General features: G+C 39.9%; 1 protein-coding gene and 1 non-coding gene across 2 annotated transcripts; one reads left to right on the top strand and one right to left on the bottom strand.

Moving 5' to 3' along the window:
• The first annotated feature begins 32780 nt into the window (after positions 1-32780).
• NDFIP2 (Nedd4 family interacting protein 2) lies at positions 32781-104590 on the top strand. Its single transcript, XM_020881010.2, has 8 exons — positions 32781-33122; positions 67982-68147; positions 72313-72446; positions 81489-81582; positions 91387-91511; positions 96423-96489; positions 99168-99273; positions 101324-104590. The coding sequence occupies exons 1-7, from the start codon at positions 32802-32804 to the stop codon at positions 99269-99271; spliced, it is 1011 nt and encodes a 336-aa protein (XP_020736669.2). The 5' UTR covers positions 32781-32801; the 3' UTR covers positions 99272-99273; positions 101324-104590.
• Positions 87165-87271, bottom strand: LOC139036394 (U6 spliceosomal RNA). The gene has a single exon (XR_011489186.1). It is a non-coding gene; the product is annotated as a U6 spliceosomal RNA (small nuclear RNA).
• Positions 104591-144179: the final 39589 nt, after the last annotated feature.

Genomic DNA, 144179 nt, shown 5'->3' with positions numbered 1-144179 from the left:
GAGGAAAGGAAGTAAGCAGAAAGGAAAAAAAGAAATAGCTTGCTCTGTAAGGTATTTAAAATATAATCTCAGTTTATTCTTTAGGCATATTTCTATCATTTGACCCTGTCCATGAGTGCGTGTGTGCTAACTCGCTTCAGTTGTATCTGACTATTTGCAACCCCATGGACTGTAGCCTACCAGGCTTCTCTGTCCATGGGATTCTCCAGGCAAGAATACTGGAGTGAGTTGCCATGTCCTCCTCCAGAGGACCTTCCCGATTCAAGGACTGAACCTGCATCTCTTATGTCTCCTGCATTGGCTGGTGGATTCTTTACTACTAGCACCACCTGGGAAGCCTATTCCAGAGTTATATGCTTTTTTTCCCACTCATAGACATATATACACATGCATGTGTGTGTGTAATATCACATATATATATATAAATTTATATACAAAAATTATATATGTAAATAAATATATACACATAAAATTTAAATGTGAAATTACAAAAAATATTCAGTGTGAATCTTATTTTTTCTTTTGATATCTCCCCTTTTACCCACTCGTGAATGTTCTAAATCAATAACACTACAGTGGGCAGCATCTACTCACTGTGATTACCAGTACCATTTGAATTATATAGTGAGAAATATTTCTGGAGTTTTAAACTCTCTTGAACTATACTGGAGCCTTATACTCTTTCCTCTGAATTGCTTGAAATATAGTTTTTTAAATTTAGGAGACTTGCTCTAAATTAGATTTTAAACTACCTAAAATTAGATTGTGCCCAGTCTTTCTCTCCAGACCTACGACAAACTCTAAAATAACAAAATGTAAGCTCCTTAACACTCTCTCTCCTACATTATCTTCTGCCATTCCCACCTTCACACCTTATGTTCCAACAAAAGTGAGCTGCTTAAAATTCTCTAATCCTGTTGGCTCCAGGGCTGGTGATGTGAGTTAAGTACATACACAAAGATGTTTTCTATGGCTCATTCACTAGGGTTTCTCCACTTTATGGGAGGTTAAAATGCTAAAAAGTATGCCAAGAGCTCTAACAGAAAATGTTAGCCAGGAAGTTTTTTCAAAGGTGAGGATATTTAGTTATGACAACAGTTTTAAAGTGTAACAATAAAATAAAAAATAATAATAAACTGTAACAATAAAATAAAACAAAGATACTGGGGTTAAGATACCTTTTTAAAAAAAAATCACTTGAGATTGCAGTATAATGTACAAATTGCATATTGGAATTTTGCTTGCACTGGTAATCTTTGTCATTCTAGGAGAGATACTGTACATAAAAGTTTTGAATAAACAGACCCTAAATAGAATGCCTAAGATTGCATTTCTATATTTTATTTTGGACAATTACTGATAGCATTTAATGGGAAAATGTAGTCCACAGTCCCACAGGAAATAAGATCCTCCTGCTCTTTTTCCCCCAATGGAAAGAAAACATTTTATCTAGGAAGCAGAAGAGAAAGCCAATTTTACATAAATGGTATACAAAACATAGTTATTGATTTTAGACTTCATTATACCTGTGTTCGAATAAATAAGAGCCTTACAAGAGAAATGACCAAAAAATAATAAAATAAAAACAGGGATTATTCTTGTTGCTCTAAAAGGTCATTAGAGAGAAAAGAGGATGAGTCACAAACCACCTCAGTAGAGCTGAAAATTGGGGCAATTCCCCAGAACTCTGTGTGGAGAAGTGGGGGCGGAATGTGTTACTACTCGGCAAACGAGCACCTAGCAACAGCTAGGCAGTGACTCAGGGCAGCGACTCTGAGAGAGGAAATGGCTCAGCCACTGCCGAGACAGGTCTAAAATCTGGGTCTGTAAATCAGTACACACCAGCTTCTACTGCCTTCAAAAGAAGGGGTTGGACTGCTTCTCCCTTCTTCAACAACATTCCAATTGCCCCTGTTTTCATATCAAATGCAATTCCACCTCTAAAGAAATGTGGGCCAACCAGCTGAAGGGAAAGGTGAGGCTGTGATATTTGTCCTCACCCAAACTGTTGTAGAACTTCATGAAGGGACGTTAAATCAGTTGGATCCTTTTGAGGGTAAACAAAAGAGAGAGAGATGGATCTGAGGCTCATTTGACAGCTGGAGAAGGTGCATAGATTTTGGCTACTTGATCAGTCTTTCAGAAAACAGTTAAAAAACAAACAAAAAAATGAAAAGAACTACAAAGTATAAATTTAGCTCAGTAAAGAAAAAGAGTCATAAACAAAGAAACTGAGGGAAGTAATTCTGTGTGATAAAGTTTGTGGATCTCAATTATTACTGTGCATAGTATCAAAATAGAAAAAGCTGAGCAAGTAGCTATCATCTCTGAAGCATCCCAAGTTACTTCTGAACCCGTAGCCAGAAAATTAGAAGACAAAAATAAAGTTTAAATTGATCTTTTAGTATAGGTGAGAGCTTAATACACTCAAAATAAGAAAGTTGTCTGGTTAGAAATCATTCTTGGTCCATTACATTGTCTAATATCTGCTGTCACCTAAACCACACTTTTCAGTTGTATCTGAATTTTTTAAATGTTGCTCCATTAACTAAATTAGGACAGTCCTGAACCTGCTTTGAGAAGCAGGAATTCTGATAGCACATCATTCCTGGTGATCATAGAAAGTGTGTTAGTACATTAGTTCCTCATATTTCTCCAATGAAGGCTGCCAACCATCCCTTCCTGACCTGATGCCCAAGTATAAACAGCCTAGTGCATACCTAACATCCCCCTAAATATAGCATCTCTAAAAAACAAAAACAGGATGAAATGAAAAGTGGTGAAGAAGAGTTCTTAGAAATTTAACTATATGGTAGATAAAATCTTTGATAGAAAAGACGGACAATGAATTTAAGAAAATCTAACCAAAAAAAAAGACAAAATATCAAAGAAAAAAAACCCTTCATTAAAAAAATGTAATAGATCATAAGGATCAATCTAGGAGAATATCTGAAGAAAGAGGAGTTCAAGAAAAAGAGAACAAGCAAGTTTCCCAGAATTTAGGCCATAAGTCTTCAGACTGAAAGAATCCTGTTGAATATCTGCAACATAAATGAAGAAAGATCCAAACCAGAGCATATAGTCATAAAATTTCAGAACACCAGACATGAAGGAGTCATGAAAATGTCTTTTTTTTTTTTTTTAAGTGTCTTTACATGCAAGAGAATTAGAACCTTAAGGCATCAGACTTGGTGGCAGCTATCCAGCATCCTAAGGACAAGGAAGCCATTCTTCAAACATGTGTGAGACAGTGATTTCCACCCAGACAAATGGATGATCAAGTATGAGCGCAGATGGGCTCTCCACTGGCTCAGTGGTAAAGAATCTGCCTGCAAAAAAAAAAAAATTAAATTAAATTAAAAAATAATAATAATAAAAAAAAAGAATCTGCCTGCAATGAAGAAGATGCAAGAGACACAGGAGACACAGGTATGATCCTGGGTTGGGAAGATACCCTGGAAGAGGGCATGGCAACCCACTCCAGTATTCTTGCCTGGCGAATCCCATGGACAGAATCCATGTATTCATGGTGGACTACAGTCCATGGGGTCACAAAGACTCAGACACAAATAAGCGACTGAGCATGAGGTCAGTGAGGGTAGATAAAGACATTTGCAGATACCTGAGAATTCAAACATATGACTTTTGTAGGCAACTACGCAAAGAGTCGGACACGACTGAGTAACTGAACTGAAGTGAACTGAACTGGAGAAGATACTTCAACACGAGGGAGTATCCAGGACAACAAGTTTCAGGGGCTACAGGAAGGAAGGGCGCCAACACAAGTAGGAGACAAAGGAACCGGCCAATAGAGTAACAGCAAAAGGTCACCCTGTATGACGTCTGCATAACATCAGTTCAGTTCAGTTCAGTCGCTCAGTTGTGTCCAACTCTTTGCGACCCCATGGATTGCAGCACGCCAGGCCTCCCTGTCCATCACCAACTCCCGGAGTTTACTCAGACTCATGTCCATCAAGTCGGTGATGCCATCCAACCCTCTCATACTCAACAATAAATCAAGATTAGAGCAAGAGAATGGGGGAGCCTCCTGGAAAAAAAAAATAGAAATAAAATATTATCTGAGGGCTTCTGTCATGGCCCAGTGGTTAAGAGTCTGCCTTGCAATGGAGGGAACATTGGTTCGATCCCCAGCCCAGAAAGATCCCACATGTCTCAAAGCAACTAAGCCCTTGAGCCGTAACTACTGAGCCTGGGGACCCTAGAACCCACGCTCTGCAACAAGAGAAACCACTGCAGTGAGAAGCCTTGCACTGCAACTGGAGACTAGCCCCTACTTACAGCAGCTAGAAAAAGCTCATGAGCAGCAGCAAAGACCCAGCACAGCCATAAATAAATAAATAAACTTTTTCTAAAAAAAGAAACATTATCTTACATGTTTGAGTACTTGAAAAATGCTGCTATTTGAGAGATAAGATGGACAACATATCAAGGACTCTTGAGACATTAGGAAGTTACCAATATTAATGTTAATAAATGAAAAAATGAGGCAATTATTAATGCTGGGGAAAATAGTGTTTAACAGGAAGAAACATGATTCTGAAGTATCAACACTGACATAGTCATAAAAATATAAACATTGAATATCGATTTAACTTAAAACTGTGGTGTAACTACATTAGGAGAGTGGCGGATGTAAGGGAAGTGGGATTGGTAGTATAAGAGATGTAAATCCCCATTTACCATAGCAGGATATTAATAAATAAATTTGAAATTGATAAATAAGACATACCAGTATAAGCAGATTATTTACAAACATGGAGTTAAATACCAGAAAAAAGTGTAAATATTAAAAAGAATTTCATCTGGAGAATAAAATGGAGATGGGCTAGAGGTCATAATAAGAGACTGCATTTTTAATTGGCTATTGCTTTACTAAAATTTATTCCTTTCTTTCTCTTCTTCTCCCTCTCCTGGCCCTTTGTCTCCCTCTTCTTCTTCCTTCTCCTCTCTGTCTCTCACACACATAAATACACACATCTATGAATTAAGAGTTTGAGTGTCCAAGTGCAACTTGAAAAGAAAGGAAACCAAGAACAAAGACTGATTTCCAATTCTATCATACCTTAATTTATGGGGTTTATTGCCTTGACAGCTGAAAGACCTTGAATGGAGATGAGAAGATTAAAGTCCAAGACACTGGCAGCTCTCTGGGACATTGCTCATTGGGTTAACGTTAGTTCATGACTAGAACTGGGGCTGTTGGGGTGCTTTTCGGGGTGCTTTGGGTATGAGATTGTAAGTTAGGGTGCTTGGAGCAGCACACAACCAGTTTGGATCTGAGTTCATATAGTGTCCATGTGCAACTTATTATAAAATACTCTTTCTCAAGACATTTATTGCCATATGCCAGAAAATCATAGTAATAAATGTATGTCAGTGATGACTATGGACATGAATAGAGCTCTCTGGAATTGCATAATCCAGCAACAGCCCTACTGACAATTAGAGGTAAGGAAAAGATGGATGAGGATTGTGAGGGCTCTGAAGGGAAACCTTCCCTATTTCATCATTTCCTTACGATAATTAAACAGATGTATGGAAATGTTTGGTAGATTCTTTTCCTCTAAACCAAGGAGCTGTAAAGATGAAAAGATGTAATTCATTTCTCCATAATCAGCTTCTATTAAAGAGCAAAGCTCAAGATAAACATTCAATAATAATAATAAATGAATAACTGACCTGTTGAAAATTATAAAATCTTCTTCACTTTCTGTTACCTGGATTGCATTCCTTTCACCTTTGGTAAATTTAGAGCTAGAGATGTCTTGTCAGCCTGTCTCAAGCTGAGTCCTAGTACCTATACCTTCTAGTTCCTAATCTTAGGCAAGTTACTTAGCATTTCTGAGCTGAATTTCTTCATATGAAAAATGGAGTATATGTGATACTTCACAGAGTTTTTATGATGATTAAATGAAATAATGTATAGTAAGTATTCTAGAAATTGGCACATAGCAAGCACTCGATGAGTTTTACTGTTATTACTAATCCAAACAATTTGTTGTTGTTTAGTTGCTAAGTCATATCCGACTCTTTTGTGATCCCATGGACTGTAGGCCATCAGACTCCTCTGTTAACGGGGTTTCATCACCTTTAGTCATATTCTTATATAACAGTTGTATCAGATGGGATTAACATTTGGCAGCTAGTAACAACCAACAAAAATAACCAATTCTTTTTAAAGAAATTTATTTTTGGTTCTGCTGAAGCTTTATTGCCATGTTCAAGCAGAAGCCACTCTCTAGTTGTGATCCATGGGCTTCTCATTGCTGCTTCGACTCTTGCTTCAGAGCCTGGGCTCCGGGCCCACAGGCTCAGTAGTTGTGGTGTAACGGCATAGTTCCTCCGCGGCATGTGGAATTTTCTTGGACCAGGAATAGAGCCTGTATCCTCTTCATTGACAGGCAGATTCTTAACCACTGGACCACCAGAGAAGAACAAAAATATCAAATCCTTTAACTGCTTTTCTCTCAGGTAAAAGAACTTTGAGGATGGATACTTGAGATATCATAGGGGAATGCCAGAGTCATCCAAGACCCAGCTTGTTCCTATATTCCTACTCTGCCTTTTGTAGCCGGCTTCCATCTTCAAGTTTTTCTCATGGTCCAAGATGGCTGCTGAAGCTCTAGCCACCATGTCTGAGTCCCAGACAGGAAGCAAAAGAAAGAAGAGAAAGGAAGAAGGGTGCAAGCAAGCTGACTGTTCCTCTGTTAAGGATCCTTTCTGAATTCCATATCTGGCTGTGTTGGGAGCTGTGAAAGGACTTCTTTAGTTGGTCATATTGCTACTTGGAATAAAATCAAAGTTTTGTTATTAAGTAAGATGAGGAGAATTGGTTTGGCAGCTAGCTTCTTCAACAACTGTAAATCAGGACCTTAACATTGCCATCATAATGAAGGTTTAATGGATCTAAACATGGCTCCAAAATTATGTTGTCTTAGTTTTGCCCTGAGTAAAGATATGTTTGAACCAATGGAATGCAAGTTTCCTTGAGCTTGACGTTAATTTACTTCAAGGTACAAAACTAAGATTTTTGAGCTCTTAAAGTAAGACAGGTAGTCAGTCATTTTTATTCTGCATTTGGTACACAAATATATACACACACACATGTATGTATTTTGTCATCCTGTATTATTCGTGAATCACAGGATATCTCCAAATTGGTATATAAGGGATGAAGTCAACCTATATATAAGGATCAACTCTTTCCTTGGCCCAATCATTTAAAAATGGCACAACTAATTAACATGGAAATAAATATAATCTTACAATTGACATACTTTTTCAGTAAGAATGTCCTAAGAACAGTAGGACAGTTCTTACATTACAAAATGTAATATAGCATAATATATAAAAATGAACTTTCTTCTCATAAATTCTTACTTTTTATATAAAAGAGAATTTAAGTAATGAAGATAACTTTTTTGGAAGAGAAAAAAATTATAATTCTCCTATGAGAATTAAAGTTTCATAATCAACATGGAGACATCACTGGCTTAAAGGCATCTACCGTGGTCAAGGTAGATCCTGCTTGGCCTGGGCTAGTTCCAGTGTTAAAATGGAAAACCCAGGACTTCCCTGATTGTCCAGTGGCTAAGATTCCGCACTCCCAATGCAGGGGGCCCAGGTTCAATCCCTGGTCAGGGAATTGGATCCCACATGCCACAGCTAAGAGTCTATATGCCTCAACAAAGACCCAGTGCAGCCAAGTAAATCAATAAAAATAAATATATATTAAAAAAAGAAAATCCTCAATCCTGGGAAAAAAAAAAAGACCCAGTGCAGCCAAGTAAATCAATAAAAATAAATATATATTAAAAAAAGGAAAATCCTCAATCCTGGAGAAAAAAAAAAAACTGCACTTCTGGGAAAACCTGGGCAGTTGGTTACCCTACTTTTAGCTACTGTCAGGGTACTAGTTTAGGATGGTGTAAAAGAAATGATTAATTTTTTTCAAATTTGGTTAACAGAAACCTAACAGATGATTCACTTGTTAGGAAACACTGATTTCCAGAGTTAGAGATGAAGGGGGATGTTTCTGGAAATGGATCAGGAGCAGGTGGGAAAGAAACAGCTCAGCAGTCACATGCTAACCAGTCTTGCCTGTAGTTACTGTTGTGTTGTGAGCATGTGTTTGTCTGTTGCTGACATTGAGTCATGCTTATAAAGCAAGTAAGTATTAATAAGTGAAGAGGACTTTCATAGTGAACCTCAACCTTAAGTGTTAGGTCATCAGCTTCACATCTTATTTTTCAAGCTCTTAGATAGGGTTACCAGGTAATACACAGAATGCCCAGTTAAATTCAAATTTTATAAAACCAAAGAATAATATTTAAAAGTTAGTATTGAGAATAAATTTAAATAAGTTTGTGTGTCCCAAATATTGCATGAGAAATACTAAAAAGATGTCCATTGCTTAGCTGAAATTCAAATTTAGCTAGGCATCTTGTATTTTTATTTGTTCAATCTGGCAACCGTGCTGGGAAGAAAATAACCCAGTGTGCCCATTAATACCAGGACAAACAAACCGTTTCTTCCCTGGATAGGGCTCTTGATCTTTTTTATCTTTCTCTCACCAGCCCTCTCTCATCACCTGCTTGAGATGGACAGGTCTGGGGCAAGGGCAGTGGGTGGTGAAAGGGGAGAAGGAAGAATTTCTTTAACCTAGTCCCTTTCCCTCCATCCCCACCTGTCCATGTCTATGTTCCTACACTTTCTTCTTCAGTTCTGATCTCAGAACTGAGATCCTGCTCCCACTGAGAGTCATTTCCCTGCCAGATAAAGGCTACGATCTCAACTCCCCCAGCTTCTCCCCCCGCACTGGTCCTCTTTCTTTGGCCGGTGAAGAGTCATAGCTCTGATTTTTAACCAAAGGTGCCCCTGGCCCTCCCCTGCCCTCCTTTCTCTTCTCTTTTCTTTGAGGGACACTCTGCACTGGTGGGTTTCACACCTGACTAAGCAAGAAAACACTACCTGAAAAATGTTACTAAACTATCTGCTTGATCCCTCTCCAGACCAAGCAGTTTCCTGGGGTGTTTACCTTCACCACATTTAGACAGTATCTCCGGGCTTTATCCCTGCCTCTGAGGGCCCCCAGTCCTTGCTCTGGCCCAAGGCAGCGTGACTTGTGCCAGGATTACTGTAACACTCTTTCAGTTGCCCTGCGTGTGTGTGTGAAGTTGTGTCCGGCTCTTTGCGATCCTATTAACCGAAGCCCGTCAGGCTCCTCTGTCCATGGGATTCTCAAGAATACTGGAGTGGGTAGCCATTCCCTTCCTCCAGGGGCTCTTCCCTACCCACGGACTGAACCCAAGTCTCTTACGTCTCCTGCGTTGGCAGGCGGGTTCTTTGCTACTAGTGCCACCTGGGAAGCCCTCCAGGTACCCTACATGTTTCTAATAGTCTGGACACACTTCCACCTGATCCGCAGATTAATTGTAAACCCATACTTTATCTTGTTACTTTGCTCATTGGAGTCCTCAATTGACTTCTTGCCTCCAGGATAAAGTCCAAGTTCCTTAGCATGCCAAATAGAGTCCTTAATTATGTAGCTTCTCCTAACCATAGCGCCCAATCACTCACCACCCTTCTCCCCAAGAATATTTAACCACCTGCAATTTCTGCAGGCACTGCACATTCTTGTTTCTCAGGTTTTACTTGGGCACTTTCAAAATTCCTCCCACTGGGAACATCTTTAGCCCACTTTCTAACCTCACTCCTCCTTATCCTTTAAAATAAAGGAATTACCTGCTCACCTCTCTACTTTTGCTATATGGATAGTAAGGCCCTCGAGGGCAGACAAGGTATCTAATTCTTTTTTGTGACCTCACTATATACCATGGCTTCCCTGCTGACTCAGACAGTAAAGAATCTGCATGCAACGCAGGAGACCTGGGTTCAATCCCTGTGTCTGAAAGATGCTCTGGAGAAGGAACAGCTACCCACTCTAGTATTCTTGCCTGGAGAGTTACATGGACAGAGGAGCCTGATGGGATATATAGTCCATGAGGTTGCAAAGAGCTGGACACGACTGAGAGGCTAACACACTACATGCCATAAACATTATTGTTGTTGTTTAGTACCTAGAAATACTGTTGTGGGTACTCCATAAAAGAAAGAAGGCCTGGATATACTCCTGAAAGATTGAGTTAAAAAAAATTTAAAAGCTACAGGCTATTTCCCTGGTAAGAAGGGTTAGAATGCAAATTCAAATTTCAAAAGGCAACTGAAACTTAGAATATTAAACTCACAGGTGGACAGGATCTCAGAGTTCTTATAGTCCAATTTATGAATGCCTGCAGACTTTAAAAAGTTAAAATATTAAATGTAACTCAAATTTACACATCAGGACCAACTAAGTTTGTATTCAGCAACGTTTCCTGTTTTTTTAAAGTTTTGTTGTTTTTCTTGTACCCTTGATTCCTTGACCTTTCCTTTGTTTGTCTTTCTCTTTATTATAAAATCCAACAATGGCTACCAAATTTCCTAAGAGTATGTTAGTCACTCAGTAGTGTCTGACTATTTGTGATCTCATGGACTGTAATCGGCCAGGCTCTTCTAGTCATGGAATTCTCCAGGCAAGAATACTGAAGTGGGTTTCCATTCCCTCTCCAGGGGATCTTCCCGACCCAAGAATGGAACAACAATCTCCTACATTGCAGGTAGAGTCTTTACTGTCTGAGCCACCAGTGAATTCAGTAAATCCAACACCTCAATCTGAATGAAAGCATGTCTTGTCTATTCATCCCTGTATCTGAATCTCTTTGCTAAACAGGTTGAGTGTTTCATAGTCCATTTTCTGTTTCTTACTTGTAGCCTGGGAGTAGGATGTTTTAGCTGAGTCAGACAACTTATTTCCTTCTATCAGTGCAAGCTTTTATCATCAACTTTTTATGTTTTCTGTATTGTTTTATTAGTAACTCTTTTCTCTACATTACATAAAAATTATAAAAACTCTGGGCAAAAGTGAGTTCCTGTGTGAATAATATTGTTCTTCTACAAGATATATAGGAATCACTCCTGTATTTGTGCATGGTAGATTTGCAAATACATGTGCAAAATATTTACTAATCTATGTTGTTTCACCCTTTATGCAAAGTTTGTCTTCTGTTACAAAGAGCAGAAGTATAGTGTGTGGTGTTTTTCCAATCCTTATTTGTGTGTGGTAAAATACAAGTAACATAAAATTTACCATCTTAATTGTTGTTTTAAAAATATATATATTATTTATTTGGCTGCGCTGGGTCTTAGTGGCAGTTTGTGGGATCTAGTTCCTCGACCAGGGATTGAACCCAGGCCTCCTGCATGGGGACATGGAGTCTCAGTCACTGGACTATCAGGGAAATCCCCGTCTTAATCATTTTTAAACCGGGTGTGTGCTATGCTTAGTTGCTCAGTCGTGTCTGACTCTGCAACCCCATGGACTGTAGCTCACCAGGCTCCTCTGTCCATGGGACTCTCCAGGCAAGAATACTGGAGTGGGTAGCCTTTCCCTCCTCCAGAGGATCTTCCCAAGCCAGGGATCTTCCCAATGCAGGTCTCCTGCATTGCAGGTGGATTCTTCACCATCAAAGCCAATAGGAAAGCCCAAGAATATGGAGTGGGTAGCCAATATCCCTTGTCCAGGGGATCTTTCCGACCCAGGAATCAAACCAGGGTCTCGGGCATTGCAGGTGGATTCTTTACCAGCTGAATTACCAGGGAAGCCTGTAAACTGTATAGTTCAGTGCTATTGAGTCCATTCCTATTATTGCACAATCATTACTAACTTCCACCTCCAGGATTCTTTTCATCTTGCAAAACTGTAACTCTATCCCTTTCCCCAGGTCCTGGCAACCACCATTCTACTTTCTGTCAGTACGATTTTGACTACTTTAAGTACCCCATGTAACTGGGATCACACAGTGTGTGACTTTTTGTGACTGGTTATTGACTTAGCACAATGTCTGTGATGTTTATCCATGTTGAAGCATATGTCAGAATTTCCTTTCTTTTTAAGGCTGAATAATATTTCACTGTACATGTATACACCTTTTCCTTATCCACTTCATTCATCCATGGACACTCGGGTTGCTTCCATGGTTTAGCTATTTTGAATAATGCCGTGATGAACACAGATGTCCAAATATCTTTTTGAGGTTCTGCTTTTAATTCTTTTTAGTATATATCTAGAGGTAGAATTGCTGGATCATAGGCTAGCTCTGTTTTTAATTTTTTGAAAGAAATGTCATGTTACTTTCCACAACAGCTGTATCATTTTACATTCTTACTGACAGAGGAGAGGGTTCCAATTTCTTCACGTCCTTATCAACATTTGTTGGGTTTTTTTTTTTTTTTTGGATAGTTGTTGTTGAGCTGCTAAGTTGCATCCAACTCTTTTGATATCCCATGGAATGTAGCCTGCTAGGCTCCTCTGTCCGTGGGATTTCCCAGGCAAGAATACTGGAGTGGGTTGCCATTTCCTTCTCCAGGGGATCTTCTTGATTCAGGGATCAAACTCATGGCTCCTGCATTGCAGGCAGGAGCTCTTTACCACTGAGCCACCAAGCCCCCTTTTTTTTCATTTTTTTTTTCATAGTTCAGTTCAGTTCAGTTCAGTCGCTCAGTCATGTCCAACCCTATGCAACCCCATGGACTGCAGCTGCATTGTAGGCAGCTCTTTACCACTGAGCCACCAAGCCCCTTTTTTTCATTTTTTTTTCATAGTTCAGTTCAGTTCAGTTCAGTTCAATTCAGTCGCTCAGTCATGTCTGACCCTGCGCAACGTCATGGACTGCAGCACACCAGGCCTTCCTGTCCATCACCAACTCCTGGAGCCTGCTCATACCCACATCCATCGAGTCAGTGATACCATCAAGCCACCTCATCCTCTGTCGTCCCCTTCTCCTCCTGCCTTCAATCTTTCCCACCATCAGGGTCTTTTCCAATGAGTCAGTTCTTCGTATCAAGTGGCCAAAGTATTGGAGTTTCAGCTTCAGCATCAGTCCTTCCAATGAAGATTCAGGACTGGTTTCCTTTAGGATTGACTGGTTTGATCTCTTTGCAGTCTGACTGGTTTGATCTCCTTTATTTTTTATAGTAGCTATCCTAATTGGTGTAAGGGCGTAACTTGTTTTTATTGTTAGGATTATTTGGCCTATTTTGAATAATTGGATAGCCTAAAGTACTTTTGTTTTTATTGGTTGTTTTTGAGTTTGTTTACAAAGCTGTTGTTCTTGAAAATAATAGATAAAACATACTGCTCTCATTTCCTGAATATTGATCCATAGTCTCTCTGACACCAAAAGATCAGTGACCTTGAACTGATGACAACGTCACATGGGCTTCCTAACCTTGAAATTTGATTTTAAAGTCAGAAAAAGTGACTGGCCCTTTTTTGTTTGTTTTTGTTTAATGACTATATTTAATTATGTTAAAAATTACTGCTAGGCTTCTTTGTTTTTAGCTGTGGGAATGGATATTGTGATTATGTTTAAAAAAGAGTTCTTACTTATGTGGTAATCATTTCACATATATGTAAGCCAAGCCCTTAAGCTGTATACCTTAAACTCATACAGTGCTTGAGGTCAATTATATCAATAAAACTGAAAAAATTAAAGACAAAAAGAAATATTACAAATAAACAGAAAGAGTTCTTACCTTTTGTTTGTTGCTTTAGCTGCCCGGTCAAGTCCGACATTTTGTGACTCCATGGACTGTTGCCCTGCCAGGCTCCTCTGTCCAAGGGATTTCTCAGGCAAGAATACTGGTGTGGGTTGCCATTTCCTCCTCCAGCATCTTGTCTTTTTCTGTTGTTCAGTTGCTCAGTCGTGTCCAACTCTTTGCAACCCACGAACTGCAGCATGCCAGGCTTCCCTGTCCTTCACCATCTCCCTGAGCTTGGTCAAACTTGTGTCTACTGAGTTGGTGATGCCAACCAACCATCTCATCCTCTGTCATCCCCTTCTCCTCCTGCCTTCAGTCTTTCCTAGCATCAGGGTCTTTTCCATTGAGGTGCATCAGGTGGCCAAAATATTGGCCAAAGCTTTGGCTTCAGCAGCAGTCCTTCCAATGAATATTCAGGACCGATTTCCTTTAGGATTGACTGGTTTAATCTCCTTGCTGTCCATGGGATTCTCAAGAGTATTCTCCAACACCACAGTTCGAAAGCATCAATTCTCTGGCACTTAGCCTTCTTTATGGTCCAACTCTCACATCCATACGTGACACTGGAAAAACCACAGCTTTGACTGGACGGACCTTTGTCGGCAAAGTAATGTCTCTGACTTTTAATATGCCATCTAGGTTTGTCATAGCTTTTCTTCCAAGGAGAAGTGTCTTTCAAGTTTGTGACCGCAGTCACCATCTGCAGTGATTTTGGATCCCAAGAAAATAAAATATGTCACTGTTTTTTATGTTTTGAAGATATATATTAAAATGTTTACAGAGGGACTTCCCTGGTGGTCCAGTGATTGAGACTCCAAGCTCCTGATGCAGGGGCCCTGGGTTTGATCACTGGTAGGGAGACTAGATCCTGCACACTGCAACTGAGCAATCCCCCGTGTTACAACTAAGGTCCAGTGCAGTCAAGAAATAAAATAAATATTTTCAAATTAAAAAAAATGTTTACAGAGAAAAATGAAATGATGTCTGAAATGTGCTCCAAAATCTTCCAGTGGAAGGTGGAGGGTGAGAGCAGGTAGGTTACAGATGAAAAAAGATAGGTCATTAATTCATAATTGTTGAAGCTGAGTGATAGATTCAGGGAGGTTTGCTGTATTAGTGTCTTTACTTCTGAGGAAATTGTAGTATCTCTTTATGAAACACTTAAGCTGTGTTTAATCCTGTAAGTTAAGTATATTAAAAGAAGTATTGTGGTATGGTGAGAGCAGCTTTTCACTTAACGCAGAAGTAAAGTGAAATAAAATATGTTTGTCACAGTCACATATTGCTTTTCTTGCATTTAATCTTAGCATAGATGACTGATGGTGTTCTCAAATGATATTAAGCTTGTATAATATTAGAAAACATTTTAATTACTAAAATTTGCTTGATTAGTTGAATAAAATTGGGGCAAAAGCACATTACTCATAAATAGACCCATAATGCAAAGTCTACTTTTGCTGAAAGATGTACCACAGCTTTGTCCAATAGAACTTTCTGCGATGGTGGAGATGTTCTATATCAGTGCTTTCCAATATAGTAGCCACTATACATGTGGCTATTGAGCTGGCTGGCATGACCAAGTGCCTAGTGAAACTAGAATTAAAATTTAAATTCTATTGATTTTCACTTCTACTTTTAAGTGCTTTTCATTAGAAGATCTGTCAACTCATTTTTTTCAGTGAAGATGTATATACCTTCAACAAGTAAAAAACAATTACAAATTTAGTCCATAAATTTAAAATTGGTGATTAGAAGTCTAATAATACTGCTTCATAGATGATGTTATTTAAGCTGAGGAAGCATTATAAATATTATCTACAAATAATGTTACAAGATTTTAAATTTAGTCAATTACATCTATCTTGCCTTGCAATTTCAGTTTTTAGTATATGATATCAAAGATTTTTAATAGCTAACAATAGGTAATATTTATAGAATGCTTAGCATATGTGAGGCACTATTAAGGTATTTTATATGTATCCAATGTATTAAAGATTAACAAATTTAATCCTTATACCAACCTTAACAGGTAGGTACACTATTAATATTTCCATTTTTCAGTGAAGAAACTGAGATAGAGAAGTAACCTACTCAAGTTTATGCTAACAACTTGTGGGGTTGGAGATTTGAACCCAGAAATTTGACTTAAATTCATATTCTTAATTGCATTGCTATATTTCCTCTTTTGAAAGAATTTGGCTAGAAAAGGATTAAGAAAGAATGATTAATTAGCTGTCAAAAATGTGTTCATAGTTTCTCATCACTTAGGAAAATCCTATGTAAGGTGTTGTATTACAAGGTTAAGTGAAAAAGGATATAAAATTGGATACAGAGAATCACTCACTATGTTTATTCCTCCTTGCCCCTCTAAAAAACCATACTTAGGGAAAAAGGCCAGAAATAAATATTTTTGTCTTTTTTGTATGTTCAAATTTTCTATAATAAGAAAAATGTTTATAAAAAAACTTTAGTTACTAAAATTATAATGCATATTTAAAACTTCTTTATGGTCAATAGTAATATTTGGTATTAGAGGAAATGTAAATCGAGATTGTTATGAAAATTTATTAAAAATTCTCTTGAAAATTTTAGCTATTTATTTTCCCAGATGCTCACTCTGAGAATTAGTGTTAGCTGACTCTGAAGATACTTTTATTTCTAATAAGTTATTAAGTCCACATTCCTTAAAGATATGATTTTACTTATTTGTCTGCTAAACAAAATGAAATTTTTTATTTTACCTAAAGAGACAAGTCTTTGGTAGTCCTTAAAATGGAGCTCTTTGAACTGACCTTTTAACCTCTCTGAGGCTGGCAAATAGATAGTGGGTAGAATAAAAAGTACATGTTTCACAAATGATCTGTCTTCCATTATCGATTTGAATATTTCAGAAGCCAAAAATCCCTTTTGGATATGCCATATGTACACGACTTAACATGGCTTTTTCATAAAGGGGGACTACATTGCACACATTAATTTGGACTTCTCCTGAAATTTATGAAACAGACTTTTTAATTGCTGACTAGCAACATGAATCATTATGTTTCCAGCTGTCATTTATTGAACATTGATTATCTGGAAGGCACTCTAGTCCAGTGAGATGAGTAATTTTATTTCCATTTTACAAATGAGAAAATTGATATGCGAAGGGGAAATTCATTGTGGCTGAGTCAGTTTCTGTGTAAGTGACAGAGCCAACTTTGATATTCAGGTCTACCATGGGTATTAATTCTGAAGATTAAAGAAAAGAGCCCAGGAGAAAACAGCCCAAACATCCATTGATGGATGAGTGGATAAACAAAGTGTGGCGTATATATATGTGTGCTGTGCTTAGTCGCTCAGTCTTTCTGACTCCATGGACTGCAACTCGCCAGGCTCCTCTGTCCATGGGGATTCTCCAGGCAAGAATACTGGGGTGGGTTGCCATGCCTTCCTCTTCCCAACCCAGGGATCAAACCCAGGTCTCTCACATTGCAGGCAGGTTCTTTACCATCTGAGCCTCCAGGGAAGCCCAAGAATACTGGAGTGAGCAGCATCTCTCTTCCCCAGGGGATCTTCCTGACCCAGGAATCGAACCAGGGTCTCCTGCATTGCAGGCAGATTCTTTACCAGCTGAGCTACCATGGAAGCCCAGTATACACATATAATGAATCATTAATCAGTCTTAAAAAAGGAATGAAATTCTGACATATACTACAACATGGATGAGCCTGGGGAAATAATGCTAAGTGTAATAAGCCAGACACAAGAGGACAAATATTGTATAGACAACTTGTTTGAGGTACTCAAAATAGGCTCCTCTGTCCCTGGGATTCTCTAGGCAAGAATACTGGAGTGGGTTGCCATGCCCTCCTCCAGAGGATTTTCCCAACCCAGGGATCAAACACATGTCTCTTATTATCTCCTGCATTGGCAGGTGGGTTATTTACCACTAGTGCCACCTGGAAAGCCTCAGTTAAAATAATTAAATGGTAAATTTTACATTATATATATTTTACCACAATAATAAGCAACTCATGAAGACCCTTTAGTAGAGTTCTAGGCTATTATGAGCTTCCCTGGTGGCTCATAGGGTAAAGCATCTGCCTTTACCAGATGGTTCTATCCCTGGGTCGGGAAGATCCCCTGGACAAGGAAATGGCCACCCGCTCCAATAATCTTGCCTGCAAAATCCCATGGATGGAGGAGCCTGGTGCAGGCTACAGTCCATGAAGTTGCAAAGAGTCAGACACGACTGAGTGACTTCACTTTCACTTTAGCCCATTATAGAACCAAGACGAGATTGAGGCTCATAAGAGACTCTAATCTATAAAAATAAATGGAAGTGGGAAGGAGATCATTAATGGGATCTTGTTTAAGTGGCCAGACCTCGTTCTATTTACATTTAGGATAAACCAGGGAAAATTTCTTAGAGAACTATTAGGTATTTCCTAAATCTCATTTACAAAGTATGATATTTTGCTTTCCTTTTGGAGTATTTCCTTGTTGATATTAAAAAACTCTTTAAAAAATAAGACAGCATTCTAAGAATGGATGCTACTGATCTACTGAAAGAAGAAAGTATTAACTTCTTAGTGGTGTCTGACTCTTTCTGACCCTATGGACTGTAGCCCACCAGGCTCCTCTGTCCATGGGATTCTCCAGGCAAGAATACTGGAGTGGGTTACCATTTTCTCCTCCAGGGGATCTTCCCAACCCAGGGATCGAATTCAGTCCTCCTTCAATGCAGGCAGATTTTTTACCTTCTGAACCTAGTCCTAGGCTTCAATCAATTATAGACAATAAATCAATAATCAGGGCCTACTTTATGCAAGGTCCCATGTTGGTTACTGAAAGTAGACACATCCTATCCTCTGCAGCTAGAGCCTAAAGGCAGGAGAAGTAAGTCTCATAAAAAGGTGTGAAAAAGAGAGGTAAGCAGGCCAAATGGCTAAAGCCTTTTGAAGGTAATGTTGAAAGGAATAGACACTGAGATGGACAGTCTCATACTCACATGGACAATCATGTACTCTCTCACTCTCTGAAAATAAAGGTCAGATTTAAAAATATATTCAAATAGATGAGATGCTGATGGATAGTTCTCTACCAATGTATTCCTCCTAACCCTATTTTATTATTTATTTATTTGGCTGCGCCAGGTCTTAGTTGCAGCATGTGGGATCTTTTGGGATCTTTAGTTGAGGCGTGCAAACACTTAGCTGTGGCATGTGTGAGTTCCCTGATCAGGGATCAAACCCAGCCTCCACCCCTGGATTGGGAGCGCTGAGTCTTAGCCACTGGACTCTCAGGGAAGTCCCTCTTGACTCTATTTTGGAGTATGATTTCCCCCACCCTATCCTTTGGCATTTTAAGCAGAAGCATAAGAGAAGAGGGGCTTCCAGGAGGCGTGGTGGTAAAGAACCTGCCTGCCAATGCAGGAGACATAAGAAATGCAGGTTCAATCCCTGGGTTGGGAAGATCCCTGGAGGAGGAAATGGCAACCCACTCCAGTATTCTTATCTGGAAAATTCCATGGACAGAGGAGCCAGTGAGCCACCAGAAGCTAGGGGAGAAGTATGGGATAGATTCTTCCTCACATCCTTCCAAAGAAACAACCCTGCTGACATTTCATCTGTGACTTCTAGCCTCCAAAATTGTGAGAAAATAAATTTTTGTTGCTTTAGCCTCTTAATTTGTGGTTCTGTGTTACCCACAGAACTAGGAAACTAATACAAGTCCCAAACTGGAAACAAACTGAATGCCTATTTACTCAGTAAACAGTTAAATAATGTATGGTATATTCAAACAATGGAATGCTATACAACAACAAAGTGAACTAACTACAACTACCCCAACAATATGAGTAAATCAGGACTTCCCTGCTGGCTTAGTGGTTAAGACTTTGTGCTTCCAATGCAGGAGGCATGGGTTTGATCTCTGGTTGGGAAAATAAGATCCCACAAGCTGTGTGTCACAGGAGAGACAAAATCCCAAAACAAACAAAAAAACAGTATGAATAAATTTTACAAGCATAAAGTCAATCAAAATAATCAGATTTGAAGGGAACAAAAGGTACGATTCCATGAAGATAAAATCAAAAGTTGGTGTACAAATATTAAAAGTCAGGATTACGGTTAATATTTGTGTGGGAGTAGAGACTGGGAGTGGGCCACAGGGTTTCGTGGGGTTCTGGAAATATCCTAGTTCTTAATATGGGTGCTGGTCACAGAGGCTCAGCTTGTGAAAAAATCTTTGTGCTGTTCACTTAGGAATTCCATGCTTTTGTGTATGTATGTTTGTTCCAGTTAAAAAAACTGTTTAAAGTTAAAAAAAGAAAACTCAGCAAATCCCCTTTCCCTCACTTGATTTGTGACCTGTGGCAAATTCCTTAAGATTCTATATCCCAGTTTCCTGATATGTAAAATAATAATAACATGTAATAACTGCATGTGTTTGCTGTGAAATATAGTGAGATATATATGAGTGAGTGAGTGAAAGTCACTCAGTCCTGTCTGACTCTTTGCGACCCCATGGGCTATAGTCCGCCAGGCTCCTCTCTCCATGGAATTCTCCAGGCAGGTATACTGAAGTGGGTTGCCATTCCCTTCCCCAGGGTTCTTCCCGACCCAGGGATCGAACCCAGGCCTCCTACATTGAAGGCAGATTCTTTACCACCTGAGCTACCAGGGAAGCTCTAAGTAAAAGCACTTAGTAAAACTGGCAGCAAATTTCAACAGTGTTAGCCATTATTACCATAATTATAAAGTCTAACAATATACTATGGAATAGTTTTACTCCTGGATAAGAACAACTAACATACTTTCTATAGTTACACACACTGTTTGTGGTTGCTGTTCAGTCATTAAGTTGGGTCCCATTCTTTACGCGCCCATGGACTGCAGCAAGTCAGGCTTCCCTGACCATCACAATCTCCCAATTTGCTCAAACGCTTCATGTGCATTGAGTCAGTGATGCCATCCAACCATCTCATCCTCTGTTGCCCTCTTCTCCTCCTGCCTTCTGTCTTTCCCAGCATCAGGGTCTTTTCTAATGGGTAGTCTCTTCGTCCAATACTTTGGCCACCTGATGTTGAGCTTCAGCTTCAACATCAGTCCTTCCAATAAATATTCATGTTGATTTCCTTTAGGATTGACTGATTTGAACTCCTTGCAGTCCAAGGAACTGTCTTGACTCTTCTCTAGCACCGCAGTTTGAAAGCAGGAGTTATTATTTTATAATGACTTGTTTAAAGCATAAGTCCAGTCACTTGGGTTAGAAAAATGAAGATGTGACCAAGTTGGGAGGCCTAACCAGCTTCTGTGTTTTTAGTCTCCATCTCCCCTATATTGTAATATTTTTAAAAATATTTATTTATGCTATTTATTTGTCTGTGCTGTGTCTTAGCTGTAGCATGTGTGATCTAGTTCCCCGGCCAGGAATGGAACCTTGCTCCCCTGCATTGGAGTGTGGAGTCTTAGCCACTGGATCACCAAGCAAGTCCCCCTATGTTGTAATATTTGTTCCACATGTTAGGTGTAAAAGGTGTTAAACATCACTTTTTTTCTGGAAGTCACTAGAAAATGAAAGAAGGGAAAAGGGCCTTCAGAAACAACTACCTGCTTTATTTGTATGGTTACATTTCCTGTGAACATCAAAACAATCTGTGAGACAGACGGAAGGAATTAGTATTCTGATTTTAAAGATGAACAAACAAGCTCAGCAGGTTAAGTGACTTACTCAGCAGCCTCATTGCTAAGATATGGCATAGTTGGGACAAAAGCCATTAGAAAATTGTGTGGCTCATTCAGGAAGTAAATGAGGGAGATTAATTTAAGGTGAGTAGTGAGTTTTTGAGAAACGGTGTCCAATGGAACCTTCAGTGAAGATGCAAATGTTTTTTATCAGCACTGCCCAATATGGTATCCACTAAACACCTGTGGCTAGTGTCACTGAGGAACTAAATTTTTAATGTCATTAATTTGAATTTAAATTGTCACATGTGTGTGCATGCTCAGTTGCTAAGTCCTGTCCATCTCTTTGAGACCCCATGGACTGTAGCCTGCCAAGTTTCTCTGTCCATAGCATTTTCCAAGAAAGAATATTGGACTGGGTTGCCATTTTCTCCTCCAGGGGATATTCCTGATCCAGGGATCGAATCCGAGTCTCCTCCATCTCTTACATTGGCAGGTGAATTCTTTACCAGTGAGCCACTTGGGAATCCCTGGTTGCATGTAGCTAGGGGCTATTGCATGAATGTGTAGTTATATTGTTTTAGGAATCATGGTCAAGTCCCATGGTCAGGGTTGGAACTGGGCTAACTTTATATGGTTAGGTCATCTTCAATCTTACATGAACAGATATATATGTATGCATGGGGTTGGGATCATTTGGTGTTTAAACTTATATACATACAACTAATGTTAGGTACCTGCTCTGTTTTCAAAGACTATATTTTTGAAGGACCTATTCATTTTATTTTAAAAAGAATATGTTGTGCAAAAGCTTTTAAGTTTCATTAGGTCCCATTTGTTTATTTTTGCTTTTGTTTCTAAAATTCTGGGATGTGGGTCATAGGGGATCCTGCTGTGATTTATGTCGAAGAGTGTTTTGCCTATGTTCTCCTCTAGGAGTTTTATAGTTTCTGGTCTTACATTTAGATCTTTAATCCATTTTGAGTTTATTTTTGTGTATGGTGTTAGAAAGTGTTCTAGTTTCATTCTTTTACAGGTGGTTGACCAGTTTTCCCAGCACCACTTGTTAAAGAGGTTGTCTTTTTTCCATTGTATATCCTTGCCTTCTTTGTCGAAGATAAGGTAACCATAGGTTGGTGGATTTATCTCTGGGCTTTCTATTCTGTTCCATTGATCTATATTTCTGTCTTTGTGCCCAGTACCATACTGTCTTGATGACTGTGGCTTTGTAGTATAGTCTGAAGTCGGGCAGGTTGATTCCTCTAGTTCCATTCTTCTTTCTCAAGGTTACTTTGGCTATTCGAGGTTTATTGTATTTCCATACAAATTGTGAAATTATTTATTCTAGTTCTGTGAAAAATACCGTTGGTAGTTTGATAGGGATTGCATTGAATCTATAGATTGCTTTGGGTAGTATAGCCATTTTGACAATATTAATTCTTCCAATCCATGAACATGGTATATTTCTCCATCTGTTTGTGTCCTCTTTGATTTCTTTCATCAGTGTTTTATAGTTTTCTATGTATAGGTCTTTTGTTTCTTTAGGTAGATATACAACAAAGGAAACTATAAGCAAGGTGAAAAGACAGCCCTCAGATTGGGAGAAAATAATAGCAAACGAAGCAACAGACAAAGGATTAATCTCAAAATATACAAGCAACTCCTCCAGCTCAACTCCAGAAAAATAAATGACCCAATCAAAAAATGGGCCAAAGAACTAAACAGACATTTCTCCAAGGAAGACATACAGATGGCAAAAAAAAAACACATGAAAAGATGCTCAACATCACTCATTATCAGAGAAATGCAAATCAAAACCACAATGAGGTACCATTACACGCCAGTCAGGATGGCTGCTATCCAAAAGTCTACAAGCAATAAATGCTGGAGAGGGTGTGGAGAAAAGGGAACCCTCTTACACTGTTGGTGGGAATGCAAACTAGTACAGCCACTATGGAGAACAGTGTGGAGATTTCTTAAAAAGCTGGAAATAGAACTGCCATATGACCCAGCAATCCCACTTCTGGGCATACACACCGAGGAAACCAGATATGAAAGAGACACGTGCACCCCAATGTTCATCGCAGCACTGTTTATAATAGCCAGGACATGGAAGCAACCTAGATGCCCATCAGCAGATGAATGGATGAGGAAGCTGTGGTACATATACACCACGGAATATTACTCAGCCATTAGAAAGAATTCATTTGAATCAGTTCTAATGAGATGGATGAAACTGGAGCCCATTATACAGAGCGAAGTAAGCCAGAAAGATAAAGGCCATTACAGTATACTAACACATATATATGGAATTTAGAAAGATGGTAACGATAACCCTATATGCAAAACAGAAAAAGAGACTCAGATGTATAGAACAGACTTGTGGACTCTAGGAGAAGGTGAGGGTGGGATGTTTCAAGAGAACAGCATCAAAACATGTATATTATCTAGGGTGAAACAGATCACCAGCCCAGGTTGGGTGCATGAGACAAGTGCTCGGGCCTGGTGCACTGGGAAGACCCAGAGGGATCGGGTGAAGAGGGAGGTGGGAGTGGGGACCGGGATGGGGAATACACGTAAATCCATGGCTAATTCATTTCAATGTATGACAAAAACCACTGCAATGTTGTAAGGTAATTAGCCTCCAACTAATAAAAATAAATGGAAAAAAAATAAATAAAAAATAAATAAAAAGAGCATGTTTTACTTGTTTCAAAGCAGCAACCCCTGAGAGGATTAGCAACTATCTCAGAATTAATCCTTTTGTGGTAAAATATTTGACTAATATTTCTTCCAAAGAAATTTTGACATGTTTGAGTTCTTGATGTGTCAGAGTTCTAAATGTTTATTCTGATTTGTACTGTTTTGGAGGGTTATTTCTGGCTGGATGTGGTAGGAACAGTCAGCGGAGTATTTTGGATTATTTTATGAGTTACCACGTTTGAACTAAGCTGAAAGTGGAGTGGTAGCAACCTTTAAGGTTGCGTTACCTCTCTGAGCCTCAGTCTCCATATTTTCAAAACCGAGGTGTCTGGGTGGGTTACCTGGAAAGTTCCTTCAAGTGCCAGAGTTTTTATAGCTTGATGAAAACAAACATTCCTCTGTTTTCCAAACAAGTGAATTTTAAGGAAATTTCAGGGGCCTGTAGTGAACCAAATTATCTGCCTCATTCAAACCAAGAATAAATTACATTCAATTTTCTACTCTATGAGTATCTGTGTGTGTGTGTTTGTAACATTGATGCTTTTCTTTTTAAAAGTCAGTATCTGGATGGTATGGTGAGAATGTTTGTGTTCCCCCAGATTCAGATGTTGAAAATGTAGTGCCCAGGTTGATGGCATTAAGAAGTGGGTCTTTGGGAGGTAATCAAGTCCAGAGATGGGGCTCTCATGAATGGGACTAAGTAGCTATAAAAGAGTCCCTAGAGAGATCCCTCACTGGCCCTTCTGCCCTGTGGGAACAATGAGAATTCCACACTCTGAAACCTAGAAAGGAACTCTGGTGAAAATCAGACCATGCTGCACTCTGATTTTGGACTTCCAACCCTCAAAACTGTGAGAAATAAATATCCATGGTTTATAAACCACCCAATCTGTGGTAATCTGTCATAGCATTCCAAACAGACTAAGACACTGGATAAAGAAGAGGATTTGAACTTGATGTCGTCATGCTTATTGGGGAAATAACATCAGATTTCTCAATGATCATTCTCTGTAAGCATAATTTATACATATTTCATGGAAACTTTATTATTGACAGGTAAACTGGGATACATTATAAATATTTTACTTATTCTAGGATAAAACGTCCAGATATAAAAGGAATTCCACCACCACCTCTTTTTTTTTCCCATTATCTGGGCTTACATTGGCTTTGTTAAGCCCTTAGGATTTTCCCCCATTTGAATCTTTTTAAAAATTTTTTATTTATTTGGCTGCATGCACCAGTTCTTAGTTGTGGCACGTGGGATCTCAGTTTCCTGACCAGGGATCGAATCTGGGACCCCTGCATAGGACACTCAGAATCGCAACCATTGGACCAACAAGGACATCCCTCCCTAGTTTGAATCTTAAGGCCGGGTATTGGGTATGACTTTTTCCCTAGTTCCATGTGGTAAATCACTTTGTCTAATTACTGTCATCATTTTGTCCCTTCAGATTTATTTTAAAAATCCATGCCCTTTATCCTCAGTACTGAAATGAGACAACTTTGTTATATGGTGACCTTATTGTTAATGTTGTTAACAGTGAAGTAGCATATTGACTGCAGACTATTTAACAAATGAAGCCTGGTGTCTCATATGAAGAAAGTGAGCACATGATCTTTAACATGTTAAGAACACTTTGATATGTAGGAGACGCTTCTCTTTCTTGTATTTTTTACACTCCCCCCTCCCCCCACATACAAATAGTGTTTATCTTCTTTTCTTACACGATGATCAAATATAAGTCAAGAGAAACCTGAATAGGCAACATTCTCAGTGCCAGTCCTGCTCTTCTGTGATGAAAGTGATTATGGGGCTTTCAGAGAAAAAAAGAACAACACAAAAAGTCATGCTTTAGTGTGGTTGAAGAATAGTCTTCCATATTCAAAGTAAAGTGAAAAGTGCAGTTGCTCAGTCATGTGCAACTCTTTGCGACCCCATAGACTGTAGCCTACCAGGCTCCTCCGTCTATGGGATTTTCCAGGCAAGAATGCTGGAGTAGGTTGCCATTTCCTTCTCCAGGAGATCTTCCTGACCCAGGGATTGAACCTGCACTGTAGGCAGATGCTTTACTGTCTGAGCCACCAGGGAAAGTCCTCCAGGAAGTCAAGGTAAAGCAAAGACCATTTTAATAACTTATAACTTGCATGCTTAGTGTTCAGTTGTGTCCAACTCGTTGTGACCCCATTGGGATTGGTAGCCCACCAATTGGGATTGGGATTGGTAGCCCACCAGTCTCCTCTGTCCAAGGGATTCTCCAGGCAAGAATACTAGAGTGGGTAGCTATTCCCCTCTCCAGGGGATCTTCCTGACCAAGGGATCTAACCAGGGTCTCCTGCATTGCAGGTGGATTCTTCACTGTCTGAGCTACCAGAGAAGCCCCAATAACTTACAACTTAGCCCAACTTAAAAAATATTGTAATCCGGAAGGCAAAATGGCTGCTGATTTGCTCAGATTTGTTGCTTATGATCTAATAAAGGAAAAATAAAAATTTTAATAAAAAATATTGTTAGCTGAGATGTAGCTTATCAAAATTCAAATGTTTTCTAATTGTTGCCTGTTGGTCCCTCTATATCCAACAGTACATGTATAAAATAAATCTGAGAGGAAATACTTAATATGAAAATTTATTTTAAATCTGTAAGCTAATTCTCTGGTACTTCCTTTCTCTCTTCTCTTCTCCCTCTTCCCTTTATCCTTGATTATACAGAGACAATTTCTTTTTGTAGTGTTTAAAAAAACTTGTGATAATTTGCTTGGTCAACTTGGTTATGCTATAGTCCCAATTATTCAATCGAACACTAATCTAAGCATGCTGTGAACCTATCTTGTAGATATGATTAAAGGTCAAAAGGGGTTTCCCTGATAGCTCAGTTGGTAAAGAACCCACTTGTAATACAGGAGACCCTGTTTCGATTCCTGGGTTGAGCAGATCTGCTGGAGAAGGGATAGGCTACCCACTCCAGTATTCTTGCCTGGAGAATTCCATGGACTGTATAGTCCATGGGGTTGCAATGAGACATGACTGAGCGACTTTCAAAACTTTCAAAGTTCAAAATAAGTTGATTTTAAGTAAAGGGGATTGTCTTCTATAATTTGGGTAGGCCTTAAGAGCAGAAAATTGAGGCTTCTTCTTCTGAGGAAGAAGAAATTCTGTCTGTAGATAGCAGTTTCTAGAGTTCCAGTGGCCTGTGTGATGGATTTGGACTTGCCGAGAAAGTCCCCAAAACAGTGTAAGACAATTCCTTGCAATGAATCTCTTTATGTTTATCTTCTATTGGTTCTATCTCTTTGGTTGAGCTGACTGATAAAGAACATTAGCTGTGTTTTAGATTCTTTGAACATACTGGGAAGAGAATAAAGAGGCAAAGGAAGTAGATACCTGATTGTCAAGTTGCTCATTTTACAAGATTTCCTCTCTAAAATTACAGAGCTGAACAGATGACAAGAATCTCAGAACCAGTTAAATATGTGAAGCTAAATTGAGGTTCATGCCTACAAACTGCCTAAAAGATCCACATACATGGTAACAGAAAGAAAACTGCAGTAATAAGTATGCTTATTTTTATTTACTAAATGATAACAGTTGATTGTGTTTTCCAAAGTCTACTTTAGAATTTATGTACTGAAAATAATGGCTAATAAATTTTTATTAGAGACATAGAAATCTGCAGATGTGTACTCCAGATAGAGAATGTGATTTTACCTCTTTTTGATAATTCTCTAGATAAAGTTGTGGTCACACTAACCATCAATAGCTACTGAGGAGTAGTTCTACTGAGTTGGCCAAAAAGTTCATTTGGATTTTTCTGTAACATCATATGGAAAAACCTGAACAAACTTTTTTTCCAACCCAATGTGTTGTATGTTGTAGAGGAAGTGATATAAAAAAACTAAAAATTACTGAAGAAGTAAAGAGAATTTGGAGTTTTTCCTGCCTTGATTTAGGCTTCTGTAGATGGTCATCTGCAAGGAATGGCATGTCTACTGCTCTTTAACTGATGGGAATCTCAACAAAAATCCTGCATACCTGGTTAGAGATAAGAGGAGGATGTGGAGGGCTTCCCTGGGGGCTCAGACTGTAAAGAATCTGCTTACAATGCAGGAGGTCCGGGTTCAATCCCTGGGTGGGGAAGATCCTTTGGAGAAGGGAGTGGCTACCCACTCCAGTATTTCTGCCTGGAGAATTCCATGGGCAGAGGAGTCTGGCAGGTTACAGCCCATGGGCTATATCCATGGCTAAAGTCCAGTCTTGGCGGGCTACTCGCCAAGAGTCAGACACGACTGAGTGGCTAACACTTCCACTTTCTTTCAAGGAGGATAAGAATTGGGTTGACTTCTGGAGGGAATTCCTCTGCTTCTGGAAGAATAAGAGGGATTCCCAGTAGGAAGTATGTCCAGGTAAAGGGGCCCTGTGACTTGGCCTGACAGCATCACTCCAAAGAACAAAATCAAAGTCATTCTTAATAGGAGGGCTACAGATACATCCCCATGAGAAAAGGATCACAATGGAGGGTACTTAGGGTTATTCTGGAGATGAAATATCAATTACATGAAAGAACAGCTGCAGTCATTTAACACAATTTTGATAATAACAATGTTCAATCACTTTATTTAAAAAAAATTATCTATTTTCTTCATTTATTTTTGGCTGTGCTGGGTCTTTGCTGCTACGCGTGGGCTTTCTCTAGCTGCAACGAGTGGATGTTACTCTCTGGTCGCAGTGTGTGGGCTTCTCAGGGCCACGGCGTCTCTTGTTGTAGGGCACAGGCTCTGGACGTACACGCTTCAGTAGTTGTGGCTCACGGACTTAGTTGCTCCGCTGCATGTGGGATTTTCCCACACCAGGGATTGAACCCATGTCACTTGCACTGGCAGGCAGATTCTTTTTTTTTTTTGGCAGGCAGATTCTTAGCCACCGGATCACCAGGGATGACCCATCACTTTCTATCTTATATAAAAAAAAAAATGCCGACAACATTTCAGTTCTATAAGGATCAAGCCATTAAGCACCACAGATACCCCCTTAGAGTATGACCTGAAGGGAATTCAGGACTGAAAACATCAGAAAACATTCTTTGCTTTGGGTATACTGGCCCTTAGTTCAGAAGAACATCTAAGAAAAATTTCAAAGGACCCCAGACTTCCCATACACAGTTAGGTAGACTAAAGATAATTTTAATGTGAGCTATCTGTTCTTCGTGACTAGCAGTAATCTTTTAAGGCTTGACTACATATTTTTTCCCAGCAAAAAAAAGTTTATACATATCCTGGCTCCTCCCTTCCCTCTTGAGTAGCTCCTCAGAGCTATCCGACAAGCTGTTTCGGGGCTGCAGCCTTCCAAAAGTTCCTCAGGTAAAACTTAACTCACAGTCATTTTGGGTGTTTTTTCTTTCAACTGACCATCTTGATACTTATCTAGGTTGGGCTCTCAAGGAAGCAGATGCTGATATGAAATTATGAGTGCAGGAGCTTTATTAGAGAGTTAACATCTGTGAAAGCACAAAGGATTGGGCGCAGAGAGCTGTCACAACACACTGCAGAGCTGACAAAATCTCTGCTAGCTCAGCAGGGAACTCTGGAGCAGACTGTCCCTTAAAGGGGTCCAGTGTCAGGCAAAAGCAGTTAGACCTGCAGCCCCACCGTGTTTAGTCAACAGCAGGGTCCACCCTGAAAACGGCGGGACCTCAGAGTAAAAGGCTGAAGGAAACCCCAACAAAGCTAACAGCTGGATGGCTCTAGGCAGAGGGCACTTTCATGACAGGGAATCCAGACATCTTATCTCCACATCTGTCCCAGTAGCGCAGTGGGACACTAGTTAAATTTTTGCTGGCAGTGTATTTGGTGATGAAGAGGTCTTAGTGAGGTGTACTCTAATTCTAAAATTCCACTTGAGGGACTTCCCTGGTGGTTCGGCGGTTGAGAGTCCGCCTTGTAATGTTGGGGACTTGGGTTCAATCCCTGGTCAGGGAAGTAGGATCCCACATGAATTGGAGAAGCTGGGCCTGTATGTTGCAGATACTGAGACCAAGCACCACAAAGAAAAATCCCAGGTGATGCAGCAAAGATCCCACATGCCACACCTAAGATCTAATGCAGCCAAATAAATAATAAAACAAATAAATAAATATTTATAAAATTCCACTTGAGTTCATGGTGGTAGACCACCACCTTAGGTAACTAGACTTGTCACTACCAAAAGATTAAAGATTAAAACTATCAAATGTTGCTTAAGGCCTGTAAAATGATCAGGATATCATTACCCCCATACCTTCCCCCCAAAGTGGCTCCTACGGGACAACTCAGGGTCTCTTCTGCTTGTGATGCATCAAAGATCCAGTCTGACTTCCTTCAATGCCACCTCCTTGATCTGTGTGAGACTGGATATTCTCACTGTCCTCTGGAGAGCCATTCTGAGCTCCTTCTGCCCATTTCACAACTAAGCCAGTGCAACAGTGGACAGAAAGAAGAGTTGGTTTGCTGGTTGGATGGTTCATTTTAAGGGTGTATTATAGCGTGGTGCTTAACATAGTGGAGGCTCTGGAATCTGTCACCACTTGTGAGCGATCTGGTTTTGGAAAGTTCCTGAACCTCCCAGTGCCTTAGTTTCCTGATTTGTTAAACCCGCATGACAATCGTGCCTACATCATGGAGATGCTGTGAAGACAAAATAACGTAGCTCATGCAGTTCTTGACTTGGAAAGGGGTCAGCACATATCAACTCTTCTTCTCCTTCTCTTTCCCCTCTTTCTCGTCCTCCTCTTCACTGAAAAGACACTTTCCTGTTGAATTTTGTCACCTGCTATCTAGATTAGCAAACCACTCACAAAACTTGGGAGGAAAGTAAAACTGAAAGATCTGTTACTCTAACAAGATTTAGGATGTTTACTTTTGGTCAGGTCATTGGTTTTCACCATTATGTTCTCATTACTGTTCTGGGTGTGCTAGGTGTAAACAATGGCCTCCCTTCTGTGCAGCAGCTTGTTTGAAAGACAAATGGACGTATAAATGATTAATGAAAGTGCAGCTGCATATAAAATTAAGTTTTAAATGAACAGTATAGACCATAAGTGATGTAGGACTCTAATTTCATTTTGCTGACACTGGTGATTGTCTTTATTGTTGAAAGGTAATACCATTTGGGGTGAAATTGTGAGAGTGAGTTCCCGTACAGCAACACAATGAAATGTCATATTTATTATCTTAGAATCAAAAATGCATTAAGTTACACCTGAAGAAAGCCTGGGCTTCCCTGGTGGCTCAGATGGTAAAGAATCCGCTTCAATGTGGGAAACTTGGGATCAATCCCTGGGTAGGGAAGATATCCTGGAGGATGAAGTGGTTACCCACTCCAGTATTCTTACCTGGGAAATTCCATGGACAGGAGCGCAGCGGGGTAAAGTCCATGGGATCACAATAAGTGGGACAGGACTCAGAGACTGAGCAACTAAGCCCAAAGAAAGATTAAAGATATTTAAGTATGACAATATCGTTGCCTCTTATAGTATCAGCCTATTAATACTTTCCACCACTGGATGTGTCAAGATGGCAGAAATACCAAGAACTGATCAATGCTTTGAATAAAACAACGGGGAAAGCTTACATTTTTTAGTTGCTCTCTCAATGAACGTCTCTCCTTATTGTATTTTTGCTGTTTTTAACTAGATGATGAGGCGCATCCAGTAGCCTTCTTCATTGCAGGGAATCTCCTTTAGGGATTCAGGAGGGAAGTGAATAGAAAAGACAACTGAGCCAGATCATGTGGGATCATAGTTTTCAGTGTTTAGAAACTCTTTGGGTTAAAGAGTACGCCGCCCCATCACATTCTTTTACTTGCTAGAGAACATGCTTTGTGTCTGGTGGGACATACACACAGTAGGTCAAGTGTGGTTAACCGGTTATTGAGATTGTCTTCCTGTACACAAAGCGAACCCTTACTGTTAAACCCTTTGGAATTACTGATGTGAATATGACCCTAGAAGAGTCCTATATTATTTCATTATCTTCTTGTATCCTTTTAGTAACCTAGGGCTCCAGGGGCTCCGTTCCTCCACGAGATACATGAGTATGGCTGAAGACTCCTTGTTGGACTCTTAAATCTCTTATTAGCAAGAGGGGGACAAACAAAACAACCTAAAAAAATATCCCTTAACTCACTAACAGTTTTTGAATAAGTCTTTTAGAAGTGTCCTAGCATTGTTCTCGGAGAAGTCAATGGCACCCCACTCCAGTACTCTTGCCTGGAGGATCCCATGGACGGAGGAGCCTGGTGGGCTGCAGTCCCTGGCGTCGCTAAGAGTCGGGTACAACTGAGCGACTTCACTTTCACTTTTATGCACTGGAGAAGGAAATGGCAGCCCACTCCAGTGTTCTTGCCTGGAGAATCCCAGGGACGGGGGAGCCTGGTGGGCTGCCCTCTATGGGGTCGCACAGAGTCGGTCACGACTGAAGCAACTTTGCAGCAGCAGCAGCAGCAGCATTGTTCTAGGCTGGGTGGATAAGAAGACGAAGTGTGAGGAAACACGGTGATCTGTCCTCAGGTGTTCCTGGAATGCGTCTCTTTTCTCCTCGACAATGTGACTGCCTGCACGCAACCCGTCGGACTGAAAAGGCCAATCAAGGACGGTGATTTTTTTTTTTTCTCCGCTCCTTTTGCCACCTCCCACTCCCGACAGGCTGACAACCTAGATCGCTTCCCCGGACTTGCCTGACTTTTCCATTTCATCCCACCCAGCGAAACCGCCCCCTGCCACTCGCGACGCGGATGGGACGCCGGAGGTCCCAGCGAGCATGCGCGACCATCCCGAGCATGCTCAGTAGCGCGCGCGGCGCCCTGGAGCTTCGCCCCCCAGCTGCGGCCGACGCGGAGGTTTCCGCGGCTTCTGCGGCAGCGACGGGAAGTGAGGCGGCCCGGCCGGGCGACCGCGGCCGCAGAAACACAGGCGGAAGAGTCGCTGAGGCGACGACGTCGTTGAAGGGGGCGGCCGAGGGGGCTGAGTGCCGAGGGGACTCACCCTCTCGGAAGCCGGACCCCGAGCCGGGAAGGATGGATCACCACCAGGCGGGGGCTGGCCGCTACCAGGTGGTGAGTTTCTGTCCTCAGCTCCGGCCTTCTGCGCCGCCCGGAACCCCGGGATTGTCCGCCCCCCCTCCCCAACCTCTCCCCCCGTGGACGCCAGAGCCCCTTTCCACCAGTTATTGCCGGGGGGGGCATGTTGGCTAATTTGTTTTTGGCTCTTCTGGGAGGACCGTGCTTACTTCACATCTCTCGTATTGGAGCCTGCCCGTGGGTCCTTTGAGACCCTTCTTTCTAGACCCAGGTCGTCTTTTAGGTCCTCATCCTTCCGCTGTTAGACACCCGCCGCCCCTCCTTTTAGAACTTATATCTGTTTTATTTCTCACTTTCTCGATCATTTCGTCATGCCCTGACCCAGTTACTTCAGAGGTTTTCCAGTGGATTGTATACTGGAAATGAGTTCACATACCTGCTGGGAAGGTGATCGCTGTCATAGATGGAGTGGGTGGGAAGGAGGGAGAGGTAAGTACTATGTGGGGTGGGATTGGATTTGGTTAAAAAAAAAAAAAAGTGTGGGTTTAAAAATTGCGCAACCGTAGAGAATAGTCGTGGGGCTGATGTTATTTCTTAGTCCTAGTTAACCTTGTCATTTTGGCCTTTTCTGTTTTTATTAGAAAAGCGACTCTGTTTTTCCTGTGTGTGTGTTTTTTTTTAATTGGTGGGAGGGGAAACAGGAAGTTTTGCTAAAAATGCTAATCGTGTTTGAAAAATTAATTTTAAGTACAAGGTTTTCCAGTTTAAGCGTATTAAACCTTTGTAAGTTGAAATGAGTGAAAAGTGCCCTTCTGTGTTTCCCGTGTCCGTTTTCCTGATATATATTTTTCTTCTGATACTAATTCCGATGTTGTCATTGGAGAATCCTAGGTAAACCCGGTTTAAAAATGGACTCAGCTATAGCTGACTATTTCCTTGCAGCTAGGTAGCATGTTATTCTGTAAACTTTGAGGTGGTAATTTAGTTAAGCCTATTTTCTGAGGGAAAGGAGAGAAACGTTAATTATGGAGCACCGATGGTACAGTTGACAGTACCGTTTGTGAGATTTACAAATCTAGATATGTTAGTGCAGATTTCATGTTTCAAATCTGTTTACACAAGTGAGACTTATTGTGAACTAAGAATTTCTTTTAATAACTGTACTTTGACAAATATGAAGGGTACTGAAAGTTGAAATCCCAATGTATGTAGTTTTGCTGGGGTTTTTTGGTTTTTGTTTTTTTTTAAGATAAAAACTCATGATGCGTCAGTTTCATCTGGTTTACATCTGGTAAAACCTCCAAATGATGTGTGTTCATTTGGAATTCTGTAAAATGGGGGTGTTGGGATAGGAGTGTGGGGGGTATACCATGATAAAGTTATTGATCTGAATTCTGTAAAAATTTATCAGTATTTTCAGAATGGTTTGGAAAATATTGCTGCCAGTATGGGAAGACATTTTTCAAGTTGTTAGTGTATACACTTTTGATGGTTTGTTTTCTTTTTTTAAGGCATAGTCCTATTTTTGCAGATGTTAGTAAAAATAAAATATTGAATATTGTTACCAGTGTGTTTATTTCTTTTCTCTAATCACTTTTCTTTCCTTTTCTTATTGTTTCCCTTAATAGTGTTAGCTGATTCGAATTCTTTCTCTTTGGGGTTTTGCTTATAAGAATCAACCATGTTCTCATATACAGATCCCTATTCAAAACATTATTAACTGACACATCTATGCTTTAAAGTAATTTATTATAAAGCCACATTTGTTTTCAGTAGTTATGTTTAATTGTATATTTTTAAGAATTCCTAAAACCAAAATGTTGGAAATTGCTCTGTGACCTTTAAGATACTTTGTTTTTCTCTACAACTCCTTTCAAAATAGTGGACAGTATGATATTTTGTTGCCCTTCTTTTTTTTTCTAGGTGGATATGTGCCCCACATACACTTTGAATGGGTGGAGGCAATCTTTGAGAGCAGAGGGCAAAAGTCTGCCCTTCTAAAGATATTTCTTGATTCAAGTAGGTAGGACATCACTTTCCTTGTAAGGTGAAGTGTTTGAAAATCTTAGTACAGTTTACATTTAGATTTTAATTCCAGTTCCTGTGTAATTTCATCTGTCTAGAATAGCTCTTGGTTTTGTTAATAATGGCCTGATTAGTAACTTTATCTTGGTATATTCCCCACACCCCTGACCCCGCACTCCCCATTAGAGATGTGTCCTATGTAGACTTTGAATGGGTGGAGGTACTCCTTCAGAACAGAGGGCAAGAAAAAAAAAGAAAGGGCAGCCGATTCGGTCGGCAGTAAGCTAGGGATCAGTCTACAGCTCTGGCTTGTATGATTAATGCAACTGTTGTGCGGCTGGCTTTTTTGAAAACTCTGGAATGATTAATAACAACAGAGCAATGAGCAGTTTCAGTTGTCGAATGTTTAGAGATGACTAAGTAGAAGACAGGAAAATATGCTTGGCGGCGAAATCGTATATATGATGTTAATTTTCCACTTATTCATAGAGTTAAAATTTAGTTTTCAAGTTTAGTTTTTGGTAAGTTGGGGCTTCCCTGGTGGCTCAGGTGGTAAAGAATCTGCATGCTATTTGGGAGACCCAGATTCCATCCTTGGGTCAGAAAGATCCCCCGGAAAAGGGAATGGCTACCCACTTCAGTATTCTTGCTTGGAGAATCCCATGGACAGATGAGTTAATGGTGATGCCTAGGACCATCAGAGTGACTTAGTGTCATTAATGAATTCACAAGCTTTATGTTAAAACTACTTTTTCTGTGATCTCTGCTCCATCATTAAAAGTGTCTAAATTTTGTTTAGTAAAACAGTGTTTACAATGTACAGAGCTACACATATAAAAACCTTGCCTTGTTACCCTTCTAACTTCAGAAAAAGCCATGTAGTTCCATTGTGTTATGGGCAGCTGACTTTTGTTTGATAGGAAATGGGCAGCGTTGCCAGACTGTGAAGTAGTTGACTTGGCTTGGAGCTGTTTTGCCACGTTCTGACTTTGATGTTCTCTATTTTGAAGGACTTGTGTACTTGAACCACCAAGGTGACTGCTAAGTTTTCAAAGGTATTCTGTGTACAAGTTAAATTGGCACTGTTGATTGCAGCAGTAGTTTTCCAAACTGGAGCATTCAGAATGAAGATAACAGATGGTTTTAGAAGAAATAGAATACATATTAGCATATGTGTGTGTTAAGTCGCTTCAGTCATGTCTGACTCTTTGTGACTCTGTTGACTGTAGCCTGTGAGGCTCCTCTGTCCATGGCATTCTCCAGGCAAGGGTTTTGGAGTGGGTTGCCATTCCCTTCTCCTTGGGATCTTCCCCGACCCAGGGATCAAACCCAGGCCTCTTAAATCTCCTGCTTTGGCAGGCAGGTTCTTTACCATTAGCGCCACCTGGAAGAACATATATTTGCATATTGAAACTGTGAGAGCTTCTGCCCTAAAGACAGTGGTTTGGATTTGTTTAACCTGGCTCTTCCTAAACCACAGATTTTTAGAGACAACTTTGATTCTATTAACATATCCGAAACGTTAGTTTTCTATAAGAATACAGTATTCGTCCTATGATGATATAGATGCTTTGCTCTAACATATGCTGAATTAGAGTTGCTCTTGATAAGTCAGCTGGGAAGGAGGTTGACTATTAATGATTAAACAAAGCCCTCACATCTTTTAAAGTCATCAGAGCCTATATTTAGGTTGTGTTGATTACAATTTGTGAGACCTTGGTTTAGTTATCTAGCATCTTGAAGCCTCAGTTTCCTCATATTAGTACCTACCTCACTAGGATTATTATGAGAATTATATAATGTAATACATATATAAAATATAGTGTAGAGACGGATATATAATAAATATTATGAATAATAGAAGCAAACTAAGATAAACTATAAAATGTTACATAAATTGCAGTTTTTGCTGGTGTCTGTTTTTGTCTCTTATTTAGCAATATGAAAATCAACTAGCTCTTTGTCATTCATGTCAAGAATTCTGAAAAATCTTAAGATTTGATTTTACCATATTTACAAGCTGACACTTAGTCTGTTAATGTTTCATGGTTGCTGGCAGACAAACAGGAGACTCCCAGGTCAGAAACAAGTGACGTTATTACTCACAGCACTGCAGACTCATGAACGTCAGCTTGTTTGTGCTGTCTTTCCTTGTAACCAGGTCCCGTGAGGATGATGGGTCTAGATGGATACACATAGTGGATCACAGCTAAGGAACTCAGGACCAAGGGGCCAGCACTTTTTTTTTTTTTTTTTAAAGCAAACTGCAGGCATGATAGCAAACAACAAACAAGCTAGTTTACCTCTCCCTGAGAGGCAGTTGTCAGCTGTGGTCACCTTGACCTTCTTTGTTGCCTGTGTGACTTATTATAAGAATCCTTGCAGTATCATGAAATGGACAAGCTTTGCAGACTGTCACACTCAGTAAAAATATGCAGGGACACTCAGACCCATGGCTGGCTGCCTTAGCCAAGAGTACAGGTTCTGGGTGAGATGTGACTTTTAGGTGCAGTCATGTACTTTTGTTTCACATTTAAAAGCAATATTTCAGTCTTTCACTTTATGTTTCAGTTTTTTCTTCCTCTCTCGCCCCAGCGAGATTACTTGTCACTTGTTTGTTTCCTTTGAACTTAATAATATCCTTTATCTGATTTACATTCTTCCCACACCTCTTTTACATCATCAGGGTCCATTGCTTAATCTAGGTACTTTTCATTCTCTTCATGCTTAAGTTCTTTTATGTTGACATTGTGAACTTCTTGAAACTCCTTCCTCCTTCCTGAAATGAAGGAGCTCTCTGCTTGGCCTGCAGTATAGGAGGCAGAGGAGATGTAGGTTTGATCTTTGGGTCAGGAATACCCCCTGGAGGAGGAAATGGTAACCCACTCCAGTATTCTTTCCTGGAAAATCCCATGGACAGAAGAGCCTGGTGGGCCACAGTCCATGGGGTCGCAAAGAGTTGGATGTGATTGAGCGACTGAGCATTGACTGCCCTGATTTTTCTTCTCTCCATGAACTCACTTTGTACTTACTCTTCAAATGTTGATATTTTCCATGGCATGGACTGTTGTAATAGCCTGCTTAGAACTTTCTCCCTTCATCTGATCATCCTTCAGTATATGCTTGCACTGCATGAACTGTAGAATATAAATTTGATTTTCATTTGCTTGCTTAAAAATCTTCAGTGGCCTCCTTGAATCTCTCCTACCCTCCAGTTTAATATTAAAACTGTCAGGGAATTACCTGGTGGTCCATTGGTTAGGACTCTGTGATTCCACTTCCGGGGGCATGGGTTTGATGTCTGGTCAGTGAACTAAGATCCCACAGACCACAAAATGAGGCCAAAAACAAAACAAAACCTTTCAAATATATTCAAAAGTTGAAAGAATTGTACAGTTAACTTCCATATACCATATCAGTTGTTGGGCCTACATTTCCCAGTTCAGTTCAGTTCAGTTGCTCAGTCGTGTCCGACTCTTTGTGACCCCATGAACCGCAGCACGCCAGGCCTCCTTGTCCATCACCAACTCCCAGAGTCCACCCAAACCCATGTCCATTGAGTCGGTGATGCCGTCCAACCATCTCATCCTCTGTCGTCCCCTTCTGTTCCTGCCCTCAATCTTTCTCAGCATCAGAGTCTTTTCTGAGTCAGCTCTTTGCATCAAGTGGCCAAAGTATTGGAGTTTCAGCTTCAACATCAGTCCTTCCAATGAATATTCAGGACTGATTTTCTTTAGGATGGACTGGTTGGATCTCCTTGCAGTCCAAGGGACTCTCAAGAGTCTTCTCCAACACCACAGTTCAAAAGCATCAATTCTTCGGTGCTCAGCCTTCTTTATAGTCCAGCTCTCACATCCATACATGACCACTGGAAAAAACATAGCCTTGACTAGACGGACTTTGTTCACAAAGTAATGTCTCTGCTTTTTAATATGCTGTCTAGGTTGGTCATAACTTTCCTTCCAAGGAGTAAGCACCTGTTAATTTCATGGCTGCAATCACCATCTGCAGTGATTTTGGAGCCCAGAAAAATAAAGTCAGCCACTTTTTCCACTGTTTCCCCATCTATTTGCCATGATGTGATGGGACTGGATGCTATGATCTTGGTTTTCTGAACGTTGAGCTTTAAGCCAACTTTTTCACTCTCCTCTTTCACTTTCATCAAGAGGTTCTTTAGTTCTTCTTCACTTTCTGCCATAAGGGTGGTGTCATCTGCATATCTGAGGTTATTGATATTTCTCCCGGCAATCTTGATTCCAGCTTGTGCTTCATCCAGCCCAGCGTTTCTCATGGTGTACTCTGCATATAAGTTAAATAAGCAGGGAGACAGTATATAGCCTTGACTTACTCCTTTTTCTATTTGGAACCAGTCTGTTGTTCCATGTCTAGTTCTAACTGTTGCTTCCTGACCTGCACACAGGTTTCTCAAGAGGCAGGTCAGGTGGTCTGGTATTCTCATGTCTCGAACAATTTTCCACACTTTATTGTGATCCACACAGTCAAAGGCTTTGGCATAGTCAATAAAGCAGAAATAGATGTTTTCTGGAATTCTCTTGCTTTTTAAATGATCCAGTGGATCATTAGTATTTGTGTTACTGTATCCATCTTATTTTTTGAGCTTTCAGAATATGTTGCAGATATTGGTGTACCTCGCTGAAAACCACATGCTTATCATTAGCCTAGAGTTAGCTATTGCTTTTTGGTTTTTGTGTAAAATTGACATATAGCGAAATGCACAGATCTACCATGGCCTATTAGATGAGTTTTGACAAGTACATATATCTGTGTAACCCAAACCACTTTTAATATATAGAGCAGGGACCAGCAAACTACATTCTAACTCTTATTTTGTAAATAAAGTCTTATGGTAGCACAGCCATGTCATTCATTTACAGTGGTAGAATTGGCTTTTGAGGTAGAGCCCAGAAAGCCTGAAATATTTGCCCTTCTGCCTTTTATGGAAAAAATTTACTGACCATTGGGACAGAACATTGCTGTCATCATAGTTCACTCATGACCCTTCCCTGTTGATTTATACCCACCAGGTGATTGTTATGGTCTTTTGTTTTTCACTTCAAATTAGATTTACCTAATTCTAGAATCACACAGCATATGGTCTACAAAGCTTCTTTCACTCTGCATGCCATTTAGGAGATTGATCCATGTAATCGTGTATATTAGTGCATCCCTTTTTATTGAATGGTATTTCATCGTGTAGATGTATGACAGTTTGTTTATCCATTGCTCTGTTGATAGACATTTGGGTTGTTTCCAGTTTTTGGCTATTACAGATAAAGTGGTTAGGAATATTCTAGTGCAGGTCTTTCTGTGGTTATATATTTTCATTTCTCTTCGGTGAAATTACTGGGTAATAGGGTAGATGTATGCTTTATTTTATGAGAAATCACCAGACTTTTTTCCAAGCCTGTGTACCATTTCAACATGTACCATTTTACACTTAGACCACCAGTGTATAGAAGCTCTGGCTGCTTCACCACCTTGCCAAAATTTTGATATTTTCAGACTTTATACTTTTAGCCATTTTAGTGGGCTTACTGGATTTTGAAGTATAAATTTTTGTTCTTTTTTTAGTAAGTCTTTATTTTTGGCTTTGCTGGGTCTTTGTTAATATGTGGACTTTTCTCTAGTTGTGATGCTCCGACTTCTCATTGCAGTGGCTTCACTCCTTGGGAACAAGGACTGTAGGCGCATGAGCGTCAGTAGTTGTAGCACATGGGCTCAGTTACTCGGTGGCATTTGGGGTCTTTCCAGACCAGGAATCGAATCCGTATCCCCTGCATTGGCAGGCAGACCCTTTACCACTGAACCACCAGGGAAGCCCCTAAATTCAGGTTTTTAACGTGCAGGTTCCTTGAATGGACCTTTCCACACCTGTACAGTGCTGCATCTTAGCAGTCTCCCCCTCCCCCTTAACTTTTATGCAATAACCACTGAAGTTCTGCAGGACGAACTTCTTATTAGCGTCAACCCTAATGGCCTCTCTCCTACCTCCCTGACTTCAGATGTGTTTATTTCTCATCTAGAGTTCTGTGCCACAACCCTGTGCTTTCTTTTGCTGTTCCTAAATGTAAAAACTCCTACGGAATTATAATTAGAAGAGGAGGCAGGGTGAGTTTCATGGATCTGTCATCTCTCCATCACGGCAGAAGGAAAGTTGAGAATCACAGTATCAGAGAACTTGTTATCCTGAATCGTGTTTTTGTGCTGCTTTGTGTATCTTCTAGAGGTGCTTCGGGGTTCTGGGAATGTCTGATTTTTATTGCCTCTTTAATATAGGTTTTAAACTTAAAAAACTGTAACTGAGGAAATGCACACTTCAGGTGTGTTTAAAATCAGGTTTCCATAGCTCAAAGATTAATATTATGTTAATTTGTGTCGCCAGGGTAGTTTGGTTTTGAACAGACCCCACATTAAAGTTTCTTTGGCTGTTTCTGTGCATGTAGCAATAGTGGCTAAGAGTGTGTCATTAGTTTGCTTGAGTACAACTCATTTAAAAAAATTATACAAACAAGTGAGCTACCTTAGAACACCTGAACAATGCTGAATCAGATGCTAGCCATCACTTAGGCATATTTGAGCATTCCATGATTTAATAATGGTGTAGTGTTTGTGCAGTCACAAGTAAATGCATTGGGATTATGTCCTGAAAATAACATTATAGATAGCATGTGTGCATGTTGTATGTTTTGAGTGCCTCTTGTCAGATTTATACTTAAGGCATGGGAGCAGTTTTTAGATGTCATGATTGATTAACTATGAAACCAAGGTCCTATGACTCATTTATTCAACATTAATTTTAAAGTATCTCTGTCCACCAAATTCTGTTTTAGGTGCTGGTGAACAAGACAGTTCTTGTCTCTTGGCTCATACTTTATTAGAGGGAAGGCAGGTAAATAAGTAAGCATAATTTCAGATAATAACAGGTGGTTTAAAGAAAGTGAAGCAGGATGCTGGAATAAATAATACATTTTATCAATAATGAAGTAGCAATAGTAGAACAATAATATCTTTTTGTGTTATATCAGGAATATGCTGAGAACTCCGCTGTGTACTTTTACACTTCGGAACACGTTTATTCATTAGAACAATTCTGTGAAATAGATAATGTCATGATCCTCATTTTGCAAATGGAGAAAAATGAGACATAAAGAGGTTAAATAATAAGCATGTGTATGAATCCAGGTGTGATGGATCTGGTATTCAAATCTTGATGCTTTAGTTTTATATTGTTTCTGAACAGACTACTCAGAACACAAGCATTTTATTATGTTTCAACTTGGCTATGATCAATAGAGCAGTTCTGCTCCATGGGCTGTTAACTGGGGCTCTAGCCATTTGGGGGCTCGATTGGATTGGAACATTCAAGATGACTCACTCCCTTCACTAGCCGTTGATGATGCCTATTGACTGGAAGCTCAACTTTGAATGTCAATCATTTCAGTTCTCCTCTGTGTGTGTCCTCTTCATGTGCCCTCCCAGTGTGACTTTGGCCTTTCACATCATAGAAGGGAAAGTGAAGCTGCCATTCATCTTAATGGCAGCTTGGGCTTAGAACTCCAGAATGTCATTTGTGCTGCATTCTATTGATTAAAGCAGCCATAAATCCAGCCCAGATTCCTGTGGGAGCTTCTGTTGCGGTGCACGGACTCAGGCTTCCATAGTTGTGGCACACGGGCTCCCAATGCAGCTGAATAAAGAATGAAAGAAAGGAGTTTTGTTTTTTTTAAAGAATTTAAAGGTGACCGTGGAGCATTAAGCCCCAGGCATGAGGCTCTCCTGTGGCTGGGTCCATGTGACTGCCCTGGTCACATGCTCCTAAAGAGAACCCTGAAAGAAGTCTTTACTTTGAGGGCAGTAGTGGTGGTAGTGGTCTAGGCTAGAGGTCAGCGTATGTTCTTGTAAAGGACCAGATAGTAAGTATTTTAGGCTTTCCAGGTTATGTGGTTTCTGTCCCAGTTGGGTACCAGATTGGCTGTTTCAGTGCAAAAGTATCCAACTTAATATATAAGCAAGTTAACATGGCTGTGTTCTAAGAAAACTTTATTTACAAAAGCAGATGGTAGGCTGAGTTTGGCCTGCTAGCCGTAATTTGCCCACCCTCGATGTAGATGAAAGAGGAATGTACCTCGTAAAGGCCTTAAGTTTGGGTGTGTTACAGGATGCTTCTGACAGAAGCATTTAGTTCAAGCATTCAGCCTTGAACTAAACCCTTAGGAACTATGGTAAAGTTGTTCTGCTTCCTTACTTCTTGTAACTGGTAATCAGGCAGGCACCTGGTCTGTTACTAGAATTTGTGTGGAGACCCCAATTAGAGTGTTATATTTCCTGTGAAAAAAGCAGAGACTAAGTTTCTCATGTCTGATAGAATCTTCATTCTGTTAAAATGGTCACATCATTGAGGCCATTTAAAACACAGTACCCTCTTCACAGTACTCCCATTTTCTGCTTCATTTTTTTTCCGTGGTACTTGTCACCACCTGATATTTTCAAATATTTATTTGTCTAATTTCTGCCTGCTTCCTACCCACCCCCCACCCCCCAGCTACATGTGTAAGCTTCACAAGGACAGGTCTGTTTTGTTCACTGCCATGTCTGGCATCGCTGACTCATGGCCATGAGTTTGAGCAAGCTCTGGGAGTTAGTGAAGGACAGGGAACCCTGGCGTGCTGCAGTCCATGGGGTCACAAAGAGTCGGACACGCCTGAGTGACTGAACTGACTGACTGATGTCTGTCAATATCTGGCATGTGGTAGGCACTTTGGAAATATTTGATAAAAATGAATGAGTGATTGGTGTTAGCTCAAGACCAGTTCCATAGAGTCAAAACCTTGTGTCTGTTATTTTATTCTAATTCTCATTTTTATGAGAGTTCTTTTTTTTTTTTTCTGCTACCGAGACTTGGACTCTTGGGTTGTGTGTATTTTGCATCACCTTCTAGCCTAACACATGCTGCTTTGTGTTATGTGTCTCTCTTCCTCTCCCTTTCCCCCTCCTTCTCTGCACATGCGCACACGCGTGCACACACACACACGATTGGCCCCATAGGGTGGTTCAGTAAGGAACTCGTGGAGCTGTGTGCAGTGGCTCTGCCTAGTACCTTCGTTGACTGTGGAGTTGTGGGTACTGCTTTTATTTTCCTCATCTGTTTTATATTGACTACTTACAGAGTATTTTCTTTTTATTCTTTCTTTAATGTCATACCTACATGCTAAAACACTGATTATATATGTATTAATAATACATTATTTTAAAAGTTTATATATATTCTACATGTGAAGGCCTGACTTAAGCTTAAATAACTATGGAATACATTCTGCTGACCTTATTAAATGTAAATTTACTCAAAAGGTCATTGTAGTTAAGGCTGGCCTATCTGTCATGTGATAATAAATCGTTGTCTGTGTTTTCATGCTGTGTTGTTATAGTTTCTTCCAAAAGTTTGGTCACTTAGTTGGAATTAAGGTGTGGGTAAAATTCTTGTTAAAGACATGCCAAGTGCAAGTTGGGAAATGCTGCAGTAGTCTGAGATTTACTATCAGGTTATTTTAGGGTTTTGACTTGCCTACTTTTAAGATTTGAACATCAGTACTTTAGTATTTTAAAAGTTTAGGAATGTGCTGTGGTTTAGGTTCTCTGTGGTGTTTCTCCAGAATAACCCATTACATTATGTAAAGAAATTGTGCTGTTTGGCAGAGGCTTTGAGAATAAGGAAATAAACTGGATAGTTTTACTTCTTTACTAATTTTGAGGCTCTTCGGACTTATGGCCTGTTGGATGCTAGACTGAAGAAATCCAGTAGTTTAAAAGAACATTTGTTCTCATTTGGGTAGAGAGTTCATTTATATCAGGGTGACTTTTAGTGTGATTTCCCCAAAAGGGGGAAGGATGAGCACTTGAAATAATATTTGACCCTTTAAAATTTTTGTTTGTAACGTTAGAGAACAATATGAGTTCCTCCTAACTTCTCTCTGCTTTTATTTGTTACTGTACTGCACATGTGCGTGTTTTGAACTGTAATATTTTTGTTTTCTTACCTTGCACCTTGCCAGCCACCACTCCACACAGCTCTCCCTTGCCTTCTGGCTTTGGAACATATTGTTGCCCTTTTCTCTTTTCGTTCTTCTTCCAGGATGAATTTCTATTTATCCAAATCTGTTTAGATGTTCTTTTCTCCAGAAAACCTTCCCTCATCCTCTGCCTCCCCAACTCCATTTCCTCCCTTTTCCTACCAAGTTCACTGTATGCTTTTAACACTGTGCCCTTATCCTGTAATAGTCTTTGCTCTATGGTATGCATTTTGTAAACTCAATGTGAATTAGGGCTCAGGTCTGTCTTATTTGTAATAGTATATAGTGTAGTTCTGGGCCCATTATATAGTGCATTGTAAATGCTTATTGAAGAAATAAACATGCTCTTTCTGAATGATTTCAAGTATATCCATGAGATTACTGATATATTTATAAAGTGAATAGATTCCCAGAGTTCTTTTATGTAAAAGTGACATCATATTGCCCAGCCCATACAGTGATATTTTGGATGTCCATAATTAGAGTATATACTTTGCTTTTAGAATAGTGCAGAGAAATCTGTTTAGATGAATTCTGGTAGTTTTACATAATTGCTCATCTGACTGGTGACTTGCATTTGCAAATAATTTAACCATGGTTAGGTTATTTGGTTTACTTATGGACAGAAGGAAAATGTTTCCAGATATTGTGAAAGCAGGGATCATTTTCTTCAACCATCTCATTTTACAGAAGACTGCCTGAGGGAGGATCTGTTTAGGGGTTTTTCAGCAAAGCTTGGAGGACAAACTTTATTCTGTCACGTGTAAACATTATCAGCTGAGTTAAAAGCTGGGAAATAGAACTTCCATTATGGTTACCTTCCTTTTATTGATGTCGATAGCAGACACGGCGACACCGCCAGGCTTGACCGGTGTAGGGTGAACCTGGCGGTCACGGGCCAGCCGATTGTCCAGAATCCAAAACCATGTAATCCTTCAGTGGGCTGGGCTCAGCTTGGAAGTGCGTTTTCTTTGACCAGCGTATGTTTTTTAAAATCAAAACAATACAAGTATACAGTTTCAAAAGTTAGAGTAGAAAAAGACAATGAGAAGCATCAGTCTTCCTTTCCCACGCTTGGTCCTCCAAGCTTTCTCCTCAAAAGAACACAGTCTTTAACTGTTTTAGTGGCTTTGGTTATTTAACTTTGTATTTTTAATGTAATGATACTAAGCTACTACTTGATTTGTTTGTTTTGCTTTGGTTTCTTCCATGACCTGCTTTTCCTTCCCAGATCATCTTTGTAGTCTCACCTCATATGTTCACATCTTGGCTTCTCACTTAAAGCACTGTGCCCTTGGGCTGATTACTTAACTTCTCTGTGCCATTGCTTCCTCACCTATAAAGTAAGGATATAGTATAGGTACTTCCCTTACTAGCAATAGATATAATTATTGTGAAGAGCAAATGTGTGAAAGGCGCCTAACATTTGGTTAAGTTGATAATTAGTATTTACATTTTATGACTTTGAAAGCATTGTTCACTAGTGAGTCAAAGTGGTGTGTTTTGTATAACTTTTAAATTTTTTCATAGGGTTGCCTAGTTTTTATTTCTTCATTGTTTGTTTATTTTTATTGAGGTATAGTTAATTTATAATACTGTGGTAGTTTTAAGTATACAGCAAAGTGATTAGGTTATGTATATAACTGAATTCAGGATATTGAGTATAGTTCCTTGTGCTATGCAATAGGTCCTTGTTGTTTACCTATTTTATGTATAGTAGTGTGTATGTGTTAACCCCAAACTCCTCTAATTTATCCCTTACCCCCACCCCCTTGTGTATCTGTGATTAATTCTTTACAGATCTGTCATTTTTCAGAATTTGCTTTTCTGCTCTGTTTTCGGCTTGATCACATGGAATGGATAGGTATTAGTTCCTTTATTCTGTTCTTTGAAGGCATTCTTCTTAGAGCCCTCCATCCTCCTCTTTCTAACTGTTAATATTTGTTCTTTAGGTCTAGCACACAGCTGTCATACTGACTTTTCCCTTCATCACTTTGCTATGTTGGATCCTCTGTATCTTGAATTCCATTTGATTTCCATTTATTTGGAATTTTCTTGTATGTCTTTTTAAAATTTTCTTTCTTTCTTTTTTTTTTTTTTTGTGGTAACGCATTCACTGTGGTCTGATTCCTTTTAAATTTATTGAGACTTGTTTTATGGCCCAGTATATTACCTTGGTGATATATTATGTGCACTTGAAAATAATGTATATTCTTCAGTTGTTGGATATAGTGTTGTATAAATGTCAGAACTCAGCTTGTGGGATCTCAGCCCCCTAAGCAGGATTTGAACCCAGGCCACAGCAGTGAAAGTGTGTGCTCCTAGCCACTAGGCCACCAGGGAATTCCCTGTAGAAACATATTTTGGGAACAGAAAATTCCTGGCTGAGTTTGTTTTCTTTCAGCCCTTTAAGATTTTGTTCCATTTTCTTGTGATGATCATGGTGTCTGATGACAAACCTGTAGTTATTTGAATCCTTGTTTCTCTGTATGTAATATATTATTTTTTCAGGATACTCCAATAACTTTTACCTTTGATTGTTACTTATTTATTTTTTTCATTTTTGGCTGCACTTTGCAGCATGTGGGATATTAATTCCTTGACCAGGGATGGACCCCTTGCCCCCTGCATTGGAAGTGGAGAGTCTTAACCACTGGACTGCCAGGAAAGTCCCTGTCTTCGATTTTTAGAAGTTCTATTATGATCTGTCTAGGTGTCATTTTCTTTGAATTTTTTCTGCATTAGCCTCACTGAAGTTGAATTTGTTAATTAACTCCTTTCATTACTTTGATGAGTTATGGACATTATTTCTTCAGTTTCTTTTTCTTGTTTTTCTATGAGTTTCAAATTGCTTGTTTTCTCTACCTTTTAAAGGTTTAGAATTCTTGTGGCTCTGTTTGTTAGCATATTTATTTTTTATATTCTTTTTCTTTTCTGTTCTTTAGAATGGATGAATTCTCTAAATCAGTTTAAATTCACCTTTTCTTTGTGCTATGGATCCCATCCAGTGAATTTTTTTGTTTCATGTATTTAATTTTTCCAGTGTAAAGTTTTTATTTGGTTCAGTTTTTTGTTTTCTCTTTACCTTCTGAGATTCCCTTCATTTCATTGGTTTCAAGGTGATATTGCTTTATTTCCCAAAACATAGTTGTAATACCAGCTTTAAAATCTTTGTATGTGGTGCTAGTGGTAAAGAACCCACCTGCCAACATAGTTTAGACATAAGAGATGCAGCTTTGATCCCTGGGTCAGGAAGATCCCCTGGAGGAGGGCATGGTAGCCCGCTTCAGTATTCTTGCCTGGAGACTCCTGTGGACAGAGCAGCCTGGCGGGCTGCAGTCCATAGGGTCGCACACAGTCGGACACAGCTGAAGTGACTTAGTGCGCATGCACATAGTAACTATAATCTGAATCATCTGGGATTGGCATCTCTTGATTGCCTTTTCCCTGGGGAGTGATTTATACTCCTTGATATTTTGTATTTCTAGTAATTTTGGGTTTTATCCTGGATCTTCTGAGTGTTTTGCTATGGTCCTCTGGAAAATGTGCGTATTTTGTTCTAGAAGCAGTCAGTTCAGCTTCAGATTGTAAGTACTGTCTCCCATTCTGTGTGTGGTGGTTCAAATCTAAGCTTAATTCCTTAGGCCCTCATTCCTCTGTTTTAGTTCAGTCCTGCATGTGCATGGTTCAAAGGGAAGTGCTTTCCCCTCACTTCCTGGCCTGCCTGGGCTCTGTTTGTTCCTTGCTTCCTCTGGTGGAAATAGCAAGGGTTCTGTTAGGGGTTTAGTGGCCCAGCTAAGGTGCCTCTCCACAACGACGGTTCTGCCTCACAGCAAGGCTGCAAAATGAACAGAAAGGGCACACTCTCCTTTGTGCAGATTGCTTCTCCAAGGTTTAATTTCCCTCCAAATCCCTATTTTCCTTAAATTTCAGAATGTTCAGATAGTTGTTTTTTATACTTCAAGTTTGTAGTGGCTGTCTGTGGGAGGGCTGTACTGTAGGGGGCCTACCATGCTGAAACTTGAGGCAACTATAGACTTGGGAGATTTTGTTTTTCTACTCCCTGCATTAACTTTCCTCCTATTATTTTTGTTTGTTTTTCTTTCATGTTGGAGGTTTTCTTTAAATTTGGGTGTTCTTTCTTTGCTTATTTATATTCTGTAAGCTGTGTTTGTGTGTTCTGGACTTGTTCCTCCAGGGTTGTGTCATTTCTTGGTGAGCCAGCCTTCTCATTGGTGGGGCCTCCCAAGTGTCAGGCTCTGCCATTTAGTTCGGAAGCTATGGCAGTGGTATAGGTAGGCAGTACTGGTAGCTTGGATTAGGTGATTGGATAATTAGTGGCATTAAAGAGAAGTAGATGGTTGGATTCAAAGATGTGTGTGTGTGGTGGTGGAGTGTGCATGTGTACCTGAACTAGAATCAGTACTCATGAGGGTAATCCTGTGCCAGAGTAGACTACTGCCTGTGAGTTTTTATTTGAGGCATTTTGCAATAGAAAATCTGAATTAGAGACAGTAAAACCTGAGTCTGAATCTTGTCTTTGCCCCAACTAGGTGTGTCCATTCAGTTGTTTAAAGTTTGTTCCAGTTACTCATCTCAGAGGGTTGTTGTAGGAAGTAGAGTAGATGCTGTAAGCAAAGTGCCTTTGTTTTGTTCTGTTTTTTTTTTTTAAAGTCACATTTATTGGACATTTACTATGCCAGGCATTATTTTAAGGGTTTACAGGTGTTAATTTTTGTAATCCTTATGAAAGCTCTGTAAGAAAAATAGATTCCCATTTTGTAGATGATAAAAATGCCCAAGTAGGTCACAGAGTTGGTAAGTGCTGGAGCCTAGGTTTGAGTCTTAAAAAAGTTGATTCCGAAGCCTTTGTACTTAACCGGTATGTTTCATATCCTTAGCCCAGTGTAGGCGGTTGAGGACAGTCTCAAAACTGTTCGTCCCAGTATTTTGTCTCAGTTCGCTTTTTGGTACATGATATTGTCCTATACTTTTTATTGACTTATTAATTTAAAGCAAAATTACTGTAGTATGTAATGAAATATTTTAGGCCCATCTTTATCAATGTTTTCCTTATGCTAACTAAGGTTTCTCTTTAAACCAAAATCTAGTCTTTCAAAAGGTAAAGTTAAAATTTTAGTTTACCAGAGGTTTTCCCCTCCAAAACTATGTGGTAAGTTTGTTTTTTGTGTGTGTACTGAAATGGCTTTCCTGACAGAATTTGTGTGCCATAAGGAATCGCCTATCCAGTGCCTCTTGGGATAGGATTTTCACTCTGGTTTTTTCAAAGGCACAATTTATAACGTATTTTGGTCTTGTGCATCTTTGCAGTAATGAATTCATGTGTGTGTGTAAATTTTTACTAGAAAATGTCAGTGTTGTGGAAAATCTTGTTGAAAATGTTTCTTCTTTTTTTAATTGATAAATACCTTAGAATTGTAGCATTATAATAATCATTGTAATATGAGAATAAGTATCATTTACACAAATAAGGAATTATATAAGGTGAATTAGTTCAGGGGCACATAATCACCAGCTTTTTGAGAGAGAGTGTGTGTGTGTGTTTGGCTTTTGATAGAATGAAGTTATTCAGATCACGTATTCATATTTATCAGCCGACTTTTGAGGGTTTGCTTTGGCATGTAGCGCTTTGATGGATGAGTCCTTTTAGCTCTCTCTGGCAGTGGCATCTTGGTGTTTGCTCTGCTTCCTGGATGACTCAGCAGCAGCAGCATGTCTAGGTAATTGATATTACTGTACTTAGTTTTGCCTGAGAGTTCTGCTCTAAGCTTCTCTGTTTCAGCTGAGGAAAGAATGAAACTTGCTCTTAAGAAGGTTGGTATTTCAGGCATGGTCCTTGCTGATCTTGACTCTCTAATTTACCTGTGGTAGAATATGCAGACTTTTTATCAAAACCACAATGAGGTACCATTACACGCCAGTCAGGATGGCTGCTATCCAAAAGTCTACAAGCAATAAATGCTGGAGAGGGTGTGGAGAAAAGGGAACCCTCTTACACTGTTGGTGGGAATGCAAACTAGTACAGCCGCTATGGAGAACAGTGTGGAGATTTCTTAAAAAACCGAAAACAGAACTGCCATATGACCCAGCAATCCCACTTCTGGGCGTACATACCAAGGAAACCAGATCTGAAGGAGACACGTGCACCCCAGTGTTCATCGCAGCACTGTTTATAATAGCCAGGACATGGAAGCAACCTAGATGCCCATCAGCAGACGAATGGATAAGGAAGCTGTGGTACATATACACCATGGAATATTACTCAGCCATTAAAAAGAATTCATTTGAATCAGTTCTAATGAGATGGATGAAACTGGAGCCAGAAAGATAAAGAACATTACAGCATACTAGCACATATATATATGGAATTTAGAAAGATGGTAACGATAACCCTATATGCAAAACAGAAAAAGAGACACAGATGTACAGAACAGACTTTTGGACTCTGTGGGAGAAGGTGAGGGTGGGATGTTTCGAGAGAACAGCATGTATATTATCTAGGGTGAAACAGATCACCAGCCCAGGTTGGATGCATGAGTCAAGTGCTCGGGGCTGGTGCACTGGGAAGACCCAGAGGAATCGGGTGGAAAGGGAGGTGGGAGGCGGGGATCGGGATGGGGAACACATGTAACTCCATGGCTGATTCATGTCAATGTATGACAAAACCCACTACAATATTGTAAAATAATTAGCCTCCAACTAATAAAAAATAAATGAAAAAAAAAAAAAAAGAAGTTTGGCATTTCAGGCGTGGTCTTTGCTGATCTTGACTCTCTAATTTACCTGTGGTAGAATATGCAGACTTTTTATTTTAATGCCCCCTGTGGCTGTTCTGGTCATGTCGAATTATGCCCTTGTGTCAGAACTCCTAGTTGTTAGAAGTTCTAGGGACTGATGGGTTGGGATTTGCACATATTTCCTGCATCCAGTTTAGTATCTCAGACGTACTGTAGTAGGCATTTAGTAACTATTGGTTGAGTGACTAATAACTGAATGAAAATGAATGAATCATAGAAAGAAGACAAGGCTAAAAAACCCAGTCAGGATTATACAGGAGGTGGTAGAGCTATATCTTAAATTTAGATTTTTTTTCATATCAGGCTATCTTCCTCAGTGTGTAATAGGCAGTATTCATGGCTCTGGATTCAATTTTTGCTAAGACTCTAAAGGTGGCAGAAGAAAATAAGGACCCTTATAAAAGAAGTAGTGAATAGTCAAAGATAGGAGGAAAACCAGAGGAAATACTTCTCTGGAAGCTAAAGAAGAACCAGTTAGAACTACACTCAACCATGTTGAATGTATATAGTATCCCCTCTGTGTTCTTTGATTCTGAAATCTGCAGATATGGAGGCTGGACTCTTATTATGCCATTTTATATAGGATTTGAGTATCTGCACTGTGGGAGTGAGGATCCTGGAATACCGGGTTATCCAGGGACAATTGTATTCAAGATTTTTGATAGGATGAGTAGGTTTTTCGACCTAACAATTAGGAAGAAGGTCATTGTTCTTAGCAAGAACTGTTTGAGTGAAAGCCAGATGGTAATGGATTCAGGAGGAAGTAAGAGAAGTGCACTGAATTTTTGTTTTTCTTATAGGATGTTTGTCACTAAAGGAAAAGAAGTATAAGATGGAAGTAGCTCAAAAAGCATGAAATAGAAATTTAAATTTTAGCTGGGAACAGGATTTTTTTTCTAAATGTGGTGTGAATAGAATATACATGTGGGCAGAGAGAAAGAAGTTAGTGGAGAAAAGAAAGAAGAGACATAATGTTAAAAAAAAAAAAAACCAATCTTTTGGGAGGCAGGATCTTTTCTGTGTTGTTATCTGGCATTTAGGAGTAAAGAATATAAACGGAAGCCATATGCTAAATTTAAAGCTGCAGGGGAGAGAAATTGAAGGAGTTTTTGCTTGAAATCCTGTTTTCATTTGTGAAGTAGGAAGCAAAGATTTTGACTGAGAGTTCCATGGTTGGAAGTGGGGGCTAGAGGAGTGACGGAACTGAAACACTTGCCTTGGTGATGACTAGTTCTGACGGCCTTGCTGGAATTGGAAACTAAATTTTTACAGCACCCGTCTATACAGTTATGGGATTTGCTTCCCTCCTTCTACCAGGAGATGGTAGACAGACTCACCTCAAATTGAGTCTCAGTGGGATAGATGTGGCACAGGATATGGGAGCTAGGAAACTGAGGGTGAGTGTCATTCAAGTTTTTCACTTTATAGTCCAGGCTGCTACGTAGGATAGAGGGTGAAACCAGGTGACGGTGAATGGAGGGCCCAAGGAAGAGACTTAATGAAAGTAAGGGAGTAAAAAAGGTAAAGGTCAGGAGGTTGTGACCAGTAATTAAGATGTAGAAATCTAGTATTTTCTAGTAGAAGCATTTTAGATAATCAGTAGGTCAGGGAAGTGGAGAACTGATGGTGTTACTAGACCACTCAACTTTGAATATTATTACTTCCTGTTTCATAGCTCAATAGTTAAGTTGGTTTAGCTGGTGGCTCAGACAGGAAGGAATCTGCCTGCAATGCAGGAGACCTGGATTCAACCCCTGGGTCATGAAGATCCCCTAGAGAAGGGAATGACAGCCCTCCAGTATTCTTGCTTGGAGAATTCCATGGACAGAGGATTTTGGTGGGCTACAGTCCATGGGGTCGAAAAGAATTGGACATGACTGAGTGACTAACTTACACATGCATACATCTTATGTTGTAGTAGGAATTAAGGTAGAGGAGATGGTATTGGAGGTGTAGGGTGCTGGCTTGTATATTTAACTCCCTGTGGAATTATATAAGAACAAGATTCGAAAAAGAAGTCCGGAGGACTGTGTGGAAGTGTGAACTTCAGGAAAGACGCTTGATCTTTTTTTTCCATTTATTTTTATTAGTTGGAGGCTAATAAGACGCTTGATCTTGTATTGGCTATGTCCAAGAACATTTTCTTTGTCTTCTTGTTTCCAGATAAGGGGGAGTAGGGTGAGGATTAACATTCTTGTTTGAGAGGCTTTTGAGAGTTGTATTGTAATGCCATTCAGGGAAAATAGGGTTTTGATGAAATGTGGAGAAATCATTTTGAAAAGTGACCAGTTTATACATTGTTCAGGTTTTTAAGGTCATATAGGTCATATAGGTCATATAGGTCATATAGGTTTCTTGTGATAGAGTGGAAATTAGAAGCTGGAATTGTAGAGTTTTAAATTCATCTGTTTATGCAGTGTATTTTTTCTGTTTTCTTGTCCTATTGCATTTTGATTTTTAACTTTATTTCAATATAATTTTAGACTTATAAGTATGGGAAATTAGTACAAAGGGTTCCTGTATACCATTCATACAATTTCCTCAAATGTTGATATTTTATTACATATGCCTTGTGATATTTTGTTTGTATATATGTGTATCTATACCCACATGCTATATTTTTCTGAAACACTTGAACGTGAATGGCAGATATGTTATCTGTTTACTCTTAAGTATTTCAGTGTATATTTTCTAAAAAAAAAAAAAAGAAATTCTTTTACAAGCCAATGTGCAGTTGTCAAAATCAGTGACATGAATGCAGTACTGTAATCTATAAATATATTTTACCAGCTTCCCTATCAATGTCTTTTATTGCGAAAAAGAACCAGCAACTTAGTTTTAGATTAGGATCTTAGTCCTCGATCAGATGTTGTTCTTAGTTATTGTGTCTTTTTGTCTCCCTTAATGTGGAACAATTCTTTAATCTTCTTTGTTATGGATTAGATTAGTGTTTTGGAAAGATTCATATGAGGTATTTTGTAGTATACCCTACAAAGGACCTTTAATTATACTTTGATGCATTGATTTTAGAACTCCCTGGTTATTATCTGAAAGATATACAGTGATGGTTGTCAAATGGTGATTTCTGAATTCTGTCGTTCTTCTGCATTTATTCTGTAGAATTCTGTAAGGAAGAACATCTATAGCCTCCAGTTTATTTATTCATCTCACTTAGTACGAATTCATGGATTTTAACTTGGTTGATTATACTCTCACATTACCATCATTTTGAGACTCAGATGATCTCATAGAGTTGACCATCTGTTCCTATGTCCTTGTGACAAGTCCCTGTCATTTTTGCACTTTCCTACCATCCAGCAGTTAGATGATGTGAACATATCTGATTTCTGCAGTTCAGTTTGGATGGGGGAAGCACCGTCTACACTTTATATGTAGGGCTGCAGTGGAAGTGCAGTGACTGACACAACCATTGTTGCCACAGCAGTTTACTGGTGGTATGCTGGGTGCTTAATGAGCATTTTCTCAGAGCTGTTGGTGGAAAGTTTGTGGAGTTTTAGTTGTTTTGTTTTTCAGCTCGGCCATAGAATAAAGCAGCTGGAACATGCGTGTGGTGTTGCTGACAGGGCTAGTGCCATCCTCATTGAACCTCAGAGGGGCAGATAGTATTACTGTGGTGGCTCAGATGGTGAAGGATCTGCCTGCGATGCGGGAGGCCCGGGTTCCATCCCTGGGTTGGAAAGATCCCCGGGAGAAGAGAATGGCAACGCACTCCAGTATTCTTGCCTGGAGAATTCCATGGACAGAGGAGCCCGGTAGACTACATGGGGTTGTATAGAGTTGGACACAGCTTAGCGACTAATACATACACACAGATTATGTAGACAAATATATAATGTGATTAACAACTATTTAAGGCCAGAGGGTGTCCTGAAGAATACTCATTATAGGTGGGAAAGAGACAAAAAGCTTCATGAATCATTTTGACCTCTAGAGTGGGTTTCTTTATAATATCATCACATTCAAATGGATACATGCTGATAACACTTTATGTGTAGTATGGTTAACTGGTTGATGGAAAATAACAAACATCGTAATATCTGGGTTTATGTACCTGACTTTCTTTTCTTGTAAGTACGGTAATGAGGTAATAGTTATAAAAGGTTACTGAGTGGATGCAAAGTCTGTGGTGATTTTCTTTTTAGTATTATTGAGAAGTTTTACAAATGTCAAGTTTTCTGACCTGTAGAAACTTGTTCCTTTAAGCATAGATGGAAACCTTTTTAACTTATCACATTCTGTCCTACATTAAGAACAAAAAAATTTCGTACTTTCTTTGATCTCTGTTCTAGAGAACTTAGAAAAAGTACAGAAAAGTTTAAAAAGAAAAACCAAGAGAATAGTTTGCAAGCACCCATGCTACCCGTTTATCTGTTAACAGTCATTTTGAAACTGCTAACATTTCATCTTACTTCAAATAAGATGAAAATATATGATTTACATACACACACACAGTCTTGTTAATTCTTTAACACTGTATCATGAACATTTACTGTTTCATCAAATATCCTTTGGCCTCTCAGTCCTGTCTGATTCTTTGTAGCCTCATGAGATGTTCCAGGTAAGAATAGTGGAGTGGGTTGCCATTTCCTCCTTCAGGGGATCTTCCCGACCCAGAGATTGAACCTGGGTCTCTTGTGTCTCCTGCGTTGGCAGGCGGGTTCTCTACCACTGTACCACCTGGGAAGCCCCTTTGGAAGCACCATCTTAAATGGCTGTATTCTTTTATGTTGATAGCAGTATTTATTCTATTTTGGATGAATAGGATGTTTCCAGTTTTCCATTATTATAACACATTATTGTAACACTAAGGTTGAATAGCTTTATGAAGAAATCTTGTTTCTGATTAGTTTCTTTGGATGTAGTCTTAAAATGTAGTCTTAAAACTTTCCCAGTCATTCACTGGGCTAAAGTATGTTTTTATAATAATTTTTTTATTTTCATAAAAAGGGATATATAACTATTTTTAAAAATAAAGGCAGTATAAGTACAGAGAAAGAAGCAATTTAGGCACCCAAATCTTACCAGCCAAAAATATCTTAGGTTGACATTCGGTGGACATCATTGCATTTGTGCTTATAGACAGGAATAATGTAATAAGAATGAGATCATACTATCCTGTTTTTTAAGAATACGAAATACAATTTTGTTCGACTTTAATGGCAAGGAAAGAAATACTTAAAGAACTGCTGAATTCTAGATAAAGGTTTCTTTCCACAGTTGTTAGGGAGTATAAAAAGTCAATAAGAAATAGTGCTGCAAGGACTCTTCAATATTGCTATACTTTAATGTGGCTTTCCGGGTAGCTCAAGCTGTAAAGAATCTGCCTGCAATGTGGGAGACCTGGGTTCAATCCCTGGGGTGGGAAGATACCCTGGAGAAGGGCAGGCAGCCCACTCCAGTACTCTTGCCTGGAGAATTCCATGGGCAGAGGAGCCTGGTGGGCTACAGTCCATGGGGCTGCAGAGAGTCAGACACGACTGAGCGACTAACATACACACACACACACACACACACACACACACTAATATCTGAGATTCAGTTCCTTATTATGAAGTATGCTCCTCAGCCAGTTTGGCTTTTTGTACTTGACCCAGTACTGTGTTTGCTGGCTTACTTTGGCACATGCAAATAAGTAACTTTTTGGAGAATCTATGGAACTGTTCTTATTTAATTTGATTAAGTAAACAGAAGGGAATCTTTCATTGCATGCTGCCATTTTCATTATACTGATCATTGCTTATGCTGGATAGAATATGTTGACTGAAATAAACATTCACAATGTACATGTTGTGAGTTCGGGGACCTTACTGAGGACTGTAGCCTGAGAGATAGCCCCTCAGCTTAGAGAAACTCCTCTAAGAGGAGAGGGTAAGGGAGGAGCCAGAATGTATATGAGCTTTATTTGCCAGGAAAACTCTATAGTGAAGCATAAAAAGATTACTAGTACTCATCACAAAATCAGACATCTGAAGTGAGTGGTTTTAGTACTTTTCTGTGGATGGGAAGATGTAAGAATCTGAGGTCATTTGAAATGTTTCCTTAGATGTGTATCTTCACTCTCTAAGGGCTATACATCCAAAGCACAGAAAGTTCTTCATCTTTCACCATCCTGAATCCCCCTCAGAATGCGCAGCCCTTGGGCCACCGCAGTAGCTAGTGGCTTGATCCTTGTAGAACTGGAATGGCAGGCCACATTTATTTCTTTACAAATACTGATATGTTAGCTTGTAAAAATCGAAGCATGGAGCTCTTTTGAGAACTCAGAATTTGAATAGTTTTATAACTTTAAGTATCATCATTAAAAATTTCTTCTGCTTATAAAAAATGTGTAGCAGTACTTTCTCCATTGGGGTTTCTAAATTATGGTCCTCAAACCACTTAACAGAATCGTAAACCCTAAAATTGCTCTGTATTATTTCCACAGCAGTTTTCTGTGTTCTCTAAGTGGATAATCTTTGCTTATTTTATTGCCCACCTTTGACCCAGGCACGCTGCCCAGGAGGAGGGCGAGGTTGGTTGGGAAACAGTTGCTGTGCCAAAAGGAGTTGCCGTACCCTGACTGATGTAGAGTGCCAGGGTGTAGTCTTGGAAGATAGTGGCTTCAGCCTCACCCAGGGTATTATGACTCTGTAATGAAAAGGGGGCTGGACGGGATTTTAGGGGGACAGTTCCATGTCTGCCATAGGTAACCTAATTGCTTAAGACCACAGCATAGTCATTAATAAGTGTACCTCAAAACGCTGCTTGCATTGTAGAGAGACAAAATGCAAGTTAGTGACCAGATTTGAAAAATGAAGTGTTTTTTTTTTAAAGTAAACTTAAACATATTTTATGTTATGTAACACATATTTTGGTACAAAACCATGGCAGGCAGGACTGAAACTGAACATCTTCCTGTGCTGAAATATGTAGACATTTATGGTCTTTTCATGCTGAGTTAATGTGAGCTAGATTGAGAGATTATGGGGAGACTGAGAGGCAGCAGTGCTGTGTAGACAGACAGCTTTAGATGTAAGAAACGTTAGATGTAAGAAAGTATAAGAAGCTGCCAGTCCGGTTGGTACACATATTTTTTCTCCTTTCTTTTTGTCTTTTCTGTCTTTTACCCCTTGGTCTATGATAATCTGTTGGTAATCTGTGTTAAGACCATATCCATCTGTTGCTAAAGAGGCATAATTGTAGGGCAGATTTGTAAATACGTGTTTTCTTAGGTAAGGTCTGAGAAAGCCAAATGGAATTTTGAGAAGACTATTTTTCTGCTGACATAAATATTCAAGAGTAAGGTCAGGTACTTGTCTTTTGAGCTTCCCTCGTGGCTCAGGTGGTGAAGAATCTGCCTGCAATGCTGGAAGCCGGGGATCTCTGTCCCTGGGTGGGGAAGATTCCCTGGAGAAGGGAATGACCGCCCTCTCCAGTATTCTTGCCTGGAGAATTCAATGGACTGAGGAGCCTGGCAGGCTACAGACCCATTAATTAAAGGATTATGAACACAACTAATGAGTGTAGTATATAGAGCATTTTGTATTCAAAGAGAATAATCTTAGAATCTAGCGTATTTAGGTTGCAGTTTTAGCATATAAAAAGGAATTTAATGGGAGCCTGAGTTCTTTTAAAAATAGAAATTTATGTAAGATCTTTATCCCATCTGTTTGGTTTTTTCTTCCTTGGAGGTCTTTGGGATGTAAATGTACTCTTAACTCTTTCTCTTTTTACTTCTTAATGCAATAACTAGCTGTTAGAGACTTCAGGATCAGTTCCTGGATCTCTGCTTCCCTGGTGGCTCAGATGGTAAAGAGTCTGCCTGCAGTGAGGGAGACCTGGTTTCAATCCCTGGGTCAGGAGGATCCCCTGGAGAAGGAAATGACAACCCACTCCAGTATTCTTGCCTGGAAAATCCTATGGAAAGAGGAGCCTGGCAGGCTGCAATCTGTGGGGTTACAGAGAGTTGGACAGGACTGAGCTACTTCCCTTTCTCAGAGACTTCAGAGTACTTGGATTATAGCAAGGTTATTTCTCCAGTCTTTCCATTTTATACTACTGTGCTGAGTGATTTATATTGCATTTTGTTTTCATTTTAACCAAGGCTGATTCCAAATACTTTGGAGCTTATTTTCATAGTGTTCAACAGACAGACATAACATCCAGTTTTGTAGAGCTCTTACTTCATCTGGGAAAACAGATTGTAAATGAATGATTACACAAATACTTTCTATTGTGAGAAGAACAGGGTGTTTTAAGATTGTGTTGCTGTTGTTCAGTCGGAAGTCATGTCCAGCTCTGTGACCTCATGGACCGCAGCATGCAGACTTCCCTGTCCTTCGCCATCTCCCAGAGTTTGCTCAAACTCATGTCCATTGAGTCGGTGATGCCATCCAACCATCTCATCCTCTGTCGTCCCCTTCTCCTCCTGCCTTCAATATTTCCCAGCATCAGGGTCTTTTCCAATGAGTCAGCTCTTCTCGTGGCCAAAAGGAGGCCAAAGCTTTGGAGCTTCAGCATCAATCCTTCCAATGAACATTCAGGACTGATTTCCTGTAAGATTGACTGGTTTGATCTTGCAGTCGGGATTCTCAAGAGTCTTCTCCAGCACCACAATTTGAAAGCATCAATTCTTTGGTGCTCAGCCTTCTTTATGGTCCAACTCTCACATCCATACATGATTACTGGAAAAACCATAGCTTAGACTATACCAACCTTTGTCGACAAAGTGATGTCTCTGTTCTTAATATGCTGTCTAGCTTTTTCATAGCTTTTCTTCCAAGAAGCAAGTGTCTTAATTTCATGGCTGCAGTCACCATCCACAGTGATTTTGGAGCCCAAGAAAATGAAGTCTGTCACTGTTTCCAGTTTTTCCCCATCTATTTGCCATGAAATGATAGGACCAGATCCCATGATCTTAGTTTTTTTAATCACAAGCTGGAATCACGATTGCCGGGAGAAATATCAGTAACTTCAGATATACAGATGACATCACCCTAGTGGCAGAAAGTGAAGAGGACTAAAGAGCCTCTTGATGAAGGTGAAAGAGGAGAGTGAAAAAGCTGGCTTAGAAGATTGCGTTAGAGTCCTCATCTACTTGTGAGAGATAGGAAAGATTTTCTTGAGAACTTGATTTTAAGCTAAGATCTGAACTGTGTATAAAAGTCAACTAGGCAGTGCAGTGTGTGTTATTTAACAGAGCCTAGAGCCCCTTTTGGAGAAGGAAATGGCAACCCGCTCCAGTGTTCTTGCCTGGAGAATCCCAGGGACGGGGAGCCTGGTGGGCTGCCGTCTGTGGGGTCGCACAGAGTCGGACACGACTGACGCGACTCGGCAGCAGCAGCAGCAGCAGGAGTAGCAGAGCCCCTTTAGGCCTTCCCTGATGGCTCAGCAGATCAAGAATCTCCCTGCAATTCAGGAGACGCAGGAGATGCCGGTTCAATCCCTGGGTTGGGAAGATCCCCTGGAGGAGGAAAATGGCAATCTAGTCCAGTATTCTTGCCTGGAAAAAAATCCAGTGGACAGAGGAGCCTGGCAGGCTGTGGTCTGTAGGGTCACAGAGTTGGACACAAGTAAGTGACTAATGTAGAACCCCTTTGTAGTATGTGATTATGCTCAATTTTGTTTTAAGAAGTGGATTTCATGAGTGGATATTCAGGTCAGCAGCCCAGAACTGTCCAGTGTGACAATATAAAATTAGTCTTGTATTCTTTAGCCACTCTGTTGCCGTTCATTATGCCTCTCTTTTTTCTTTTCAAAAAACAGATACAGTTGCTCATTTGTTCTTCAAATATATATTTGCTGTGGTTACAGTTTCAGATTGTGTCATTTTCAACAGAAGATTGTACATACATAAACCCAAAGGGGAACTATAAGAATATTATGATGATATTTTATGTGGAAAAAGCTTTTTTATCCTAGGATATCGTGTTTACCTTAATGTTGTTGCTTCGGAGACATGCCAAACCAGAAATTAGAGGATTTTTGCACTTTGGTTTTACTTACTAAAAATTTTAAAATTCAAATTAATTTATGTTTAGGGTGAAAAAGTCAAATAGTAGAGGATGATATCTCTTTCCTGCCTGCAGCTGTTTGTAGTTGCTTCTGTATCTTTCCAGAAATCTTGATTGCCTCTATATGTTACACGGATAATCCTTTTCTCTTCTTTAGGGGGAGGGGAAGTTTGTAGGAAATAGCTTTTAAAAATATTTTGTTGACATACAGTTGACTTGCGATGTTGTGTTTCTTTCTTATTATTTAAAAAATTCAGTTACACTATATATAATTTTTTACACCTTTCTTTCAGTTGACATATCATGAGCAGACAGTTTGCAAATAAAAGCCCTTTTTATTTAAAAGACAATTGTGTCTTGATAAAATATCTATTGCTCCTTGGCTTTAAATGTTTGTTTTAAAGACTCCTTCAAGTCATGGAGCCTCTGAAACCTGTGGTGTTCTTTGTAGAGCACCGTGAAATAATGGTATTCTCTCGTACGAGCAAGAAAGGTTTTGACCAGCAGAAATACACCTGTATTATATTATGAAATATAAAACTGCAACCAAACTTCTGTACTTTCAAAAGAAGAAGCTAAAAATTAGGCATATTTTTCCATTAATATTTACTTGTTGCTCATGCACTCTTTTCTAGTCATTTGCATCATTTCCTGATCACTGCTTTATTGTAGGTTCTCTCTCATTAACGGAAAGGTATCCAGACACTGCAAAAGTTTAGTGGAAAAAATTTGGTGGAGAAATAGACCTAAAATTAAGAAGATTCTGTTAATTTGTTTAATGATACATGTGTGCATGAGGAAGACTGCTGAAATTCACTTTTATTGGTACAAAAATCTAGTTCCATTTGCTAAGCAGCAGTGTTTTTTGCGACTGTCTTTTGAGCTATTTGTTTTAACACTTAGGCTGTTTGCAGAAATTTCTTAGCACCGGCTATTACCTTACCCCTCGGAGTATAGATAAGGCAGCTTACTTTCTTTTTGGGTGACTAAACTCGTAGCTTGACTCTACAGCTACAGATTGATTTTATTGTAACCTTATCTGTTTGCTCCTCTCAGGCAGGTGTTGGATAAGGCAACATTGACTGACAGAGATTACTGGAGTTTTTTTTCCCCCGGAGTCCTGTTCCCCTTAGGGTTAGAAGAAACCCTTGTCATCTCCTACTTTTGTATGAAGGACAAGAATCCCATTAGATGTTGGTTGACTGACGGTGCTATTTTTTTGAGAATGAAAGAGGTGAAGAAAAGTCTAAAATGAGTGGGTCCCTGGTGCAACAGAAATAAAGTGTCCTGGGGAAAACAGCTGTATGTTCATCCTAGTTATACAACAGTCTTGCCAGATAGTCATCCAAAATCTGCCTGAAAAGGATTTGTTGCCTCACAGACAAGCAAGTACTGTAAAAATTAAAAGGTACTAAATAAAAAATTTAAAAAATTTTTAAATTGAGCTAAAGTTTGTCTCCTTGCACTTACTAACTCTTCTTTCCAGCTTTTGCCCTCTGGTACTAAATGTAGTCAGTATGTGGTAGTATACAAATTGTATTAGCTTTTTATAGAAATTAAAAAAAAACACACACAAAAAGAGAACCCCCAGCCCCCCTGCCCTGCACTCTTATAGTTCTTCCCTGTAATTCAGTTTCTGTGGCCAAATTGAAACAGACCAGAGAAAAGAAATGAGAGGAAAAAAAAGAAAAGACCAGGCTGCTAACTAACCCACCAGGCCCTGGGGTACTGGGTAGAGTTCACTAAACAACATTTTATAGGACATCTATAATGGTTACCTTAGTATGTTTAGGAGATGTTCACTGAGATCTCTAGCTTCTCAAAATCTGGTTTTCCAGTTATTACCTTAATGTTTTATCACCTTAAGATAGAATGAAGGAATATGTGTAGGAGACATGCCAATTCCAATTAAAGAAACAGTAGTTTATACACAGGAAGGCTAGACCTCCAGCTAGCTAATCATAATGCTTTTTCTCATCATTAAAAATACTTAATATACATGTATAATAACTAGCTACAGATATATCCTTCAGACTAAAAAATTGTGTTTTCCTGTACAGCTTTTCATCACCTTGGTCACTGGGTTAAAGATACTTTAATTTTCATGTGTTATTGCCCATATATATATATATATATATATATATTGCCCATATATATATATATACACATATATATTGCCCATATATATATATATATATACACATATATATTCCCACCCCCCCACCCCCCCCCAGGAGCCTAATAAATAGGACAAGCTAGGAGGATAACTTTTGAGGTGATGTATGGATGTGACACAGAGCCTGGTCATTACTGTATATATGTGGGTCCCATCCCACTCTTCCCCTCTTTTTCTGCTGTTTAGGAAGTTGATACAGAATGTAAAATAGAATCATTTAACAGCATAACAGCATGATTAGGGAAAATTTTCTACAAATGACATTGTGTAATTTGATAAACATATTACTTAATTTTAACCCTTGTGTGAATTTAGAGGAAAGGCAGGCAGGTGTTGAAAAAATTAAACAGTAGTCCATCTGAGAAAGAAGTGGAGATTCTTCTTTGAGCCAGTCTGAGAACTGTAACTCAGGAGACAGTCTTTCAGATTGATGTTAGAAGTAAAAGCAAAAATATGTAAGTTTTTGAGACAAAAAGTTATATATCAAAGTAACCGGGTTGGGAAGATCCCCTGGAGGAGGAGGAAATGGCAACCCACTCTGGCATTCTTGTCTGAAGATCACATGGACAGAGGAGCCTGGCAGGCTACAGTCCATGGGATCTTGAGAGAGTCGGACATGACTTAGTGACCAAACAACATATTGACACTTTGCATAGTCCAACAAGGTAAGTAGTGGGGTCAGTGTGACTCCTCATAGGCCTGAGAAGGCAGTATTATCTCCTGAGGAGTTACCTTGCTGGCACCAGATGGAGATTGCTTTTTGGGGGGTGAGCAGGCATTCCTGTATCTTCTAAGGAGATCTAGTCTAGTCAATAGTGAGTGCACAGTGCACCCTAAAAGGGAAGGGATGGTGACTCAAAGCAGCAGAAAAATGTTTATGCTAAAATTTTTCTTGTCCTGCCTTAAAAATAAGTTTGTTTTATCACATTGTAGGTTAATCTGTGGAGACACCAAAGATACATAAAAAATTACAGTGTTACAGTTAAAGTAAGTTGGAAGTTCTGTGCCACAGTGGGGAGAGACTGTTGACTGAATTACTGGGTTTTATTGTTGACACAGAGCAACTGTTCACTGTATGCTATAATTTTGTAAGAATGAAACTGAAGGTGTTAGTAGGGCGGTTGAAATTAATTGGTATCTTGTATAAGTTCCAAAACTTTTATTTCTGAGATCATATGTAAAAGTGTCTGTAGTAACTGTTTTTATTGTAGTTATGTGAATATGTTTTGATAGGTTGAAGAAGAGAGTTGGTCATTCTGGGGAGCATATTTGCATATTCGATGTGTTAGGGGTATTTCCTGAGAGGAATTAGGGCAGAGCTGTTTGTCATGTAGGGTTTTCTTTTTAGTACAGTTCATCTCCATTTGCAGTATTAATAGTAGATATGGAATAATGGTTTTCCTTTTTTTTTTTTTTTTGGAACTTCACTATTATTTGTTTAGTAATACTAATCTGTACAAGTACTAAATATACTCATATAGGCTAAATTACTAAATATAGGCTATTTCTAAGTATATATCTGTACTTTGTTTGACTTGACTTGTTCATCTGACAGTTTTGCTTTGAAAATGTGGTCAAAGGTGACCGAAAGCATTGGGAGCTCTCCTGAGTGCCTTGTAATGGGAAACATAATATGCTTTATGACCCTAGAGCAGAGTGTTGCTAGTCAACAGGTTGCTCATTTAGTGCCTACTTAGAAAAGCCCTGCGAGTAAATAAATGTAAAAGCTCATACAGAGTTGACTTTGTGCTTATTTGAACTCACTTTCTGTGAGTGAATTTTGTTACATAAATTTTGAGGCTGTTGACTGAAGAAAAACATGTAACCTAAAAATTTCAAGTTACGTTTTATTTGGGGACCTTACTGAGGACTGTACCCCAGGAGACAACCTCTCAGGTAGGTTGGGGGAACTGTTCCTAAGAGGTTAGGGAGAAGCCAGGATTCGTAGGAGTTTTTTTCTGGGGGAGGGCCAGGGCAGTAGTAGAACATGAGAAGAATCCTGTTAATCACACAAACAGATGTCTGAAGTTAATGATTTTAGTCCTTTTCTATGTGTGCACATGTGTTTGGTTGCTCATTTGTGGCTGACTCTTTATGATTGCACGTGTAACCTGCCAGGCTCTTCTGTCCATGGGATTTTCCAGGCAGGAATACTGGAGTGGGTTGCTGTTTCTTCCTCCAGGGGGTCTTCCTGACCCAGGGATCGAACCAGTCCCTCCTGTGTCTCCTGCATTGGCAGGTGGATTCTTTACCACTGTGCCATCTGGGAAGCCCTTTGTGCAGAAGATGTTTAAGTCTGGGCTTATTGAAATTATTCTTCACATGTGCTTTTTAGCTACCTAGGGCCTATATCCTCTCTTTCACTATCCTGAGTTCCTCTCAGGGTACAGTGAATGTGGTTGGCGGTGTTGGTTGGTAGCTTGATGGTGGGCAGACTTCACTGTTTGCTGGAATGACAAGCAACGTTTTTCCACAGTGTTAAGAAAAAAGTTGTCTTCTTGAGATGATTTTATGTTGATTTGCTTTGTTAAAAATTATAATACATTTATGAACTTACAAAAGTGTTTTGCTAGTGTAATCTCTTACCCCAAGACACATCCAAACAACAGTGAAGTAAATTGACCTCCTGTTTTACTTCACGTATTTAAAAAAATTCTCTGGTGACTACTTATTAGACTGAAGCACTGCATAATCTCTGTTTTTGAGTTTATAAAATAAAGTATATTAAATAGAAGAAGGGTAGAACTAGTGTTTGTTAAATGCCTCTTGTGTGTTTGGCATTATGTAGATGTTTTCAATTATCACTTTACGGTCCTGTGAGGGTTTTGGTCTCATTTAGGATTCACATGTGGAGTCGCTAAGGTGCAGGGAGAGTAAGCTTAGTGAAGCTTACGGAGAGTGGGGGGGGTAATTTTCATGTTCTAAAGTGAAAAATGCATTATGTCACAGCGTGCAGGCTTGTTCTCTTGGCAAGCTTTTTTTTTTTTTTTACTAAAAAGTAGGAGGTGTGCAGCCGCATTGCTTGGATTTGATTCATGGCTTGGCCTTCCTACTTATTGTAATGTTTGGCAAATTATTCTAAGTCTCCACATGTCCAGGGTTGTTTTGGTTTGTTGTTTTTTTTTTTTTCCTTTTTTCTTTTAGCCTGTGAAATGGGGATAATAGTCTTAACAGTGTCTTGTTTGTTGTGAGGATTAAATGAGTTAAACCATAAAGATCTCAGTATATTATCTAATGTTTATTGAACTTTCAATAAATTGGTTGTAATGAACATTTTTCAGAGTTTTATATGCACAGTGACTTATTTTGCTTTATAAGTAATTTTGCTTTTGGTACTTAGGAAAACCTCGGAGTATTCCACATTATTAGAATGGTTATAAATTGTTAACTCTATTTCATTAATTCATTTTACATAAGATACTAATATAATAGATATGGTGTTGTGGTTGTATTAGTTTTACTTTTCTTTGCTGTACACAGTGATTAATACGTGGTAGACAATATGTATTGCAGGATTGAGTGAACTTGAATCTGTTATCATTACCTCTTTTCTCTATAAATTCCTAAAAATTTGAACTTTATTCTTATTATAAATTATAAAAATTCTAAACTTAATGACTGATTATGTCCCTCAAAAATTTTATTCAACTTTTTAAATGCTATTTTAGCTTGTTTTTAGCTTAAAAAAAAAAAGGGAAAATGATTCTTTGCCTGAAATAATCTTTAAAAAAAATGTGATTCACATTAATATTTTCATTTTCCTTTGTTATCTCAGCTTCACAATGAAGAGGATAATTCAGAATCATCTGGTGTAGAGCAGCCATCTACTTCAAACCCAACACCACACACCGTGCAGGCCGCTCCTTCAGCATCTGGACATGAGACTGACTCTTCTCCTCCCCCTTACAGTAGTATTACCGTGGAAGTACCTACAACTTCAGGTATTGTTGCTCTTAGTATGGAACTACTAGTAATGTTTTTAAGAACTCAATTTTTTTTTTTTTACCAGTATGGTTTTGTATAATTATCAAGTCTGTTAATGGGCTTCTCTAGTTTTATGATTTTTTAAAACAAATTTTTCTAAAGATAGTTTATAAAATAATCTGCTCTGTGCCTTATGTATCTCACTGTTTTAGAAATTAATTTAAAAATGTAGCTTGTCAAGCTTTCTTACGCTTGCTAGAATCCATTTCCAGTGGACTAACCTATGTAACTTTTGGAAGAAATATACTTACCTATAGATTCACGCACACATATAATGCCCGCAGATGTGCATGTATAAACATACCCATACCTGTGTGTGTTTACTTGTATAGTCATAAAACCAGGTATTATTCATGATGAATGTGAGTGGGAATGTGTGAGCATATGGGAATGGACGTGAAGAGTGTACATAGTGCTCCCCCCTGCACATGGTAATATTTCTTGAATACAAGGCAGTGATTCCCGCTTGCTACTGTTCATCTCATCCTTTCAGGTCGTTCTCAAGAATACCCTCATCTGTTTCTCTGCCACAATTTATATTTTTCCAGTAATGTTAAGTTAATCATTCTGTGATGGACGATGCTGAGAGTGAAAGTCCCTTTGCTAAATGTCCCTTTGTGGTGGCTACTGTTTGTTTAACAGACTACCTCAAACCTGATGGAGTAAGATAACAATCATTATCATCAATTCTCAGAATTTGGAGGGTGAACTTGGCTCCATGATGAAGTTCTCCCTCCATGATGAAGTTCTCCATAATGATAACAAGCATTATTATCAATTCTTAGAATTTGGAGGGTGAACTTGGCTCCATGATGAGGGTCTCCTGTGCTTGTTGTCTGATGGAGGCAGTTGCAGGCTTCCGTATTCACACATTTACTGGCTGAGGCAGGCTTCAACTGGGGCCTCAGCTGAGGCTGTTGGCCGGAACAGCTATTGGTGGCCTCCTCTTGCGGCCTGGGCTCCTCTCTGAATGCAGGCTGGCTTCTAAGAACAAGCGTTCTGAGAGAATGCCAGATGGAACTGGTCACATTGCTTCAAAAGTCACAGTGCAGGTTGTTATAAGTGAGTCAGTTTAGTCTCTCTTAGGATTATTGAAGAATTAGTCTCCACCTCTTCAGGGGAAGTGTTTCAAAGAGTAGACTGTGGTTTAAAACCGCCACAGCTGCGTATAGCCTCTTCCTCTGCCACCAGGCCTGCTGCTTTGACATTCTTCCCAATTTCAGTAAGTGGCTCCAGCAGGCCAGAAACCAGGGAGTCAGCTTTTTGGTCTTATTATAAAATCATGTGGTTTTTCTCCTTCAGTTTTTGTTGTCATGAATTATTTTACTAGCATATTTCTTCTTGAAGCTAATCCATCCCTATATTCTTGGACTTTTTGTCACCATGTTCCAGTCTTTCCTGGATTTGAATCCATTAATATTTTAGTGTTTTTGCAGCTTTTTTCAGGTGATCTGTAACTTTATGTACTGTCTTTTTGGTTTGGAAAAAGCAAACTTTTGGAAAGCAAGGTTGAAAGCAAAATTCTATGAAAACAACATAAAATGAATTGAGAAGCTTCTCAGTTTTCTATGATGTATAGTAGTTTTGATAATGTAACATGGTATTTTTAAAGGTTAGGTGAATTTCAACTGTGAAACCAGTGAAGCCTAGTTTAGATTTTCAGTTATTTTCACCATCTCCTTTGTGATTCCTGGTCTTTTAAATTTTTTCACCTGTACTTAAAGGCCATGCCTGACTAATTGAGAGTAAGGACTGAGTAATCCTAGAATTTTGGGTCTCTGCTTAATGAAAGCTATTATACTATTTTTCTTTAGCTTTTTGGTCAATGTTATATTTTAGGTGTGGACAGTGCCTGTTTTCTGTGGAGGTTATGTTCTTCAGTAGGTTACTTTATGACTGTTTTTATAGATCTGAGTAACATCAGTTATAAAAGGTGACATTTGTATATTATGCTTCACTTTTTACAGAGTCCTCTTGAATACTGTTCTATTTTATCCCATAATAGCAAGTAATAGTGTTGCTGGGTCAGCTTCATAGATAAGAAAGGAGAACCTCATAGGACTTAAGTGATGTGCTTCAGGTTACACAACATCCAAGAAGGAGGGCTAGGATTGGAACTCTCCAGACTTCACATTCTGTGGTTGAGAACCAACCTCTGCCTTAAAGGGGAGAAGAAAAAGAAGTAAAATTGACAAGTGAAAATTAAAGATGATGCTTCCCAACTTTTACCTGTTACTGGCATAGGTATTTTTTCTATCTTGGGTGTTAAAACTTTTTAAAAACTTCATATTTTTTTTTAATTGGAGAATAATTGCTTTACAGTGTTACATATCTAGTTTTAAGGTAAAGGATCTCATTACCTTGGATAATATATGCCAGTGTTCCAGGTTTTTAAATAAATATCTATTTACCTTATTTTTGACTGTGCCGAATCTTCGTTGCTGCATGGGGGTTTTCTCTAGTTGCAGTGAGCAGGGGCCACTCTTCAGTGCGGGGTGTGGGCTCCTTGTCGTCATGTCCCCTCTCGTTGCAGAGATCAGGCCCTAGGGTGCTGGGGCTTCAGGAGTTGTGGTACCCAGGCTTAGTTGGCCCGAGGCATGTCGGGTCTTTCTGGACCAGGGATTGAGCTTGTGTCCTCTGCAGAGCAAAGTGGATTCCTTTTTTTTCTTTTTTTTTATAGCAAAGTGGATTCCTAACCACTAGGCCACCAGGGAAGCCACCGTTGTTTCAGTTTTAAAAGTTCATAATTTTAATGTTATTGCCTTAAACTTCATAATCATTGTTTCTACTGAAATTCTGCTTCTACTTTAATCTTCAGAAATAAAGAAATCTATTTACTTGACTGTGTGCGGTGTTTTTACATCCTAATAATAAGTCTTTTCTAAGAATTTGTGACTCTTGTGCCTTTTGTTGGATAACATTAAGTATTACACTGCTGTTCACCGCTTGTTATTAAGTTAAAAATTGCCTAACTCCAGACCCTTAGCTCTTACTGATATCATTATAAATACTTATTTTTGAAACCTATAGACATTAAAATGCAATAGGAAAATTTTTGCTGGAGTGTAGTTTGTTTTCATGTTGAAAATGCAAGAAAGTCTGATAAAGATAGGTAAGTTATGAACAATGTAGAAAGTGTGAAAATGCTGTCATTATAATAGAGGAAATCACAGAAGTAGTGTAAAACACTGTGGTATGTACTACTTTTAGAATCTACGTGTTATTTATGTCAGTAATTCCAGCACATCTTAGTCGACTGATTGACCTATGTGTATGATTTTACTTATACGAAAGTTGGCAATAAATGTTGAAGCTTTAAAAAAAATATTTTATTGTAATGTACTTCTGGAGATCATATTTCAAAAATAACTTAAAAATTGGGGAGGGAGAACTCTTCCAAAAAAAGAAAACCTAAAGAGCTAGGTAGATGCAGGGAAAATGCGAGAAGGGATAAGAGTGAAAAAGAGTTAAAAAGCATCAATCTTTTAACAAAGAGAAATACTGAGTTTGCTTAGGAGTTGCTAGAATTGACCCATGTAGAAAAATTAATGTCATATATTAGCGGAACAGAGTCTTTGGGGTCCGGAAATTCCTGGGTTCTGCCACTTCTTGATTATGTGACCCTGGGCAAATCACCTAAGTTTTCTGAACCTCAGAGTTGCTGAGGTTAATGTATTTAGAAGTGGTATAGGAGGTGGCTAGTGCTATTTCAATGTTGTTTTTTTTCTTTTTTTAACTATTATTCCTGCTATTTTCTTTTTTTGACTGTGAGATTATGGGCAGATAAATTCTCTGAGCACAGCAAGTGGGCACACAGAGCGTGTTCACATATGGTGACTTTCTTACCTCATTTGTGTTGCACACATTTTCAGAGTCTCCTTGGTGCTCTTGTTTTGTGCATCAGTCTCTGGATGATATTTATCAGTCTTTTCTCAATAAATACAGGACTCCAAGAATATGACGTAGTAATAATTTATATGTTATACAACTTATAACGTAGGACTACAGATAGCAGTGATCATCCTCAGTGGCATTCTGTAACTTGTTAAATTGTATTATGGCTATAAAAATGTCATTAGTTTGTTTTAATAGTTACCTTTTTTTTTGAACCCTTTCCTTCAGATACAGAAGTTTACAGTGAGTTTTATCCTGTGCCGCCTCCTTACAGTGTTGCTACCTCTCTTCCCACGTACGATGAAGCCGAGAAGGCCAAAGCTGCTGCGATGGCAGCTGCAGCAGCAGAAACATCTCAAAGAGTAAGACAGTATTATTGTTTCCTTTTGAGAATAATGTCTAAGATAGTTCTCTCTACATGCATTTTTAAAAAAATTTTCGTATTTTCTGTACTGCTGCTCATTTGTGTCATTGTGTTTTGACACTCTCTGAGTGAAATACACGTTCTGCATTCCTTGACCTCCCTCATTTCTGTTTCTGTTGGTCTTTTCCTGCACCCTGTCTCAGATTGTGGTCATCTCGGTGTTCTCATTACCAATGATGTATCATTTTCTAAACTTGATTTCAGGCATCTCATGCACTAAGACTTATCCCTCCGACCCTTCCCCCTGCCATCCCTCTGACTTCCTCATTCAAGTTACCCCCACCCCGTTGACCTCTTCACTGTTAATGAAGTGTCTTTAGTGTCTTTACTTCCTTTCTTATGTAGTTTAGATTCTGTGGTCCATAACTATAATTATAAATCATTATTTTCTATTCATTCATCCAGTCCAGTGACTCTATGAGTGAACTCACAGTAGGTTAAAACACTCACAGGTAAGTCTGGATCTGTCTCTTGTGGACTTACTGCTCCCTTCTCCTGGGTCCTGGTGTGCACAAGGTTTTGTTTGTGCCCTCTAAGAGTCTGTTTCTGCAGTCCTGTGTAAGTTCTGGCAGCTGTATGGTGGGGTTAATGGCAGCCTCCTCCAAGGGGGCTTAGCCATACCCAGGTCTGCTACACCCAGAGCCCCTGCCCCTGCAGCAGGCCACTGCTGACCCATACCTCTGCAGGAGACACTCAAACACTCAAAGGCAGGTCTGGCTCAGTCTCTGTGGGGTCTTCTGGTGAGCACAAGGTTTTGTTTGAGCCCTCCGAGTGTTTCTGGCAGGTATGGGGTTTGATTCTAAATGTGATTTTGCCCCTCCTACCATCTTGCTGGGGCTTATCCTTTGCCCTTTGACATGGGGTATCTCTTTTTGGTGTCTGAGGAGGCCTTACAAATGGTTGCCTAAGGAGGCCTTACAAATAGCTGAGAAAAGAAGAGAAGCTAAAGACAAAGGAGAAAAGGAAATATATACCCATTTGAATGCAGAGTTCCAAAGAATAGCAAGGAGAAATAAGAAAGCCTTCCTCATCAATCAATGCAAAGAAATAGAGGAAAACAATAGAAAGGGAAAGACCAGAGATCTCTTCAAGAAAATTAGAGGTACCAAAGGGCTATTTCGTGCAAAAATGGGCACAATAAAGGACAGAAATGGTGTAGACCTAACAGAAGCAGATGATATTAAGAAGAGGTGGCAAGAATACACAGAAGAACTATACAAAAAAGGTCTTCATGACCCAGATAACCACGATGGTGTGATAACTCACCTAGAGCCAGACATCCTGAAATGCAAAGTCAAGTGGGCCTCAGGAAGCATCACTACGAACAAAGCTAATGGAGGTGATGGAATTCCAGTTGAGCTATTTCAAATCCTAAAAGATGATGCTGTGAAAGTGCTGCGCTCAATATGCCAGCAAATTTGGAGAACTCAGCAGTGTCCACAGGACTGGAAAAGGTCAGTTTTCACTCCAATCCCAAAGAAAGGCAATGCCAAAGAATGTTCAAACTACTGCACAGTTGCACTCATCTCACACGCTAGCAAAGTAATGCTCAAAATTCTCCAAGCCAGGCTTCAAGAGTACATGAACCGTGAACTTGTAGATGTTCAAACTGGATTTAGAAAAGGCAGAGGAACCAGAGATCAAATTGCCAACATCTGTTGGATCATAGAAAAAACAAGAGTTCCAGAAAAACATCTACTTCTGCTTTGTTGACAATGCCAAAGCCTTTGACTGTGTGGATCACAACAGACTGTGGAAAATTCTTCAAGAGATGGGAATACCAGATCACTTGACCTGCCTCCTGAGAAATGTGTATGCAGGTCAAGAAGCAACAGTTAGAATTGGACATGGAACAACAGACTGGTTCCAAATCAGGGAAGGAGTATGTCAAGGCTGTATGTTGTCACCCTGCTTATTTAACTTATATGCAGAGTACATCATGAGAAATGTCTGGCTGGATGAAGCACAAGCTGGAATTAAGATTTCTGGGAGAAATATCAATAACCTCAGATATGCAGATGACACCACCTTTATGGCAGAAGATGAATAAGAAGTAAAGAGCCTCTTGATGAAAGAGAAAGAAGAGAGTGAAAAAGTTGGCTTAAAACTCAACATTCAGAAAACTAAGATCATGGCATCCAGTCCCATTACTTCATGGCAAATAGATGGGGAAACAATGGAAACAGTGAGAGGCTTTATTTTTTTGGGCTCCAAAATCACTGCAGATACAGTTTATAATAGCCAGGACATGGTAGATGCCCATCAGCAGACGAATGGATAAGGAAGCTGTGGTACATATACACCATGGAATATTACTCAGCCATTAAAAAGAATTCATTTGAATCAGTTCTAATGAGATGGATGAAACTGGAGCCCGTTATATAGAGCAAAGTAAGCCAGAAAGATAAAGACCATTACAGTATACTAACACATATATATGGAATTTAGAAAGATGGTAACAATAACCCTATATGCAAAATAGAAAAAGAGACTCAGATATATAGAACAGACTTGTGGACTCTGTGGAAGAAGGCGAGGGTGGGATGTTTCAAGAGAACAGGATTGAAACATGTATATTATCTAGGGTGAAACAGATCACCAGCCCAGGTTGGATGCATGAGACAAGTGCTCGGGCCTGGTGCACTGGGAAGACCCAGAGGGATCGGGTGGAGAGGGAGGTGGGAGGGGGGACCAGGATGGGGAATACATGTAAATCCATGGCTAATTCATTTCAATGTATGACAAAAACCACTGCAATGTTGTAAAGTAATTAGCCTCCAACTAATAAAAATAAATGGAAAAAACAACAACAACAACAAAAATCACTGCAGATGGTGACTGCAGCCATGAAATTAAAAGACACTTGCTCCTTGGAAGAAAAGCTATGATAAGCCTAGACAGCATATTAAAGAACAGAGACATCACTTTGCCGACAAAAGTCTGTTTAGTCAAAGCTATGGTTTTTCCAGTAGTCATTTATGGATGTGAGAGTTGGACCATAAAGAAAGCTGAGTGCCGAAGAATTGATGCTTTCGAACTGTGGTGCTAGAGAAGACACTTGAGAGTCCCTTGGACAGCAAGGAGATCCAACCAGTCAATCCTAAAGGATATCAGTTCTGAATATTTATTGGAAGGACTGATGCTAAAGCTGAAACTACAGTACTTTGGCTACGTGATGCGAAGAACTGCCTCATTTGAAAAGACCCTGATGCTGGGAAAGATTGAAGACAGGAGGAGGAGGGGACGATAGAGGATGAGATGGTTGGATGGCATCACCGACTCAATGGACATGAGTTTGAGTAAGCTCCGGGAGTTGGTGATGGACCAGGGAAGCTTGGTGTGCTGCAGTCCATGGGGTCGAAAAGAGTTAGACACAACTTAGCAATTGCACTGAATTGAACTGAACTGAGGTTAAAACACACACACAAAATTTACCAGGCCTTCAAACTTACGTTTGTCAATTCACTTCTTTTTTTCCTGTCCTTTGAACACATGCCACCCCAGAATTTGGGAATGATGGTCAAAGATTCCAGCGCCCGTTCTCCCCCATCTTCCCTGTCTTAGTAATCGAGTCAGTGATAGATGCCTATGTTATTTCCTGTTCTGGTAAAGGAGTGGCTATCTCGGTAATAGGGAGTGAGATGTATGTATGCTGTTATTCTTCAGTCATGTGAAAAGTGGGGAATTACTTACATTTTACCACGGCTGCAAGCAAGGCTAGAGTTTGTTACCTTTTTTTTCTTGCCTTAGACTTTAGAGGTGTCATTTCAAATTTTTGATTCATCCCCATTTTGTTCAGGAAAAGAACACAAAATATCGTGTCATGGAGGAAAGCTCGAATGAGGTGAGGGGCCAAAGTGGGGAGGAATGTGTTTGTATGTATTCTCACCCTGCCACCAACAGGCCAGCTCCCAGTGAGTAGGTTGTCTGATGGTTGAGTGGTTGGGTTTCTTTCATCAGCCAAAACCATCTCCACACCTTCTCCCACTCCCATCCTCCAGCACACACAAAGTTAAACATCATCATAAGTAGTTTTGGGCACATACGTAAAGATAGTAAACCGCAAATTTATTATTGATGCATTTTCCATCTGAGAGTTAAGTAAGTTTTTGTTAAGACCGTGGCATAAATATAGCTCAGTCAGTAAGGATTTTTGATGTTGGGAGGAGAGAATTATAGAGCAGGAGGACAGATCTGTAAGGTGTGGAGTTTTTATCAGGCATGTGTGTTTATGTGCATGTTTGTATATACATGCACACACTCTCTTGGTGACATGGGACAGTGGCTCCTTCTCTCAGGGAATGTCTCCCTGGGGACTTTGGGAATGGTAAAGGTTTTTAGGGCTTTGCCGGTGGCTCAGATGGTAAAGAATCTGCCTGTAGTGCAGGAAACCCAGCTTCGATCTCTGGGTCGGGAAGATCCCCTAGAGAAAGGAATGGGTACCCACTCCAGTAAAGGATGTTAAGGACCTTATGTCTTCTGTTGCCCTAACTTCCACTCTATTGGATCAAAACTAAAGAGAAAGTAGGAATCATTAAGTCTTGTTCTCTGTGTCTTGAGATAGAAGTGATTTTACCTTTTGGAGAGAAAACTGAAGTGTTACTGTTAGAACCCTTCACTGTCGTCATTTCCAGTGTCTTGTTTTAGAAAGTAATGTGATTCTCTGCCTGAATTGGAATATGCCCATAAAGAAAAGTTTTCTGTTTTTACTTGTTTCTGAGACCATTTTAACTCTAGCTTATGAAGATGTGGAAAATTTTAAGAAAAGTAGAAACAGAGTTGTGCAAAGAAACTACCTTTGACCCTTGTAAAAAATCTTTCAAATTTGTCTGTTTCTATCCCCCTGCTCCAGCACCCTCTTTCTGCAGATGATCATCGAGTATGAGTTTCTATACTTGATTCAGATAAAAAACTGGTCTGATTAGCACTTGAGTACTTTGAGTTGTAAATAAATCTCAACTGGATTAACTGAAAGTTTATTTCTTAAACCCAGTTTCATTGGGGGAATATAGGTAGTCAGGACACTTGGAAACAATACTTTTTCCTACTGTTTCTTATTTTTATTGTGTAGGGTTGCAGGTATGATTATGTGATGACTCAGTAGATTTACTGAAATGCATTACCCATTTTTAATATTTCTATGAAAAATAGAACTAAAGAGCCTCTTGATGAAAGTGAAAGAGGAGAGTGAAACAGTTGGCTTAAAGCTCAGCATTCAGAAAACTAGATCATGACATCCAGTTCATCACTTCATGGCAAATAGATGGGGAAACAGTGGAAAAAGTGGCTGACTTTATTTTTCTGGGCTCCAAAATCACTGCAGATGGTGATTGCAGCCATGAAATTAAAAGGCTCTTACTCCTTGGAAGGAAAGTTATGACCAACCTAGACAGCATATTAAAAAGCAGAGACATTACTTTGTCAACAAAGGTCCGTCTAGTCAAGGCTATGGTTTTTCCAGTGGTCATGTATGGATATGAGAGCTGGACTATAAAGAAAGTTGAGCACCGAATAACTGATGCTTTTGAACTGTGGTGTTGGAGAAGACTCTTGAGAATCCCTTGGACTGCAAGGAGATCCAGCCAGTCCATCCTGAAGGAGATCAGTCCTGGGTGTTCATTGGAAGGACTGATGCTGAAGCTGAAGCTCCAATACTTTGGCCACCTCATGCAAAGAGTTGACTCATTTGAAAAGACCCTGATGCTGGGAATGATAGAGGGCAGGAAGAGAAGGGGACAACAGAGGATGAGATGGTTAGATGGCATCACCGACTCAATGGACATGGGTTTGGGTGGACTCTGGGAGTTTGTGATGGACTGGGAGGCCTGGCGTGCTGCGGTTCATGGGGTTCCAAAGAGTTGGACACGACTGAACGACTGAACTGAACTGAACTGATGAAAAATATTTGAATTTCACATAATTCACTTTATAAAACTTTTAAACATGGCTTGCCACTTTGTCTCATCTTATAAGCATCTAGTGGATAGGATTCATTTTTTTGTACGTTGTTTAAAATTGTATGTGAGTACAATTTTGACACAAAAGCTAGCACTTGATAAATTATGCACAACCCCAAGATGATTTCTAATACCTAGCTATTACCTAGCACATCCTTGGTGTTTAATAAATAATAGTTAATTAAGTTAATGAATGCTTTTTTAAAAATAGCCAGTGTGGGAAATTAGAAAGAAAAAATACTATTGTTGTCCTAAGACAGCTGTTTAAATTTTTTCTTAATTTTAGGGCTTCTAAGTCAATGTTTAATGTAATTGAAATTATTGTGTAGCTACCATGTTTTATTTTTTTAAGCATTTTATGTATTTTCTGTTACATTAATGGTTGAGTGAGATTCCATGGAATCAATATACTCTTAATATAGGGGCCATTCCTCTCTAGTGAACTGTTAGAATCTTTTCAAGAGTGTGTTTTCCAATGTTAATGTTGTAAAGGACGTCTTTGTGTATATGTCACCTATCTTTGTAAAAATGATGTCCCTATGGTAAAATCTCTTGGACTGCTGTTTCTGAAGAATATGAAATATTTATATGCTTGCCACTTTATTGACAGTGTTTTTTTGAGCTCCTACTATGCTTTAGCGTTTATTTCTTGAATTAGCTTAAAATGATACAAAAATTTATTAATATGTATTTAATCATTGTTAGTGATTACACTGACCATCAGAAGGTGGCCTTGGAAATATGATTGCAGAGTTTAAGGGATCCTTTTGCCTAAATAATGAGTAGTGTGGTTTTGAAAATCTTTTTCCTTCAGGAAAACAACATAATGTAGTGAGACAGCCATGCTTGGATGGAAAGAACTTTGGTATCCTGGGTTCACGTCCTGCCTTGCCCTAGCTAATTATGTGATCTTGGGCAGGGCACTTAGCTTCTTTGAGCTTTGTCTGTACCAATAAAAGTTGAAACAAAACACCCAGGAGAGATAACATGTATGTAACATGGAGATTAAATATTTGAAGATCAGGTCATGTCATGTATTTGTTAAAAATTCTGTAAGACCTCCTAGTTTACTCAGTAAAACTCAGGGTCCTTTCGTGGACTCTCTGACATTTCTTCCTGTTTGCTTTCAGTGGTTTCAACCATGTCAGCTTCCTTGCTATTTCTGTAACATGCCAGGTCTGATTCTATCTTAGGACCTTGGCACTGGCTTGTCACTCTGCCTGAAACACTCTTCTATGAGATATCTGTATAGCCACCGTACCTTACCTCTCCTTTAAGTCTTTGCTCGGTGTTGCCTTAATGAGGCCTGTGCAATCTCCATCTTTAAAACAGTAACCCTTACTTAATATTCTAAACATCCTTTCCCTTTTTTTTTGTAGAACATTTACACCTTTTAATAATTTTATAAGTAACTTATTTATTATATCTTTATTTGTTCTCTGGTTCCCCTCACTGGGATTTAGGCTTCAGAAAGACAGACATCTTGATTTTATGTATCCCACGTACCAGGAAGTGAAGTCTTATGTAGAATGGGTGTTCTGTCAACAAAAATATTCAATGTTTGTTGAATATTAGAGGCAATTAGTGATAACAGACTTTATGTACTTTCAGAGAAATTTCTCAACATTTATAAGCAACTACACTAATGTATTTGTATAATTTTTGTACACAAAAGCATTGTACTGTACAAATGGCTTTCACTTAATATATTTTGGAAATTGTCATTTATTTTTAAATATTTGCTGTTTGAATTTAATTGCTTTTGATATACAATAATTTATATCATTGGTCTCAGAATTATCAATGGTTTGAGATTTTACCCTACTTGCAAGCTGTCTGATTTGCTTGTCACAGTTTTGTGGATGCTCACAAAAGACATCAGACAGAAACTTTATTATTCACAGCAGCAGTGAGTAGTCAGAGTATTATCATTTGCTCATGACAGTTTCAAGTCCCACAGGGCAGCTCAAACAAGGCCAAGCGATGCCTCTACTTGGAATGTGGAACCCTAAGTTTAGGCGAACCCAATATTTTCTAATGGTCAATAAGCACACAGTCAGTCATGTCTGACTCTTTGTGACCCCATGGACTGTATAGTCCAGGAATTCTCCAGGCCAGAATACTGGAGTGGGTAGCCTTTCCCTTCTCCAGGGGATCTTCCCTACCCAGGGATCGAACCCAGGTCTCCTGCATTGCAGGTGAATTCTTTACCCGCTGAGCCACCAGGGAAGCCAAGAATACAGGAGTGGGTAGCCTATCCCTTCTCCAGGGGATATTTCAGACTCTGGAATCGAACCGGGGTCTCCTGCATTGCATACAGATTCTTTACCAACCGAGCTATCAGGGAGCCCTCCTCTGAAGGGAGATACAGTTTGTCCCTCTCAAAGCTGTATACTGTATAAACATCCTTGAAAAGATAATAGACAGGCAGTGCCTCTACCTGGAAGATGTAGAAACACCGAAGACTCACAGATAATTGTCTCCTGACAGTAGCCCACTGCTCATGGGAATTTATATTGTATCTAATTTTTTATCCTTATTAACATTGCTGCAGTGAATTGTCTTTACTACATCGTTTCCTACAAGTGATTTTCAAGAGCTGGAGTTACTGTGTCAAAAGATGTATACATTTTAATTTTTGATAAATATTGCCAGATTGCCAGCCGTGGAGTTTGTATCAGAGTTCACTGTTGATTATGAAAAATCCTTTCTCACTTTGACACTAAGGTAGCAGTGTCACATCTTTCTTTTGTGATATCATTTTCATTAATACAGTGTTACTCAATTTTTATCTTTTTTGTGTTCTCTTTCAAAGTTACTCTTTTCAAGGGTGCCCATGAAAACTAATAATTACTGACATTTTTTGAGTGCTTATTATGTGCCAGACATTGTACTCATTATCTCATTTTGCTTATTCACTACATTGAGGACATTAGACTTTATAATAAATTTTTATCTTTTCACTCAAGGTAATAAAGTTGTAATTAGGTTAGTGAACTATTCTAATGGTGAATTTTTTACAGATTCAAGAGGAAGAGTGTCCACCAAGAGATGATTTCAATGATGCAGACCAGCTCAGAGTGGGTAATGATGGGATTTTCATGCTGGCATTTTTCAGTAAGTAATATTTCATTTCCAGACCTTTTTCTTGCAGGTGTTAGTTGTGTGTGTATTTAAAGCAGTGTAGACAGTGAAGAAAGACAGGTGTTGTCAGTGTGTCTTACATTGTTTAAAATGTAAATTGCTCTTGATCTTGAACTAACTATGATCTTATGTTATGATGCAAGTCCTCAAATTTGTTCAACACCTACCAGGTAACTTTATATAGCAGTTATTATGCTAGATGCTTACTGTATAGAGATACATATAAGCATATTGAAAGCTAGATATGTTTTTGTATGTGAAATTGTACATGTCCATTTGGGGCCATAGGAACATGTATAATAAAATGGTAAATTCTGTTTTTGGAGCAGAGAACATCCATTTGAGTGTCTTTAAACAGGAGGTAGTCTGGGCAAATGGGACAGTGTGATTTGAGGCACAGAAATATGAGTTTGTCCTATTTGTGGAGAATGGTGAATCACTAGAAGACCAGAAACCTGAGTAATAGTTATTTTAACATTTTGCAACATTCTTAATTTAGCATTGGACTTTATAAAGTAGATTATGCTTTAAGAAGACTTTGTTATAGTCTTCATTATTTCAGTTCCTAACTCAGGGATTGGCGCATAGTACATGTGACACTCAAACTGTTTAAATTGCTAAAATAATTCATAGAAACCCAGTATTCAAGTATGTAAATTTATCAGTAAAATTATGATAGGGTTAATTTCTGCCCTCAACTAGTTAAGTGTTCAAGCTTTCATACTTACTTTGATAGCATGCTGACTTAATGTATTTCAACTGTATAGTTAATTTTTATAATAAAGCTGAGGAATGTTTTACTTAAAATACCACATTCCACTTTAATAATAGACAGTATAGAAAATACATACTTCCTGAGTTGAGTTACTCCTGAGTCTAAAAATTCAGTTATCTTTTCCTCCATTTTGAAATGGTTTCTTGCTTCTTTTCTTTCTTTCATTTCATCTGCTGAAGAATAGAAGTATCAGAAGGGTGTGGGTGGATGTGCAGGCAGTTACATTTTCCTCTTCAGATTTTCTGAATTATATTCAGGTTGGCAATCAAATAATGTATATGCAATATTTATATCTCATGGTTTTAGTTACAGTTCGTCATTAGATATGTTAAGTACGGGACTTCCCTGGTGGCTCAAAAGGTAAAGAATCTGCCTGCAATGCAGGAGACCTGGGTTTGATCCCTGGGTTGGGAAGACCCCTGGAAGGGAATGGCTACCTCACTCCAGTATTCTTGCCTGGAGAATTTCATGGACAGAGGAACCTGGTGGACTACAATCCAGGGGGTTACAAAGAGTTGAACACAACTGAGTGATTAATGCACACATGTTTAGTATGATGAAAAGGAAATTCACACTTTGGCTACAAAATAATTCTTCTTTGTACTATTAGTCTAGTAAACCTTAATTTTTTTCTTAGTTCAACCGGTAACCCTTTATATTAATAGCAGGCTTCCCACATATTTTCTTTACAAAAAGAGTAGTGTAAACATTAATTCCTTTCATGGTTGTCTTTTAAGAAATCTTAATTGGTAAAGGAAGAATTTAAATTTATTGTAGTTACTTGTAGTATAAATACCCATTTCTTAGGAATAAAAACATGTTATTGGACACCATCTAATTATTTGACTCGAGCTTAGTTATTATCTCTGCATTTCTGTATTTGACTTAACCGTGCTATCTTCTTTTCAATCTGTAATTTTTAGATCTGAAAGCATTTTACTGATACACCAGTGTTGTAAATGCACAGTAACCTAGGCACTTGGTTGGCCCTGTTTTTGGTCAGTGGTGGTATGTTAATTGATACGAATATAAATGTTTACATTTAATGTGTTAATGTAAATTATCTGCCTATTATTACATTTTTACTAAATTAACTTTCTACAATATATATCTTTATGCTTCCTATTAGAATAGGAATCTTTGTAGACACTATTGCACTGATATTATAAGAGTAAGATTATATGAATTGTCACCTTCATTTCCTGATACACTTCTTTGGGTAAAGGCTATTGGCCGGTGCGGCACCTGTATTTGCTTTAGTAAGCATAGATTTATTTGCAGTCACTGCCATCTAGTGGCTGTCTGCAGCTATCCAGTAACCAGTTGAGCATGACTGAGCGACTAAACAGCAGCAAGCTGTTGTTTAGATTCTCTTCTGCTGTCTATTTCTAAGGTCTGGAAATAGATTTTCTTTAACATGGTTTATAATTTAAACATTTCAGATTATATAAGATGTGCAAATAAAACTGTAAGAATTTTTCAGTAAGATTTTCAGTAAGACTTTTTAGTAAGAATATTTCAATTTAAACCTTTTGTTGGTTTAATTTTACTTTCTCTGTTTTCACCATCCACAATTCAGTCTCTTACTACGTGTAACCTTAAAGTTTACACGTAAATTTGGTACAATAATTGCTTGCTCATGTTCAGAAAATGTAAAGAAAGAAATGTGTATATCCCCTGGTGATGCTTTGCTTCTCGTAATCCTTTGAAGTGTCACTGCAAAATGTCTTACATATGCCTTATCTCCTTGTGTCTGAGCCTACTTTTAACAGATTTTCTCTCAAAAAGAATGAAATAGAAGTCAGTTATACGTCCGTTAGTTAAAAGCTAGAAATTAAGGTTTGATTCATTGGATAAGTGACATCTGTGGAAATTACCTTGAACTCTAGTGCTTAAAAACATAATCTATTCTGCTTAGAAATCTTTTCTGAGGTTTATCCATGTGTGAGTCTTCACATCAGCATGCTGTCATAATAATTAATCACTTGCATTATTCCCATTTTAGACTTGAGGGAATCAAAGTTAAGGAGATACTAGGTTATTTGTAAGTTGGGCTTCCCTGGCGGCTCAGATGGTAAAGAGTCTGCCTGCAGTGCGGGAGACCCAGGTTCAATCCCTGGGTCATGAAGATCCCCTGGAGAAGGAAATGGCAACCCGCTCCAGTATCCTTGCCTGGAAAATCCCATGGACGGAGGAGCCTGGCAGGCTACAGCCCATGGGGTCGCAAAGAGTCGCACAGGACTATGCTACTTCCTTTCACTTTCAAGTAAGTTTAGAAAGAATTAGAAAGATGTTTTGAAATGTGAATTCTGATTTGTAAGAATTTCTTCCAGTTCCGTTCTACATTCCCACCAGCAGTGAATGAGTGTTCCTATTGCTCCGATCCTCATCAGCATTTGGTACTGAGAGTTTTAAAAATTTTAGAAATCTAATAGTTGTGTGGTGGTATCTAGTTGTGGTCTAATTTGCATTTCCCCAATGATTAGTGGTATTGAACATCTTTATGCAGTAAGTAATTTCAAGTACCTACCATGGGTGAGTCATATAAGCGACAGTTCTTAAAGAGGTTATCTGGGTACGACACATTGATTGCCTTGTTAGGCATCAATGACTTACTCTCTTCATATAAAGCTAGGTTTTTATATAGCTTTGGGCTCACATATTGTAATTGCATCCAGAAAGGGGAGATATCTAAGAGTTGTAACTGTACCTTAAGAAACTCATAATATTTGTGAAGTGTTAAATTTTATTGAATTTGTTCTGTTTATAAGGAAAATAATTTTTTGGTCATTTTGTTGCTTGTAGTTTAGTGGAAATGTCTGAAAATACGTTGTTAGCTTCATGTTTTTCTCAATGTTGATAGTTTAAATGAAGAGAATTGCATGAGGATAAGACAGAAATTTGCCTTTATGCAGTTCAGAATCAAGTATAGTGAAATTGATTATTCTTTGGGAATTTGCTGTATTTGAAATGCATTTATATATAAACTGCATTTATATATAATGAGGATTTTTCTGTGATAAAATTAATAAGTGCTTAATGTTAGTATTATATTGGTGTTCATTCATTTGTAATATTCACTTGTTTGTTTTCAGAGCAAGTACCAAATTGTTTAAAATTTAAACATTTTAAACTTTTCATTTTGAAATAATTTTAAATTTAGGAAGAAAAATGCAGAAACAGCACAATTGGAATATAGCTTTCATCCAACTTTTCCAAGTGTTAACATATGTAACTTTAGTAATCAACATTGGGGAGTTAAATTAGCATCATGAAATAATACTGACTAGCCTGTAGATCTTTTTCAGATTTTCCCAGCTGTGTCACGGATATCTTTTTCTTGGTCCAGCATCTGTTTTGGGATTACACATTGTATTAGCCTCTGTGTTTCCATCATCTGCCTCAATCCAGAACAGTTTTTCAGTCTGTGTTTGTTTTGTAACAGCTTTGATACTTCTGTAGAATCCTGGTCGGTTATTTTGTAGAATGTCTTTCAGTTTGGATTTAGCTAATGTTTGCCTGTGATTAGATTCAGGTGGTACATTCTGCCCCATCCCCCAAGAATATCAAGAAATACTGTCTTTTCAGTGCATCTTATCAGAAGGCAATGATCTGGATGTCTTTTTACTAGGTATCTTATTGCTAGGTATCTTATTCCTAGGTATCTTATTACTAGTGATGGTAGCGCTCATCAAGTTAAGGTGGTGTCCGCCAGCTTTCTTCACTATGGAGTTACTCTTTTCCCCTTTATTATTGATACCTATCTTGTGGCTATTGAAAATTTAAAAGTGTAGCCATACTAGTTAATGGATAAACTATAGTATATAATATTGCTTTCTGATTACCCAACAAATTCTTTGGGTAGGTGGGAGGTATATGTATAAAATGATCCGTGTAAACAGGTGTAAAAGGCTTGGTTGCAAAAAAAAAAAAGACTTGGGTGCTACAGTCCTACCCACAATGCTTCTTACTTACCTTGTGACTTCGTGTGTGGAGCCTAACTGTTCTGACTCTTAATTTGTCCTTCTGTGAAAGGGAATTAATTCTGATCTCGTCCTTCTTAAAAGGCTAATGTATGGATCAAATGAGTTAATACACATGAAATGCCATGAATTATGAGTGCTGTTAGTGAAGGTGGTGTTCGCCTTCCTCATCCTTAACTGAGACTTCACCTCTCAGTTCTAGTAAGTCATTTGATTGGCAGCCTTCTTTCAGATGCCATTCACCTATCTAAATTTGCCTTATTTGCTCTTAGAAAAAGAAAAAAAGAACTGCAAGCAGAGAATTGTAATTGAAACAACACTAAGTGTACTTTACCAAATTTCCTGTGCTAATTTTCCTACTTCCCTGGTATTTACTCCCCCAAATCTTACTTTTCCACAGGAGTATAGCTTATATGAACCTGTTGCTTCTCTGGGTTCCATCTTGGGCCTTGCTGTGTTGGGAATAGGTGACCTCCACCTTTTTAAAAAAGAAAAATATTGATTTATTTTGCTGTGCTGGGTCTTAGTTGCAACATACAGGATCTTCAGTTTTCACTGCTGTCTGTGGGATCTTTTCAGTTGTGGCATGGGGATTTTTAATTGTGGTATATGGGATCTAGTTCCCTGACCAGCCATCTGCAAGCCAGGAGGAAAACCCTCACCAGAAATGGAATTTTCTGACTCATTGATCTCAGACTTCTGACTGGGAGGTGGAGTCTAAGCCACTTGACCCGCAGGAAAGTCCCTTCCCTACACCTTATTTTTTTTTTTTTTTTCCAATTTCAAAGCCATAATATAAAAATATGGAACGCTTCACGAATTTGCGTGTCATCCTTGCGCAGGGGCCATGCTAATCTTCTCTGTATCGTTCCAATTTTAGTATATGTGCTGCTGAAGCGAGCACTTCCCTACACCTTTTAAGCTTCCTTATTTTGTTCTAGCTCTCTAGTGGAACATGCATGAATGAAGGTGGAGCTGAAAGAAAAGTATTCATGTCTTCTCTCTTAGGCATGTATTGATATCTGTTCACCTGTCTCTACTACACATTCTTTCTTTTATGGATTTGACATACCTAAGGTTTAGTGTATGTTTATTAAATCCTTTCCCTGACAATTCAGACATGCCTTAGCAGTACTCAACGTTCTGGCACCAGGGACCAGTTTCATGGAAGACAATTTTTCCACAGACCAGGGAGGAGGGGGGATGGTTTTGTAATGATTCATGTATGTGCATTGCATTTATTGTGTACTTTATTTCAACTGTTACATCAGCTCTACCTCAGATCATCAGCCATTAGATCCCAGAGGCTGGGGACCCAGTGAGGATCCAAAATGGAATGCCCTGCCCTTTCTGTACGTTAAAGACTTAGCAGCTTTACTTTCTGTCTTATAGACCAAAGGGCATAAAAAGTGAATCTGTCTGTGCTTCAGTTGTCACAGCTTCTCTGTTTTAACTAGTGCATGTGTATGTGAAAGCAGTTGTTAAAGGTGATTAAGTTATGTGTGTTCAGGCTGCCGTAACAAAATATCACAGACTGGGTGGCTTAAACAATGAAAATTTATTTTCTCATGGTTCTGGAAGCTAGAAGTCTGAGATCAGAGAGCCAGAAAATTTGGTTTCTGGTGAGGGTTCTCCTCCTGGCTTGCAGATGGCTGTCTTCTTGCCGTGTCCTCACATGGCCTCTTCTCTGCATGTGCGCAGAAAACTCCCTGCCGTCTCTGCCTCTTCCTGTAGGGACGCCAGCCCTGTTGTATTCCGGCTTTACCCTTACAACCTCAGGTACTCGTAACTGCCTCCCTAAAGGCCCTGTCTCTACGTAAGTCACACTGGGGGGTTAGGACTTTAATCTCCAAGTTTCCAGGAGGGTGCAGTTCAGTCAATAACAAAGTGTATCACATGAGCAGAGTTTATAGGAATTCATACCACTGGTGGAGACCATAAAGAAAACATGACACCTCATTAAGTACTTTTACGTCCTTTTGAATCTTGTTCCTCTTTGGGGCACAATGATATGTCTAGTAGATAGTGGTAGGTCTGATTTTGAAGAAATGGGACAGTGTTTAGATGCTTTTTTCCCCCAAAGCTAAACAGATACATGCTCAATGGTAAATAAAATAAAATAAAATAACACTTTTGAAATATTTTGCTGTTTTGGATTTCTCTGTCAGTGCTTCCTGTTTTGATGTAGGAAGATACCTGTGATAGGAGATACTTGCAAAATGATAGAATGTTCATAGCACGCTGGGATGGGGTGCTCAGGGCTGGAGGTATCTGTCCTCTGCCCCAGACCTCTCCTGCCTGCCCTAAGGATTGAGGAGAGAAATACCTCAGCTTGTCATTAGCATGTATGTAGCAACCAGTTGGGAATCTCTGCTGCTGCTTGGTACAGTTCTTTAAATAGATATAAAACTGGTTTTGTTATCTGCTTTCCCCACAGTTAACACAAATATTAGCCAGTTAGGTAGAGAGCTGCTATATGCAGTAGATTATTCTAGAACAATGGAAGTGTTCTATCTCTGTTGTCCAGTATGGTAGCTAAAATTAGAGAATAAACAAGCTTTATATAGTGTAGCTTCCCTGGTGGCTCAGATGTAAAGAGTCTGCCTGCAGTGCAGGAGGCCCAGGTTCAGCCCCTGGGTCGGGAGGATCCTCTGGAGGAGGACATGGCAACCCACTCTAGTATTCTTACCTGGAGAATCCCATGGACAGAGAAGCCTGGTGGACTACAGTCCATGGCGTTGCAGAGTTGGACACCACTGAGTGACTTCCACACTTTCACACACTTTATTTATAGTAGTGTCCCCTGAAGTGTTTTTGGCAGGAAAGATGGAACCTACTCTGTAATGTGAAGAGATCGTTTTGTATGTATAGGGATGGTGGCAGACATTGTTTAGCAACCACCATGTGCCAGGTGCTGTGCTAAGCTTTTAACATTCTCACTTAATCCTCTTATCAATCTCATGAAGTCGGTGCTTAAAGATCAGAGAACTGTGGCTCAACAGAAGTTAGCAGTGAGTCCAAGGTTGTACATCCAGTGAGTGAGTTGTGACTCAAACACAAGTCTCTTATTTGAAAATTCATTTTTCTGGCTATTGTATCACCATCTATTATAGCTTCCCATAAATGATCAAAAAGGCTGCATCTACAAAGTTTTAGGAAGGAAGAAATGATAGTAGTAGGGGCATTGCTTCAAAGAAATAGCCATTTCATTTGAACTTATCTTAAAACATTTCCTCTATGTCTTTAGAATTTTGAAAAACCAGAATTTCTCTAGGTAATTTACTTTATTCTCCCTGGGGCTTAGTTGGAGATATTTAGGGTGAGAGGATGAGCTGTGAACAAGACTTACATTCAAGTTGGTCTTTAGTTTTATTATTATTATTGCTACTATTATGTGATATTGTTGATATCGTGAACATAAATATGGCACTCTGATTATATCTCAGGGACCTGGGGTATAATCCTAGGTCAGAATGGTTTATGCTACAAATAATAGAAAACCCTCACTCAGCTGTTGTAAATAGTTAGGAGACTGTCTCATAAAAGCAGAAATCTATGGATAAGCAGACCTCAGGCACAGACTGTGTCAGTTCTGTGGCTCTGCTTTGCTTTCTTCTTCACAAAAACAGCACACGCACACACACACATACACACACGTGCACACAAACCCACCGACCCACCCACCCACCATCTACCCATCCACCCCACCCTGCCCCAATCCACCCCAGCAGACTTGGAATGATAGTTTAGTTCCCAAGCTGATAGCAGGATCATGGCAGCAGTTTCAGGTATGATGATTAAATGTGACATCCAGTGGGAGAAGAAGGGCCTTTTCTTTTTCTTCTTCTTCCTTTTTTTAAAGCTTTTATTGTAGAAATTCTGAAACTGGATGAAAGTATATTAAACATCTCTGTAGGATTTCCTTGGTGGACTAGTGGTTAAGACTCAGTCTTCCAGTGCAAGGGAATGCAGGGTTTGATCCCTGGTTGGAGAACTAAGATCCCACTTGCTTTAGGATGTGGCCAAAAATTTAAAATTAGCACACACAACATTGTAAATCAAGTGTGTTTCAATTTAAAAAATTAAACAAAGCATCTGCATATCCATCGCCCAGCTTCAACAGTGATCAGTTTAGAGCTGTCATTGAGCCTGAATTCCATCCTCGCTCTCCTTGCTGTGTTTTTAAGAATGTTTTTCAGAAGGCCTATTTACAACATAAAATCACTGGCAGGGGATTTGGGCCTCCTGTGATTTCCCAGACTACTCAGGACTCACCTTTGGGGGCTAAGTATGGGGTCCAGCCACCCCTTAAATACAGGATCTAAAGGTAGGTGGGTTCCTGGGAAGGGGAACCACAGGTTTTGTTAGGTAGGAGGAGGCTGTGAACAATATTTGGTCCTGGAACATTAGTATAATTTATTTATTATTAAAATACATAATTTATTCAGCTTATCTTTAATACTGCTTTTTTAAAAAGTCAATTTGGTCGGCTGGTGTCTTAGACTAGACTTTTTGGGTAGGATTGCATGGCAGCCACATTGTGACTTAATTTTTAATTGGACTAAAATTACAATTTCACGTTTTGGGTTATAAGCTCTAAGGTATTGATTCTTGTTGACCAAACTGACAAGAAACCAAGCTTACCCATTTGTTAATGGATAGTAAACAACTAAGTCCATTTGAAAAAGGTAGACTGTGGTCTGTAAGGAAGACTTAGTACAGAGTTAAAAGAGAGAGAACTGCTGTTTCCATTGAGCAGTGAAGTATTATTTATATTCCACGAAGTAGTAGTGGTATTTGTCACTCAGTCATGTCCTACTCTTTGAGACATGATGAACTGTAGCCTGCGAGGCTTCTCTGTCCGTGGAATTCCAGGCAAGGATACTGGAGTGCATTGCCATGCCTTTCTCCAAGGGATCTTCCCAACCCAGGGATCAAACTCAGGTCTTCTGAATTAGGTCTCTGTTAATGTGTTTCCAGTGTGTGGCCTTTTAAAAGAACGATTTCTCTTGCTTCCAGTGGCATTTATCTTCAACTGGCTTGGATTTTGCTTATCCTTCTGCATCACCAACACCATCGCTGGGAGGTACGGTGCCATCTGTGGCTTCGGCCTGTCGTTGATCAAATGGATCCTCATTGTCAGGGTGAGTGTCATGATAGCCTCTACCACTTTTATTGCTAAAATCAAAGTACGTGAGATTACCTGTGTGATTCATAAATGTTCATTTTGTGTATTTTGTGTATATGAGTTCAGTTATTTTGAGACTTATTCTTAACTTCTTAATTATTATAGTGATCTCTGTGGTGTGAACATTTTCTGACTGCATTGTATGAGAATTTGTTAGTATGTGGAAAGAACTTTGAGATCAGATAAATTTGAGTTTGAATTTCATCATTTTTATATCATTGTTCTGACTTGTTAAGTTTTTAAATTGTTCAGAGTGTTAGTTTCTTCATAATAGATAATAGGCACCTTTCAGTATTTTCGTGAGATGTGAACAGGACATATTCTGAGTACCTTGCCCAGTTACTGCACAAGTACATGGGCTCAGTGAATCCTGGCTGGCACTATTGTGATATAGCGTCGGTCTGCCTGGACTCAGTTAAAACATAAACATTTCTGTTGGCTAGTGAAATTATCACGGATGTAAATATTTTTTTACTCTTTCTTTCTTTTTGGTGACATTAAGAGGTAAAAAAAGTGTTAGTTGCTCAGTTGTGTCTGACTCTTTGAGACCCCATGGACTGTAGCCCACCAGCTACCTCTGTCCATGGGATTCTCCAGGCAAGAATACTGGAGTGGGTTGTAATACCCTTCTCCAGGGGATCTTCCTGACCTAGGGATCAAACCTGGGTCTCCTGCATTGCAGGCGATTCTTTACCAACTGAGCCACTGGGGAGGCCCGCAAAAGTAAAAGTACACGCCTTTAAGGTAGTTATTAGAACTCATCTTTTTTTCCTTTATGGGCTTCCCTGATAGTTCAGTTGGTAAAGAATCTGCCTACAATGCAGGAGACCCCGGTTTGATTCCTGGGTCGGGAAGAATCCCCTGGAGACGGGATAGGCTACCCACTCCAGTATTCTTGGGCTTTCCTTGTGGCTCAGCTGGTAAAGAATCTGCCTGCAATGTGGGATACCTGGGTTCGACCCCTATGTTCCATCTAAGCCTTTCTCCTCATTTTCCAGTTGTTCCTGGAAATCACTGTCTCCCTCCCTCATGTCATTTACAAAATGGTGTGTAGGGAGATCACAGTAAGTTCTTTTCTTTCTCCCATCTCAGCAAAAAAAAAACCTTTGTGACCATTGCACAGGTAGTACTGCTGTCGGCATAATCTCCCCCTGCTCTTTTCTTTTGCCTCTTGAAGGCCCCTTTGGCTCCTTTTTACAAGGATTTTCCCCTGGTTTCTTCAGCTAGGAAAGTGGCTTTGTTAATTAGTTACTCATATTAAAAGTAACCCACACATTTAAATGCTGTATACAATTAATAATAAAATATATACTTTCCACAAATCATGTGTATTTAAACAATGACTTCTAATTGAATGAGTCAAGTCCTCCTGAAATTTTCAGTAGAACCGCATACTAATATGACAGCTTCAGTGCTTCAGACACTTCATTTATGCACCTACATTATTAAATATCTTAAAATCACCCATTACAAAAATAATAAAACTGAATTTTATGTGTTTTTTCATTATTTTTAAACTTATTTTATTACTTCCCAGGGTTTCAGTAATCTTGTCACACCATGTCTCTGTTCAGACCAGATTATAGGCTGTGGTTATTAAACAGTCCCAGATTCTTGGTGGGACCTGCAGACTGGCTTCTTTTAAGGTGATTAAAACCTGACCGTTGTAAGAACTGCCCCCTGGCAGTTCCTTGTTTTAATTTCATTTGAAAAATGTAAAGTAGGTTCTCACCACAAGCATAAATATGAGGCATGCAGAGATAAAGAGACAGTCCTTGCCCCTGCGGAAGTTACTAGTAGGAAAAACTCAAGAGTTGGAACTAGATAATGTAGTCCAACCCTGGTTATGTTAGTAATAGAATTAATGACTATTATTCAAATGGGATTTCTTGTCTGAGTCACAGAACATGGAAAATGATTTGACTTTCTCAGTTTTCCTAAGGTTATTGAATTGCTAGTATCATTCTAGAACATATGCAGTGTTAGACTTTAATATGTGAAGCCCTAATTCTCTCATGCTGCTGCTGCTGTTGCGGCACTTCAGTCGTGTCCGACTCTGTGCGACCCCATAGACGGCAGCCCACCAAGCTCCCCCGTCCCTGGGATTCTCCAGGCAAGAACACTGGAGTGGGTTGCCACCTCCCTCTCCAGTGCATGAAAGTGAAAAGTGAAAGTGAAGTCGTGTCCGACTCTTTGTGACCCCATGGACTGCAGCCCACCAGGCTCCTCCATCCATGGGATTTTCCAGGCAAGAGTACTGGAGTGGGTTGCCATAATTCTCTCATGGAACCCCAGATTGTGAAGGAGTTAAGATTGTCTCCTCATCAACTCCAGTCAGTGTGATAAGATGGGACCTTAAATTCAAAAACTTTGGAGTTTCTCAAAGTTTTGTAAGGAATTTAATAGCATGAAGTTTAATCCCTGGGACTGTTTAGTTTCCCTTTAAAATACCTTTACTGAATTAAGGTTAATGTTATACCTGTAGTGTATATTGAGAATTGATATAAGAAGAGGATTTTAAGGAATCTTCTGTTTTAAAGTAGTGGTTGCCATTCAGTGAGCACTTACTGTGTTCCAGGTGTGATTCATTATAAACACTGAATAGTCCTGTGTCATCACTGATGCTTACTGATGATGAAACAGAAGAAAAAGTCTAATAGCTTGTTGAGTGTCCCACAGTTTGTGAATTAGAATCTAGCTTGACTTCCGTTCGGTGCCTATTTTCCTAATTTTGTGCTGCCTCTGTAACTTTGACTGTACTTTGACTTCTGTTACAATGCTCCAAGCAATAAATTCTTCTTGAAGTTCAGTGCTGAGGGAAAGGTTTTTTCCTAAAAGCCTGACATTTCCTTTTATTAGATAATAAGTAATTTATAAATCAGATTGCTGCTTTTCTTTTTGTGTTTGAATTGCTGTGAGCCTCACATTTACTGTAAATATGTTTAGCCCAAGATTCTCTCCAGGGCTTTTAATGTTTTTATTATTTGTTTAAAATTGCATATATATTTTGTTAAAAGCTGACAATTCCTTTTAAAAGTAGACAGGAAGTAAACAATAAAATACTGGTGTCATATTAACAAAATAAAATCATAATTATTTCAAAAATTTAAATCAGATAAATTCTTACTGTTGGTTAATTTATTTTCCAAAATTTGATTTCTTGCAGCCTGTGGTTGACTACTAAATATGAGTTATTAAAAAAAACCCAAACACAACTTGACTGAGCCCTCTGATTTTTTTAGTATTTTGAAACCCGTTTGAAAACTTACTAATGAGCCCTGAAGCTTATTAGTTTATTCTTTTTATATAGTGAGTTTTTCCCTTTGACTTCAAAATGAAGATAATTATATTCTTTACTTGGGAACAGATAAAGAACAGCTGCAGGTCGGTACTTCTGGTGAAGAATTACATTGTTCTTTTCTGGTTGCCTCTTGTTGGGGATATTATATATTAAATATATTTTAAGGTATCTAAGAATTAGAAAGGTAAAAATATATGGTTTTAGTTCTTTATTCCTTTTGTTCTTATAATCTCTAAAACCTATATGAAAGCCTTTTGTTTCTTATTAATCATTTGATTAAAAAGTAATGCAGCTGTCCTACTTTATAAGCTATATTTTCACAGTTTTCCTATTCTTCTTTCATTGTACATATTTTGAAGGTGTAGGAATACATGGGCTTTGTGTCTATAATGGTACTTTGAAATCTCTATTCTTTGAAATTCCTCAGACTCAAAGCTGAGAACTTGGATCATGGTTCATGTATTATAAATACTTCCTGGGAAAATACTTTAAAAGCTTTAAGAAACATTTAGATACCCTTTAGTGGATGTGCTTTCCCACACAGTAACATTATTTTACAGTTTGTAAGCATTTTTGTTCTTACCAAACCTGTAAGATTTTTTATTTTTAATCTTTTGTGGAAATTACTAATGAAAAGTTGGAAATAATTACTTACAAATTTGGAAATAGATACATCTGAGGACAAACATGCTTTTAACAAACTCATTTTTGGTTAAATTCAGGTTGGAGACTGGTAGAAACAGAGTAGATAAAACAAACAGGAAAATGAGACAGATTTACAAAGAAAACTTGTAAAAAATAATAAATCATCATGTCTGCTGTCAAATCAAGGCAAAGATACCTGTGTTCAGTGTCATCAAACCCTGCCTTCCATCTGTCTGTTCACATTCTCATTTCACAGAGAATTTATACACTGTCTACCATGGCCGCTAGTAGGAACTGTTGAAATGCCACTTCAGGCTTCATTTAGCTGTTCTCAGCTCACTGTTGGGAAATGAATGCTGGAGCATCTAGTTTGAAAATAAAAAAGACTCTAATGAGTTGGGGGTCTTTATGTGCCTAGTATTCTTGGCAGTGATTAACAGTAGGGGGTGTGCAGAAGGTCAAAAGCTCTTCTTTTTAGAGGTCAGCAGAACATCCCCATCTGATAAGATTAAACTAATGTGGCTTTTGGTGTTAATATCTAAAGCAGCGGGTTGCTGTAGTGTGTTTGAGATGGTAGTTGTGGCTTTGAGAGATTATGAGAAAAGAACTGACATGTGAACTCTTTAATGAGAAAAATGTTGGATTTGGTTACATAGCACTTATCTTTCTTCCTTACAGGCAGTTTGAAACTGATTTTTATTTCTTAAATATGTTGCATAAGTTTGTTTGCTGATAAAAAACTTCTCAAAGTTTTTTTTTCTCAAATAATTTTGTGTAATTTTTTTCTTTTCTCTCTTTCTTTTTGTGCTGTTTTATGTGTTGACGATTATTTGTATTAAATCATTCTGAAACTGAGGTTAATCTATGATTTTCAAATTTAGATCCATAAATACAGTAAATATATTTATGTTCATTCCATAGTTTTCTGATTATTTTACTGGATATTTCAATGGACAATACTGGCTTTGGTGGATATTTCTTGTACTTGGTAAGTTTATTCTTAGTGCATTTCACTATGACTAATTTGCATTTAGTTTAACTTTGGTATTTCCTAAAATTGTAAGATGTAAGTATACTGTGTTATTTATGTGAAAGAAAAATTTTCTGTTGAAAAATTCTCATATCCAAACACATGTCATCTTGGCTATCCAGATAGTTTTACATGACACTCTAGTTTCTGATTTAAAATTCAGAGCCTGTCAATTTAAAGAATCAGTGGTTGAATGATAACTGAACACTGCAAAACTTGAAAATAAGATGATTAAAAAATAATTGCCTTCGGCATTTATTTTGAAAAATAGACATGCATGATTTTCTTTTAATGATCGTTGGAAATGTTGAGAGGAGGCTAGTTGGATATTGTACCTATTCTTTTATTTTTGGATCGTTGAAACATTCTTCACACTTCTGAAGTGCACCCTGCATTAGTCACTCATCAGTCAGGCGGAAGGGAAGGGTCATGCTTAAATGATCACAGCGCTTCTGTTGTGTTTTCTTCTTACCAGGCATGTCGTTCATTAATATTGATGCATTTTATGGATTTCCAATCTGTGTTTTCCTTGTGTTTTCCTCTTTAGATGTATGATAATTAAGTTAATCCTAAAATCACACTATACTTGTGATCCACATTTCAGATTTATTCACCAACATGAAGAATACGGTTGTTTCTCCTTAGGTTTAGGAGTCCACGTTTCTGTAGCAAATCGCTTGCACTGGAGAACCGCGCTTCAGTAGGTGGCAGTGTTCTCCCAGCCTTTCTGTTTAGTCCTGCCGTGTGTCTGTAGGATTTTTCAGGAAACAAAATCTTAGTGGTCAGCAAAGGTCACTAAAGAGCCTCGATTCTTCCTCTGATAATTATAGTGAAATTATTCCAATTATTGGTATATCTCTTGTGATTTTGTTGGGGAGTCTGATTGGACAAAAGTTTAACCAGTTTTTTTTGTCTTGTTAATTGTTTTCTGACTGATTCTGTGCTTGACTGAGTTTCTTACTCAAAAGTGAAAAAATTTATAATGTCTTTTAGGTGTTTAAGCACATTGAGTGAGATAGTTGCTTAAAAATATTATTAGGGGATTGAAGAGTCTTATGAAGGCAGCTGTGCAACACAGTAGAATGCAGGCACAGCCCCAGTTCCTCATCAGAGCCATAATCTAGCATTTAGGGGAATGTGAAAGCTTAATCCGTGATGGGAATGTTGCTGTCACATACCCAGAAGAATGTTGCGCACACCCCAGAACGCTGAGAAACCATAGCTGCTGCTTGATTGGTTTCTAGGTGGGAATTGGCTAATTTTGGAAAATGCCTGAGCAGAGCAAAATAGGTCTTAGCAACAGCAGCTTCATAGACTACAGAAGGGATTTCACAAATAATTTTGGTTTACATTTTTCAATAATACTTTTATGTTTGGATCACAATGCCATTATCTTTGAACAGCATCTGGAAGGGCATAAGGGCAGAATTCAGAGTGAGAGTCACACAGGGAAAAGAGGATATGGGAAGCAGATGGGATCAGATTTAGGTGAAATTTATACCACTTGTTTTAAGTCATTATTTGTGTCGCTCTTCTGTCTTCTGTCTCTAATTTATTGTAACCATGCTTCTTATTTTAGGGCTTCGATTATTGTCTTAGAATTGGGTTACAAATTTCATTTGAGACTTTGAGTTTAAACTGACAGGCTTGTCCTCCTGGTGAGGAAAGTTCCCTAAATACGTATCATCTGCTTCTTGCCCCAACTCCACCTCACCCCCTTATTACCTGGTTAAAAATTTACTAGAGTTAATAAATATTTCCCTTAGAATTGTATGCTTAAGTACATCAAAGACTTCACTAATAATGGTGATGCTTTTGACACTTAGCTGATATTTTTCATCTGAAACTTTGAGACATTTCACAGGCTTTGTTTTATCAATTACTAAAGATATTTCTGATGTAAATGGTTATTATTTAAAAATACTGTTTTACAGAGGAGAACACTGAAATAGAAACTATATCTTAAGTCATTCAAGAACTCACTAGAGTGCCTACTTCCAAAGTCTCCTGTCTTGATTTTTCTCAAATTTTTTTATTATAAATTAATATACTGTTATTACTTGGAAATAACTAATAATTGGATTATTTATGTAATGCACGTATCACTAAATATAGATTTTGCAGATAACAGGCACCTGATCTGGCCAGACAGGCTTATTACTGGTTTTATCCTACAATTGTTAAAAATTACACATACTGCATATGTTCTCTGTTGAATACTTTATATCAGTAAATATGTCTTAGTTTGCTTAATCATTATAGTGATTTAAAACTTTCATGTAAAATGGGGTTTCTATGAGTTGAATCAGTTTAAACACATTAGGTAGCTTTCCTTGTTAAAAAAATACTTTTATAAGTGTGTATTTTTGTGTAAGTTAGGACTTTGATGACTAGATTTGCTTTACTTTAGATACATCTAGGCTTAACAAATTGAAAGAATTTGGAGGTACAGTAAAATTTTATTATATTTCCTTACAATAGAGCTACCATTATAGTTTAAAATGTGGATTGAATGGAATCCTACACATTAAATTCCTTTGACCAAGAGGACCTTGTTTGTAATTGTCTATTTTAAATTTATCATGTCCCCTTTCTTTGTAAGAGCATAATATATCCATATATTTCAACCTCCTCAGGCCTGCTTCTTTTCTTCAGAGGATTTGTTAATTATCTGAAAGTCAGAAACATGTCTGAAAGTATGGCAGCTGCTCATAGAACAAGGTATTTCTTCTTATTATAGAGGTAAGAAATATTAATATATTAACTGTTTATTCCCTTTGTATTCAAATTCACCCCGTGCATTTGTTGTTTAGTTGCTAAGTTGTGTCTGACTCTTTTGAGACCCTATGGACTATAGATCTCCAGGCTCCTCTGTCCGTGGGATTTTCCAGATAAAAACACTGGAGTGAGTTGTCATTTCCTCCTCCAGGGAATCTTCCCAACCCAGGGATCAAACCCTTGTCTCCTGCATTGGCAGGTGGATTACTTTACTACTGAGCCGCCAAGGAAGCCCTTCACCCCATGCATATTAAATGCTTAATGCGTACTCATGTTGTTCACTCAAGTTTAGCATTTTTAATAGATTTTGAATACTGTTAACAGTATTGAAATTTTAAAAATTACAAACTTTTAAGATAACTTCCATTTAAAAAATTGAATTTCATTACATTTTAGTTTTTAAAAAAACACATTATTAGTAAACTAAAACTTTAAATCAGACCTTTAAATTTATGTTTAAAGCTTGGCTACAGGTTGTACATGAAGTAACCACCAGCTCAGAATCTAAAGGCTTGAAAAACAGAATATGACGAAGCACTTACACAGAAAGAATGGGCATTTTGCATCAGTGTGAATGTCACACAATTATCTGCAGGCTAAAACAGACAAACAAAAAACCAAATCTGTGACTGAAAAGCAATTTGCCATACACTGATCTTTTTTTTTTTTTTAACTTTATGATTTGTTGAGGTTTAGCTGATTAACAATGTTGTGATAACTTCAGGTGGACAGCTAACATATACGTGTCCATTATCCCGCAAACTCCCCTCCCATCCAGCCTGCTACCTAACAGTGAGCAGAGTTCCCTGTGTTATACAGTAGGTCCTTGTTGATCATCCATTTTAAATACAGCAGTGTGTACCTGTCCATCCCAAACTCCTTAACTGTCCCTTCCCCCTGGCAACTGTAGAAGAGATGTCATATGCTACTTCTCCTTCTCTGACTTACTCCACTCAGTATGACAATCTCTGCGTCCATCCATGTTGCTGCAAATGGCATTATTTCATGCTTTTTAATGGCTGAGTAATAGTCCACTGTGTATACGTACCACATCTTCTTCATCCATTCCTCTTTCACTGGACATGTAGCTTGCTTCCATGTTTTGGCTGTTGTAAGCAGTGCCATGCACTGATTTAAAAAACTGGATCAAGGAGTAAAGATTGTGCGAAGAAAATAGCTCTGTTACTGTTTTCTTAACATATACCAGTTTATGTCAACAACGAAGGCTACAACTTGAATAAATGGAAAAATAAAGAAATGAGCAGAGATTGTCTTACTAGTTACCAAGTAAGTTTCTGGAGGCTGCGTGTATAGTACAGGCATGCATTTACTGTGCAGCTAGTAGATCTTCAATGAAGAGACCTCATACCTCGCTGTGGTGCTTTAAAAGCAACTACTATACACGTCATTGTTTTGAACTTTTCAAGTATTTGAACTGCGTAAGCCAAAGGTCTACTAAAACACTTAACTTCCTGATGTGTCTCCAAGTACAAGATGATTCAAGGTTGCTATGATTAAGTATACATAAATTATATGGTTTGTGATTTGGTTGCTTAAATTTTATGCTTATATGACTGTTATATAAGCTAACATAATTTACTTAATTCTGCTGAAGATGATTGCAGTTGCATTTCTGGATTGTATTTAAGTATTATTTTAAATTTTCCATTAAGGTTTCTTCCTTCCCCTTGAAGATGTCACATTTTCTCTTTAACTTGTCTACAGTGACCTTAAGAGTTTGTAATTTTACTAATTTAAATGATATTCTGTGAATATTCAGTGTGATTATCTTGTTTTCCTTTTCAGGAGTTTAAAATATAATGTAAATATTTTGTAGATGCTCTCCTTTAGAAGGTTACTTTAGAATATATTTTGATCTGTGCTACTTCATGTCATTCTTACCAAAAGGCTGTTATATTCTTGATGTCATACTATAAAATGGGTTTTCATTGTACTATCATTTGGATAATTGCAACTTAATACATTTTAAGACTAATTCTCTCTCTGTCCCTAGACTGCATCGACCAGACATTCCTTTCTTACATCAATGTGAAATTTCCAGATCATCTGTAAACCTGCAACTTTAATAGGATAGAAGACTACTAAACACAGAAGACAAATTAGTGAAGAAAAAATAGAGCTTCAAAATTGAATGGCAGAGTGGTTTATGCTTAAAAGCCATTTCTGTTCATTCTTTTAAATATTTATGTTTCATTGGTTTTGCACAGTTGCATATGTGCCCATTCAAAAGATTTGCATATACTTGAAAGAAACCATACAGTTGTAGCAGTCAAGTCCAGTCACATTTGATTAATCAGTGTTTGATATAATTGAAAGAGTTGAGTGATAAACAGTCTTCCAGCATGTAAATGCCATTGACTTCTGACCTGACATTTAGTATAATAAACATGAAGTTATTAACCATGTCAGATGCTTTAGTTTCTGGCTTTCAGATTTATCTAATAACTCTTCACAGGAAACATTCTTTGTTATATATAAAGTTTTTTTGAAACCTGCAGTGCTGATTATTAGAAGGGATTTGTCAGACTTTTGAACATGATAGTTATATCATTATTTAGCGAAACTTTCTGTAAATAACCATACAAACCATGCATAAATTACTTTCTGCATTGTTTTCTTAGAAATTGTATCTAGGTATCTTTTCCTTAATTTTAATTTAAGTGGACTTAATATATTTAGAAAATTTCGATGTTAAAGATAGTTTTAGGACAAATTTTAGAAAACGTGGGTATGCCACATTTCCTTTATAAGAAAATCTTTTCTTTTTTTTTAAAGGGATGTGCTAACTTTGGGGATTCTCAAATGAGAAGCTTGGTTTTTAGCATTGTCCATCTTATAGATTCTTAGAGGAAGAGATTGTATTAGATATTATATTTATTTCATTTAAGACATTTTGAAAATTAATTTTCTGAATAAGATATTCTCATTTGCATTTTGCCTTTTAAAATACCAATAAAAATATCTTTCAGTATCATTGTAATATTTTTTTCCTTTAGATGTTTAGCTTAGCAAATAAAAACTTGTGCTTTTAATATCTTCTTGCTTTCTGATTGTAAGGTTAACTTGTAAAAATCATTTCCTGAATTGAGATACATGAAATATTTGTTTTCAAGTTATGGAAATGTGTCTGTGGAATATAGGAGTGTGAGTGTGTTGCGAGAGTGTATATGAATATGTATTACTACAACTGGAATCTATTTTGCATTCATAAGCTACTGCATTTTGCAAATCATTTTATGGTTCATCTGTCTTCTTTTCAGTTATATCTTTGCTTTTGAATGCCAACATTAAAAATTACCTTTTAAACTTAAAAATCAGTTAATACAACTATATAGAACATTTAAAATAGATTGCTTGTTTATTATTAGACACCAGCTACTAAAAGATACATTTAAAACTATTCAGGGTCATTTTCCACTTATGAAAAAATAAAATTTATTATGCTTTATAACTTTTTTGTATTTCTCTGTGTTTTCTCATTTACTTCATTGTCTTTGGTAAATTAAACATGCCATTTTGTTTTTCTGAGCTTCCTATTTTTTGTTTCCATCATTTATTCTCCTCCCCTGCATAACCTTTTTATTATTGATTAAAGTATCTTGAACCCTTGATTATTGATAAAGGTACCCTTTAACAATAGCCTGGGATAAAGAAAACAAAATATTTGATTTAGTTGCCTGAATTGGAAATTAATTAAAATTAGAATTTATTTATAAGAAATGTGAGCTCATGTTAGAAGTTTTTATTGCGTATTTCCTATAAACCTATACTTTGTAATAGTTTTTAAATAACATTATGATACAGAGTAAGTTATATCAATTTATTAAATTGTTGTTTTTGTGATCTTAATACTTGGTTTATGCATGTAGATATTGACTTAACATCAAAGCTTCACTTTTTGTTTTGATTTTTTCCTCCACAAGCCTGTAAGATTCAAGTGTGTTGTTACTTAATCCTCTTTAATTGGTAGAGTTCATTGATAGTCTTAAATCTCAACATCCAGTCAGGAGACTCAGAATATTCTTTTAGAAAACAGCATTCGCTCCTGGATTTATCATATCGTACACACTTCCCTTCATTTCCTGTGAGCTTGGACAGCATAGCTGCTGCTGCGTTTTGGAGACACTTAACCGCCTTTGCACTCTGCCTTAAATAAATTGAAAATCAGAATCCTTGTTAGGGTACCTGCGAACAATTTTTGAATGAATGTGAACTGGAGCTTGGAAGCTAATACAAAAAAAAATGTATTACCTTATTTCTGTTATATTTGAAAAAGCTCATTATGACCAGAAAAATCCATTTATGTTTTCTTGAGAAAAAAAAAAGCCTGAATTTAAGTAAAAATACATTTTCTATACAGTGTGTCCAGGATACATTTTAGGAATTTAAAACGCAAATTCTATTATACTTGGTTAAAATGAAAATCTCTTTTTAATAGAAAAGAAATACTAATTTCTTTTTGAGTCTATATTTTATTTTGAGTCTGTAAGCTATATCCCATGCCTTTGAAGATCATAAATGTTAACCTGTTAAGACAATAATCACTAATATTTCAAGGAAAACCACTAATGACAGGAAAAGTGGAGTTCCAAAGGTCTAGTTGGAGAAGAATTCAGGGTTTCTTAATTTACCACAATTTTTTTCCAACTGGTGTATCCACATAAAGCACAAAGGTAATGTTAGTGCATCTGGTAACTGTATTTAACTAGAGTGACATATATCCTGAGTTTGCTCATAACAGACCTGGTTATTACTATTTCCTGAGCTTAAATTGTGCCTCCTCTCTCATAAGTGTCCTAATTTGGAGGAGAATTTGTATGATCACCCTGTATATAACTCTCCACTGTATTGAGAAGTGACTGCCTAAACCTACTGCCTTGAGAGACGGAACTGCAGTATTAGGGCAGGAGTCAATTACTGTTGTCACAGCCTTGCCTAGACACCTGTTAGGCCTGTAGAAGAAATAGTACATATATTTTTTTTTCCTTTTTTTGTTTTTGTTTTTAATAGAAGTTGTATTGAAATGATTCCATTTATGGTAAATAGTAAATAGCTTTTATATGTTTAAACTGCTGTTAAATTGTTTTTTTGTTAATTCTTCAAGTAGTCATGAAATATGTGTATTATTTTTTAAAACTTCATTCTTGATAAAGTTCAACTGTTAGATGATAATGTGCCATTTATTATTGAATGTCCTTTCCCATATATAGAACATGTTAATATGTGTTTTACTTGTTAATAAAGTTCAGTAAATGTGGAACTGTGAACCTGTCATGCATCCTTTTGAAAATCAGTTTGATTGACAATATATTAGCAACACCTTGGCCTCCCAAAATGTTCATATGCTTGAACTTTCGTTACATGGAAAACAACTGGCATAGAATTAGGTTGGAGAGTGAGTAATTTGTATATTGGGAGATAGGTTTCAGTTTAATTTTAATAAATGCAAATAACTTATGTTTATTTCTACTCTGCAAAAGATTAGTGGTCACGATAGATCAGACCTGCTTATGGGTATATTCTCATTAGGGAAAGGAAAGGAAAGTGAAGTCGCTCAGCCGTGTCCGACTCTGTGACCCCATGGACTGTAGCCTACCAGGCTCCTCCGTCTGTGGGATTTTTCCAGGCAAGAGTACTGGAGTGGGTTACCATTTCCTTCTCCAGGAAATCTTCCCGACCCAGGGATTGAACCAAGGTCTCCCACATTGCAGGTAGACACTTAACCCTCTTAAGCCACCAGGGGCATACGACCTAAAGTGCAACCTACCCTGTAGTTAGTTAGGAAAAAAGAAAAAACTCATTCCCTACCTCATCAAAGTTAAAAGAAAAATGTTTATTTAGAGCTCAGTATGTTTTCTTGTTTTCACTTTTCTTGATGTTTTTAACTTAGCTTTCAATTTTTGTTTAATTTTGAGAGGTTGAGCTATATGATTTTAAAAACCTCACTTGGTTTTCATGGAAACCAGTGAAAAATCCAGCAGCTAAATAAGGAAGTTGTTGTTATCATAGTTGCTTAGTCACATCCAATTCTTGCGACCCCATGGACGGTAACTCTCAGGCTCCTCTGTGGGATTTTCCAGGCAAGAATACTGGAGTGGGTTGCCATATCCTTCTCGACGGGATCTTCCCGACCCAGGGATCCAACACACGTCTCCTGTACTGGCAGGTGGATTCTTTACCAGTGAGCCACCAGGGGAGCCCCAAATAAGGAAGAGATAGAGTGATCACCCCTTTAACTGCTGAGATTATAGCACACCCAAATCCCATACTGGTTCACAAAACCTTTTATAGATATAATTTTGTTTGTTTTTGGCTGTGCTGGGTCTTTGTTCCTGCATGGGCTGCTCTCTGGTTGCGGTACGTGGGCTCCTCGCTTCCGTGGCTTCTCTTGTGGAGTTAACAGGCTCTGGGGCCCGTGGGCTTCAGTAGTTGCGGGTCCCGAGTGCTAGAGTACAGGCTCAATGGTCACGGTGCACGGGTTTAGCTGCTCTGCGATATGTGAGATCTTCCCAGATGAGGGATTGAACCCGTGTCCCCTGCATTGGTAGGTGGATTTTTTTTTTTAACCACTGAGCCACCAGGGAAGCCCCTGGTTCACAGAACCTTGGAGGCAGTTTTCCTCTCTCTCAAGCTTCCAAAACAGAGCCATTTGTATTACCTTCCTACTTCTTTCATGTTTAAAGTTGGTGTTTTACCTTTAGTGACACTGGTTATCCTTCCTTAAAGCTGTGTCATCTTGTAGCTCTACCAGAGCATCATGAGATCCACAAGTAAGACCAAAGTTTGTCCAAAGCTCAGAAGAAACTGGAGGGCAGCCTCTGCTCTCAGAATGTGAAAAGCAACAAATTACCCTGTTGAAAAGTGAACTCTTCTTGTGCAGGAACCCCTAGTGTAGAAATGCATTGTTTCTTTTCCATCAAACTTAGCTTCTCAGCCATCTAAATTCCTGCATAGTGATTTGGTTTTACTAACTGTGGCATTTGGGCTCTAAAATTTTAATTGCTATTTTATTCATTTAGAGAGAAGACCTGAAGATCATTAATTGCTAGCAAGCATTGATGACCACTCATCCTAATATAATAGATGATGAGAGAGGAAGTAAAATATCACTTCTTAAATCCAGGCTTTTAAAGTGATGATTACTATGGAAAGCATCAGTTCACCTAATTAATGAACTCCCCCCCCAAACTGGATAAAATCAAACAAAAGTTTAATAATACGTAAACGTTGGAGAGACCCAGAAAAACTGCGTAACTCGCCACAATGGCAGAAATCCTCACCTTAAATCTTCAGTTGAAAGTTACATACTTTTAAGAGACAACCAAGTCATAAATTTCCCTGACTCTACGGGATGTCCAGGGGTAAATTCCTGATGGAATGATTCTTGGAACCTTTCTTTAGAGCTGTGATTGTTATTCAGTATGTGTGTTAGTCACTCAGTTGTGTCCAACTCTTTGTGACCCCATGGACTGCCAGGTTCCTCTGTCCATGGGATTCTCCAGGCAAGAATACTGGAGTGGGTTGCTATGCCCTTCTCTAAGGGAATCTTCCCAACCCAGGGATCGAACCTGGGTCTCCTGCATTTCAGACAGATTCTTTATCACCTGAGCCACCAGGGAAGTCTGTTATTCAGTACAGTGCATTATAATCAACAGAGAATTTGGGGGAAGTTAACACCCCAGCCTCAATTTCCAGAGGTTCCAATGGAATACATCTGCTCTATGACTGCACATCTCCTTCCCATAGTTTGAAGTGGTGGGAGTTGGATCTAGCAGTACTGCTGATTCCTCTCTTATCATGTGTTCCTCTCTATATCTAGCTCCTTGTATACTAATGATAGAAAGTTACAAATGTAAGGATCAACACATCAGTCAGACTTTTCCAGGGCAAGGAAAAGATACATAAAATAGATCTTAAGGCACTAATGAGCATTTCTGGAGTTCTTGTTTTTTGACCTGTTTCACTGAGAGCCTTCTGATTTTCCTGCTTTTAAACACCCTGCATGGCTCTCTCTGCAGGGCTGTGTCTCCAGGGTCGTGTGGGAGCACTGGGACAGAATAGAACTGTTTGTGCTGAGAAGACAGTTTCTTTCTCCATCTCCTGGAACACGAGCAGAATTAGACTGATCATCCAGTTGATTTTTTTTGCTTAAAAAAAAAGTAAATTTTTCTCACTAGTATCTCCCCTTCTCTAGCCTTGAAGAGCCTGTGGCTGATTAAGGGAGGTGGCTTTGTGTAACAGAAAGACAGGGTTTTGGAGCCAGGCTAAACCTGGACTCAAATATCAGCCCTTATGCCAGCTCAGACATTTCCTTTAACCAACGCCTCAGTTTCCTCACCTATTTGTTGGGAAGCACAGTGTGTATGTACCTGAGGATTACGTGAGGTTTATGCAAAAGAGGTAGACATTATATTGTGTGTTTGCTGACCAGGCTGCCAATTAGAGTTAGCTGATGTCTCCAGGACTTGAAGCAGGGCCCTGCCTGGTGTGGGCATTTGATCTGCCAGATCCTCTGACAAGAGTGATTACAGCAGGATCACCCAGGATTGGCTCCTTGTATCTTCTCTGAAGCAAGTGGGAATTCAAGCTAATGTTGCTTAGATGACCATTGATTTTAAGGGGCATCATCACATAAAGAGGGGAAGGGAGGTAACTGTGTGCCAAACAGTGAAGCGATCCAGCTGGTAGAGGCAGAAAAAGCACGCACACATCGCTCTGGGGTGCAGCTTGGAAGCCCGTAGGCCAGTCCCTCAGAGTTTCACCATGAGATGCTGTTACTTTATCATTGGTGACGTGTGGCTTTTGCTCAGGCAGCCAATGCACTGCAGTCCTGGTTGGGAAGGGATCAGAAAGTAAGTTGGTAGGCAGCTTGATTCTGATTCTGGGATAGGCTATTTCACCAGCTTCCTCTTAAAAACGTTGGGTTCTTCATCTTGGATTTGTTTATTTTTTAATGTCTATGGCTGGGACTTCCCTAGTGGTTCAGTGGTTAAGATTCCACGCTCCCAGGGCAGGGGTTCGAGATTCAATCTCTGGTCAGGGAACCAGATCCCACATACCACAACTAAGACCTGGGGTGGCCAGATTACTCTAAATAAATGAAAATGAAAAGCAGAAGACGTCTAGTGGGAGTTAGGACTTTCACCAACAGTGATAACAGGCCACCCTTCCTCAGGGTGATGGACACCATGTGAGGAGCTGGAATACCCTTCCCTCCTCAGCAGGGGTGAGGAGGTCCCCTTCTTGAGCATCAGAGCAGTCCAAGCGGGGGATCTGGGTTTCTACTCTGCCTACAATACCAAGGCCGCAACTCCTTTTCCTGGCTAGAGAAAGCCAGCGAAAACAGACGGTATTCATCGAGATCCAGAGTCTGTAGTTTAGCATGAAAGGTGCAGGTTTCATTCAAAAATCTCTTGTCATATAACAAAGATTTCAGCTGGTCAGTTACTAAAATCTAAACCAGGAAAGAAGATGTCAAGAAATTTTCATGTGACTGTTGAAGTAAGTACTTAATCCTATAAGTCATTTAGATAGGAGAAAAATCCTACCGGTTATAGTTACTGGTTATTTATTTCAGTGTGTTGCAAGAAAGCAGGTAAAGCTTTATGATTATTAAGTCTTGAACTTGATGCTGTGTGAAACATAGACAGAGCCCTGGTGATGGGAGAGTGGGACGAGAATGAAAGGAACATGTTACCCAGAGAACCTTAAAGTAGTAACTTTGAATCGTGAGACTAAAGAGTCCAGGCGTACAGTGGGGCCTGTAAATGCTGATGTTTTTCCAGAAATACCTGGAAAATAAAGCTAGCAAGATTCTTGGAGGTAGGAATAGTTTTTAGCTTTTATTGGAGAAGGAAGCAAATTATATAGTAATAGTTGCTCATGTCCATAAAAAATTAGAAATGCTTTAAAAAATCTTAAACATTTCTAAAAAAAAAAATCTTAAACATTTCTATCTCTAGTATAATATTGTTGCTGATGAGCCACAGATTTGGGGGTGACATTTGAAAATCTTTAAAGATGGAAACAATGACATTCTGCAGTAAAGAAGATAAAAAGTACCACTAATTCCTTAAATAATTCACAGTACATCACTCCTCTCCCCCAGGTCCAGCACCCTTTAGCATTCATGTATCAGTAAAAAGGTACATGATTAATGGATGACATGTTTAGTTGTATTACTGAGTTTGTCTCTCTTTGATTTCCTGAGAAGGAAAACAGCAATTAGATGTGTTTACTTAAGGGGAAGGAGTAACTGAATGCTCATTGAAGGGCTGGAAGAGTATTTGAAAGAGCAATGGGTTGGCATGGATACACTACTGTGTACAAAATAGGGCTTCTCTAGTGGCTCAGACAGTAAAGAATCCACCTGCAGTGCGGGAGACCCAGGTTCGATCCCTGGGTCCGGAAGATCCCCTGGGGAAGGGCCCAACCCGCTTCAGTATTCTTGCCTGGAGAATCCTATGGACAGAGGAGCCTGGCGGGCTACGGTACGAAAGGTTGCAGAGTCAGACACAATCGAAGCAACTTAGCACGCATTAATGTATGAAATAGCTAACTAATGAGAACCTACTGTATCTCACAGGAAACAACTCAGAGCTCTGTGGTGACCTAAAAGGAAATCCAAAGAAGAGTGGATCTATGTACACATATAGCAGATTTCACTTTGCTGGACATCAGAAACTGACACAACATTCTAAACGAGACTCCAGTAAAAATTAAAATAGGAAAAGCTGAGACCTGAATTCAAAAGAGGAGCAACACTTTATCTAAGCTTTCAGTTCTGCAGGCGCTTCTGCCCACCCAGAATGCTCTATAAAACCTTCACTCTTGTTCTCCTAGTGATGAGCCTTCCTGAATTCACCACAATAAACTTTTTTAACCACATAAACTTTTAATGAGTGACCTATTTGCAAAACTCTCTTCCGGATTAGCAAATACAAGCTGATAGAAATTCTACCTTGTAACTTTTCTCCTGTATTTCTCCCATCTGAACTTTACCAAGGTAGAAATCTTTCTCTGTCTCACGAACACACCCCCCATACAATGGTGTTAAACTCTTAAGCAAAAACCCAAGCCAAACCCAAGCCAAACACACAACCCCTCCCTCCAAAAACAAGTCCCCAGCATTCACAGCAGCCATCTCCAGCGTTTTTGTACTGTGATTTTTCTGAGTGAAATTAATTAGGCACATTGGCATTGAAATATAGTATCTGCTTTAACCTAAATAAGCATTTTAGATAAAGCAAAAAATTTCTATTCAATACTAGAGCTTACCTAATTGTTGAAGGAAGGACAAAGTACACTTAGAAGCAAAAGGAATAAAGACCTAAATATTTATTTAAAGTAAGCAACTAGAACTGTTAATGCTATTATCCATTCTTAAAGACAATTTTGCAAATGGAGGAAATGTTTATTACTTGTCCATACAAAGCAAGGCCACTTAACTCTCCATGTTATTTCCTTCTCACTGCTTGTCTTTCCTCTGGAATTTATATACAAAATGTAAACTAAATTCAAATCTGGATGAATGAAGACCAAAATATGAAAAAAAAAGATTATTCAATTATGTTGAATTAATAGAGCAGGCATTATTACAGTCCCTAAATGTGCATATTTATGAGAAAGGGCAGTACAATAAAAAGAAAGTACTTGGCAATTCTTTTTGTTGTTCTTTAGATACTTTTCAAATATTGAAACCCCAGCAAACAATACAAGTATACTTGACTATGTCATTAAAAAGCTATAATGTTCTGAGAAAAGCAACTATTTCCCCATATACTCTTTAGAGAATAAGAATAAATACCTTTTCAAGAAGAAACTAATGTGCCCCTATGTTAGAAAATGTCAATGCTCTTTTTAAAAATTCCAGCAAAATTTAAAATTACATATTTTTGGAAAAAAAAATCAGAATCTCATTGTCTTGATAAACTTTCCATTTTGACACTTCCCACCCAGGTCTCAACCTCATGCAGAGTGCCTACAGGTTTTCAGGCAAGTTGTGTTTTCTTTTATTTCTTAACAATAGTTCACCCTAAATTTGAATTCTATACAGTTGTCATAATTTGTGATAGTTTTAATAATTTCATTTATGGGAATTTATCATGTGGAAAACATTCAACTGAAGAAGAAAATTCTTTATAAAGATGTTCATGGTAGCCTTGTAGGTGATAATAAAATGATGGCTGTGATCACTGTCCAGCAGTGACAACGCGTGGCCTATAAACTGTCCAGATTATGACCTCAGAGCTTTTTCCAGCAGCAGCCAAAAGGATCAAGGTTCTGACTGTGGCTCTCTGGTCAGCTCTGGGGACCCTAATGGTCAAGCTGACTGTCATAGCAGCTTGAATAGTCTTACAGCAGTGCCTTCTGTCTTAAGTCTTGAACAAAAAATTCACTTGACTGACAGAATGGGAGGAGAAGACTCATGAATAAGGGAGCCGCAGGGATGGCCCAGCCATTCATTGGCATTGAGAGCAAAACAGAAGTGAAACACTCCCCCAAATTTGGCAGTGCCACAGGCAGAGATGAGTTGACAAGTTGTAGACATTGTTCTTTCCCATCAAGCTCCCCCTTAAGGAAACACCATTGTGTGGAGCTGACCTCAGTCACCCGGCTCTGGAATCCAAATTAGGAGAAAGCAACCTGATAGGAAAAGAGTGCAGAGGCACTGGGCTAAACTGCATTGAAACCCTGGATGCAGGCAGCCTGGGTGAGGCTGGTCCCATAGAGGCCACATATCCAGCTCCCAGGGCAAACTGTAAATGTTCTTTGACAGAAAAAGCCAGACTTGTGACTGACACTTATGGAACCCTTGCAGTTCTGACCAGATCCATTGGATTGGCTGGACAAATTGGGACTTTGGGTCTTTGTTGGGTATGGTCGTTCTATTGGAAATACACCTAAGAAATGTTCATACCCCTGTCTTTAACAAAGAACCCTCACATTATGTCAAAATTAAACTGAAAATGAAAATAAATCAGGGTTTTCATGAATAGATTTGCTGCTTATCAGTACACATTAATAAATGTTCCATTTCACTTATTTAGGATAAGTCAAAAGAAAATCTCATACATTTTACCATATGTATTTTACCATACTTATTTTGAAATGAAATAGCAAAAATAATTGCAGGGATTCCCCCAGGTGGTCCAGTGGTGAAGATTCTGCGATTCCAATACAAAGAGCACTAGTTTGATCCTTGTTTGAGGAAATAAGATCCCACAATAAAAACAAAAACAAAACAAAAACAAACAATAAAAACAAAAATCTTATCTATTAAAAAAATTCTTTAAAAAAAAGCAACTGCAGAATTTTCTGTGGTGTAATGAGGCAAAATGTTAAATGCTAACCTATACTAAAATGTTAAATGTTAACCTATACTAAATTGTTAATCTATACTTCTTTCCTTGGCTGCCTCATGGTCATACTATATGTTCTCCAGTCAAGCAACAGGGAAGGTCTTGCTGGCAGATTTTTTACCATCTGAACCACAGGGAAGCCCCCAAAAGTGAAAGTGAAAATCTCTCAGTCATGTCCCACTCTGGACTGTTGTCCATGGAATTCCCCAGGCCAGAATACTGGAGTGGGTAGCCTTTCCCTTCTCCAGGAGATCTTTCCAACCCAGGGATCGAACCCAGGTCTCCTTCATTGCAGGTGGATTCTTGACCAGCTGAGCCACAAGGGAAGCCCATTAAGGGTCTCATTGTCTGGTTATTAGAACAGCAATGCCAGGACTATCAACTAAGGGCCTAGACTTATGAAAAACAAACAAACAAACTGGCAATTTTTAGTTTCATGTTCTCAAATGCACATATGACATTCATGGCAGGGGCAGTAGTTGAAGATAGAGTTTTCACTGGAAGAAAATTAGTGCCAAAAATCAGAATTCTGAAGAACCCAACTATAATTACAATATGAGCTTCCCAGGTGGCACAGTGCTAAAGAATCCACCTGCCAATACAGGAGATGGGAGAGATACAAATTCGATCACTGGGTTGGGAAGGTCCCCTGTTGGAAATGGAATCCACTCCAGTATTCTTGCCTGGAGAATCCCATGGACAGAGGAACCTGGTGGGCTACTATTGGTGTGGTTGCAGAATTGGACACGACTGAGCACACACACACACACACACACACACACACATGCCACAAATAAGATACATAGAAGAATACTGGACAGATCCAGGTAACTCCTCACCCTCAAGACTAGATAAAGTCGCCACAGTTGGGGGAATAAAGAGTAGATAAGGCAGCTATGGTGAAGGGATGCACATAGTTGTCATTTATTCCTTGGTGTTTTTTGCATCAGCTTCTCTTCTGTTGAGACATGCTGTTGCTTTGTGGTTTTGGTTGCAGCCTTAAGGATCTATGTCAGCATGTGATTGTACATTTTTTACATGCTGCATATATATTTATTTTACATTTATATATATTGTCTATTATTTGTAAGTATTTAGTCCTTTTGCTTCCTCCCTCCCATCTACTCCCTTTAATGCCTGGGTCTTGGACCCACCATCTCTCATGGGGTCATTTCTTCCTCTGTGGGTACAATATTTAGGGGAAGACAAAGGGAGAGTTTCCCTTGGCATGCTTCATTTATTTGTAAAATTTTATAATTGGAGTATAATTGCTTTATATTGTTGTGTTAGTTTCTGGTTTACAACCAAGTGAACCAGCTATAAATAAACATATATCTCCTCTCTCTTGAGCCTCCCCACCCCCGTCCCACCCATCTAGTTCGTCACAGAGCACAGAGCTGAGTTCCCTGGGTTATATAGTAGCTTCCCACTAGCTGCTGTTTTACACATGGCCATGTATATATGTCAATGCCGCTGTCAATTCATCCCACCCTCTCCTTCCTCCACCGTGTCCACATGCCCATTCTCTGTCTGTATCTCTATTCCTGCCTTGCAAATAGGTTCATCTGTACCATGTTTCTCGATTCCCTGGTGGCTTTAAACCACTCTGGCGGTCCCTCAGAGATGTCTCCTCACATTTCTTTGCTATTCCCAAACCAGTCACTGGAAGGGCAAGCTCATCATCACAGCTGAGCTAACAAGACAGCAGAATTATCCACCTTCCCCTGCAGCACATGCTTCCCAAAATGCAGGTTAAGGTAAGTGTCTCCCAGAAGGAAGTGGAATAAGGAAAGAGGGCACTTGCCACACAAGCAGGATTATGGTCGAGATGATGTGAGATATGTGAAAGAACAAAAAAAAAATGTAAGATATTATAGGTTGAGCACTTTGAAGTGTAAAATACGGGACATTTTCTAATTACTAGTGTATCGAGTTTCAAGGATAACTGTGAACAACATTGAAATGATTAATCCTTTTGTAGAGTTGGACACGACTGAAGTGACTTAGCATGCATACATACATTAGAGTAGGAAATGGCAACCCACTCCAGAATTCTTGCCTGGAGAACCCAAGGTACAGAGGAGCCTGGTGGGCTGCCGTCTATGGGGTCGCAGAGAGTCGGACGCGACTGAAGCTACTTGGCAGCAGCAGCAGAGATGTTCTATGAGAAGCTGACATTTGGAATATCCCTTGTCTAATAAACGCTGTCCAGAATCCAGTGGAATGTGGGATTTATGGGGGGCTGTAGCAAGAAAGAAAGCTCTTCAATTTCTGCTGTTTTATTCTTGTAAGAGGAAGTTTCATGTCCTATAACAGACATGGAAACCGAGATGGCATACTCAAATTTCTGTTCTTCTTTATGACCTTGGGAAAACTAAACTTAGGAAGAAATTTCATAAGACCCTTAAGAGACTTATGTCTCTGAAAGGGAGAATTTTCCCTTTAAGTACTGTCAAATTATTTTTAAAATCTGAGTTTATATTTTAGCTTTTCTTTTTCCTGCAAATATTAACATGAACAAAAATACTGATGACAAAATTCATCCATTTGATATGTTCTAGAAAAGATTACCTTGGTCAAATAATTTGAGCAAATCATAAGCATTATACTATATATAGTAATTCTATAATTATTAATTGGTAATAGAAAGATGGTCATATTAAGTGTAATAGACTTCCTAAATATTTATATTATCTGATACCTAGATAAAATTAGAGAGCATTTTTATATTAATAGGGTATAAAGATTTAATTTTAACATAGAAAAATATGTTTCTACTGAGAGCAATTTTATATTGTGACAAAAGACATTTTGGACACATTTCTTTTACTTTGTACTCAGAGCTGAACTTTTGGACTTGATAGTGTTTTTGTCAGTATTATGCATCCATAAAGTCTTTTGATGCTAGAGTATAGAATGGAAAAAAACATTAAAATTTTTATGATAGAGTTTTATAAAAGCATGGTGGCTGGGAATCAGGGATGGTGATAAAACTGAGCAACGTGAATAACTTTTCCATATGCTGTGTCCATTTAGAATTAGAGAACATAAAAAGAAAGAAATCAAATTTCTTATCATCTTTCAGTTCAGAGATTCATTTTTTTTTTTTCTTCTGGCTGCACTGTGTAGCATGTGGGACCTTAGTTCCTCCTCCACCAGGGATGGAACCCATGCCTCCTGCAGTGGAAGTGTAGGGTCTTAACAACTGGACCATCAGGGAAGTTCATCTGTTCACAGATTCTTAGTTTTTCTTTTTCACCTGAAGAGGAGAGGTAGAGAAAGGAATGACAGACAGAGAAAAGTAAGGGCACTGGTAAGATGGAGAGAAAAAACAATAGATGTTAAAAACTCCAACAGTTCAGTGTTTCTGAGCAAAATGTCAGAGCATGTGATGGAAGAAGAACATGGGGACTTAAGTGGCGGCAGGTGAGATGGGAGCCAGATGAGCTGCAAGAGGTCAAAATATGGGAGGAGAGAGGAGATTTCTGATGGATCAAATCTCCTAATAAGACAACAGGTGGTAAGTGTTAAGATTCCAGGTGGTGGGGTCTCCTGGCTGTGGATGTAAGAGACTTTGTGGAGGTTGAACAGGTACATGCTCAATACCATTCTTCTCATTCACTGAAGACTTTTCCAAATTATAGTATACTCATTGATGGCAATAATTCTAAATGGTGTGTGGATGAACATTTTGAATAGTTGTGTTACAAAAAAAATATCTTGTATAGCACAGATGGGACCTTTCTGGGTGTTATTACCAATAAGTAAACAATTGAAAATTAAATGATTTAAAGAGATATATTAAGTGATAGACTGAGGGTAAATGATTACAGCAAAAATCATGAAGGTGCAATGTGAATGAAGGAGGTTGGGGAACCTTGATTTAAGAGGTGAAGTGAGGTGTTAAACAGAGAGAACCCAGGAAGGTTGAAGGGCTGGAGGGTTGTGGTAAAGGTTTGGAATAGCCGCTGCATGCATGGGGTATGGAGTTCTAGAACAATGGAAATATTATGGGTGGTGTGGGCCCAGCTGAGCCTGGAGGCATGTGACTTTTGTACTCTAGCCTATCTACATGGCTGTACAACAGCTTCCCAGCCACCTGCAGCAAGGACAGTGGAGGCGGCATGGATCCCAGGCTGGGGTTTTGCTTGGGAGGCTTTGAGCATGGATTGGAAATGCAGGAGAATTGAGACAGACTCTGATAAAGGCATCTCTGTATTTGTCCACATGGTGCAACTCCATATCTGGTATACACCCTCTTGATGAGGGTGAAAGAGGAGAGTGAAAAAGCTGGCTTAAAGCTCAACATTCAAAAAATGAAAATCATGGCATCTGATCCCATCACTTCATGGCAATTAGATGGGGAAACAGTGAAAGACTTTATTTTTTTGGGCTCCAAAATCACTGCAGACGGTGATGAAAGCTGTGAAATTAAGAGACATTTGCTCCTTGGAAGAAAAGCTATGACAAACCTAGACAGCATATTAAAAAGCAGAGACATTCACTTTGCTAACAAAGATCTGTATAGTCAAAGCTATGATTTTTCCACTAGCCATGTATGGATATGAGAGTTGGACCATAAAGAAGGCTGAGCTGCTTTTGAACTGTGGTGCTGGAGTAACCTCTTGAGAGTCCCTTGGACAGCAAGGAGATCAAACCAGTCAATCCTACAGGAAATCAACCCTGAATGTTCATTGGAAGGACTGATGCTAAAACTCCAATATTTTGGCCACCTGATGCAAAGAGCTGACTCATTGGAAAAGATCCTGGTGCTGGGAAAGATTGAAGGCAGGAGGAGAAGGGGATGACAGAGGATGAGATGCTTGGATGGCATCACTGACACAATGGACATGAGCTTGAACAAACTCCTGCAAATAGTGAAGGACAGGAAAGACTGGCGTTCTGCCGTTCATGGGGTCACAAAGAGTCAGACTCGACTTAGCGACTGAACAACAGCCATGGAGTAGTGACATTTTTATGACCCACCAGGAGGCAGAGAAGATGAGGAACATCACCCCACACCCTACGCTCCCGCAGTGCCCTGGGGGGTGGGGTTCACCCTTTGTTCTCACTCCCTTACAGGTTGGATTAGTGTAGCCTGTGGGGAGGCTTGGCCTAAAGAAGGGAGGCCTCGCTGGGCATGCCTGACCCTGGAAATCTTATAGAGGAGGTGCCACTGCTTCTTAGGGAGCTGGTGGTGAGATAGACTAACCAGCCCCTGTCTTGGAAGGCCCCGAGGGGACCACATTCTCTGCAGGAACAGAGACTGAAATATAGCCAGCCCTGGCATAGGACGCTGATCCCCATGTTGAACCCTGTGGTGGGCCAGAAATTTATGATATGGCGGTGACCCACTGCTGATCTGGGGGAAACTGACATATCCTAGGAATGGGTAGGGGCTTTGGAAAAACCAAAGACAGAAAGGGAACTTTAAAAGCTATCCCAAACAGCTGTTGAGGATCTGGTAAAAGTATTAATAACCTGAAAGCAAATGTTTGACCTCATGGCTGCCAGGATCCACCTGAAATGCAGTGTTGGTCTACTGTGAAAATCTGAACAATGCAGACATACCCACTTGCCCTGACCATCTCCAATGCCCCACCTGCTCCAGCAGAGACCTCAGGGGTACAGCCCTTGTCAGAATAGGTAACCCCCACACCTGGGGTTTAGGATGCAGGCCAAGATCACCTCCAGCCGAGGGCCATTGGAGCCACAGAAGACCTCATGTTGAGGTCATTATTCCCTGATCCCCTAGAAATAAAGGGTGACAGCTCTGGTTGACACTGCAGCTATCAAGGTGTGGGTTAAAAATATGTTCTGTTGATCACCAGCCCAGGTTGGATGCATGAGACAAGTGCTCGGGGCTGGTGCGCTGGGAAGACCCAGAGGGATCGGGTGGAGAGGGAGGTGGGAGGAGGGATCAAGATGGGGAATACAGAGGAGCCTGGCAGGCTACAGTCTATGGGGTTGCAGAGTCGGACACGACTGAGCAACTAACACTTTGTAGTACAAGAGTGCCCTGTCGGCCAGCCCACTGTCTCTAGAAATGGGGGTGCTCCTAGGCCCTGTGTTGGATGGGGATTCTCCAGATGCCCACTCCCCATTCCCCTGCAGCCCATGGGGGTGGGGGAAGCTCCTGCTGATGCCTGGTGTGTGATGATCTAGCGGGGCAATCTGTCTTCCATGGACTGCAGACTCTATTAGCCCAACAGTGACACCATCTGGATGGAAACAGGAATGAACCACAGCAGCCCATGGGCTGAGCTGAGTGGTCTGGGTGGTGCACACTCGGAAGTCCTGGCCCTAACCCTTGTCACTGATAGCTGGGCTGTTTTAAAGGGATGAATGCTATGGCTAGGACAGTGGGAAGCCAAGGGACAGATGATCGTGAATAAGCCCTTGTGGGGTCAGAATGTGTGGAAAGACACCCTCATGCTCTTCCTTGCCCTGGCTCATAAGATGCTGTGCTGTGTTTTTAGTTGCTCAGTCGTGTCTGACTTTTTGCAACCCCGTGGACTGTAACCCACCAGTCTCTATCCATGGGATTCTCCAGGCAAGAATACTGGAGTGGTTGCCATGCCCTTCTCCAGGGGTTCTTCCCAACCCAGGGATTGAAACTTCTGAGGCTCCTTCACTGGCAGGCAGATGCTTTACCACTGAGCCACCTGGGAAGCCCACCATGTACGAATCCCCTTATCAAATTGATGATGACCAAGGATCACATTTCAAAAGTCATGAGAGGAAAGACTGGGTAAAAGAATATGACATTGAAGGGGTTCTACCTCCTTCAAAGAAAAGAAAAAAACACTCTTCTGATTCTTACCATGGATCACTGTCTATGTGCTGAGAACATCATGTCCCATCGTGCTGGGAAAGGCGTTAATCCACTAGAACGTTCGATGGGAGGTCCCACTGGGATGGATGGGTTACTTTGCACCTTCAGGTGAGGGGGAAGCACTCAGTCTTTACTGGGATCCTGTTGTCTTGCTGCAGATGGGACCTGCTGAGATGCTGTCTACCTGGAATGGCACGTTGCACCACTGAGAGAGGGTGGGAGTCCTCCTCTGGCCTCCCCACCCCAGTGCTCCCCTCACAGTGCTGCCTTCCCAGCCAACGTGGAGGGTCTGTACAACCGGATAGATGTCTAAACCTGTAGTCCCATTAACATCTAAGGATCAGGCCACAAGTGTAATATATATATATTTATATATATATATATATATATATAATTCATTTTATTTTTGGCTGTGCTGTCTCCATTGGTGCACAGGCTTCTCTCTAGTTGGGGTGAGTGGGAGCTACTCTTAGTCGCAGTGCGCAGATTTCTCACTGCAGCGGCTTCTCTCTTGTTTCGGAGCACAGGCTCTGGGGCACATGGACTTCAGTATTTGCAGCAAAAGGGCTCAGTAGTTGCAGTTCCTGGGCTCTAGAGCACAGACTTAGTTGTGGCCCATGGGATTAGTGGCCCATAGGAGTTCACGTGCTCCATGGCTTGTGGGATCCTCCCGGACCAGGGATTGAACCTGTGACTTCTGCATTGGCAGGCAGATTTTTTTTTTTTTACCCCTGAGCCACCAGGGAAGCCCACACAAGTGTAATTCTTATAGAAGTGGAAGACCTTCCCGTACAAGTTCCTACTAAAGATCTGTCTTTTCAGCATTAGACTTCTGCTCCTCTTACGGTGTTTGGTCATGGAATGGGTCAAGGATGGAAATACCTCTCTACAGGGGGCCCACTTGTATGCCTGGCAAAGGAATTGATCCATCTTTTGGATGTGGGCAGCTGCCCCCACTCACTGGTCAGGATGGTGGGTATCACCCCTCCAGGAAGGGGATTGGAAAGCACTAAAGCAGAACATAAGGGAAGAACAAGCTGGAACAGGCATGCTTAATTCATCTGGTATTACCCATGCTGATCTGGACACCTGGCCTGTGACACATGCTATCACTGTGTCTGGGTATTCATTTTCTGTCAGTCAAACTACACCGGCAGCCCATCAAATGGCTGACCAACAGAGTCCTAAAAATACCACCACCAGCGCCGTGGATAGCTACACAGATTTGGGGTATGTTTCATGTCACTCATCCAGCTAATAGGCATTTGAGCCCCTGGGCACCCCTATGTTGGGGATAGAACAATCATGCAATAAAAATAACCAACCTAATTGCATGAGGAATAGGAGATGGATATCACTGGAACCTTGCAATCATTCTGACACATCAGAGGACAGTGGCAGGTGTGGCAATGATTGGCTGTGCTGCCCGCGCCTGGGTATATATTGGGTCACTCCCAAAGGGACTCTGGTTACATGGCACAAGTCTTTGGCTGTGGCTTCCACCTGGGAGGCTGGCCTGATGCTCCCTGGGTTTTCCCTGGGCACAGGAGAGAACCCACCCCATAGTAACACACACTGCCAACCTCCCTCTCCTTGAGGCCAGATGAGCATGTTTTGTTTACCACGAGTATGATCATTTGGCCACAGTCTTTGTCCCTTCTGCTGGCCTGGAGCAAGACTTAAATGAGAGCTGGCAAGGCCTGTCATTACCAAATACTGAAATCTCTAATGAGAAAAGCTGTCCTCCCAAACAGGATGGACTTGGATGTTATACAGCCCTGGAGAAGGCATCTGTGTCATGATCTAAACAGACTGTTGTGTGTTCACACCCGGTGAGTCTGCTAATGTGTCAACTTTATTAAGTCACAGGAGTGCACAAGTGAATGTTCCAAATGAGCCGAAACTTGGCCTAGGGGACTTAAAAAAACAGTAGTTTGGATGATGAGGCTTTTTTTTTTTTTAGGTCTTCATTGAATTTGTTACAATATTGCTTCTGTTATATGTGTGTTTTGTTTTGTTTTTTTTTTTTTTTTTGGCTTCGAGGCATGTGAGATCTTAGCTCTCTGACCAGGGATCGAACCCACCCCTGCAATGAAGGGCAAAGTCTGAATCGCTGGACTGCCAGAGAAGTCCTGATGAGACTTTTAATAGGAAAGCATGTGACTTATTTTGGGAATCATTATCTTAACCTGTGTCTTCTCCTGCATCTGCCTGTATTGTTGCTGCCTCTGGTGCAGCCAGAGAGTCACCAAATTAGTGAAACCCTTTGATGACCGCTCAGGTGAAAACTGTGGGGGGGATAAAAGGGGGCGTGTAAAATTGTAAGGGCCGGTCGTGGGGGTGGTGTGACCGCTGGTTCACCCTTGAGCTGGATCCAGACAGCGGGAGGCTCTTCCCCTCCTTCCGCCGTGTCCCGTGAATGTACATTTCACCTGCCCTTCCCACGCTGGGAGCCATTTTCAAGGACACAGGCTTGAGAGAGAGCAGTGTGTTGTTGAGACTGTCTGGATGCACACATAATTGAGCCCCCTTGAGAGCTGGACTGTGAAGGAAGCTGAGTGCTGAAAAATTAATGCTTTTGAACTGTGGTGTTGGAGAAGACTCCTGAGAGTCCCTTGGACTGCAAGGAGATCCAACCAGTCCATCCTAAAGGAGACCAGTCCTGGGTGTTCATTGCAAGGCCTGATGCTGAAGCTGAAACGCCAATACTTTGGCCACCTCATGCGAAGAGTTGACTCATTGGAAAAGACCCTAATGCTGGGAGGGAGAAGGGGACGACAGAGGATGAGATGGCTGGATGGCATCACCGACTCGATGGGCATGAGTTTGGTTAAACTCCGGGTGTTGGTGATGGACAGGGAGGCCTGGCGTGCTGCGATTCATGGGGTCGCAAAGAGTCGGACACGACTGAGCGACTGAACTGAACTGAACTAAGGCTTCTGTATAAACTGTTAAGATGCTTGGGTAGTGCGTACAGATACCCATCTTGTGGCTGCTGAAGACAAACCTCGTAAGTTCCCTTTCTTGAGAAAACTGCTACCTACCCACCTGGGGTGGGCTGCCTGCTTCTTGGGTCTCTCCCTGTATCTTCATGTTCGGCGCCCATTTTGGATATCGACACCTAGAATAGTCAAGTTTGCAGAGACAGAAAGTAGAACAGAAGTTACCAGGGCCAGGGGGGCACAGATGGGGAGTTATTTGGGATGGAGTTGCAGTCTGGGATGATGAAAAAGTTCTGGAGGTAAATGGTGGTGATGTTTACATGATATCGCAAACAGACGTAATGCTGTTGAACTGCACACTTAAAAATGGTTAAAATGGCAAATTTTATTGTTACATACATTTTATCATAATAAATACTTGAGGCCATGAATGTATTCGTTCAATGAGAAATAACCGATACGGTAACACAGAGCTTGATGTTTTTAACATCTGGCCCCCCTGAAACAGCCCTGACCCCTCTGAGGGTTTTACAAACTCCTTCAGGAACTTAACTCCATTTTTCAGTTGATTCCTCTCTTAGAGGGACTCAAAATCAAGCCCGGGGTTTGTTACCAATGCCAACCTTCATTCTATATCACTTTCTCTGCTCAGGAGCATCTGTCCACTGAAAATATAACCTCTGCCTCCTCTTTAGGTACTCTTCTGTCCCACTATTGCAAGAAAAGCCAGGAGACCACATGTCAATGAGTTGTTTTTTTTTTTTTATTAGCTAGAGGCTAATTACTTTACAATATTGTAGCGGTTTTTGTCATACATTGACATGAATCAGCCATGGATTTACATGTATTCCCCATCCCGATCCCCCCTCCCACCTCTCTCTCCACCCGATCCCTCTGGGTCTTCCCAGTGCACCAGCCCCGAGCACTTGTCTCATGCATCCAGCCTGGGCTGGTGATCTGTTTCACCCTAGATAATATACATGTTTCGATGCTGTTCTCTCGATGCTGTTCTCTAGATGTACAGAACAGAATTTTGGACTCTGTGGGAGAAGGCGAGGGTGGGATGTTTCGAGAGACAGCATCAATGAGTTTTAAGAGGTGCTCACAGGGGTCACTAGCTCCCCTTTTCAGGATCCAAGCCTGAGCCAGGAATTGTTACTGAAATTTGACCTCTGTGTACCCATGTGGGTTCAAATCTTGGAGACAGAGCTTTGGGTGAAATAAAAATAGCGTTATTAAAAAACATTTTTTTGGCCACGCCAAGTGGCATGTGGGATCTTCTCCAACCAGTTTGAACCAGTGCACCCTGCATTGGGAGCACAGAGTCTTAACCACTAGACTGCCAGAGAAGTTCCCAAAATAGATTTATTACCAAGCAGGGAGTCCAGAGTAGCTAGTGCTTAAAAGACTTGAACTCTCCCAAAGGCTTTCAGGGAAAGGTTTTTTAAAGACAGGGTGAGGAAGAGGGGTTTAGGGGTGTGTTATCAGCTCATGGACATTCTTCTGACTGGTAGGTGGTGAAGTAATTGGGAGTCACCATCATCAACTTAGTGGTTCCAGCTGGTCTGGGGTCTATGTGCTTGTGGAAAGCATACAGTTAATTTCTTCCACCCGGTGGGGGCTTCAGTATCTGCAAAACAGCTCAAAGGACATGGCTCAGAATATTATCTAGAGCCCTTAAAAGTGAAAGTTGCACAGTTGTGTCTGACTTTTTGTGATCTCATGGACTGTAGCCCACCAGACTCTGCCCATGGGATTTCCCCAGGCAAGAATACTCGAGAGAATTGCCATTCCCTTCTCCAGGGGATCTTCCCGACTCAGGGGTCAGACCCAGGCCTCCTGCACTGCAGGCAGACTCTTTACCGTCTGAGCTGCTAGGGAAGCCCTTGAGGAGGAACTAAAGGCCCTTGAGTTTGTTTAATGGCTATGTTATTATTGTTTTGTCTAGCTTGACTATTTCCCTTTCCTTCTGCATTTTCTAACTTCTCTGATTAAGTTTGTTCTATGAGTAAAGTTTTTCTATAGACAAAAGGCAGGCAGAGATCATGGGTGGGAGGGTCTATTCCGGGAAGGCCTCGTAGGGTCCTGCTGAGTTATAGAAGGACTCACCAGTGTAATAAAAAAGATAGATCATATTATTCTGAAATTAACTGTGTACCTTGTGTTTATTCCCCTTAAAGGAAGCTAGTAGAAGGGAGGGCACTGATTCAAGTGTGTATATTCCTAGCCTCTGGGCTTCTCTGGTGGCTCAGATCATAAAGAATCTGCCTGAAATGTGGGAGACCTGGCTTCGATCCCTGGGAGAGGATGATCCCCTGGAAGAGGCATGGCAACCCACTCCAGTATTCTTGCCTGGAGAAGTCCATGGACAGAGGAGCCTGGTGGGGTCCATATGGTCGCAAAGAGTCGGACATGGCTGAGCAACTAACACACACACATTCCTAGCCCCTGACACTGTGCCAGACACATAGGAGTAGGTAGGTGTTCAGTGATTTTTTTCAGCTGGAGATATTCAAGACAAACCAATTTAACATTTAGTTACACCTCTATTAGTTATCTATTGCTGTGTAGCAAATTACCTGAAACTCAATGGTTTAAAGTAAAATTAATCATATATTATCTTTTACAATTTTGCTGAGTCCAAATTTTAGGCATAGCACAGGAGAAATGGCTCTATGATGGCTGGGGGCCCCAAGGCAAGGCTCAGAGGCTGGGGGCTGGAATTGTCCGAAGGTTCATTTGTTCACATGTCTAGTGCTTGACAGTGGGTCACCACACGTGGCCTTTCCATGTCGCCTGGGCTTCTTCCCGACATGTTGGCTGGGTTTCGAGGGTAAGTATTCCAAGAGACACAGAGAGAGAGAGAAAGCCTTGTATAACTTACCTTCAGAAATCACACTACATCATTTTTGTAACATTTAGGATAGTTACAAGGTGTGTCTGTGTTCAAGGAAAGGGAAGGTAGATTCTAACAGAGGCATGTCAATGTCACTTTGTAAGAAGAGCGTGGGAGATGGGTTTGTGAATTACACATGCCACAGTGGCTCAAAATCTGCCCAAAATATGAGAGACCTGGGTTCGATCCTTGGGTTGGGAAGATCCTCCGGAGGAGGGCATGGCAACTCTCTCCAGTATTCCTGCCTAGAGAATCGCCATGGGTAGAGGAGCCTGGCAGGCTCCATGTGGTCGCAGAGTGGGACAGGATCGAGGGACTAAGTCCAGCATACAACAGCACAATGTCTATAGTGGGTCAGGTACCGTGTTAATGCTTTTTCCCTTTAGAATATCTACTTCAGCTTTTTTAGTAAAGAAATCAACGATGGCAACATTCTTTTGCTCTGTTCTTCTACTTCAAGTTCCTGTAAATGTTAAAAAGCAGAATATAATTGGCTGTCTTTTTCATGATTCAAGGTTGATTTACTTATTAATATGCTTGTTCAACAAATATTGATTTGAGCACCAACAGCTAGATGCTAAGTTAGGTGCTAAGGAGAGAGGTGAATGAAACAGAATTGCTTTCTACCCAGGTGGCTTGGTTGGTGGTGGAAGAAAGCCTTGTGACCATTAATTTATTTATGTGTAGATTCTACACTGAGTCATCAAATAATAGTCATAGATTGATATGACTTTCATGAAGTCCACCCTTCTTTCTTGGTAAGGCCATGGCAACCAAGTGGCTGACCATTCTAATTTTAAAACTATCCAGGGAATAAGAGAGAAAGTTCCTGATTATAAAGGTTTATGGCAAGTTAAGCTCATTTTTCTTTTGCCTAGTTTTCTGTGAAGCCACAAAAGTAGTCAGGTCTCTCTTTACAAACACTCATTACACATTAAGTAGTTGTTATTGATCACTTGTTAGCTCTTTACTTTTTCTGGCTAATTTTTCTCAACTTTTAACTTTTCCTTAAGGGGTGATTATCTATTTTGTAAACATTTAAATATCTTGTCTTCTTCCTGTAGGGAAATTCAAACTGTACACAGAATTTTGGATAAAGTCAAGAAGGCAAGAAAGTGCAAGGTTAACTTGCGGGCCTACCAATGTTGTATTTCTGTAAGTATACACTGATAATACTGGCTTTTAATGTGATACCATGTTGTTTGTACTTACATTGAAGTCTTTTGTCTCTGATTCCTCTTCTTTGTAATGTAGCTCCCAACTCATGTTTGGGAAAAAAAGAAAGTTTTTTGTTTTCATTGAAATAGAGTTGGTTCACAATATTGTATTAGTTTCATGAATATAGCAAAGTGATTTGGTTATATATATATATTTTTTCAGATTATTTTCCATTATAGGTTATTACAAGGTATTGAATATAGTTCCTTATGCTATACGGTATATTCTTGTTGTGTATTTACTTTGTGTACAGTGGTTTGTGTATGCTCCTGGTTTATCCCCTCCCCCTGCCCATCCTTTTTCCTTTGATAATCACAGGTTTGTTTTCTATTTCTGTGAGTCTATTTCTGTTTTATGTATAATTTCATTTGTGTTATTTAGATTCCATGTGTAAGTAATATCATATACGTCTTTCTGTTTTATTTAGTATGATATTCTTTAGGTCCATCCATGTTGCTGCAAATGGCAATAGTTCATTCGTTTTTATGACTGAGTAATATTCCGTTGTATAAATATATCCACCACATCCTAAACCAATCATCTGTCAATGGGCACTGGAGTTGCTTTCATGTGTTGGCTGTGGTGAACAGTGCTGCTATAAACGTTGGGGTATGTGTGTCTTTTTGACTGAGAGTTTTCATCTTTTCAGTATGTATGCCCAGGAGTCACATTGCTGGATCATATAGTTTGTGCTTTGTTCTAAAATGTCCATGTTAATCTCTTATCATCAGAATTAACATCTTAAATGAAATTACTGGGATCCTATTTTCTTGTTTTGATATTTTAAATATTTTAGCATTCTTCCTGACCTGGGCTTGAATGTTTGAATTTAATGTGTTTAGAGAAAGCTGTTCTAAATACCCTTGAAACTAGTATCATTCATTTAGCATTATTGAACCCCTATTGTGTGCTAGGCACTGTGCCAAGTTGCAGAGATCTGATGCCCAGTAAACAGGCATGATCCCTGCCTTCTCAGAATCTAGTGTCTGGTCAGAGGGCTAGAATTAATCACCTGAGTTACATACCAAGAAAATGCTTGCTTAATAAGACACAGAATTGTGTGTTATTATAGAAAGATGTTATGCAGAGATGTTGGGCATTTTAGTCAAATGAAATTTTGATTTTTGGACGGTTTTAGATTTACAGAAAAATTGAGAAGACACTACCAAGCATTCATTCTTGTCTACTTGGCAGGCAGTTTTTCCTGTTACTGACATCTTATATTCATATGGTATATTTGTTACAGTTCATGCACCACTATTGAAACATTATCAGTTAAAGTCCATCATTTATATGTTTATTTTAATGTATTTTTTTAATTGAAGGATAATTGCTTTACAATATGGTTTCTGCCATATATCAACATGAATCCATCATAGGTACACATATGTCCCCTCCCTTTTGACCCTTTCTCCCACCCCTTCCCACCCCTCTGAGTTGTTACAGAGCCCCAGTTTGAGTTCCCTGAGTCATACGGCAAATTCCCATGGGCTATTTATTTTACATACAGGAGTATATATGCTTCCATGCTCCTCTCCATTTGTTCCACCCTCTCCTTCTTCCACCTGCCCATGTCCATAAGTCTGTTCTCTATATCTGCATCTCCACTGCTGCCCTGCAAATAGGTTCATCAGTACCATCTTTCTAGATTCCATATATATGTGTTAATATATGTTTTTCTTCTATTTCTGACTTACTTAACTCTATGATGGGCTCTAGGTTCATCTCCCTCCTTAGAACTGACCCAAACGTATTCTTTTTTGTTCCATTGTACATGCATACATGTGTATGTTGTACATGTGTACATGTGTATTCCACTGTACATGTGGACCACAACTTCAAAGTCCATAATTTCTTCAGATTTCCGTAGCTTTCACCTCATGACCTTTTCCATCTAGATTCCGCCTAGAACACCACAGTAACTTTAATCATCATGTCTCCGTAGTCTCCTCTAGGCTGAGATGGTTTCTTAGACTTTCCCTGTCTTTGCTGACCTCGACAGTTTTGCAGAGTGCTGGTCAGGTGTGTGTAGAATGTCCCTCAGTTGGAATTTGTCTGTTTTTCTCATGATTAGCCAGGGGTGATGGGTTTTGGGGAGGCAGACCACAGAAGTAAAGTGCAGCTCTCATCACGTCCAATCAAGGGTACATACTGCCCAACCTCCCAGAACTGGCTGGCCCCATCCAGCCACCCAAGGGTGGCGGCTCTTTCTGGTTCCTTTGAAGCTGCTCCCCTGCCGCCAGGGGTGCTGCCCTGTCTGTGTATGTTGTCGTTCAGTCACTCAGTCATGTCTGACTTTTTGTGACCCCATGAACGGCAGCACACCACACTTCCCTGTCCTTCACCATCTCCTAGAGCTTGCTCAACATGTCCATTGAGTCAGTTGCCATCCAGTCATCTCATCCTCTGTCATCCCCTTCTCCTCCTGCCTTCAGTCTTTCCCAGCATCAAGGTCTTATTCTAATGAGTTGGCTTTTAGCATCAGGTGGCCAAAGTATTGGAGCTTTAGCATCAGTCCTTCCCACGAACGTTCAGGGTTGATTTCCTTTAGGATTGACTGGTGTGATCTCCTTGCAGTCCAAGGGAGTCTCAAGAGTCTTCTCCAACACCACAATTCAAAAACATCAATTCTTCAGTGCTCAGCCTTCTTTATGATCCATTTCTCACATCCATACATTACTACTGCCCTGTGTGTATAGAGGTGAATTTGGTGTCGGGGAAACTCCCACTTTGAAATCCACAGATATCTTTGGAGCAGATCCCTTCTTCCTGTCAGTCACTCTGGCCCAGCCTCTGAGCTGCTCCCTGGAGTCGATGGAAAGGGAAAGTGGAGACACTGCAAATGTGAAAGTGGCATCTGAGAATCTCCTCTGGGTGTTCCACCTCTGGCCTCTTTCTAGGTTCTGCTTAGGGGCCAAGCCCCATTCTCTCTCCCCCATCACAGAGAACAAGAGTTTGTTCTCTTCTGGAGGACAGAGAGCTTCTCCACTTCATCCTGGTGGAGAGCGGGACACTGGTCTCCCCTGATCTCCCACAGTGGGGAGGGAGCAGCCTGGATGCTGAGCTCTGCTCCAAGTGGGGGCCCTGGAGGGACCGGCCTGGCAGTTCTTGATGCTCTGTGTTCCCAGAGGCAGCAGGAGGCTGGAGTGAGGAACCTGAGGTGGGAGAAGGCTTGCCGGGTGGAGTCAGGGAGGCCTGGCCTCTGCTCCGGAGGCCTAGGACTTCACCTCCGCCTCCACTGTATCTGCTAGACCCTTAAGAAGGAGCCTGCTTCTCTCCTCCTCTCCCCCCACCAGAAAGAGGTGCATCCTCTCTACATGACATATCTCAGTTGACATTGACCTTGACCAGCTAGTGGCCAAGGCTCTGTCAGTTTCTCCACAGAACAGTTACCTCCATGCTCCCATGCCATCCTCCTGGACGGTCGTCACCATGTACTGCCCACATGTATGGAGTGGGCAGTTCTCTTCCACCTTCCTTGAGCATCTCCATAAATTATTTGGAATTTTTCTGCATGATGGATTTGTCTTCTCTCCCCTAAAAAGTTTATGTTCATAACCAGTGTGGTCATTTGTAAGCCATGTGACCTCTGGTGAGCTGCTTAACCTTGATGAATTTGTCTCCTTATCTTTATTTTATTTTTTTAAAATTAATTTATTTATTTTAATTGGAGGCTAATTACTTTACAGTATTGTAGTATTTTTACCATACATTGACATGAATCAGCCATGGGTGTACATGTGTCCCCCATCCTGAACCCCCTCCCACCACCCTCCCCATCTCCTTATCTTTAAAATCTGTCTTCCATAAAAATTTTTGAGACATGGAAGTCCAGAATGCTTTGTGCTTTATGTACTGTGACTCTACGGGGATTCTTAGTCATTGTTTCTCTTTGTTCAGATTTCTTGTCCCCCGAGGCAGTCTTTCCTGGAGGTTATCTGCACGGTGCTCCCCGCCACCTCCGGCTCTGGGAGGGGTGAGGGGACACTGGACCAGCCTACGGTGGAGGAGGGTCTGTGGTTTCAGGGTGTGGCTGCTGGTTGGGGGCCCAGATCCTCAGGCCCTGGTCGGAAGTTCTGCATGGCTTGAAATTCTTCACCTTCCTGCCAGGAAAGCCCCTCACCTGGGTGATGGCTGTGGTTAAGATTACCCAACAGCAAGCTGTTTCAGGACTGTGAACTGGGTCAGAGGTATGAGGAAGAGAAGGGCTTTTTCTAATCGGGGAACAGACAGGGTGCACCTGGGTCCCAGAATTTCAGTTGAGGCTGCCTCCCCTCCTCTCTTGAGCATCCTCCTTTTCTCTGCTCCTCCCTGAGACTCTCTTAGGAGGATTTTTGCTTTCACATTTGTGCAAGTTCCTCACGCGGTTGCCCATTGTGATTGGAACGATTGTCTTTATAAAGACACTTGAAAGTCAGGTTGGAACAAGGCACGGTCTCTGCAGAGGATGCTAAGCATGTTGACTGGAAGCCTGCCTGCCAGGACAAGATCCCTCTGCGAACACGGCACACAATCTGCTATTGTCTCCGGGGATGAGACGGTGCCAACAAAAAATGCGAAGTTCCAGCCAAGAGGAGGAATCCTGCCTTAACTGCTTCACCACTGAGTCATTTACGGGAAGGGATTGTGAGTGTGTGCGTGCGCTCCGTCGTGTCTGACTCTTTGCGACCCCATGGACTGTAGCCCACCAGGCTCCTTCTGTTCATGGAGTTTTCCAGGCAAGAATACTGGAGTGGGTTGCCATTTCCTGCTCCAGGGGAACTCCCTCACCCAGGCATCAAAGGCTTGTCTCTTGCATCTCCTGCTTTGCTGGTGGGTTCTTTACCAGCCGAGCCAGTAGGGAAAGAGAAGGCAAAACCCCTGTCCTTGGTTTAAAGCCTGCAGACACCAGAGTGCAGATGGGACCGCAGCAGAGCCTGTTACTAGCTCCTGGTACCATGGAGCTAGTGCTTCCCTCGCAGATGGGCACTGGTCAGCATCAGAGCCTCGCCTCTGTTCTGAGCTTGCCTGATGCTGCCAGTGGGGAAAGTCAGTGCCCCCTCACCTGCTTTTCCACTTCCTTACTGTGGTCCCAGAAGTGTTCCTCAGGGCTAACCCTGTGCCAGGACTGTGGGGTAAGTTCGGGGTAGCTGCATAGCTTTTTTGGCACCTTAAGGGGAAAGGATAAAATGCAATATGCAAGGAAGGAACTCGGGAAGAAGAAACAAGACAGAAAAGAACAAAGAAATTAGTATAATTAGGTAGTAGAGGCTTCTCAGGTGGTGCTAGTGGTAAAGAACCTGCCTGCCAATGCAGGAGATGTAAGAGACACAGGTTTGATCCCTGAGTCAGGAAGATCCCTTGGAGGAGGACATGGCAACCCACTCCAGTATTCTTGCCTGGAGAATCCAATGGACAGAGGAGCCTGGCAGCCTGTAGTTCACAGGGTCCCAAAGAGTCGAATATGACTTAGCAAACACAAAGGCAGTGTCCTAATTTTTATTTGTCCTAATTTTATTAATTCTTTAATTTGCAACTTCATGAGTGTGGGGGCAGTATGAGACAGAAAGGGGAACTAAAATTCTCAAAGCCCCTTCTCCCACTTTCTCCCAGCTTCTGATGAATAAAAATAAAGGGATGATAATTAGTTCTACATAGGAACACATTTTCATTTTTGTTTTGTTTATTATTTATTTAGTGTTTGGCCATACGGCATGGAATGTGGAATCTTGGTTTCCTGACCAGGAATTGAACCTGTGCCCCCTGCACTGGAAGCGCAGACTCTTAACCACTGGGCTGCTAGGGAAGTCCAGGCAAACTTCGTTTTCTTTCTTCTCACAGCCTGTGTCAAGGTTTGAGCCTCACTGCCACTCACAGGAAACTCCTCGCTGCTATTCTGAGCTTCTGTTCTTCACTTGACCATGAATGCAGTCCATCCTCTCCTATCCTCCCATCCAGTTCGGCTTTACTATTTAAAAATTCTAGTGCTGTGTCCTAATTCAGGACTCCAGGCATTTTGGGAAATACTGGCTTCATGTGAGTAACTCCTCAAGGTAAAGGACTGAGCCTCTGGGGCAATGGTCAGCGTTCTCCCCTTCCTTCAAGGCCACTCCGTACAGAACTACTGTCTTCAGAGGAGAAGCCCGTTTCTGAGTCACCAAGATGCTTAGCCAGGTCCCATTCTAGTTTCACTCACTAAAAGTTTGTCTGTGATCCTTTATGAACTGTCTGTGGTGAAGGAAGGTGGACATCTGCTCAGGTTTTAAAGTTAGAGTCTGATCACTTTGATATCCGAATCACAACTGGGGCTGGTTCCATGATGGATTTTTTACCTCCTAGTCCCCTCTCTGAAATGTGTCTGACCATCTTCCAGGGAAGCCTGGAGCTCATGTATGAAAAACTGCAGAAGGTCTCGAAGATATTCTCTTTCTCCAGAGAGAGTTTCTTAACTTCTGGAAGGCAGTTAGAGGAGCAGGTCCCCTTAGTCCAATTAGGGGGCAAGCTTATTTGAGCCCAAATTCCAATCTTTATGGCTTCTTTACTTGAGGTTTCCTTTTACTTCAAAAGTATAGGACATCTCACATGAAACCCTGAAATGACTGCCTGGGCATCTCCACATTGGCAGCTGCTATACTTTTTTTCTTTAAAAATCTCCCAGCACAGTGAGACTGCCAATAGCCTTCCTTAGTGTTTCAGCTGCTCAGCAGAGAAAACACTTTTTGGATTTGCTTCCCCATCTCTTGGCCTGCACCACAGACAAATGGATGAATAACTTGAGAGCAAAAGTGGCTTGTTTTCCTGCATTTCCCTTCTCTCTAGGATCTTGTATGTGTGTGCGCATGCTAAGTCGATTCAGTGGTGTCCAACTCTGTGCAGCCCTGTGAACTGTAGCCCACAAGGTTCCTCTGTCCATGGGATTTTCCAGGAAAGAATACTGGAGTGGGTTGCCATGCCCTCCTCCAGGGCATCTTCCCAACCCAGGGATCGAACTCAGGTCTCCTGCATTGCACGCAGATTCTTTACCGCTGAGACACCAGGGAAGCCATCTAGGCTCTTAGCTTCTTGCATCTTGGGTCTCCTGATGGTCTTGACTCGCCTGATGCAAGAGACTGCTCGCTGGTCTCACTGTATGTATGTAAAAGTCGCTCAGTCATGTCTGACTCTTTGCGACTCCATGGACTATACAGTCAATGGAATTCTCCAGGCCAGAATACTTGAGTGAGTGAGTAGCTGTTTCCTCCTCCAGGGGATCTTCTCAACCCAGGGATCGAACCCAGGACTCCCACACTGCAGGCGGATTCTTTACCAGTTGAACCACAAGGGAAGCCCAAGAATACTGGAGTGGGTAGCCTATCCCTTCTTGACCCAGGAATCACACCAGGGTCTCCTGCATTGCAGGCAGATTCTTCACCAACTGAGATAACAGGGAAGCTGTTGGTCTCACTGGTTGAGCTCAACTTCTCTGCATCTCAGTAGCCACTTTCTCTCCAGCCCCTCAATTAACTTTCCTTCCGCCAAGGATCCTGACCTTCTCGAGCTTTTGACTGCCTCTATAGTCCTTCAGCATGATTAATGGTGTGTGTGTGGTCCTTCTCTGGTTTTATAGAATTGGTCAGCTATCAGCCAGGCAGCAACATCCTGCCCTTGTTTTAAATGCCACAGATGGAAATAGTCTACAGTTTCCCTTTCTTCTGCCTTGTTCTGAGCCATCGGTTTTAACCTGAGGAAACAAAAATATACTTGTTTGATTTTACTTACAACTTCAACGTAACAGATCTCATATTTGGGATTTCGGATGTGTTTTAAAAGACAGGGGTTCATATTTCCAGCTTCTCCCATTGTGACCTGGGCTTCCCGGGTGGCTCAGTGGTAAAAAATCTGCCTACACTGCGGGAGACCGGAGTTGGATCCCTGGGTTGGAAAGATCCCCTGGAGGAGGGCTTGCAACCTACTCCAGTATTCTTGCCTAGAGAAATCTCCATGGGCTACACTTCATGGGGTTGCAAGAACTGGACATGACTGAGCGACTAAGCACAGAACACCTACAGGGTTGGTACTCCAGAGTGAATGCATTTTATAGTTACCATCTTACTGGTGAGAACTTCTTACTCTCTGAGAATCCAGATGAATCATCTGGGGTTTCAGCCAGACAGAGATTTCCTGCCCGAGTGAGAACAGACCATCTGTATCTCACTTGAGACAAAGGAGAAAGGAAGCCAAGGATAGATTCCTTCAGTTTCTTCAGCTGTGCAATGGATAGGATGACACTGTGTTGTGTGTGTTAGTCGTTCAGTCATGTCCGACTCTTTGTGACCCCATGGATGGTAGCCCACCAGGCTCCTCTGTCCATGAAATTTTCCAGACGAGACTATGGGAGTGGGTAGCCTTTCCCTTCTCCAGGGTATCTTCCCAACCCAGGGGTCGAACCCGGGTCTCCCACATCACAGGGAGATTCTTTACCAGCTGAGCCACAAGGAAAGCTGCAGGATGACACTGCCGCCGCTGCTGCTAAGTCACTTCAGTCGTGTCTGACTCTGTGCGACCCCATAGACAGCAGCCCACCAGGCTCACCCGTCTCTGGGATTCTCCAGGCAAGAACACTGGAGTGGGTTGCCATTTCCTTCTCCAATGCATGAAAGTGAAAGTGAAGTCGCTCAGTCATGTCTGACTCTTCACGACCCCATGGACTGCAGCCCACCAGGCTCCTCTGTCCATGGGATTTTCCAGGCAAGAGTACTGGAGTGGGTCACCATTGTCTTCTCTAGATGACCTCAAAAATCCCTTCTAATGGTGAGCCCACCTTCATTCTTTAGTCCCTTTATCAAGGATTTTGTTAAAAACAGCACATTTTTGTTTCCCCCCCGCTGCTCAGTGGTACTGTAGTCTGGGTTTTGACATTTGCATGAATTTTGTGCATCACTAAGTTTCTCAGGGTTACCATCACAAAGAACCACAAATTGGGTGGCTTAAAACAGCAGTGATTTAAGAAATTTATTCTCTTGCCAATCTGGAGGCCAGGAAATCTGAAATCAAGCTGTCAGCAGGGCTAGTTTCCTCCAGAGGCTGAGGGAGAAGTCCTGTGCTGCTGTCTTAGGTTCTTGGGGCTGCTGGCAACCATTGACTTTCTCTGCCTTGTAGATGCATGTGTGTGTGTGAGTGCTAAGGCACTTCAGTCGTGTCCAACTCTTTGTGACCCCATGAACTGTAGCCTGCCAGGCTCCTCTGTCCATGTGGATTCTGCAGGCAAGAATGCTGGAGTGGGTTGCCATGCTCTCCTCCAGGGGATCTTCCTGACCCAGGGATCGGACCCATGTCTCCTGTATTGCAGGCAGATTCTTTACCACTAGTGCCGCCTGGGAAGCCCGTGATGACTTATATGGGGAGGGAATCTAGAAAAGAGTGAATGTAGGTATATATATGGCTGATTCACTTTCCTGTACAACTGAAACTAACATAATATTGTAAACCTACTCCAATAAAGAGCAAAAAATAAGAAAAAATGGGTCTGGAATGTAAATCAATACATAAACAAACATTGAAAATAAATATATATTTCAATAAGACTTAAATAAAAGGACTCTCAAACATTTATATAGATTCAACTTTCAAAAAAGAATGATACTTACAGAGTTTATGTTTCCCTGAAGAAAGAAGTGGCCCATTTTGTATTTTAAATTAGTCATCAGAGGAAAAGAATTCCATGTTTTCCGGCATCCAGTCTTTTAAGGCCTTACTGTCTGCATCTCTTCTATTAAACTAGGACATAAAGAGGGAGGCGACATTATACATAATAAGCGCCTCGCCATACAACTATGAAATCCTTTCTCGTGTATTTCTGAGGGGTGAGATTGTATGGCTGCCTGCAAACATCTCAACTTGCCGCACTGTTTGAACATTGCTATTACCTTTCTGAACTTCAGATCTAGCTCTTGGATTTGTTCTCGCCAGCTCCTTGAGGCTTCTTCTGCGCCAGTTTGGTTGGTATTTAGGAATCTGGATGAATACGCTCACTATCTAATACAAAGGGATATAAAACACTCCTGCCACGAACTCCGCCACATAACCACACCCCGCTGTGCTCCTGTGATTCATTCGGTACTAGATTAATAGCATTTATGTTATTCATAGATCTCAGTTGACCTTGATCTGCTAGAAACTCCCTCCTCTTTACCTCTGTTCTATACTGCGGAGGTTTTGTCCCACACAAACAATGGTTCTTTTGTACATCAAAGCACATGCACCCCAATACAACATCTCAAGTTTTAATTTTCCTTGCATGCATAATATGTATCCCTCCTCTGCTCAAACTCTGTTACTTCTTACCTATGTTTAGTTGATGGGTAATAGAATTTTCTGTTTACTTTGCCAAAGAAAAGTACTTAAAAATTAACCTTTCAGTGCCTGAATAATAAAAAAAGACTGAAGCTTTGTGAATGAAAATATTTGCAAAAAATGATTTCTTCTTCTCTTTTTCAAATTAAAGAAATGCAGAGAAAAGCAGAGATCAGGTTTCACATATCTCTATTTGTCCAGCATCTCTCAAGTAACAATCTCTATTTGTTTTGGAAAACAAAAGAGTTTTACACTCACTGAAATCTATATTTAGGTTGAGTATTAAATATATATGTATATATACATACATACACACACACACACACACACACACATACAATTTTTCTCCGAGAATGATACAGACATTGAATGAAGGTTGGTGGGCAATAACTAAGACTTTAATTCTGTGAGTCAATTCTGCCATTCCTTTTCAAACTACTTTGAAAAGTCCTTATCAAAAACCAAACAGATATGCACAAAACAGAAAGCAAAGTCTAAAAACAAAATTCTCATAACCTAGGAGTTTACTCTGTAACATGGATCTTCCCTACTGTCAATAAGATACCTTAATTATAAAGCACTCCCTTTAATTAGCTTACTTTTTAGTAATCAGTGAACAATTACCTGGTATTTAGTAGTTCTGTGTAAAATATTTGTTTTCCAGCAATTACTCTATTGGCAACAGTAGGTGGGTAAAATCTTTTAAAATTTTCTTTCAAGGAGTCCAGTTCAGAGTCTTCAGCCTCTTGTTTTTACTTGTGAATTCAAATTTTTATTGAATTCAAAAATTTATTGAATGTATCTATTGTTCTAGTATGTTACTTCTCCATGAAAAGGCATAACATAGCTATTTCTGACAGCAAGATGTGTAGTGAGAATTGTCTATCTTACTTAAGAAAAAGGATCAAATTCTCCAATTTTAGTGTGACAGATATCACCTGGGCAACCTTTTCCAAATATAGATTCCTGGGCCCCATCTTGAGAAATGCTGACTTAGTAGTTGTGGAGAAAAGGACCCAAGTCCGTATTTTAAGCAAGCATCTCTGTTGATTCCAGTTTGTTGGCCTCAGATCATATTTTGAGAAACATTATTTTAAAACCTTATGGAGCAAAGAGCTTAGTTCTTTTTTATTGCTTTCATTTTATTGATATATAATTGCCTTACAATGTTGTATTAGTTTCTCTTGTACAATGAAGTAAATCAGCCACATGTTTACATATACTCTCTCTCTTCTGTACTTCCTTCCCACATGCTTCCTCATCCACCCATCTAGGTCATCACAGCACTGAGCTAAACTCCCTGTGTTTTACAGCAGGTTCCCATAGAGTAAAATAATTCAGAAAGACAAATATCACAAAAGAGATATGATAAAATAGAAAATCATATATTAATGCATATATGTGCAATCTAGAAAGATGGTACAGATGAACCTATTTCTAGGGCAGAAATACAGACGCAGGTATAGAGAACAAACATGTGGACATGGTGGAGGGGAAGAGAAGGATGGGATGAATTGGGGAGATTGGATTGATATGTATACACTACTGTATATAAAACAGCTTAGTTCTATTGCTGGGAAACTTTGGAGTCTGAAGCTTTGAAGGATGAAATGGAAATGTTTTCTGGAATGCTAATATTGTACCTAGAGATGCAACAAAGATGCATAAAATATGTAAATTAGGTAGAGGAAATATTTCACAGGTCTGTCTTAATACTTTGCCTAAAGTAGGAAGGGAGAACCCTTACAGGGACGGGTGTCAAGGATAATACAGGTTGCCAAGTATTGGTTGAGCTGACAGTGGTAGGGCATTTTCCTTTTTCTCTCTGTTGGGCTTATTTAAAATGAGCTGGGCCCTGTGATTACTCATGCGAAAGACTGGGACAGGCTAAAACTCCTCCATGGGAATAAAATTATTCACTCAACCATCTATACTTGTTTTTGTTTTTAAGTCTTCCCATAATTGTGCCATGCAAATACTTTGGAAATGAAATGATCGAAATCACTAGACAGTTCTTATCTCCTTCAGGGATAAATTGCTCATTTCCCTAGATGAATAGATGTGGGCTACTCAAGGCCTGGATTAACACAATTAGTGTAGTGCCTACTTTAAAATTAAATCATATAGTTAATTGTTTTTATCTATATTTGGCTTTAGTTAATTACATGAGATAATATGTGTGAAAGTGCCTGGCACAGAATCTGACATATGTTTATACTTAGATCCAATTGTCTATTTAGCATCTCCTCTTAGATAACTTGCAACTACCTCAAACTCATGTAAGTCAGATTGAACCATCTTCTCTGTCTCCTCTCCAAAGTTTCTCTAAACCAACCAGTGACTCAAGCCAGAAGCATTTGTTTCTTCCTTACGATTCTTCTCCCCTCCAAGTTTGATCAACTACAAGTCTTATTGATACATACAAATCATTCATGTCATTCATTTATTCCTCAGTGAAACAGTTATGACTTTTATGAAGTTTCTAGGCAGGTTATGTGTATTTGACCTCAATGTCCAATGAGTTTAGAGAAGTAGATGGGTTAACTCTTTCACATATTTCAAACGGTACAAGGAACAGAGAGGGTCAGTACGTAAGGGGCAGGAAGGGGCATCCAGAGCATGAAGGGTTCTTTAATAAGCCACGTTAAGAGTTTTTGAAATTTTATCCTGAGAACAATGGGAAATGTTTGAAGAGTTTCAAGTGCGAGAGTGACATCAGATTGGAGTTTTACAAAGAATGCTCCCTTCCTTCCTCTGATTCCATCTGTCACAACACAAGACTAGATCCCAAGCATTTCTCCCAAGGAGTATTCACATCTAGTCTCCTCCTCTCTCCTCTCAAAAGCTTGCTACACACAGTAACCAAACAAACAGAGAAAAACTGACAAGCACAAGCCCTAGAAATCTGATGCTATCACTCTCGTTTCAAATCTTTTAATGATTTCCCAATGCCCCCAGGATATAATCCAAATCCTTTGACAGGTGTTCCAAGGTTTAGGGTTCCTGTTTGCCTTTCCAGCCTCTTCTCTCACCACCTTCCCTCTCACACGCTCCAGATACACTGAACTTCTTTCAGTTATTCTAACGAACCGTGCTCTCTCACCCAGACCTTCCTGCTCTCCATGCCCAGGCACCGATCCTGCCCAGCCCACCTTGGGCAGCCAATTCAAGCTTCACTTCTATAAATTTTGACTGTGAGATCTCCTGCTACTGATTGGCATCTTTCTCAGTTGTAACATTTATCACGTTTCGCCGCTGGTCCTGGTTGGTATTCCAACCACAGTTTCTCATATGGCCCTTGCCACCCGGCAGGCTCTCAAGAAGCTGGCAGATTCTTAGTACATACCTGGAGAACGAATGAATGAGCTAACACCTATTAGCTTCCTTCCTTTTGCTTTTTACATCATGTCTTCCTTCAAGAGTTCACTGGGGAAAGGAATGTCTCCACAATGGCATACCAGCTTTGTGTTTAGATGACAAATGTTACCATGTTTGGAATAACAGTTTGTTGTTCAGTTGCTCAGTCTTGTCTGACTTTGTGACCCCATGGACTGCAGCATCCCAGGCTTCCCTGTCCTTCACTATATCCCGGAGTTTGCTCAAACTCAGGTCCATTGACTCAATGATGTCGTCCAACCATCTCATCCTCTATTGCTCTCTTCTCCTTCCGTCAATCTTTCCCAGCCTCAGGATCTTTTCCAATGAGTTGGCTCTCCACATCTGGTGGCCAAATATTAGAGCTTCAGCATCAGTCCTTCCAATGAATATTCAGGGTTGATTTCCTTTAGGATTGACTGTTTTTAACTTCTTGCAGTCCAAGGGACTCTCAAGAGTCTTCTACAGCACCACAATTTGCATACATCAGTTTTTCAGCACTCAGCTTTCTTTATGGTCCAACTCTCATATCCATACATGACTACTGGAAAAACCATAGCTTTGACTATAGAGAATAATGGTAACCCAGTTAAATTTTAGACAGAGATGTGAGATCTGATCAATTCTGGCAAACAAGGAAAGGCTTAAGGGAAATTATTTCTAATCTAAAAGAGGGATGCTAAATTATTGTTATATAAAATCAATTTAATCATTTGCTTAAGGTTTTTACTTCTTTCACAATCATAATAATATTTAAAACATGCTTTGTATTTTATAAAGTGCTTTTCAGACCCCTAATCCCATTATCCTAACAACCCTATATCATTATTACTCAGCTCCTGCATTAGGAAATTGAGGCCTCACAAAGAGAGATGGTTTCGATCCCTGGGTCGGGAAGATTTCCTGGAGAAGGACATGGCAACCCACTCCAGTATTCTTGCCTGGAGAACCCCATGCACAGAGGGTCCTGGCAGGCTACAGTCCATAGCATTGCAGAGTCAGACAGGACTGAAAGGACTTAGCAGGCAATGAAGCAAAGTGACTGTCCAGCATAGGTGGTAGACCAGGGCTTAAACCCACATCCTGAATTCAGATCCAGAGTTCTTCTGCTATCTGTTCTTCTTCCCTAAACATCTGAAATGAAAGTCAAAGTAGTTGGTTACTTCTGAGAATGGTTTCACATGCATCATTATTATATTTTTAAAATAATTTTATTTATGTATTTACTTTTGACTGTGCTGGGTCTTCATTGCTGGGAGGTCTTTTCTCTAGTTGCAATGAGCAGGGCTATTCTCTAGTTGTGGTGCATGGGCTTTTCCTTGCAGTGGCTTCTCTAGTGGGGCACAGGCTCTAGGGCAAGCGGGCTTCAGCAGTTGGGGCACGTGGGCCCCGCAGTTGCAGTTTCTGGACTCTAGAGCACCGGTCAGTAAGCTGGGCTTAGTGAGCAACAGTGCATGGGCTTGGCTCCTCCGTGGGATGTGGGATCTTCCTGGACCAGGAATCGAACCTGTGTCCCCTGCATTGGCAGGGTGATTCTTTACCACTGAGCCGTCAGGGAAGCCTGCATCATTATTTAATTCAGTAAAAGTTGAAACAAACGGGAGGAAAGGAAAAACAAGAGGTAATATAGTGCTTTGGCTGGGAATGGAACCCGTTTCTGCAACATTTGCCTGTAGAAGGAGCCGTGGCAGTGTGGCTGTGTGCCGCACCTCATGGATCTGGTTCTCACCAAGCAGGTTATCACTGGAGGAAGAAACGCTAAAAGGGGGAGGCTTCCAGCTGCTGTCAGAGTTGTCAGTCTTTTAACAGTCAATCAGTCAACAGAAGATAGAGATTCAACTGGGCCCTTAATGAGATGAATGGAAAGCTAGAAGGCAGAGGTTAAAAAAAACAATTAGGAAATAAAGAGATAATTCTGGTCCTGATGAAGCTGCTAATCTTTGAAGGAAATATATAAGCTTTCAAAACCTCTACCAACATGATGAGAATAGGTCTAGGTTAATTAAGAACAAATGACTTATGAAGAATCTATGCCATCGGTTCTCAACCTTGGCTGCACATTAGAACTTAAAAAATTCTTTAAAAAATTCAGTTGTTCAGACTGCAGCCCAAACCAATTAAATCAGAGTCGCTGAAGGTGGAACTCAGGCCTCAAGAGTTTGAAAAGCTCCTGGTTACTCCAAGCAATTCCAGTGTTTAGGCAAAGCTGAAGTGTGAGAAACAGTGCCCAGAATCCTCTTCTCTGCTAATTTAAAAGGAGTCCAACTCAGACTCAGGTTCAAGGCATGGGTCAGGAAGATCCCCTGAAGAAGGGAATGGCCACCCACTCCAGTATTCTTGCTTGGAGAATCCCATGGACAGAGAAGCCTGGTGGGCTACAGTCCATGGGGTTGCAAAGAGTCGGACACAACTGAAGCTACTTAGCACACACACAAGCATGCATTCCACGTTCATTTTTATGATCCCTTATGTAGTATTTTTGCTCCCCTGGTGGTTGAGGACATGACTGAATGACTAACACACACACACACACACACACATGCAGTATTTCAGATAATTGTAAGAAGTGCTGAGAAATTTCCAAGCTGTTGAACCAAAAGTTCATTTAAATCTACTTTAAGTGACCATGTTACAACCTACATCCACTTGTATGTGTTAGTCGCTCAGTCGTGTCTGTCTGTTTTTGAGCCCATGGACTGTAGCCCACCAGGATCCTCTGTCCATGGGATTCTCCAGGCAAAAATATTTGAGTGGGTTGCCATTTCCTTCTCCAGAGGATCTTCCCAATTTAGGGATCAAACCCCGGTCTCCTGGACTGCAGGCAAATTCTTTACTGTCTGAGCCACCACGGAAGCCAGCACCTATTAGAGGACTCATTAAAGCCCAGCACAAGACTAACGGCTTTTTCTAATATATCTCATTTAAGCTACTGTCCTCCCTTGTTATTGTGGGGTATTGGTTCCAGGACCTGAGGTGGATATCAAAAGCCATCGATACTCTATACTCAAGTTCCAAGCTGGGCTCTCTGCATCCAGGATTCTGCATCCACAGATTCATCCAAGGGAGGGGAGAGTGGTGCTGTTGTATTTATTGAAAAACATCCGAATACGAATGGACCCCTGCAGTTCAAACCTGTTTTGTTCAAGGGTCAATTGAAATTAAATTCTCACAACCGTGAGGTTTCATTATTATTTTGTTTGATAATGAATAAGCTGAGGTTCGAAAATACACTACCTGCTTAAATTCATGTAGCTCTCAAGGAGTAGCAGAGACAGAATTTGAACTTTCTGCCTGATTTATGGTTATTAGTTTTTTAACCATGATGCATATTCATCAGGGGAGAGAAGAGATGATATTAAAGCAAATAACAGCAAACCTTGTATCCAGATAGGCTGGGCCTTGCTGGGACTCACTTTACAGCTAGAGAACATAGATTTAAGTTTCATTTCTGCTACTACTTTAAAAACATTTAAAATTTTTATGCTTCAGTTTCTTAATAAAAAATGGAGGATGATGTTATTTACAAATTTTCTGTATTTTTTCTATACATGCTTGTTCTAATTGAAAATTTTAGAGTTCAAAGATGCTTTTAGAGAAAAGTAAATCTCTTTTCAGTCCCTATCCCCCAGCCACTGGTTTCCTCCAGAAATAGTGGTCTGGAGATTTTATGGTATTCCAACAGGGAGAATGAAATGACTGTGATTGAGTTACACTCTTCAAGACTAATATATCCTAGTGCTGGGGAGAGAATTAGCGAAATATGGACTGTTAGCACAGTAAGTGGTGCCAGTGATAAAGGATCCACCTGCCAATGCAGGAGACGCAAGAGACATGGGTTCCACCCGTGTGTTGGGAAGATCCCCTGGAGTAGGAAATGGCAACCCACTCCAGTATTCTCACTTGGAAAATCC

This window comes from Odocoileus virginianus, chromosome 8 (assembly GCF_023699985.2).
Source record: "Odocoileus virginianus isolate 20LAN1187 ecotype Illinois chromosome 8, Ovbor_1.2, whole genome shotgun sequence".
Classification (NCBI taxonomy): Eukaryota; Metazoa; Chordata; class Mammalia; order Artiodactyla; family Cervidae; genus Odocoileus; species Odocoileus virginianus.
Note: the sequence above shows the minus strand (reverse complement) of the source record. Positions and strands in the feature narration are given on the sequence as shown.

What these genes read in the sequence shown, in the direction of transcription:
- NDFIP2 (XM_020881010.2), top strand. Translation starts at nt 32,802, where the DNA reads ATGGGACGCCGGAGGTCCCAGCGAGCATGCGCGACCATCCCGAGCATG. An exon ending in GGAAGTACCTACAACTTCAG is followed by an intron (nt 68,148 to 72,312) that starts GTATTGTTGCTC and finishes CCTTTCCTTCAG; the next exon opens with ATACAGAAGTTTACAGTGAG. An exon ending in GTGGATATTTCTTGTACTTG is followed by an intron (nt 96,490 to 99,167) that starts GTAAGTTTATTC and finishes CAACCTCCTCAG; the next exon opens with GCCTGCTTCTTTTCTTCAGA.